Below are 144,179 nucleotides of genomic sequence, written 5' to 3'. Positions count from 1 at the left end.
AAGGTTGTTTTGATGGGATCATTGTTGTGGATGAACAAAGTGAACAAACATCGATTAAGGGGATGATTGTTGGGCTAATCGTGTTTCTTTAAGGGCCAGTGGATCTAAAACTTGTAGCAAAAGACTTGGTCATTATTTCTTCCTAATTTGTTGGTATTTTGATTTAGTCATAAGTCTTTTTAGGGGTCAAATAGATTATCCAATTAGTGGTAGTATTAGGGGTGTCATTGGGCGGTTCGGATCGGATAATAAAATTATGAACCATGACAGCGAGGTGGGTACCTTGCATGCACTAACCGAAACCGAACCGAATTGCTATGAAAACTGAACCGAACCGAACCGTACAAAGGTGAGTAACCACGGTTCGATTTACGAATATCCGTTAAATAAAAAATAGAAATAATCAAAACAACAAACTCCATTACAACCTTTTTTTGTAATAAAAAATTCACAAAAATCTAAAACGAAAACCAATTATTGCTAATAAAAATATACAAAATCTGACATGACATTCATTTTATAAATAAATGCATAAACATAAAATATACATTTTATAATTTGATATGATAAATAATGATAAATTTGATAAAAACATAAATTGCATCCCAATTTCCAAATTGCATCCCAATTTCCGTAAGAATTGTGCGGCACATTTTATTATCCTTAATTTTTTACTTAAATTTTCAATTTAAAACCGGACAAAATTCAATTATTATTATTATTATTATTATTATTATTATTATTATTATTATTATTATTATATGACGGTTCGGTTCGAGTATCTGCGGATATTTAAATATCCAAACTGAAATCGACCCATAGGTATTCGGTTTTTTCGGGTTCAGTTTTTTTTTTTTTTTCGTTTTATTTCAGTTTCGGTTTTTCGGTTTTGGGTTGGCCGGCTTGGCTCGGTTTTTCGTTTTTACGGTTTTTTTTGCACACCCTTAGGTAGTAGTGGTCTTTTCTTTAGGAGTTTTTTTCTAGTATTCAAATATATGTAAGTTGCAGATTTTTAATTGGAAGGAATACAAAGAAAATAGCCCCAAAATGTATCTCTTGTTCTCCTTCTCATTTACTCGTTTTTTTATTATTATTGTCGTAGGAAGCAAATGTTTTCCAACAAATAAAAAATGTCAACTAATTTTAGATATGAAGCTGGATTCCTCAACAAATCTCATTGTGATAAACCAACATATGATATTAGAGATAATATAAAAAAATCAATTATATTTTAATTGTATCGTATCAACTTTTACAATTATTCTTACATATGTGTAGTGTCGACATATTTAAGAAAATATTTTTTACCGACATATCAACATCTATTTTATATATTTTAAACAAATAACATAAAATATTTTTAATTAATAAATATTCATTAAATATTGTCATAAATACAAGAATTTATACATGTTAATTATAATTGTAACTTTATAATATATCATATTTAGTTTTTTAAGAACGGCTAACACAAACATCCATTGTTCTACTTCTAAATCTATATATTTTTTCTTAGACGAGACTTGTACCCTCAATCATTAGTTAGATGATGCATATTTGTCAAATCATGATTTTGTTAGAATAAAGTCATTTAATTCACCTTTAGCTAATCATAATTAGAACATGTTAAAATATATGTTATATTTGTTAGCATTTAAACAAATGAATAAAAATTTTAAAAAATATACTGCATTCATTAATCTATAAATAAACAAATAAATTATATTTTTTAGTATATAAATATAATTAGAAAATAATAAGTTAATATAATTATTACACATAAACCATTCCCATTTCTCCAATAAGGAACTTGATTCTTTGTTCATCAAGGGTTTTTGTGAATAGATCAGCTAGCTAATTATCAATTGGAATATATAGAAGCTGAATCTTCCTTTTTTGAACAATATGTTTGATGTTTCATCTTTGAGTGTTGGACTAGATTTTGAGTGATTTGAATTGTACTTGTGTTGTTACAACAAGTTGGAATCTTTGTACACTTGAGATCATAATCCAACAACTTATTTTGAATATGTAATACTTACAACACCTGTCAGCAATAATATATTCATCTTCAGTTATGTAGCATTCTACTATTGTTTGCTTCTTGCATGACGAACTGACGCGACGTCCTCCTAACATTTGACATCCACCTAAGGTGCTTTTCCTATCCAACGTGAAACCTAGATAATGTAACAACCTGTTATTTCAGATCAATGTAATGACTAAAAGTTGAGTCTTGTAACCTCTTTGTAAAGTAATAAGAATATCATCGAAAATGAAAGGTTCAAAAAGCTCTGTTTGGGTACGCTATGTGGTAAATATCGTGATAAGGTTTCCAAAAATATAAAGAACGCTAGAATCCGAGTTATAACGAAGGAGTTATGACCAATCAAAGATTCGTAACGCTACCGGTAAAGCGCTGTTAAGCATAAAACGAGAAATCTCAATAAAACACTTTTTAGCCTTAGGCATCTAAATGAAAGTTGTAAATATCTTTAAACCGCGAGCATACATAAAAAGAATGCCCCAATCTGACTTCGTATGCGGAAGTTATGATTTTTCGAAGTTTCTGACCTAGGAGTAGACAACTAAAAACTCGAAATAGAGATCGAGTGGTCTTTAGCCGACACAACCTAAACGAAAGCTGAAGACCCCGACAATACGAGTACAACAGTCAAAAGTCTGACGAAAATGGACATCAGATGAAGGAGTTATGGAATTTAAACGGACTTTTCCAGGTCCGGCCTATTAAAAATAATATAATAAAAATAAATTCGAAACTAGCCGACGAAGTCTAAACAAGAGTTGTAGAGCCTTTTCACACCTACGCGTGCATATAAAGAACGTTGAAATCGGAGCTCGTACGCAAAAGTTACGGATTTTACAAGTTCGGGACACAAAATCTGAGGTTGACTCAGCCTCGAGACGTGAGGGGACCATGCTCATGACGTGAGCTCATGATTGATGGGTTCCAGAGTGTCAGCCACGTCAAATCGTCAAAGAGGATCATGCTGACTAAGCCTCACGACGTGAGGATCCAAAACTCACGATGTGAGACCCCAAATCAGCCACTATAAATAGAAGCTTAAGGGTGTCAGGTTTGGTGCTCATTTCTTTTACTTCTAAGTGTTGTTACTCTGCGTAATTACCTCGATCAGCTTTCCCGAAGCCCCAGTTTTTCATACTCGAGTCCCGAAGGAAGTTCTACACTCCCGAGATCCCCGAGAATCCCAAGATTTCAACTCTCTCTAGTCGAAGTTCTGCTCGATTCTTCTCTCGACTACTTCAAAACAACCACTTCAATCAAGTGAGTTCATGCCCCTTTTATACACCTTCAAATACTTTATAATGTACTTTTAATACATTTCAGGGGAGAATACAAATAAACTGTGACAACCCGAAATTTATTCCGTCATTTGTAACCCCTCCTTCTGTTAATAAGCCTCGCTTTATTAAACTGTTCGTTAACCTTTTGGATTGGTTAATTAATTTGGGACTTTTATAATGCCCTAACTTCCCCATTTGACTTGGAAAAATGCATAAAACTTTATTCTGTACCATTTAAGACCTTAATACACCAAAGGAATAAGCATATAGGAGCTTACGGCCGTAAACTCCTTCTTTAGGGCCGTAAACTCCCTAAAATGGTCATTTTGAGGCCTTAAACCCTTCATAAGCCCTAGAATTGAGCCTAGCATAATTCCACAAGTGATATAAGACCTTGAAACATCCTAGAACACCCCCACCATGAGTTTACGACTGTAAACTCATGGGGATATGGTCTTAGGTCTGTAAACTCTATATAGAGTTTACTCTTGAAGAGTAAACTCCCTATCTAGGCCATACACTCCTTTAGATGTTACTCAGGACACCCTTAGCACTTGTCCAAAGTGTTTTCCGCACTTTAGGATGCGTATACGTGTTTAATTAGTACTATATTTACTAATTGTATGTAAACATATGTCATCATATGTTAATAGGTCACTAAGTGTGTTCAATTCTTTACTTGACACCGAGCACCCAACCGGCACCTTCACCCGATCCACTTACAACAGATGAGTTCATACCCCTGAATTAACCTTTTAAATGTTTTTACATGCTTTTATAGGGGGGGGGGGGATACAAGTTTACCTATACAGTTATTATATAAATCACATGTGATTAATAACTGTATAGCCAAATACATTTTTGCATGATAACTGTTTTACCCAGCTTAAGATGTTCAAATCTCGCTTTCAACTCTTATTAAAGGTTTTTCAAAGGTTTTCTTCACTTAATCTATTTTATACAAATCATTTTCCAAAGTTGTTATAAAAGGATTTTCAAAGGATTCCAAAGAGCTTCAAACTTATTTTACCAATTGACATAAAGTTGTATACTTTCTTAGGTGTAAAGGTTTTCTAACATTTTCATCAGAGTTTTCTTCTATTCTTTTATTTTGTTAACATGTATACATATATATAGACATAAAAGTTTCCATTGACCAGTTCATTTCCCTTGGGTAGCAAGGGCATCCTTCCATTCATCAATCATAGATCTATCATTAAATGCATGCCTGTATTCGTATAGTTATATAAATAATGTTTAAAAGACTTAGGAAGGCTAGTTCGCCCTATTTCCTTTTCCTTGTTGGGAAGTGGTCTGGTGGGTATCGGATATCCGTCCGAAGGTCGTTTAAACATTAATTATATATCATGTATACATATATGGACACAAAAGCTCTCTCTCTCTCTCTCTCAGCCAGTTCATCGCCTTGGGTAGTAAAGGCCTCCCTCTATTATTCATGTTTCTGGAACCCTAGTAACTATTATAGGAATAGTTAGGAGTCTCTATCTCTATCTCTATCCCTATCTCTACCTCTCTCGTTTACTTTAGGATGTGACACACTAATTCCCTCTACGACACTTCATTGCGCCAACGCCATGTAACCAGAGTCTCCGGGAAGGAGAGCGAACATCATATGTATAGATCTATATGGGACTGACACTCCCACACCCTGACTACTAGCTACAGTCCGTGCCGGTAAGGCCCATGGGTGACATAAAGCCATTACTACTACTGCCACTACCTGTACGCGTGACCTGGAGGGTCATCAGATACTCTATCGTTGATCAACATTGTTACATATGAGTTCACATTCACCCTTTGTTTTAGACTTTGCTAGCTATATCGTTCAATTGATACTGTTTGGGGTCTGTATTTCCTATGTTTTAGACCTTGCTAGGTGTATCGATCATTTGATACCGTCTAGGGTCTGTGTTTCCTTTTGTTAGACTAAGCCAGGCGTATCATATATTCGATACTCTCCTGGAGTCTATGATTTCCTTTGCCTTAATTAGCAGTATTTTCTGCTGAGGCATATGTTATTTTCCCTAATATTTTTACTAGTGATATTCTCCTACTTTCTTTAAAGTCAAATACCGTATTTTGGTAATGATAGTATTTCAGGGAAAGTTTCTCTTTAAAAACATAACACTGTCGAGTCTTGGTAGAAGACTGCTTTTAATTAGAAAATATAGGATTTTCTGGAAAAGGCAGTAATACACCGTAGATTCTAAACTACTACTTTTCATAAAGTTATTTTGAATAAAACACTTTCTTACACAAATGAAACTAAAATACTTATGAACTCACCAGCATTTATAAATTGCTGATACTCACTTTCAAAATAACTTGTATTCTCAGGTCAGCAATAGACAGGTACACCCGGGAGCTTTTGTGAAGCCAGCCTAGAACCGAGCTGCATCTATACTAGTTTCTGTATTACTTTGATGTCTCTATAAAATGTAACTTATGTAAAACTATTACTACTAATGCAATGGTTGTTGTACTTTGATTACTATACTGCATATGTTGTGATACTTGACATGACATCATCCACCCAGAACGTTTCCGCCGTTCCGGTTTTGGGGTGTGACAGATTGGTATCAGAGCATTGTTTATAGTGAGCTCAGTATATCAATTCATAAAAGATATACAGCCTATAAATACATACGGATAAAACACTCTGACAAAAAGTTACACTTTAAAATATAACCATATTTTACCAAAGTATAATAACATCCAGAATCTAAACACTCGAACACAAGTATCACAAGAAGAACAAGAATAAAAGTCTTCGGATGTTGAGCATTACCATCAAACCTGGGCAGTTATGTAATCGTAAGCTGGAATAAATGTAACCTGATCAACTACATTTATTCGAGATGCGATGAACGTGTGCTTGGGAGTGATAGTGGTGTTGCAACAGGTCTGAAACTCACCAACTAGGAATGCTAGAGCCAAACATAAAGTTTAAAAATACTATGGGAGTATTTTGGAATACTAAAAGACGCACATTAATCCCATAATCATATTCAAAAGTTAAGAAACAAACAATAAATTAAAATACCATAGGGGTATTTTAGGATCCATAGATAACCTTGTGTGAAAAACTAAAAAGATCGTTATTGATATACCTACAATTACAGAGGGTATACTCCCAAGGTTATATATAATAAGGATCCCATAGACTAAGAATGTGTGGTTTCACTCTACTTCCTTTTCCTCGTTGGGATGTGGATATAGAGTAGTATCACATATTCGAAGGCCTATCGGATTTAAGCTATATATGATTTGTGTACCCCATGTAATTGTAGCAGGACTCGATATGGATCACCCAGTGAAATGTTAATAATCTCCTAGGATTCTTTAGACATTTCCATTCTCGCACGAACCCTGTAGAAAACCCTATCCACTTTAATACTCGGCAAAAGAGTTGATTCAGAACCAGAAGAGGTTCATTGAGAAGATTTCTAGTTTGGAAATAAATGAACTAGGTCAAGACTATTGAAATCACCAAGGGCCTATACCTTTTAGGGACATGGTGGGAAATTCGCCTAAACTTCCGAGATTTCCAGTCATCCATCATGAAGTGATGACACCCAAAGTCAGAATCGGAAGTAAGACGGAGTAGCAATTCAATATATCCATAGGAGAAGAGAACCCTAGGTAACTACCCGAAGGAAACCAACGCCAGTCAAGGATACGAGGTAGACAGAGGGAGCCAGTACATGGAACCCGAGAGGTGTCTTTTCCTCGTTTTCGTCACGCTAATACATCAATAAAATAATACAATTTAGTGAATTAGTGATCACACTACTCATGCTATATGTTAGGTAAATCGCCTTTTCCCGTTGCAAGTAATACGATTAGAGCGGATCCCAACACCTCTATTGAGAGTGTTTAGCCATAAGTCTTCATGAGCTTTTCTTCCTGCAGTCTTCGTTCCGAACTGTTCTCAGATACTTTCCAAGCCGGAGAGTGAACCTTTCCCAGTATAAAGGTAACTTAGTAGGAACGACTCCCATCTTATGGCTTTTCTGATACCCATACTCCTACCTTGAATACCCGGACTACATCATAGGGATGTAGGTCGACACTCAGACACCCAATATCCGAGGCGCGGGAAAATTTTATGCCTAATTCAGTAAGGATAGATACGTCCAGGGTTAACCGTCGTCTCTCATCAACTTGTGTTCCTTCTGTGTAAGAAAACCATGCCTCCGAAGAAGCGTAACCGATCCACTGACAAGAAACCTACTCTTCTATTCGATGAAGCTACGTTCCAAGCTGCAGTCTCGGCAGCCATAGCAGCTGTCATGGCTCATCTGAATGCTAACAACGCCAATGTTAGCAAGAGCCCTATCGGAATTTCCGATCCTAGCAATGGACAGCAGCAACCAACACCTGCATACCCAACCACCCAACAGACTCAGCCAACTCCACTAAAGAGAAAGCTCAAGAACGAGGAAGGAAGTACCTCGGCTCAAGGACCTTTCGAAGGGCAACGAGTTGAGACAGTCAATACCCCTGCCAACCCTTCCATCCCTACACCTAGGAGACCATATCGAGGAAGCCTCCCCCGTCGCGGAAAACGCAGCTACCATCATCATGGTATATGCCGGGAACTCTGTTGTACTAGGTGCAACATGAAAGGGCATACCGCTCGCGTATGCAGAATCCCGGTTGAGTTTATCACATCAACCACCAATGTGACGATCAATCCAGTACGCCACCTATGTGGTGAGATTGGACACCTAAAACGAGATTGCCCAACTGAAAGAAAAGACAAGGACACAGGAGGAGTCTAACTCTAATGCTTGAGTAGAAGCATTAAGGAACCCGATAGATTTTTGGTACATCTCTCAATCTCAGATAACTAACCGAAAACATTAAAAGGCTAATTCTAAATGTAAATAGTTCCCCGTTAAGCGAAAGTCGCAGCACGGTTATAAAATTTAAAATTTTATCAGGTAAAACTATAATGGGTAGATATATATATTATGGCCATGTATAATTGAGATGGATAGACCTAGAGTGAGTGAATGCCGCCTCATTTCCTGTTCCTCGTTTGGTTGTGGATTTAGGGCGGAGTCACTCAGTCAACAATCCTCCCCACCTTAATTATACATGACTAGTATATGTTAGGCGATTATAGAAAGGCCTCGTGAGAATCCATTCATGAAACGTACCCTATTCAGAAACACTCAGGACCCTCTAAAGTTCCGCGTCAACTCTATCGGTCCAAGTATCCGCGACAGTGATACATGGGACGAAACCCGAGACGCCTAGAACTTGTGTGCCCATTCGGCACATGGCCCTATCGATCCTCATTTTATATCATGTCGATGTATGCCAACTTCGACGCCTCTATCAATCATGTTTTGACTTAGTGCAACCATGTGTAAATCGCTAGTGCTGTGTAAAAAGAACTTTCACCATAGCCATTTTGGCAAATAAAGGTTCTTTCGAACCTAAACAAAATAAAAATAATAAAACCTAAGGCGATCCGTCAGTCGTCCCTCTTATTTCAAACCTTCCGAAGTACCCAGGAGAAGGGTACCGCGCGCTGTTAACCAACCCTTCTTAGACAGATAGAAACCGAAGCAAAAGACACTGCAGGTATTGCAGAAGACGATAACCACCCGAAGCATACTCCGTAGATCCCCTAGAAAGACCCTTCACACCTCGCAATCAGGTTCGTGAATCAAGAGGATAGAACTCATGGGACTGACTACTATAACTGAGTATATGCATAAGGGTGGTATATAATTGAGATCAAAAAGATTTAAGATGTGTGCTTCCTCCCTACTCCCTGTTCCTCGTTGGGTTGTGGGTCTGGGGTGGAGTCGCACAACTGAACATCCTGCAGACCTCAATTATATACGACTTGCATACACCAAGTATTAGTGGTTAAGCCGAGTATGAGCTCTACCCCGAACCTCATAGTAAAACCCTTCGTCCTGTCCCATAGAATAGGAGCGAGAGTCAAGAGAACCACAGCGGGTTGAGCTACTATAATGACCACGAATACAAAATTTGTTGTCATCCCGGTTAAGCCAACATAGTAGCTAACACCCTCAGTTGGTAAGGAAATCTGAGTCGTAAGATGTCAAGTACATTGACTACGACCATCCAATCACGCTTAATCCCCCGAATTAAGCATCTCAGCGGAGATCCCAGAAATCCAGAAGCTGCGGTACGTTAACTCTTGAGAAGAGTGGATGAAGAGATTAAAAGTTCTGAGTGATGGAACCGTAGACTCACTAGATTTGACCTAGATCGAGAAAACTTAGAACCACCGGAAGAGGAGTTGCAGAAGATGTTTGCACTACTCAGGCACTTCGTCCACCCCGTTACCGATGAGTAGTGCCTAGGACACTCCGCTTCCCCCTCACATGGGAGAAGTCACCGTCGCCCTGTAGACGATAGACTGCATTCTCCGAAGTGAACACTAGAATGCCAAGAACCACAAGATAACCTCCGCAGCCAAGAATACTTGAGTTAAGTTCGAAAATAGGTTGTGTTAAGCCTTATAACCCAGATTCCGAAGAGATTATAGACTTGACACCAGTCTAGGTGTTAGTCGATGGGTTGTACAAGAGCACGTGCTTTCTGCAACTGAAATAAACCAACGCATTAGAGAATAGGGTTTGTCTTAGAGATTCACTGGACTAATAGGTGTTCCAAGAATACTATCTCACACAAAAATAGTAGAACCACCTCCCGAGATAGTCCAACACTTCAAAAAATCTCTAAGGATTGAGTTAGCTCTGAGTAGAGCCTGCTATTCATGAAACAGCAAGGCAAGCAAGAGCATGATCCTTTCCCGATAAGAATCATGTCATGAAAGCACCAACTAGACGATGATGGGAAGTTTAAAAATTTTCTAAGCACTCGTCTGGTGAAACCCTATCTCCCCGACCCGGAGAGTTTCCGTTAGAAACATCTCAAGAATCAGAAGTGCAGGTTCATTTTGCACAAGATTGAGATAGCCACCCTGCAGCAAACAGATACCGTAGACATGCAATCCATCCGATGATCTAGAAAACCTCTGAAAGCCAATTGACAGGAAACACGAATCTAGGGACAACCCGAGTTTCTAAGAACCAACCTGAAGGACTACACTTCCAGTATGAGAGAGAACGTTTGGAACTTTGGAATAGCGATCACGCCAGTGATGATCTCGCCATAGAAGTACACTATGTTCTAAGTACTGAAAAGCTCTACCCTTCCGAGAGGTTAGGACCATCCGAGATTCTTTACAAAGATTGATCCAACCCTTATCAGACCACTACTACTTTCGGAAATTCCACAAGTTTCACCCCAAATCAATCCACTTCTTAGACTTGATAAGTGTTTGCGCGACATCACTCTTTATATCCCACTCATCTTGATAGAAACCATTGGAACCCTAACTTCGTAGACGAACCAGTAGGAATCGCTAACTGCACGAGACGGAATCCGCAACCCGTAAGTGAAGGTTTGTTAGAATGCCAAGCAAAGGCCAAAGTTCACTTGGGAGTGCGAGGACCAACCAAATAGGAAGTACCCTCATACCCCTACCTGATTATTTATGCCACTTCCTTACCCAAACCTGAATTTCAGGACAAAATTCCCTCTAACGGGGGGATGATGTGACAACCCGAAATTTATTCCGTCATTTTTAACCCCTCCTTCCGTTAATAAGCCTCGCTTTATTAAACTATCCGTTAACCTTTTGGATTGGTTAATTAGTTTGGGACTTTTATAATGACTTAGTAAGGGATGAAACAAATTAGAAAAACCCTCATAAATCCCTTGAAAAGTTTTAGTTTCAACTAAGTCAAAATACGACCATTTAATCAAGTGCGACCAAAAGCCCCGTTTAACGTCAGTATCGGGTAGATTTCCACTAAGCCCCAACTTAAAACCCTATATAAGGGTGAGTGGAGTCCATTTGAGACTTTCCACACTCTCTCTACACTCTCTCTCTTCAGCTTGTTTTCGATCCAAAAACGCCCATTCCAAGCCCCAAACTAGTAAGTAATCTATCCTAACTTGTTGTGTAGCTTAGTTAACAAGAAAATTCGTGTTTAAGACATCAAATAAGGGCAAATTCATGTGTTTACGGCCCAAGAACACTCTTGGACCGTGAACACCCTTAAGTGGGGTTTTGAAGCCCCAAAACCCCTCTAAACTACCCCTAGGGCTTAGATATGACTTGTGGACTTACACCTTCGAGCTTAGAACACTAAAATATGGCATTTTGGAGAGTAAACATGAGTTTATGGCCCAAGAACACTCTTGGACCGTAAACCCCTCTTCATAAGCCGTGAACACCCTTTAAGGTGTTAGAATTGCCCTTAAACACCTCCTATGGCCTGGGAAAATGTCTAGAATCAACCACAATTGATATAGGGGCTTTAAACATTAAAGAAACATTGGACATAGGAGTTTACGACCGTAAACCCCCCTAGGATTGGTCCATGGGCTGTAAACTCCCAAAAAGTGGCCAAATGATGCCCTAACTTCCCCATTTGACTTGGAAAAATGCATAAAACTTTATTCTCTACCATTTAAGACCTTAATACACCAAAGGAATAAGCATATAGGAGCTTACAGCTGTAAACTCCTTTTTTAGGGCCGTAAACTCCCTAAAATGGTCATTTTGAGGCCTTAAACCCTTCATAAGCCCTAGAATTGAGCCTAGCATAATTCCACAAGTGATATAAGACCTTGAAACATCCTAGAACACCCCCACCATGAGTTTACGACTGTAAACTCATGGGGATATGGTCTTAGGTCCGTAAACTCTATATAGAGTTTACTCTTGAAGAGTAAACTCCCTATCTAGGCCATACACTCCCTTAGATGTTACTCGGGACACCCCTAGCACTTGTCCAAAGTGTTTTCCGCACTTTAGGATGCGTATACGTGTTTAATTAGTATTATATTTACTAATTGTATGTAAACATATGTCATCATATGTTAATAGGTCACTAAGTGTGTTCAAGTCTTTACTTGACACCGAGCACCCAACCGACACCTTCACCCGATCCACTTACAACAGGTGAGTTCATACCCCTGAAGTAACCTTTTAAATGTTTTTACATGCTTTTATGGGGGGGGGGGGGAGGGGGAATACAAGTTTACCTATACAGTTATTATTTGAATCACATGTGATTAATAACTATATAGCCAAATACAAATTTGCATGATAACTGTTTTACCCAGCTTAAGATGTTCAAATCTCGCTTTCAACTCTTATTAAAGGTTTTTCAAAGGTTTTCTTCACTTAATCTGTTTTATACAAATCATTTTCCAAAGTTGTTATAAAAGGATTTTCAAAGGATTCCAATGAGCTTCAAACTTATTTTACAAACTAACATAAAGTTGTAAACTTTCTTAGGTGTAAAGGTTTTCTAATGTTTTCATCAGAGTTTTCTTCTATTCTATTATTTTGTTAACATGTATACATATATATAGACATAAAGGTTTCCATTGACCAGTTCATTTCCCTTGGGTAGCAAGGGCATCCTTCCATTCATCAATCATAGATCTATCATTAAATGCATGCCTGTATTCGTATAGTTATATAAATAATGTTTAAAAGACTTAGGAAGGCTAGTTCGCCCTATTTCCTTTTACTCGTTGGGATGTGGTCTGGTGGGTATCGGATATCCGTCCGAAGGTCGTTTAAACATTAATTATATATCATGTATACATATATGGACACAAAAGCTCTCTCTCTCTCTCTCTCTCTCTCTCAGCCAGTTCATCGCCTTGGGTAGTAAAGGCCTCCCTCTATTATTCATGTTTCTGGAACCCTAGTAACTATTATAGGAATAGTTAGGAGTCTCTATCTCTATCTCTATCCCTATCTCTACCTCTCTCGTTTACTTTAGGATGTGACACACTAATTCCCTCTACGACACTTCATTGCGCCAACGCCGTGTAACCAGAGTCTCCGGGAAGGAGAGCGAACATCATATGTATAGATCTATATGGGACTGGCACTCCCACACCCTGACTACTAGCTACAGTCCGCGCCGGTAAGGCCCATGGGTGACATAAAGCCATTACTACTACTGCCACTACCTGTACGCGTGACCTGGAGGGTCATCAGATACTCTATCGTCGATCAGCATTGTTACATATGAGTTCACATTCACCCTTTGTTTTAGACTTTGCTAGCTGTATCGTTCAATTGATACTGTTTGGGGTCTGTATTTCCTTTGTTTTAGACCTTGCTAGGTGTATCGATCATTTGATACCGTCTAGGGTCTGTGTTTCCTTTTGTTAGACTGAGCCAGGCGTATCAAATATTCGATACTCTCCTGGAGTCTATGATTTCCTTTGCCTTAATTAGCAGTATTTTCTGCTGAGGCATATGTTATTTTCCCTAATATTTTTACTAGTGATATTCTCCTACTTTCTTTAAAGTCAAATACCGTATTTTGGTAATGATAGTATTTCAGGGAAAGTTTCTCTTTAAAAACATAACACTGTCGAGTCTTGGTAGAAGACTGCTTTTAATTAGAAAATATAGGATTTTCTGGAAAAGGCAGTAATACACCGTAGATTCTGAACTACTACTTTTCATAAAGTTATTTTGAATAAAACACTTTCTTACACAAATGAAACTAAAATACTTATGAACTCACCAGCATTTATAAATTGCTGATACTCACTTTCAAAATAACTTGTATTCTCAGGTCAGCAATAGACAGGTACACCCGGGAGCTTTTGTGAAGCCAGCCTAGAACCGAGCTGCATCTATACTAGTTTCTGTATTACTTTGATGTCTCTATAAAATGTAACTTATGTAAAACTATTACTACTAATGCAATGGTTGTTGTACTTTGATTACTATACTGCATATGTTGTGATACTTGACATGACATCATCCACCCCAGAACATTTCCGCCGTTCCGGTTTTGGGGTGTGACAGATTGGTATCAGAGCATTGTTTATAGTGAGCTCAGTATATCAATTCATAAAAGATATACAGCCTATAAATACATATGGATAAAACACTCTGACAAAAAGTTACACTTTAAAATATAACCATATTTTACCAAAGTATAATAACATCCAGAATCGAAACACTCGAACACAAGTATCACAAGAAGAACAAGAATAAAAGTCTTCGGATGTTGAGCATTACCATCAAACCTGGGCAGTTATGTAATCGTAAGCTGGAATAAATGTAACCTGATCAACTACATTTATTCGAGATGCGATGAACGTGTGCTTGGGAGTGATAGTGGTGTTGCAACAGGTCTGAAACTCACCAACTAGGAATGCTAGAGCCAAACATAAAGTTTGAAAATACTATGGGAGTATTTTGGAATACTAAAAGACGCACATTAATCCCATAATCATATTCAAAAGTTAAGAAACAAACAATAAATTAAAATACCATAGGGGTATTTTAGGATCCATAGATAACCTTGTGTGAAAAACTAAAAAGATCGTTATTGATATACCTACAATTACAGAGGGTATACTCCCAAGGTTATATATAATAAGGATCCCATAGACTAAGAATGTGTGGTTTCACTCTACTTCCTTTTCCTCGTTGGGATGTGGATATAGAGTAGTATCACATATTCGAAGGCCTATCGGATTTAAGCTATATATGATTTGTGTACCCCATGTAATTGTAGCAGGACTCGATATGGATCGCCCAGTGAAATGTTAATAATCTCCTAGGATTCTTTAGACATTTCCATTCTCGCACGAACCCTGTAGAAAACCCTATCCACTTTAATACTCGGCAAAAGAGTTGATTCAGAACCAGAAGAGGTTCATTGAGAAGATTTCTAGTTTGGAAATAAATGAACTAGGTCAAGACTATTGAAATCACCAAGGGCCTATACCTTTTAGGGACATGGTGGGAAATTCGCCTAAACTTCCGAGATTTCCAGTCATCCATCATGAAGTGATGACACCCAAAGTCAGAATCGGAAGTAAGACGGAGTAGAAATTCATGGGAGCCAAGCTTCCTTTGACAGGCGTCTCATGGGAGCCAAGCAATCGGATGCGGAATCGAGCTCCAATCGCAACCCACGCCGCGAGTAATGCTCGCCTAACTCCCAAATTTTGATATAGAATAGGACCATCGGCTAAAAGTCTTACTTTCTTTAACTTCCTGTAATCGGATACCTTTAGAAAGGTGAATTTTGTTCTAACTTCGGATGTAACACAACCATATGTTTAATATATATAAGGCATATCTCTTTCGTGTTTTAATTCTGTGCGTTTCTTTCAAGTTCATTAGTTTATCTATTGCTATCCAAACTCCAATTGTGAATCAAACTTAAAGCCCGGTGTGGTCCAAACCAAAATTTTAATACTATTAAAGATAGCTAACTCATTCAACCCTCGACCACCAAAACTAATGATCTTTCATTTTTTATTCATGGCAGCGCGATGCCTCCTCGTCCAAACCTAAGACCCAGGCTGGGCACAATACCAACACCACCTCCACCACCAACTTATGATCCGTCCATGGTCCAGGCGGCTATCACAGCAGCAGTAACCGCTGCTCTCTCTCAAATAAACTCCAGCAGAAGTGGAGGGGCGGGAAGCAGCACGAATCATCCCAACCATGGCACTGGTCATGGTCAAGTAAGGGAATGTACTTACAAGGAGTTCTCTAACACAAAGCCAAAAACTTTTATTGGAACAGGGGGAGTCATTGCACTAATGCAATGGTTCGAAAAGACCGAAACGGTCTTTGAGATCTGCTCTTGCCAAGTAGCGAGCAAAGTCAAGTTCGCCGCTTGCACCCTCACTGATCGCGCCCTCACCTGGTGGAAAAGCCATGTGAAGTCTGTGACTCTCACCGTCGCCAACGCCTTAAGTTGGGAGGACTTAAAGGTCCTACTACTAGAAGAATACTGCCCAAGGGGAGAGGTTCAAAAGCTAGAGCAAGAGCTCTAGAATCTGAAGATGACTAGGTCTGACCTAGTAGCCTGCACGGCCAGGTTCAACGACCTTGCCGCCTTGTGCCCTGCCTTGGTCAACCCAGAAACGAAAAAGGTTGAGAGGTACATTTGGGGGTTGTCACCCCAGATTCAAGGTCACGTCTTGGCCTCCAACCCTATCACTTTCTACAATGCTAAGCGCTTGGCTCAGCGACTCATCGACCATGGGGTCAAATAGGGTACTGTTGCAACTACTGCCGATCCATCAAAGGAGGTACAAGGCCAGGGAAGGCCTTGGAACAAGAGAAGGGGGCAAACCCTATAGGGGAACCCCAAGAAAAAACAAGTGGTAGCGGCTCTCGCTGTTACTGTTCCTGCCACCACTACACCCACAAGTTCTTACAGTGGGAGATTTCCGAAGTGCAACCAATGCAGCTTCCACCACACGGTCTTTGCAGTGACTTCAAATGCACAAGGTGCAATAAGAAGGGGAATACGCCTCACTTATGTAAGGATCCAGCCCAACAAGCTGCCCCCACTGCTAATGCCGGAGTAAGCCGTGCCTGATTTTTGAGTGCGGAGCCACGGGACACTACCGCAAGGACTGCCCGAAGGCAAACAATAGGGATGCCGGCGGAAGAGGCCGAGTGTTCGCAATGGGACAGGATGAAGCCATTGTAGACCCCACTATTGTTATGGGTACGTTTCTTCTCGATAACTCGTATGCATGCATTTTGTTTGATAGTGGAGCGGAGAGGAGTTTTGTGAGTCATAACTTTAAAGGCCTATTGAAAAAAACACCCCAATCATTAACTGAACCGTTTATAGTAGAAATGGCCAGCGGTAAAATAGAAGGCAATAGGGAGATATATTTAAACTGTACCCTAACTCTAAATGATAATCCCTTTCCAATCAGCCTCATGCCAGTCTCGATTAAGAGTTTCGAGGTCATCATAGGAATGGACTGGCTGAGTTCTCATCATGCGGACATTTTATGTTACGATAAGGCTGTTCGCCTTAATCTGCCAACCGGCAAAACCCTCATTATCTATGGCGACAAACCCCATACCACTCTTCGTATCATCTCGAGTATCCAAGCTCAGAAGTGTCTACGCAAGGAATGTCACGTGTTTTTGGCACAAGTCGTGGATGTGAAACGCGAAGTCCAGGACATCAAGAGCGTGCCTGATGTATGCGAATTTCCCGATGTTTTTCCCGAAGATCTTCCAGGAATACCACCCGCGAGACAAGTTGTCACACCCCAAAACCGGAACGGCAGAAACGTTCTGGGGTTGATGACGTCATGTCAAGTATCACAACATATGCAGTATAGTAATCAAAGTACAACAACCATTTCATTAATAGTAATAGTTTTAAATAAGTTACATTTCGTAGCGACATTAAAGTAATACATAAACTAGTATAGATGCAGCTCGGTTCTAGACTGATTTCACCAAAGCTCCCAGGTGTACCTGTCTATCGTTGACCTGAGAATACAAGTTATTTTGAAAGCGAGTATCAGCATTTTTATAAATGCTGGTGAGTTCATAAGTATTTAGTGTCATTTGTGTAAGTAAGCATTTTTATTCAAAATAACTTTATGAAAAGTAGTAGTTTAGAATTTATGATGTATTAGCTACTGCTGATTGAGGCAAAAGAAATCATAGACTCCAGGAGAATATCGAATGAATGATACGCCTGGCTCAGTCTAACAAAAGGAACACAGACCCCAGACGGTATCAAATGAACGATACGGCTAGCAAGGTCTAAAACAAAGAAACACAGACCCCAGACAGTATCAAATGAACGATACAGCTAGCAAGGTCTAAAACAAAGAAACACAGACCCAGACAATATCAAATGAACGATACAGCTAGCAAGGACTAAAACAAAGAAACACAGACCCCAGACAGTATCAAATGAACGATACAGCAAGCAAGGTCTAAAACATCCGTTAATCTTAAGTGGGTTGTCTCGAAGTACAGTGTTGATTCTCGTTACCTTAAGGCCATGAATTATAAGGTAAACATGGAGATACTCGTAACCATACTGATTGACAATAGAGTACTTGATGCCCTGCAAGCGTTGGAATAAATGTGACATTTGTCACCCCTTGGCTTGGTAGTTCGGGGACTGTAGCTAGCAGTCAGGGTGTGGGAGTGTCAGTCCCGTATAGACCTATACACACAATGCCCGGTCTCCCTCTAGGAGACTCTGGTTACCAACTTGACAACGGGGAAAACCGTGTCCTGAAGATGTATCTCGTATTCTGAATTCTGTTAGAGGCGCTGGAATAATGATATAGACTTACGAATGAACTAACTCCTTTGGAATTCTCGTACTAGAAAGAGTAAATAGAACCTCCTCACTGTTCCTATAAAAGTTACTAGTGTCTCTGGTCTATGAACATTGTCTAGAAGGATGCCCTTGCTACCCAAGGGAAATGAACTGGTCGATGTAAACCTTTATGTCTATACGTGTATACATGATATATAACGAATGTTTAAACGACCTTCGGATGGATATCCGGTACCCACCAGACCACATCCCAACGAGGAAAAGGAAATAGGGCGAACTAGCCTTCCTAAGTCTTTTAAACATTATTTATATAACTATGCAAGTATAGGCATGCATTTAACGAAGTAGGAGCATAGAAGCATAGAAGAAAACTTTGGTAACCTTTAGAAATAGGAATTTACGACTTGATATCGTTATGTAAAACAAGCTTTGAAAACCGTTCATAAACACGTTTTGAATATAATTTGATAAAACAATATAAGTTAAGAAAACCTTTGTTTAAAACACTGCTGTAACTGGTTTTGAAGTAAAACATACGGCGCGAGAGACAATTTGAGAAAAGATTTAAACAAGTAAAGACGTTTTGGAAAACCATCTATAGTATTATACTTGGTAAAATAGCTGAAAGTGTGATAAATCCTTTTGCATGCTGGTTATTAATCACATATGATTGATATGATAACTAGCATGTTTTAACTTGTATTCCCCCCATAAAAGCATGTAAAAACATTTAAAAGGTTAATTTAGGGGTATGAACTCACTTGACGTTGGCGTTTCGAATGAATGGACGGTACAGGATACTAAGTGTCAAGTGAGGACTTGACCACACACGTGAATCCTATTTAACATGTGATGATACATTTAAGTATCTAATTAGTCACTTAGTATCTAATTAAGCAAGTAAGGATGTCTTACTACATAAAAACACTTTGCTACAAGTGCTAGAAGTACCAAGTGTTGCATATAAGGTGTGTATGGACTCACATTGGAGTTTACTCTTCAAATGATGGCCCTTATGGGTGTTTACGGTTTTATGACCACTTCCCCCATGAGTTTACGGCCGTAAACTCATGGTAGTGGTGTCATGGGATGATTAAAGGTCTTATCTTGCTCATAGAATCATGCTAGAGTCGGATCAAGGGCTAAGGAAGTGATTGGGGCTCAAAATAGACACAATAGGGGGTTTACGGTCCTTGGACCACTCCTTGAGGAGTTTACGGCCGTAAACACATGATTTTACGGTTGTAAACTCATGTTTGTCTATTTCTTTTGTGCTTTGGTGGTTCTAGGCTATATAGGCAAGGTTCTAGTCACGTATATGAGCATAGGAAGGTGTTAAAGGCACTTAAACACCTTGGAAAGGTGTTTACAGTTTTGGGAGACCTTCCTAAACTGTAAACTCAAGTGTTGCTCGTTGGGGCATGTTTTGGTGAATCTCATGAAGGAATACAAGGCTCTAGGCACTCATGGAAGCTTTTGGAGGTGTTTGAGGGGTAATTTAACACCCAAAAAGGTGTTTATGGTCCTTGAAGATGGGTTTACGGTCCAAGAATGTTCTTAGACCATAAACTCATGTTTACTCACCATATGTTAAGATTTTGGTGTTCTAAGTCCTTTCATGTAAGCCCTAAGTCATAACTAAGCTCCATAAGTGGTTTAGAAGGGTTTTTGGGCATCAAAATCCCATTTATGAGTGTTTACGGCCCAAGAGTGTTCTTGGACCGTAAACTCATGATCTTGAGGGTTTTGGGTAATTTAAACATGAATTTCTAAGTTAAATGAGCTAGAAAACAAGTTAGGATAGATCACTTACTAGTTTGGGGCTTGAAAGAGGCGATTTTTGACCAAACCCGATTTGTAGAGAGAGAAAGTAGAGAGAGAGAGACTCCTAAGGTGTGAAAAGGGTTGGAATGAAACCCACTCAACCCTTATATAGGGTGGAGTTTATGGCCTGGTTGGGGGTCCACCTGAAACCAACCGCGAACGGGGTTTTTCACGACTACCGTTAAACACAGAAATTTTAAAATTAGACCGCCTTATTTTCGGTTCGCTTGACGAATATTATTTAAAATATTCCAACGGGTTTAAATCCGGTCAAAAATATTTTCAGGATAAATTTGGCTAATTTTTGACGTACTTAATTTCGACGTTAAAGCTAACAGAAGTTTTTGGGTTGTCACATCATCCCCCCGTTAGAGGGAATTTCGTCCAGAAATTAGAGTTTAGGCAAAGAAGTAGGTATGAATGATCGAGTAATGAGATGAGGGTACTTCCTATTCGAATGGTCCTCATGCTCCCAAGTGAAATCCGGTCTTCGCTTGGCGTTCCAGCGAACCTTCACTAGTGGGATGCGGATTCGGTACGCTCGCTTGATTCCTCGGTAAGCAGTTTCCTACGGGTTTTTCTACAAAGTCAGGGTTCCCAATGATTGCTATTAAGACGAGTGGGTTTATACAAATCACGTCGGTCAAATGCTTTAACTATGCTGGAGACGCGAATAGACTTTGGTGGAAGTTATGGAATTCCGAAAGTAGTCGTGGTCTGACAAGGGTTGGACGAATTCTTATAAAGAATCTCGAATCGTCCTAAGCTCTCGGAAAGATAAAGCTTTTCAGTTCTCAGAACATAATGCACTTCTAGGGTGGGATCATCACTGGCGTGATCGCCATTTTGAAGTTCCAAACGTTCTCTCATACTGGGGGTGTAGTTCTTCGGGTTGGTTCTTAGAAAGCTCATGTCAATTTCGGATTCGTGTTTCCTACTGATTGGCTTTTGGAGGTTTTCTGGATCATCGGACGTATTGGCTACACATTGGCATGTAATTGGTTTCGTGGAATCTATCTCATCTTAGTGCAAAATGGACCTTCACTTCTGATTCTTGAGGCGTTTCTAACGGAAACTCTCAAAGTTAATGAGATAGGGCCTTAGCAGACGATGGTTAGAGGGTTTAGATTTCTTTGTCGTCTAATAGCTGCTTTCACAGTATGATTCTTAACTTGGAAGGAATCAAGCGCTTACTTGCTTCGCTGTTTCATGGATAGTAGCCTTTGTTCAGGCTAACTTAGTCCTTAGAGATTTTCCTGAAGTGTTGGACTATCTCGGGAGGTGGTTCTACTATTTCTGTGTGAGATAGTATCCTTGGATCACCTAGTAGTCCGATGAATCTATAAGATATGCCCTATTCTTTAAGGCTTCGGTTTATTCCAGTAGCAGAAAGCGCATGTTCTTGTATAACCCATCGACTAACACCTAGACTGGTGTTAAGTCTATAATCTCTTCGAGATCTGGGTTATAAGGTTTAACGTAACCTACTTTCACACTTTACTCAACCATTCTTGGCTGTGGAGGATATCTTGTGGTTCTTGGCATTCTAGGTTTCACTTCGGAGAACACAGTCTATCGTCTACAGGGCGACGATGACTTCTTCCAACATGAGCAGGCGGAGTGTCCTAGGCACTACTCGTTAGTAACGGGGTGGACGAAGTGCCTGAGTAGTGCGAGCATCTTCTGCAACTACTCTTCTGGTGGTTATGAGTTTCCTTGATTTAGATTAAGTCTAGAAGTATAGGGTTTTCGTCACTCGGAGCTTCTAATTTTTCTCATCCACTCTTCTCAGAGCTTATCTTATCGCATCTTCCAGGTTTCCGAGATATCCGCTGAGATGCTTAATTCGTGGGATTAAGTGTGAATGGATGGTCGTAGTCAATGTCCTTGACTCATACGACTCAGATTTCTTTACCAACTGAGGGTGTTAGCTACTATATTGGCTTAACCAGGATGACAACAAATTTCAGATTTGGGGTCATTATAGTAGCTCAACCCGTAGTGGTTCTCTTGACTCTAGTTCCTATTCTATGGTATATGATGAAGGGTTTTACTATAAGGTTCGTGGTAGGGCTCATACTTGGCTTAACCACTAATACTTGGTGTATGCAAGCCGTATATAATTTAGGTCAGAAGGATGTTCAGTTGTGCGACTCCACTGCAGACCCACAACCCAACGAGGAACAGCGAGTAGGGAGGAAGCACACATCTTGAATATTTTTTTATCTTAGTTATATACCATCCTTATGCATATACTCAGTTATAGTAGTCAGTCCCATTAGTTCTATCCTCTTGATTCACGAACCTGATTGTGAGGTGTGAAGGGTCTTTCTGGGGGGTTCTACGGAGTAGGTTTCGGGTGGTTATCGTCTTCTGGAATGCCTGTAGTGTCTTTTGCTTCGGTTCCTATCTGTCTAAGAAGGGGGTTGGTTAACAGCGCGCAATACCCTACTCAGGGGTATTTTGGAAAGTTTTAGATAAGAGCGACGACCGATGGATCACATTAGGTTTTATTATTAGGTTCGGAAAAACCTTTATTTGCCGAAATGGCTATGGTGAAAGTTCTTTTTACATAGCACTAGGAATTTACACATGGTTGCACTAAGTCGAACCATGATTGTTAGGGGCGTCGAAGTTGGTATACCTCGACATACATAGAATGAGGGTTGATAGGGCCATGTGCTGAACGGGCACACAAGCTTCTTGGCGTCTCGGGTTTTGTCCCATGTATCGCTGTCGCAGATACTTGGACCGATAGATTCGACGCGAAACTATAGAGGGTCCTGAGGTTTCGGAATAGTGTACTTTTCATGAATGGATTCTCACGAGGCCTCTCTATAATCGCCTAGTATACACTAGTCATGTATAATTAAGATGGGGAGGACTGTTGACTGAGCAACTCTGCCCTAAATCCAAAACCAAACGAGGAACAGGAAATGAGGCAACATCACTCACTCGGTCTATCCATCTTAATTATACATGGCTTTAACGTATATATCGAGCCATTATAGCTTTACCTCGTGAAATTTTTAGTTTTACCATAGTGCTGCGACTTTTAACAGAGTTAGAGCATTAGATTTACTACAGGATTAATGTTGTGAACTAGGTGTATTACAAAAGTAAGTATTCGCAGTACGAGGGTCCCTTTACTGATGGGATCTCGTAAAAGATAAGGCTCTGGTCGCACTAGTTCTAAAAAATTTACGAGCCTGATACAACGAATGCCTAGAATACTTTAACGGGAGTCTGGAGTAGTTTCTCCTGCAGCAGTGATCCTTAGTATCTTCCCGTCTGCGCCGGAGTTCTTCATTATTGGACAGTCCTTTTTGAGGTGTCCCGTCTCGCCGCACTGGTGACATGTCTGGTTCGTACTAGTATTGGTGGTGGGATTGAGGTGCTTAGTCAGAGTTACGTGGACACGGGTGCCCTCCTCGTTCCTCTACTTTGAAAATTTCCCTTTAAAGAGTCCGACTTTAACACCACCTTTGTGTGTAGGGTTGGTCGCGATGCCAGGGACTTGTGAAATGGGTCGTGCTGGTGCTGAAGGGGCGGGGGTTGCTGCTTGCTGTTGTTGCGTGGCAAGTCTTTGGAGTCGTTGGCGTTCCTTTCGAGCTCGACGTCTTCGTTTTCTCATCTCGGTTTTACAACTTTGCGTGTCCATGACTGCCGCCATTTGTTGGCTTCTTGGACCGGTATGACGATCATAATTTTCCATTCCTTTGTCAAGGATTACATTACTAGTGTTGGGGTTTGCAAGGACAGTTGGCACAGCAGCTATTACCGCGACTTGGAAAGTGACAACATCAATATGAAGGATAGGGGCTTCATTGTTTGGCTGACTATCTCTTGATGACGACATGATTCTGTAACACGAAAGACAAGGGGTTCGTGAGTGACCAAGGTTGGCTCTAGATTATTTGATTGTAACTAAGAGATGAGTTATTATACATGAGAACTCAGCTCATACATGTGATGATATAATCAAGATTGGGCGGATAGTAAAATGTGTGATTCTATTTTAGTTTCACATCCCGACGAGGAAAAGAAACTAATTCAGTAACCTCACATTTTACTGTCTACCAGGTCTTCGTTATATATAACTTGGAAATGTATGAGCGAGGAAATCATACTAATAACCTTCTTACTAACCCTTCATAATTGAACTAGAATTCCTAGTAAGGGCTATCTTTGGATCTAGATGTATTTTAATCGTTCATCAATGGAGTAGGAGTATGTTCTCGAAGGTTTGACTTACATCCGTATGATGCAGTCCTGGTATCAAGGTAGGGGTATGAGCATTGGAAAGTCATAAGATGGGAGTCGTTCCTATTAAGTTATCTTTATACTGGAGAGATCCACTCTCCGGCTTTGGAAAGATTTGAGGGCAGTTCGGAACGAAGATTGTGGGAAGAAAGGCTCATGAAGACTTATGACTAACATTCTCAATCGAGGTTTTGAAATCCGATCTAATCGTATTACTTGCGACGGGAAAAGGCGATTTACCTAACACATAGTGTGAGTAGTGTAATCACTAACTCACTAAATTGTATTATTTTATGGGTGTATTAGCATGACAATAACGAGGAAAAGACACTTCTCGGGTTCCATGTACTGGCTCCCTCTGTCTACCTCTTATCCTTGACTGGGATTAGCGTTGGTTTTCTTCGGGTAGTTAACTAGGGTTCTTTTCTCGTGTAGACATATTGAATTTCTACTCCGCCTTACTTCCGACTCCGACTCTGAGTGTCAGCGTTGTCTTACTTCTGATCCTGCCCCTAAGTGTCATCGCCTCATGATGGATGACTGGGAATCTCGGAAGTTTAGGCGGATTTCCCACCGGTGTCCCTAAAAGGTATAGGCACTTGGTGGTTTCAATAGTCTCGTCTTGGTTCATTTATTTCCAAATTGGAAAGCTTCTCAATGAACCTCTTCTGGGTCTGAATCAACTCTTCTGTCGAACACTGAAGTGGATAGGATTTTCTACCGGGTTCGTGCAAGAATGGAAATGTCTAGAGAATCCTAAGAGGTTAATAACATTTCACTGGGTGATCCATATCGAGTCCTGCTACAATTACACAGGGTACACAAATTCTATATAACTTAGATCCGATAGGCCTTCGAATATGTGATACTACTCTATATCCACATCCCAACGTGGAAGTATACCCTCTAAAATCATAGGTATATCAATAAGGGATCTTTTTAGTTTTTCACGCAAGGTTAGTTATGGATCCGAAAATACCCCTATGGTATTTTAATTTCTTATTTGATTCTTAGCTTCTGAATATGATTTCTGGGATTAATGTGAGTCTTTTAGTATTCCCAAAATACTCCCATAGTATTTTAAACTTTATGTTTGGCTCTAGCATTCCTATTTGGTAAGTTTCAGACCTGTTGCAACACCACTATCACTCCCAAGCACACGTTCATCGCATCTCGAATAAATGTAGTTGATCAGGTTACATTTATTCCAGCTTACGATTACATAACTGCCCAGTTTTGACGGTAATGCTCAACATCCGAAGACTTTTATCCTTGTTCTTCTTGTGATACTTGCGTTCGAGTGTTTAGAATATGGATATTCTTATACTTTGGTAAAATATGGTTATATTTTAAAGTATAATTCTTGGTCAGAGTGTTTTATCCCTATGTATTTATAGGATGTATATCTTTTATGAATTGATATACTAAGCTCACAATAAATAATGCCCTGATACCAATCTGTCACACCCCAAAACCGGAACGGCGGAAACGTTTTGGGGTGTTTGACTTCATGTCGAGTGTCACAACATATGAAATATAGTAATCAAAGTACAAATACCATTTCATTAATAGTAATAGTTTTACATAAGTTACATTTCATAGAGACATTAAAGTAATACAGAAACTAGTATAGATGCAACTCGGTTCTAGACTGACTTCGCCAAAGCTCCCAGGTGTACCTGTCTATCGTTGACCTGAGAAAACAAGTTATTTTGAAAGCGATTATCAGCATTTTTATAAATGCTAGTGAGTTCAAAAGTATTTAGTGTCATTTGTGTAAGAATGCATTCTTATTCAAAATTACTTTATGAAAAGTAGTAGTTTAGAATCTACGATGTATTAGCTACTGTTGATTGAGGCAAAAGAAATCATAGACTCCAGGAGAATATCGAATGAATGATACGCCTGGCTCAGTCTAACAAATGGAACACAGACCCCAAACGGTATCAAATGAACGATACGACTAGCAAGGTCTAAAACAAATAAACACAGACCCCAGACAGTATCAAATGAACGATACAGCTAGCAAGGTCTAAAACAAAGAAACACAGACCCCGGATAGTATGAAATGAACGATACAGCTAGCAAGGTCTAAAACAAAGAAACACAGAACCCATATAGTATCAAATGAACGATATAGCTAGCAAGGTCTAAAACATCCATTAATCCTAAGTGGGTTGTCTCGAAGTACAATGTTGATTCTCGTTACCTTAAGGCCATGGATTATAAGGTAAACATGGAGATACTTGTAACCATACTGATTGACACTAGAGTACTTGACGCCCTGCAAGTGTTGGAATAAATGTGACATTTGTAACCCCTTGGCTTGGTAGGCCGGGGACTGTAGCTAGCAGTCAGGGTGTGGGAGTGTCAGTCCCGTATAGATCTATACACACAATGCCTGCTTTCCCTCCAGGAGACTCTGGTTACCAACTTGACAACGGGGAAAACCGTGTCCTAAAGATGTATCTCGTATTCTGAATTTTGTTAGAGGCACTAGAATAATGATATAGACTCACGAATGAACTGACTCCTTTGGAATTCTCGTATTAGAAAGAGTAAGTAGAACCTCCTAACTATTCCTATAATAGTTACTAGTGTCTCTGGTCTATGAACATTGTCTAGAAGGATCCCCTTGCTACCCACGGGAAATGAACTGGTCGATGTAAACCTTTATGTCTTTACGTGTATACATGATATATAACGAATGTTTAAACGACCTTCGGACGGATATCTGGTACCCACCAGACCACATCCCAACGAGGAAAAGGAAATAGGGCGAACTAGCCTGCCTATGTCTTTTAAACATTATTTATATAACTATACAAGTACAGGCATGCATTTAACGAAGTAGAAGCATAGAAGCATAGAAGAAAATTTTGGTAAAACCTTTGGAAAACCATTAAAAATAGGAATTTACGACTTGATGTCGTTATGTAAAACAAACTTTGAAAACCGTTCATAAACACATTTTGAATATAATTTGATAAAACAATATAAGTTAAGAAAACCTTTGTTTAAAACACTGCTGTAACTGGTTTTGAAGTAAAACATACGGTGCGAGAGACAATTTGAGAAAAGATTTAAACAAATAAAGACGTTTTGGAAAACCATCGATAGTATTATACTTGATAAAACAGCTGAAAGTGTGATAAATCGTTTTGCATGCGGGTTATTAATCACATATGATTGATATGATAACTAGCATGTTTTAACTTGTATTCCCCCGCATAAAAGCATGTAAAAATGTTTAGAAGGTTAATTCAGAGGTATGAACTCACCTGACGTTGGCGTTTCGGATGAATGGACGGTATAGGATGCTAAGTGTCAAGTGAGGACTTGACCACACACGCGAATCCTATTTAACATGTGTTGATACATTTATGTATCTAATTAGTCATTTAATATCTAATTAAGCAAGTAAGGATGTCTTACTACATAAAAACACTTTGCTACAAGTGCTAGAAGTACCAAGGGTTGCATATAAGGTGTGTATGGACTCACATTGGAGTTTACTCTTCAACTGATGGCCCTTATGGGTGTTTACGGTTTTATGACCACTTCCCCCATGAGTTTACGGCCGTAAAATCATGGTAGTGGTGTGATGGGATGATTAAAGGTGTTATCTTGCTCATAGAATCATGCTAGAGTTGAATCAAGGGCTAAGGAAGTGATTGAGGCTCAAAATGGACACAATAGGGGGTTTACGGTCCTTGGACCACTCCTTGAGGAGTTTACAGCCGTAAACACATGAGTTTACGGTCGTAAACTCATGTTTGTCCATTTCTTTTGTGCTTTGGTGGTTCTAGGCTATGTAGGCAAGGTTCTAGTCACTTATATGAGCATAGGAAGGTGTTGAAGGCACTTAAACAACTTGGAAAGGTGTTTATGGTTTTGGGAGACCTTCCTAAACCGTAAACTCAAGTGTTGCTCATTGGGGCATGTTTTGGTGCATCTCATGAAGGAATACAAGGCTCTAGGCGCTCATGGAAGCTTTTGGAGGTGTTTAAGGGGTAATTTAACAACCAAAAAGGTGTTTATGGTCCTTGAAGATGGGTTAACGGTCCAAGAATTTTCTTAGACTGTAAACTCATGTTTACTCCCAATATGTTAAGATTTTGGTGTTCTAAGTCCTTTCATGTAAGCCCCTAAGTCATAACTAAGCTCCATAAGTGGTTTGGAAGGGTTTTTGGGCATCAAAACCCCATTTATGAGTGTTTACGGCCCAAGAGGGTTCTTGGACCGTAAACTCATGATCTTGAGGGTTTTGGATAATTTAAACATGAATTTGTAAGTTAAATGATCTAGACAACAAGTTAGGATAGATCACTTACTAGTTTGGGGCTTGAAAGAGGCGATTTTTGACCAAACCCGATTTATAGAGAGAGAAAGTAGAGAGAGACTCCTAAGGTGTGAAAAGGGTTGGAATGAAACCCACTCAACCCTTATATAAGGTGGAGTTTATGACCTGGTTGGGGTCCACCTGAGACCAACCGCGAACGGGGTTTTTCACGACTACCGTTAAACACGGAAATTTTAAAATTAGACCGCCTTATTTTCGGTTCGCTTGACGAATATTATTTAAAATATTCCAAAGGGTTTAAATCCGGTCAAAAATATTTTTAGGATAAATTTGGCTAATTTTTGACGTACTTAATTTCGACGTTAAAGCTAACAGAAGTTTTTGGGTTGTCACACAAGTCGAATTCAGAGTCGATTTGATTCCCGGAGCTGCCCCAGTAGCCAAAGCGCACTATCGATTAGCCCCAACGGAGATGCAAGAGCTATCCGGCCAACTGAATGAGCTACTCAACAAAGGATTCATCAGGCCGAGCTTCTCGCCTTGGGGAGCACTAGTGTTGTTTGTGAAAAAGAAGGATGGATCATTTAGGATGTGCATCGACTACCGAGAGCTCAACAAACTTACCATCAAGAACCGATATCCCCTACCACGAATCGACAACTTATTCGACCAACTCCAAGGAGCCGACTACTTCTCCAAGATCGATCTAAGATTGGGATATCACCAGCTGCGAGTCCTAGAGAGTGATATTCCCAAGACGACCTTCCGAACAAGATACGGACATTACGAGTTTGTAGTGATGTTGTTCGGACTAACCAATGCCCCTTCCGTATTCATGGACTTAATGAATCGAGTATGTCATCCATTCTTGGATAAATTTGTGATAGTATTCATAGACGACATACTCAATTGTTCAAAGAGTAAAGAAGAGCATAGCCAACATCTGAGACAAGTCTTAGAGACATTACGAGCTGAGAGACTTTATGCGAAGTTCTCAAAATGCGAGTTTCGAATTAGGAAGGTGGACTTCCTAGGTCACGTGATCAGTGAAGAAGGAATCCACATGGACCCATCTAAGATCAAGGCTATCGAAAATTGGTCTGCACCAACTACATCAACGGAGATTCGCCAATTTCTAGGCCTTTTTGGTTATTATCGAAGGTTCATTCAGAACTTCTCCAGCATCGCAAAGCCTCTTACCTCCCTAACTCAGAAAGGTGTGACCTACAACTGGGGAGAAATGCAAGATGCTGCATTTCAAACCCTGAAACAGGGCCTATGCAGTGCTCCCATTCTTTCTCTTCCAAAGGGGATCGAGGATTTTGTGGTGTATTGCGATGCTTCAAACCAAGGGTTTGGATGTGTGCTAATGCAGCGAGGAAATGTTATTGCGTATGCCTCACGACAACTTAAAACACACGAAGTCAACTACACCACGTATGACTTAGAACTTGGAGTTGTGGTCTTCGCTCTAAAAATTTAGAGGCACTACCTTTACGGTACCAAGTGCACCATATTTACGGACCACAAGAGCCTCCAACACATACTCGACCAGAAGGAGTTGAACATGACACAACGACGTTGGGTCGAATTGCTCAACGACTACGAATGTGAGATTCGATACCATCCGGGAAAGGAAAATGTAGTGGCTGATGACCTTAGTCGTAAGGAGTACTCTGGTCGAAGAGTGAAGTCATTAACTATGTTGATCCATTCCCATATATCGACACAAATCAAGGAAGCTCAAATAGAAGCCTTGAAACCCGAAAACGTGACAGGTGAAACCCTTAGAGGGATGGACAAGAATCTAGAAATCAAAGGTGACGGAGTGCGCTACCTCATGGACCGAATCTGGACACCAAAGTTTGGTGGGTTCAGAGAGATAGTTATGAACAAAGCACACAAGACCCCATACTCCATACACCCATGTTCAGATAAGATGTATCAGGATCTCAAACAACTCTACTGGTGGCCAAACATGAAAGATAAAATTGCTATCTATGTAAGCAAGTGCTTGAATTGCGCCAAGATAAAAGTAGAACACCAGAAGCCCTCATGCCTACTCCATCAACCCGAAATACCTGAGTGGAATTGGGAACAAATTTCCATGGACTTCATAACAAAATTACCCAAGACTCAGGGTGGTCACGACACCATTTGGGTGATCGTCGACAGACTAACCATGTCTGCTCATTTCTTACCTATCAAGGAAACTGATAAGATGGAAAAGCTAATGAGAACCTACATCCGAGAGATCGTGCGACTACATGGAGTGCCGATGTCTATCATCTCGGACAGAGACAATAGATTCACATCCAGATTCTGGCAATCGTTGCAAAAATCCGTGGGAACAAGGTTAGATATGAGTACATCTTATCACCCACAAACTGACAGACAGAGTGAGAGAATGATCCAAACCCTAGAAGAGATGTTGCGAGCATGCGTAATCGACTTTCGTAAAGTGTGGGATGTTCACTTACCATTAGTCGAGTTCTCTTATAACAACAGTTATCATACTAGTATCAAGATTGCTCCATTTGAAGCCCTTTATGACCGTAAATGCAGATCACCTCTGTGCTGGGCAGAAGTAGGCGACACGCAGTTGGCAAAAGGTCTACTCCCTGATAGCACTCTCACTGGTCCGGATATCATTAGAGAAACAACAGAAAAGATCGTTCAAATTCGAGAACGTCTGAAAGCCTCGAGGGATAGGCAAAAGAGCTATGCCGACAAAAGACGAAAACCCTTGGAATTTCAGGTTGGTGACCACGTTCTACTGAAGGTCTCACCCTGGAAGGGCATGATACGCTTTGGGAAGCGTGGAAAAATAAATCCAAGGTACATTGGACGCTTCAAAATTACTTCAAGGATTGGTCTAGTGGCATATAGACTTCAACTTCCGATCGGGCTTAACAAAGTACATCCGGTGTCTCACGTATCTAACCTGAAATATTGTTTGTCCGATGAAACTCTTGTGATTCCACTAGTCGAAATCGAACTTAACGAAAATCTTAACTTTGTGGAAGAACCCTTCGAGGTCATGGATAGGGAAATCAAGCGAACTAAATAGAGTCGCATACCAATAGTGAAGGTCCGCTGGAATGCTAAGCGGGGCCCTGAATTCACATGGGAGCGAGAAGATTAGATGCAACAGAAGTATCCGCATCTCTTCCCTAGTCCCTAAACTTTTATTTTGTAATTAATTTCAGGACGAAATTCCCTCTAACGGGGGGATGATGTAACAACCCGTTATTTCAGATCAATGTAATGACTAAAAGTTGAGTCTTGTAACCTCTTTTTTAAAGTAATAAGAATATCATCGAAAATGAAAGGTTCAAAAAGCTCTGTTTGGGTACACTATGTGGTAGATATCGTGATAAGTTTTCCAAAAATATAAAGAACGCTAGAATCCGACTTATAACGAAGGAGTTATGACCAAACAAAGATTCGTAATGCTACTGGTAAAGTGCTATTAAGCATAAAACGAGAAATCTCAATAAAACACTTTTTAGCCTCAGACATCTAAATGAAAGTTGTAAATATCTTTAAACCGCGAGCATACATAAAAAGAACGCCCCAATCTGACTTCGTATGAGGAAGTTATGATTTTTCGAAGTTTCTGACCTAGCAATAGACAACTAAAAACTCGAAATAGAGATCGAGTAGTCTTTAGCCAAAACAACCTAAACGAAAGTTGAAGACCCCGACAATATGAGTACAATAGTCAAAAGTCTAACGAAAATGGACATCAGATGAAGGAGTTATGGAATTTAAACGGACTTTTCCAGGTCCGGCCTGTTAAAAATAATATAATAAAAATAAAGTCAAAATTAGCCGATGAAGTGTAAATGAGAGTTGTAGAGCCTTTTCACACCTACGCGTGCATATAAATAACGTTGAAATCGGAGCTCGTACGCAAAAGTTACGGATTTTACAAGTTCGGGACACAAAATCTGAGGCTGACTCAGTCTCGCGACGTGAGGGGACCATGCTCACGACGTTAGCTCGTGATTGATGGGTTCTAGAATGTCAGCCACGTCAAATCGCCGAAGAGGATCATGCTGACTAAGCCTCACGACGTGAGGATCCAAAACTCACGATGTGAGACCCCAAATTAGCCACTATAAATAGAAGCTTAAGGGTGCCGGGTTTGGTGCTCATTTCATTACTTCTAAGTGCTGTTACTCTGCGTAATTACCTTGATAAGCTTTCCCAAAGCCCCATTTTTTCATATTCGAGTCCTGAAGGAAGTTCTACACTCCCTAGATCCCCGAGAATCCCGAGATTTCAAATCTCTCTAGTCGAAGTTCTGCTCGATTCTTCTCTCGACTACTTCAAAACAACCACTTCAATCAAGTGAGTTCATGCTCCTTTTATACACCTTCAAATACTTTATAATGTACTTTTAATACATTTCAGGGGAGAATACAAGTAAACACCCGGTTAATCCCGAGTGAAAACGTGAAAACTCTTATTATATCTTGCATGCACTAAGTTTATACAAAATGCATAGTATTTAGGGTAGCCATCCTTGTTAAACCATTTTATGCATTCAAAGAACTTATGATTTATGTTTAGTCAAACATTCTTAAAGAGAATAAACATTGTATACAAAACTATCACCTTAATACAGACTTAGTTGAGAATCCGTGAGACATTTACATCTTCAACGCTACCTTTTTGCGAAAAGGTACAACTTAAAGTCCTATCTATTATAACCAGATTCTCCCGTTTGGAGAGCGTGTCAAATGTGTATAGATCTATATGGGAAGTCATGATCCCACGCCCTGACTGTTAGCTACAGTCCTTTGGGTGACAGTTTGTCATAAACATTTCGACGCATGAAGACCGTCGCCACAGGCATATTATGTTTAGTATGGTTATAAAACTCACTGGATAGACAATTATTATGGTATTCTGGTTTTATGATTGAGTAATTATTAAAACTACTCTTCATCTAACAAGTGCGATCTTCTTATAGCTTTATTATATAAAACTATGCCTCAACCTTTAAGCACGTCGGTTGCTTGCGATTTTCGGTCTTGGACATTAGACACTGCCTGTTACGTTAGGAAAATAAGGGACTTTCCTACATCTAAAATAATCAACTAATAGGAAAATAAGGGATTTTCCTGGTACAACTATTTACAATTCACAACGCGAACATTCATATGCATTTCTTACTTTTATAAGAAAATAAGGGATTTTCTTGGAAAAAAACACACGAACTTTGGAATGTCATACATTTTTCTCAAAACCGCTTATGAACTCACCAACTTAATTGTTGACACTTTTTCTTTGAAATAACTTGTATTTTCAGGGAATCGCTAAGCGGGTTTGGAAACCAACTTTTGAGGATTAATGCTCTAACGTTAATTACTTCTTTTGAAAGATCTTTATGTATTTATCTTTTGAACATGTAACGAATACAATTATGTAAACATTTTGAAACCTTTATATGTATGGTGGTGTGTACTTTCCTTACTATGAACTATTATGATATTGAACATGACGTCCTCCGCCCCCGAACGTTTCTGTCGTTCTGGTTTGGGGGTGTGACAGATAATCTAAATATGTATATCCAACAAGATCAAATGAAGAATCTTTGGGATAACAAAGACTAAAATTAGACGTCTGTTTTACATATCTGAAAATACGTTTAACATCTCCGATTTGATATTCCTTTGGTGAAGCTTGAAATTTAGCATAAAGAGTGATTGCAAACAGGATATCAAGTATGTTGGCTATAAGATACAACAATGATGCAATCATTCCTCAATACAATTATGGATTAACATCTTTACAACCTAGATCATCACATATTTTAGAAAAGGTGGAAATAGGAGGTTCTGTAGATTTAGAGTCTAACAATGACTAATTATTTTTAATTAGATCAAGAATATACTTACCTTGATTGATGAAAGTGCCTTATGTGGATTGTTTCACCTGAAGACCAAGAAAGATCATTTCACTAATCATGATCATCTCAAACTCGCTTGCCATTCTATTTCCCAACTCCTCACATCATTTTTTATTTGTACATCCAAAGATGATATCATAAACATAAACTTATGCCAAAATCAGATCAGTGGCAGTTTTCTTAAAAAAAAAGTGATGTCAATTGTCACAACAAGCATTTTAGCTAGGAAATTCTATTCTTGTGTAATCATTCAACTATTGTAAAACATATACTCTAAGTAAATATCACTCAGTGCTCATTTAAATTCACCTTTGATGTTTAACAAAGAGTCTGAAAACCCTAAGAATCCTGGTTTGAATCCATATTGGACTAGGATTTCCTTATTGGGCCTAATGGACCAATAAGCATTCAATTCAACTTTTTTTGGGCTTGGAAACCCTATTTGGATTCTAAATGGAGCCAATTCACAAATCTATAACATTTTGGACCATTTGGGCCTAGAATGATTCATTCTAACCCTAATGGGCCTTATTGGGCCATAATTAACCCTAGTAAGTCATAAAATCCATTCTTTTATTCTCTTTGGGCCGTGAGCCATCTAATGAGCTCATTGGGACAAAAAGTAATCATTTGGACCTGATGGTTTCGAGTAAAGACAAGTAAAGGCCCAAACTACTCCACCGCCCAAAAAATTCTCAGCCCATGAGTCAAAAAAAAAAAAGAAATGAAATGGGGGTTGAATTTGTTGGTGCTACCTCCATATTATTTACCGTGTAACAAAGCAATTGTCTCTCATATTTCCATACAAAATCATCTCACCCTCTCTTTTCTTCTACTTACGGCCAAGAGGCAAAACACACACACACACACACACTCTTTCAAACACTCTCAAAGATCATCCTCCTTCCTTGAAGATCTTGAAAATTTGCTAGAGTTCTAAGGATCTTCATCAAGTATTTCTAATCTTTGGTGAGTTATTGTCAAACACAAGTATCTTCTTTCATCTTAACATGAAAAACTCCTTCTTACATAGCTTTATTCCATGATCACACCTTAGAAACTTCATAAGCCTCAAAACTACTTCAAGGTGTTACTAGGACCAAAAATCTCGACATCTCTTCTTCAAAACCGAAACATCAAAGAAAAGGTGAGTTCATACCCCCTTGTTTTTAGTTTTCAGTTTTCATATGATTTTTGGGGGAGAATGCAAGTAAAATGTGTAGATCTATGTGTTATATCCATGTCTTGTGTGATTTCTTAGTTTATTTTGTAAAAATGTGTTAGATGTTAACAAATCTCGACATTTTAAGTAACATTGAGTAAACGTCCATGAACTAAGTCACTTTATACATTATATTATCAAGTCAAAAGTGATTATATGTTTAAGATATACAAGTTTAAAACAAAAACCTTCGTAAGGGTCAAAATTGTCAAGAAAACAAAAGATAAGGGCAAAAAGTGACATTTATGTTTTTATAGGGACCAAATAGGTCCTAGTTGTATAAAAGGGGGTTTAATGTTACACATACTTTCCAAAGTGCCAAAAATGTAAATTTGAGTTTAATGGGCCAAATATTTAGGCCTCACGTTTTGGGCCCAAAATTGCGAAAAAATGGAAGTTTTGGGATTAAAAATGCTATTTGACGAAAGTTTGAGTCATAAATGTAAATAAAACATATTTATGGGTGAAAATGACATTTATTTCTAAAATTGGACCAACAATGTAACTTTTATCAAAATTGGGCCGAAAATGTCAAATTTTACAAACAAGAGGCTGAAAATGTAAATTTCAACAAAATTGGGCCATAAATGTCAAAATTAAAATTTTTGGATTAAATCTGTAAATTTTTAAATATTTGGGGCGAGATTACAAATTTTTATAAATTATGGATTAAAGGGTTATTTTTACAAAACTTTGGGCCTTAATTGAAAATTTGAGATTTAGTGGCCAAGAACATCGTTTTTACAAAAAGGGGACTTTTTATATTCAATCCGGTAAAACTCGAACTAAAACGAACAACGAAGTAATAACAAATGGACGAAATACATCGATAACAATTTTATTGGGCCTAATATTCACGTTACATGGCCAATGGGTCTTAAGGGCCCATTTAAGTGTATATTGAGTCCAATATTTTCTATGACATGTTTATTGGGCCTTGCGACCCATTTACATGTTAATTCGGGCCTAAGTTATGGGTCACATGTTTGTTGGGCCTTGGTGGTCCACTTACATGGCTATTGGGCCCAAATTACCCTCTTACATGTTATTGGGCCTTTGTGGTCCATTTACGTGGTAATTGGGTTTGGACTGAAATTCAGATGCTTAGTAGATCGTAACTATACCTTTGCATAATAATTGAACTTCGTATACTTATATATGTACCTTTTGAATATGAAAACATACAACATACACGGAAACATCAAACATAGTACAAAAGGTTGAGAATGTAGTGAGACATGTCGGTTGGCACTTCTAAGTGTACAATCGTAGTCTGTAGTTATAACCAGAGTTTCCTGGAGGGAGAGCGGGAGTTTGTGTATAGATCTATACGGGGTGACCCCCCACGCCTTAGTTGTTCGCTACAACTAGAATAGGCCAGTCTAGGGCGACAAAACCTTGAGCAAATACCGACATTTGGAAAAATGCCAAGACGGGCAACCTAGTCATTATCATGCATGGTTATAACGGCTCATATAGAGATTTAATACCAATTTAACAATTCGGAGATTAACTCAAAACACCTCCAAGAGTCCAAAAGGACAGGTCTTATGAGCTGAAGTTGCTCAAACTCCAAGAATCCAAACTATGGCACCAAAAGATACCATTTTCTACCCTAAACATAGATATAAGCTTGTAATGATCAAGGTTCAAAGTTTATACCTTTAATGGGCTAGAAATGGTGCCAAAATCCTTCCCCGTCCTTGCTTCTTCCCAAGCTTCCTTCTCCTTCAAAGTCATTAAAGAACACCACAAACACTCAAGAAAGCTCACAAATACACTCAAGGTGGCTTAGGGTTTGAGATTTGAACTACAAGAGTAATGGAGGCTCAAAAGGTAAGGGACTTAAGGAACATAAAGTCCTTAAATTGGGTGCAAACCTAAAAAATTGGGGTTTGCCCCTAGCTTGGTTATGCCCATCGTACGCTAAGGATCCCCCGATGGCGCGCATGCATTGAATACGCCATGCGTACATAATGTACGCCCAACATACTCACCATCCTTTCACCACCTTAACTTGAATTGAAAATAGACTAAGTCAGATCCTTCATACTTGGAAACTAGGGTGATACAAGTCTCCACAACTTAGATCAGACTTCATCCTCACAGTCTTCTATAGGAAATAACTCTGGGTATTGCTCTCTCATCTCGTCCTTCGGCTCCTATGTCCATTCTGAGCCCTTACAGTGCTTCCAATCCACCTTAACCAGCTCCATAACCCTGTTCTGCAAGGTTTTCGTCTTCTTTTCGAGGATTGCTATAGGTCTCTTAGTGTAGTTCGGGCGGTCAGCCACCTGAATGTCCTCTAATGGAACCACTACAGAATCATCATTCAAACATTTCCGCAGCTACGAGACATGAAAAGTACTGTGATTCTAACTAAGCTCCTCCGGAAGATCCAGTCAATATGCTACCCTGCCCACCCGGCTATAACCTTTAAAGAACCGATATACCTAGGGCACTACTTTCCTCACTTCATGAATCGAATGACACCTTTCCAAGGTGATACCTTTAGGGGAACGATATCCCCATCCTAAAAATCCAAGTCTGATTAGAACTTGTCGGCATAGCTCTTCTGCTGAATCTGAGTTGACTGAAGTCTGCTACGAACCTGCTAAATCAACTCGATCATCTTGAGTACCACCTCGTACTCCCATGACTCACTGACCGACCCCCCCATCATATCGGGGTCTTGCATTTCCTCCTATAGAGCATTCCAAAGGTCGATCCATGCTGGCTTGGAATCTATTGTTATATGAAAATTCCGCTAATGGAAGATACGTATCCCAACTACCACTGAAGTCTAGAACACACGTCCGCAACATATCCTCCAATGTATGGATGGTCGACTCGCTCTGACCATCTGTCTGTGGGTAAAAGGCCGTGCTGAAATACATACGACTACCCAACTCGTCATGGAATCTTTTCCAAAATTTGGAAGTAAACCGGACATCCCTGTCAGAAACCACAGAAACCGGCACCCCATGTCGTGTTGCGACCTCCCTGATGTATACCTCAGCCAACTTCTCCGTAGAGATAATCTCCTAGATTTGGATAAGATGTGTGCTCTTGGTCAACCGATCTGCAATGACCCAAATCGAATCCACACCACGTGCAGTCCGAGGCAACTCCGTAATGAAATCCATGGTAATCTCCTCCCATTTCCAAACAGGAATATCTAATGACTGTATCTTGACATGAGGTCATTGATGCTCGGTCTTGACTTTTCTACAAGTCAAGCACGTCACCACGTACCAAACTACATCCTACTACATGCAGGGCCACCAATAGTCAGAATGAAGATCCCTATACATCTTCGTCGCCCTAGGATGAATGGAGAATCTCAATTTGTGCATCTCCTCCATCAGGACCTGACGCACAACACACTGATATGGAACCCACACTCTCCGATGAAGAGTTAATAAACCCTGACTATCATAGTCGAAGGAAGCCACCTGATCTATAATGCACTCACTATTTTGGTGCTCTTCCTTCATAGCCTCGATCTGTGCCTCTCGAATCCGCTCTAGAAGCAGAGTAATCACTGTCACCCCCATACAAATATCCCTGATCGGATTTGCGACTGCTTTGTGGCTAAGAGAATCGGCCAGCACATTGTCCTTCCCTGAATGGTAAAGGTTCTCACAATCATCATCCTTCACCATATCCAACCACCGATGCTGCCTCATATTCAGATTCTGTTGATCGATCAAGTACCTTAGGCTCTTGTGATCTGTGTAAATAGTACATCGGACCCCATAGAGGTGATGTCGCCAAATCTTGAGGGCGAAAACCATAGCCCTAACCTCCAAATCATGTATTGGATAGTTCGCCTTATGAGGCTTTGGTTGCCTCGAGGCAAAAGCAATAACACGACCCCTTTGCACCAAGAACATGCTCAATCCCGTAATAGACGCTTCATAGTAAACCAAAAAATACTTAACACCCTCTGGCAGGGTCAGAATCTGTGCCTTGAACAATCTCTGTGTTAGGTTCTCAAACGTTGCCTGCTGCTCAGGCCCGTAGCGAAAAGTGGCAGTTTTCTTCGTCATCCGAGTAAGGGGAATCGCTATGTTGGAGAAATCCTGAATAAATCTCTAGTAATATCCTCCTAACCCAAGGAAACTTCAAATATCGGATGGAGACCTCAGAACTTCCCACTTCATCATAGCCTCCACCTTGCCTAGATCGACCATAATACCATTCTTGTTGACATGCTGCCCCAAAAATTGCACCTCGTGTAACCAGAACTCACACTTGGATAACATCACATACAGTCTCTTACTCCTCAGGGTCTCTGACATACCTCGCAAATGATACTCATGTTGTTCTTGGGTCTTGGAGTAGACCACGATGTCATCGAAGAATATAGTCACAGACCGATCCAACATTGGTCAGCACATGTGATTCATTAGGTCCTTGAACGTGGCTGGAGCATTGGTGAGCCTGAAGGGCATCATCATGAACTCGTAATGACCACAATGAGTATGGAAGGCCTTCTTTTGCACATCTTCCTCTCTGACCCCTATCTGGTGATAACCCGAATGTAGATCAATCTTGGAAAACCAAGACGCATCCTGAAGCTGGCCAAACAAGTCATCAATCCTTGGGAGTGGGTAACAGTTTTTCACTGTTAGCTTATTCAGTTCCTGGTAGTTAATACGCATCCGATGTGATCCATCATTCTTCTTCAAAATAGGATCGGAGCACCCCATGGTGAGCTACTCAGTGGGATGAATCCCTTATCTAACAGCTCCTAAAGCTGTGTAGATAACTCCTGCATCTCTAGTGGAGCTAATCAATATGGTGCCTTGGCTATCGAAGTCGCAACAGGAACCACATCAATCCAGAACTCCACTTGCCTCTTCGTAGGCACCTCGGACAAATATTTCGGAAATACATTTGGTTACTGTCGCACAACTGGAACATCTTCAACGACCACCTTACCCTTCTCCCAGGTATCCATAACATAAAGCGACGAACCCAAAACAACCCTGATGAAAATAGCGTCTGGCCTTAGCGGCTGATTATAGAACCGACCTGTGTTGAGCGCCCTCTCCATGGACTTGGGGTCTGAAACACGTGCCACCTGGTGCTCATAATCAATCACTGTCCCGTTGGGGCTCAGCCAATCCATCCCCACTATAACCTTATTCCTCAGTAATGGAATGGGAAACAAATCGATCAGATACCACTCGCTAAACATCTCTAGAACACAATCCTGATGAACCCTAGATACCCGAACAGATTGGTCATCCACAATCTCGACCTCTAATGGAAGATCCAGCTCGATTGGAGCTCCAACAAACCTCTTGTTGAGCGCAAGAGACACGAATGATCGGGTAGCCCCCGAATCAAATAATACAAACACAGGGATACTGTTCACAAGGAATGATCCTAAAACAAAACACATAAAATATAAGCAACAAATCAACATAAATAAAGAGTTAAGGAGAAGAGACATACCTGTCACCACATCTGGTGCAGCTCGTGCCTCCTCGGCGGTCAGCTGAAAGACCCAACTCCTCACCACATGAGCATATGCCTAGCTATGTCGGCCATCGGTGATCCGTAGGGTCTCTAGAGCTGGTGCTACCACTAGTCCTCCTGATGCTAGAATCAGGTAGTTGGGCATTTTGTGGCCCCTTTTATTGCAATCAAAACAAATCACGTCTGATGTCTGTGAAGTGGTGAGAGAAGCAGTACAATACTTGAAAAAGTACTATGATTTTTGCACTTTAGTAGCTCGAACCACCCGCTCTTCAAACCCGGTCATGCAGTCTGCCACATTTTTCTTACAATGACTCTAGCCCTACTGGCCCTTCGACCTAGAGTTAAAAACCTTGGGTTTCTTCTCTAAAACCCCAACTGTCTGCCTAGGCTCCGCCTTCCTCTTCTCTAAGTGCCCTAGATCAATCTCTCACTCCCACACCTGGGATATCATATCATCCAGAGTTGGGTAGGCAGAAAAACTAACAAACTGTAACGCCCGTGTTTCTAGGCTAGGCATTAATGTTGATGTAATAGTCTAGGTTAACCTTTATAAACCATTGTGAAATAATAAAAATGTATTATTTGTAGTGTTATGTGTTCTATGCTTAATTATGAGACCTAAATGAATTAAGAACAAGAATAAGCGTAATAATAAAATATTAGATAAGCCCGATATCGATACATGAGGACGTAGTGGTCGTGACAAGGATTCCGAATATATAAAGAATGCCGAAATATGAGTTATAACGAAGAAGTTATGACCCGTTGAAGTTTCGCGACAGAACCGGTACGACACTGCGTGACGTAAATAGTGAATTTACAATAGAGCGATATTTAGCCTTAGTGATCTAAACAAAAGTCGTACAAAACATTAAACCGAGAGCGTGCATAAAAAGAACGTCTAAATCTAACTTCGTTTGAGGAAGTTATGATTTTTTGAAGTTTCGACTTAGTGGTTTGCAGCCCAAAGTTCAAATATGAGATCAAGTGATTTCTAGCCGAAACAATCTAAACGAGAATCGAAGATCTCGTCGATAGTAGTCTAACGGTCAAAAGACAGACGAAAACGGACGTTAGATAAAGAAGTTATGAATTACTAATGGAGATTTCCTGTCCCGGCCTACTAAAAATAATATAATAAAAATAAAGTCAAAATTAGCCGAAGGAGTCTAAATGAAAGCTGTACAGCATAATCTCACCTACGTGTGGATATAAACAACATCGAAAACGGAGCTCGTATGCGAAAGATATGAATTTATGAAGTTCGGGACACGAACCCTAACCCTGTGTCAGGGTTCACGACGTGAACCCAGTAATGTGACCCTTTTGTGCCTGGCAGACCCAAGTTGCAACTACGCACCTGATGACGTCAAAGGTCATGGCGTGAAATGATTCTTCACGATGTGAAAATAGAAAAATCAGCCCTATAAATAGAAACTGAAGGGCAACCGGCCATGGTTGCTAATTCCTTCACTCTCTTACTCCCGATACCCTCTCTAGCGCTCTTAAAGCATCTCCGAAGCCCCGGTATCATCCCGAGACCCGAAGCGAGTTCCAAAAAACCGAAGATCCCGAGAAGAAAGTGTTTCAAAGTTGAAGCTCTGCCCGCGAGAAACCCGACGTGTAAAGATATCCCAGATTCGTCAAAGAGTTACTATTTGAGGATTTGTAGTGTTGTCCGATAAACATCTTATCAAGTGAGTGCATAGTCCCTTTCATATACTCGATTTTAAAACAAGTATTAATGAGTGTATTAGATATATGATATAAGTAAGTGTGTAGTTGCTTTCTAATAATACACATATATGAATTATACTCTATGAAATACGTGCAATGTGATTGTATACTATTTGTTATGTGTTATGAGTATTGAATGAATATGATATACAGGTTTTAAGCTGTATATAAACAAGTATATTTTATCTACAAATATGCTGGGTAGAACATGGGTAGATAGTGATGTGTGATGAAATAAAAATGATGAGAGGCCTGGATGTGATTGTGATCAAGTTGTCCAACAGAATATGGATGACGACCACGGACTTTTCTAGACAGTTCAGTGGAACGCTGGCAGGCTTATAACCTATAGGTGTAGTGAACTTGGGTGTTCATTTGCTGTGTTCTATCCCCCTCATGGTTGCCTTATGACATTCATTGCTGAGGAAACCCCTTTGCAGTAGTGTCCGTCCCGATGAAAATCCTAGATTAGGTCCCTCGTAATAGTTGTTGTAAGTTGTCATAGGGACGTAAAGTGAGGATAACAGGAATGGGTAACCGGTTATTGTTGGTTGGTGAAAAATTAAATACATAATTATTTATTGTGGGTTGAAAACCATATATGCTCACCAGACTCCCAAGCCTGACCTACTAAGTATCTTTGTATTATAGGTAGTGGCGCGAGAGCATAAGTTGGAGAACTTGTGAAGATATTTTTTTGTTTATAGACCAGTAGTTGTATGTCACTGCGTAAGGTCTATGTTTTATTGTTTATTCTTTTGTGTTTGTATCGAAACATGACATCCTGAGTTTTGATAAATAATGAAAATACATTTCTTTAAGAAATGTTTGATAAACCTTATTTTATCATGTATTGTTTTGGGGAAGTATTCCGCAACTCTTTTAAATCAATGGATTTACTCTAAAATTATTTTAAAAGCATAAATGAAACCAGTCTTTTCTGGCCGTGATTTTAGGGATGTCACAGTTGGTATCAGAGCATTAGTTTAAGCGAACTAGGAATTTGTAGGATTTCTAGACTTAAACTTAGGATGCTAAGTGAAGATTGTGAGATGAGTGTCTGTCGTATTTTAGACATGAGCACTAGTTATTTTAGGAAAGATGCTTAAAATGCTTTTATGTGCTAAATGTTATATGTTTGGCATATATGATATTATTTGTTCAGATCTACAGTTTGTTGCCAACCGGATCTGGAGACCTTATGTGTTAAGGATTCTAAGCGTATGATTACGGTATTAGAACTAGCATGTAAACGTTTCAGTGTGATAAGGATGATTTGAATATATATCATGATTGAGGATCTAAATGCACCTTATTCGGTGTGTAGGTCAAAAATGGTAAGAAACAGAAGTGGAGTTGGAAACATGAATGAAAACAGGAATCAACCACCTGTGATTAAACAAGTAGCTGTTGTAGCAGCAACACCTTAGCCAATGACAATGGCTGGTGTACAAATGATGATTCAAACAATATTGGATCATCAGATGGAAGAAACGAGACGTCTGCTTAGATAGAATTGTGAAGAACTATCAATTCAAGTGGAAGAGCCTGAAGTGAATGGAGGGCAGTCGGAGGGAGGCAACTTCAGTGGGATCATTAGCTAGGTCAACCCATCGATAGTTAGACAAAATAACCACGATGGAGGAAATGATGGACTTGGATGCAAGTACAAAGACTTTTTGACTTGAAAACCATCGACCTTCACTGGAAAGGAAGATCCGATCGGAGTCATGGATTGGATCTCAGAAATGGAGCTAGCCTTCATGATGTGTGGATGCATAGGAAAGTTGCATACCACTTTCGCAGTTCATCAGTTTAGGGGTGGAACTGTTCGTTGGTTGAACACTCTGGGGAAAGCCCTAAGCCCTAATGAGCCACTGCAATTGACATGGACAGAGTTCTTGATGCAGTTCAATTGCAAGTTCTGCTCGATCCAAAATCTACTAGAGTTGGAGAACAAGTTTCTGACATTGAATAAAGGCAGCAAGTCAGTCGATGATTACACCAATGCCTTTACAAACAAAATGGATTTTGCTTTGCACATCGTCCCAGATGAGTTGGAAAAAGTTGACCGGTATGCAAAAGGACTCCTATGGGAGTACGCTGTGCCAGTACATCAGGTACCTACTCTAGAGGCAGCTATTTGGGCTGCCAAGTCTGTTGAGGATATGATCAAGGGAAGAACCGCCAGCAAGGTTCAAGTTGGTGATAAGAGAAAGTTTGAAGAAACTTCGGGTTACAGCAAGAAAAACAAATTTTGGAAGTCTAATTCGAAGAAGTTTAAAGTCGAATTGAAATGGTGTGAAAAGTGCAAGAAAAAGCACTATGGGAAATGTAGTGAGGAAGTGACCTACTATAGACGTGGAAAAACTGGGCATTATGTCAATGAATGTCCGTCCAACAAGAGAGTGTGCTTTGGATATAACGAAGAAGGGCACATTTTAAAAGACTATACTAAAAAGAAGGAGGCAGCAAAACCCAATATTCCGCCAAAGCCGAAGGCGAGAGCCTTTCAGATGACACTTGAGGCTGCGAAAGATGAAGCTGATGTCGCTTCAGGTACCTTTCTCATAAACAAATTGCCTGCCCAAATAATATTTGATTCTGGAGCCAATTACTCCTTTATTTCGCATGAATTTGGTAGAAAACTAGATTTGCCTGTCGTTAGACTAGATAATGCTTTATTAGTCGAGGTTGCTAGTGGCAAGTTTATACCTGTTAGCCATCACATGAAAAACATTTTCATTGACTTGAATGGGAATAAGTTCCACGAGGAATTATTGCCTATCGAACTAAACGGTTTCGACATCATGCTGGGGATGGATTGGCTTAGAGCTAATGATGTCGAGATATTATGCAAGAAGAAGATAGTAAAAGTAAACCCGCCAGGGAAAGAGACATTGATGGTGTATGGGGACAAATGCAGAGTAAATTCTGGAATCATTTCTCTAATGAAAGCCAAAAAGTGTTTGGCCAAAGGATGTACATCATATTTGGCATTCGTGATCGATGCTAAGAAGGAGAAAAAGGAGATGCAGAGCATTCCTGTCGTGTGTGATTATCCGAAAATATTTCCCGAAGATCTTCCCGGGTTACTGCCTGATGGACAAGTGGAGTTCAGAATAGACTTGTTACCAGGGATGACGCCAATAACAAAAGCAGCTTACCGACTAGCACCGACGAAGATGAAGGTGGTGATGATGCAACTTCAGGAGTTATTGGACAAAGGTTTCACTAAACCTAGTTCATCACCCTAGGGAGCTCCGATGTTATTCGTAAATAAAAAGGACGGGAGTATGAGGATGTGCATCGATTACAGAGAGCTGAACATGGCAACAATAAAGAATAGATATCTATTGTCGAGGATTGATGACCTGTTCGATCAACTACAAGGTTCAAGTTATTTTTCAAAGATCGACCTAAGGTCAGGATATCATTAGCTGAAGGTGAGAGATCAGGATATCGAAAAGACTGCATTCATAACTTTTTATGGACAATACGAGTTTTTGGTTATGTCATTTGGACTAACCAATGCTCCAGCAACATTCATTGATTTAATGAACATGGTTTGTAAACCGTTCCTTGATAAATCTATGATAGTGTTCATAGATGACATTCTGATTTACTCGAAAATCCAGGAAGAGCATGGCAAACACTTGCGAGAAGTGTTGGAAGTCTTGAAGAAGGAGAAGTTGTATGCCAAGTTCTCCAAATGTGATTTTTGGATTCGAGTGTAACGAAGTAAAATTTTAAAAGAATTTTTCATTTTGATGAGTTCAAAACTCTTTGATCGATTAGATCTTTGTAACAGGTAAATAAATAAAACAGAAACAGTAATGTAAAATACACAAGTATGGATCTGAATGTGTCGAATGATTTGATTAACTCAATCCTCAGCAGAGCTCGATGAAGAACTTCCGCTGTAGAGGATTCTAGGGTTACAAAAGATAAGAACTTGTATGTTATCAAATCTCTATCAATCTTACGTTAAGAATGCATGCAAGCATCTATATATAATAAACCCTAAACAAAACTCACGGATGGACAAGCCCATACCGAAGACAAAACTTGGACTAGCTAACGAGCCCAAAGGACGCAACACTAAACTGGACCTAACAATCTCCCCTTTGCGTCAATTTGGAGCGAGACTATCATTTCTTCTTGCTTGGACCAGCTGCTAGAACCTTTTGGGTTGTATCAAACAGACGAGAGATAAGTGCGAGAATAGTCTGTCTGAAGCGAATGTACCATTGAATCATATCATCAAAGTACTGCTTGTCATCCACCGAATTCTGCTTGCATCGATGAATGATCCCTAAGACATGTTCCAGACATGCAGTGGTATAGAGATGTTTGTCTACCAAAGCGAACAAGCATTTTTGGCCTTCGTTTCTGGTAAATATAACAGAGTTTCTCTTCGGGTCTATCTTTCCCATCTGCATCATGTTTAGGTCACTTGCTAAGCCAACAGGAGATATGGTAGGATTTTTCTTGAATACATTCGCTATCTCCTGATCCATCTTGGTGACTTCCATAATGTAACAAACAAGCATCCTCTTGAAATGGTCGATGATCGGACCATATTCTGCTTCATTAGTAAGAAGGATGTTGTGCAAGATGATCCAGTCGTGTGGATTCAAGTTAGGAAGATCAGCAAGCGAGATGACATGTTCAGTCTTGGCAGATCCTCTCAGCACCTTAAACCGAATGTTGGTAAAGTTTCCTTCCTTATATGACTTTAGAACCCGAACATTGACAATCTTCTGAGCGCTCCATGTTTGGTACTGTGGTTGAGTGGCCCTCAGATAGAAATCGACTAAGTCCCTGTCAACCTTTGGATGAGCATGAGGGAACTCAGCGATGTTGTCAAAGGCATTGAATAAGAACGCCTTTCGGGTCAGTGGCATGTCGAACTGAGAATCGACAGTATTATCACGATCAAGAGAGATCACCGGTTCTAGCCACAAGATGCTTGGAGTATCGATAGCTTCTTTCAGCAACTTCTCAAGAGTCCAAGGAGGAAAAAGAGTTTTCCTGCTCTCGAGAAGGTCGTGAGCTTCTTTCTTTCTTCTTTCGGCTTCTTCAGCCTCTCTAGCTACACGAGCGCTGATGTCAGCATCTTTATCTTGACCATGCTTCTTCAGAAGGTCGGCAATGGTCTCCTTATCTTCATCATCGCTCTCCTCAGCAATTTTCTTGCCCTTGTCTTTAACACCCGAACCTGAGGCTTGGCCTGTAGGAGGAGGTTCGGTTGTTTTGATTGCTGTTGAAGAAGGAGGCAGTTGAGACACATTTTCTTTTTCTCCCCCTTGTTTCGGAATGGACACGAAATCAAGGAGCCCTTCAATCTTGCTCAGGAGAGAGAGGGCAGGAGCAAGTTTTTCTGCAAGAGTACGCCTCACAGAATAGTTGAGTATTGGGTCATGTGCTTCCAGGATGTTTGAAAGGGATGTGTGGACATCCGAAACACACGATGAAATCACCTCTCTTTCAGATCGAAGACACTCAATCTCCTTTTGAGAATTGGAGAGTTGAAGACTCTTGACCTTCAGAGCGGTGGTTTTTCTGGCAAGAGCGTCCATGAGTGAGTTTTCAACTGCAAGGTCCTCATGGAGCTTAATCAATCGTTCGTCAATCGTCACCTTAAACGCTGAATTGTCGTCTGAGAGATTCTGACGAAGAGAAGCAAAAGACTTCAGTTCTGATGCAACTGAGGTAGCCAGCTGGTTGACAATGGGTTCCAGCTTCGTTTTGGTGGCCTCAGCAGATTCCTGTAAAGATTGTAACAGAGAAGAAGCATCAGTGAATAGTTTATCGACTTTTTCGGTCGCTGCCTCACAGGCTTTGGTTGAGGCATCAATGGCTGCAGTGGCTGAGTCTAGAGAAACTTGATGAGCTTTGGAAAAAGCATCAACAATTTTCTGAATGGCAGCTTCAGAGATGGTAGACTGAGATGAAGAAGAGGAGGTGATGAGCGAATTAATTTTATCATGAAGCTCCTTGAGATGCCTCTTGGTAACGGGAGCATCATCATCGTCGTCACTCTGTACCTGAAACGGACTGTAATAAACCGAATCAAATGTCATATCCTCCCCGCCGAGGAATGGTTCTTCGTCCTCTGCTGCCTGAGTAGGAGATGATGGTGATGGTGAGGGTGGAGGCTCGGTAGTTGTAGTAGTTTCGGGTTGGGTTGTATGTGCAGTAGTTGGTGGGGGTTTGTGTGCGTCAGTAGGAACCCCTGTATCAGATACATTGGTTCTTACTTCTGCGGTGGTGGTGGTTGCTTTGGTAAAGATGGGAGGGGGTACTGGGATGGAGGTGGATGGTATTTGAGTGGTGGAGGTTATAGGGGGAATGGAAATGGGAATGGTAGTAGGTGGAGAAGAGATTGGAGAAGTGGAAAAGTGAACTTCAGGAGAAGGCAATCGTGGTGGAGTGTTACCACGAGGAGATCCGTTAGAGGCAGAATTCTCGTCCTCAGATTTGCTTGAGGAGGAAGCGATTATCAGCTTTCGCCTGGGTTGAGTTTTTCTCTTCTTCAGCGGAGGAGACTGAACAGTCTGTGTAGTTTTACGATTCTTGGGAGAAGGGCCTTTCGCTCCCTTACCAACTTGCTTGTCTTTGCCTTTGTCAGTTTTCTTTCCCCTTGGCGCAGGCTTGTCAGCTTCATGGATGGACTTGAGCATTTTAGGAGTAAGCTCTCTCGGACCAGAGCGTCGAAACTCCTTATAGGTGCGAATGATCCGGCTGTCGGCAGGAACATCTCCATACATCGTCTCAAGAATAGAGCCAATGAATTGAAATTTTGAGGCATCGGAGACAATGATCTTCGTGGTATGGAAAGTACCACTCGAAGACATTAGAGAACCAGCAACAATGGGGACTTGGTACTTGTCCATCACCCATTTTGTAATGAGAGTCCAAAATCGAGCATCGGAAATCTCGGAATGCCGAGATGTAGAAGACAGACTCTGAATGAGTTGTTTCCATAGGACCGACCCGCAGTCCAAGTTGATACCGTTGTAGATCCCGTACAGAATCGTGATGAACAGATGACTTGCTCCGTCTGATCCAGCACTACGTTCAGACAGCCCCTTGAACAGCACTGTAAACAACCCATTCCACTGAGGAGGCAGGCACGATTTCTTGAACTTCGTAACTGTTGTCATGTCACACCCCCGAACCAGACGGCGGAAACGTCCGGGGGCTGTCGTGACTCAATTGCATATCATAACATTGAATATATATGAAACATAACAACATTCGTCACCATTCATTTCATATTACAACCAGTAGTGTTTACATGTCATACATTGTTTAAAACATTACATTCACAAAAATTAATTTGTTCCATTCATTCAAAATTAAACTGCAACCGTCACTGGATATGATTTCCCTTGATTCACTGGTTCCCTGAGAATACAAGTATTTTGAAAAACGTCAACATATGAAATGTTGGTGAGTTCATAAGTAGTGTTTGAAATCGAATGTTTGTATTGCTTGAAAAACCACCAGAAAATCCGATATTTTCTGAAAAGAAAAGCTTTTGAAAACGTTTGTGAAGATCCATAGGTATGCTTGTTTGTTTCTATACTTGTAAAAAAAATGTTCATTGAAAATGTATGCATTTCAAATCTATATGTATTGAAAACCCTAGGGAAACCCGATGTTCCCCTAGTTCCTTTGGAATCCATTAAGTTACGTTGAAACCATTACGAAGATAGCAGTGTCAGTCCCAGGCGACGTTGGAAGGTTCTCGAGCAGGATTATTTACTACAAACCCGCGTTACGCAAACGCCCAGTTTGTAGATATACTAACGATTCCCGAAGGCGTCGTCAGTACTAATCGCGTTATCCAATCGCCCGGACAAGGTGTAGTCCCACATCCGAAGAGAAAGAGGTCACGAAGACCCCAGTGACTCCATTAACCGGTTGGGGAAAATATGCGTGCGAGGGGTCCCCGACCCGCCTCGTAAAATATGCAGACTCTTCTAGCAATACCAAGGACCCTTGGGGACCAGTGGTACAAGCCATTGAAAGTCACTCTACGTTGTGCCAAGTCGGTGAAACTCAACACTTCGTAGAAAATATGTGTCTTCGGGCCTTAAGATCAGGTCATTGGGCTAGCTAGGCCCAACAAGCAAGATTTTACACTTTTGGGGCCCGAAGATGGTGCGTAGACGTCTGTGCACACTCGTATGTATATGTATTACCAACGTTATTTGTATGATTCGTAGTGTCGAAGAGTTAGTAGTTGTAGATTTCCATTGGCTCGAGACCGAGCCAATTCGTTTAACAACGACTTTTGGTATTGTAATGAGTTGTATTTCGTCGATAGTCGAGGTGTCATTATTTGATCAAATTGTACATATTGAATTAGCCTTGAAATATTTCTGTTTTCAGCCCCTCATTATTTGTAAAAATTACATTTTCAACCCTTTTATTGTAATATTTCCCGGTTTGGTCCTTAAACTATTTTTCTTGACATTTTAACACCAAAAATTATTGAAATTAATATTTTCCAGCATATTTTTCATAGAAAACAGTTTAAGTCCCTGAAAATGCAGTTTTTCTCGGTTTTAGCCCTTCTTTTCGCAATTTTGACAATTTTGGCCCAAATTGGAAAATTTTTGCAACTTTGGTCCTTTTTAAATTTAAAAAGCATTTTAAACCTTTGAAAAGGATTTGGGACACTTATAGTCCACTGTTTTACAGAAATTCACAGTTTTGGCCCTCCAAAACAGAAAAATTCGCATAATGGGCCTCCTTGGGCCGAAATTTTCATTTTTAGCCCAATAAGCTTGAAATTTATGTTTTTAATCCTCTATTTGAATATAATTCCAGAAATAGTTTTATGGAAACTGTTTTGGCACATTTCATCTATCAGAATCTGTGAAATGTCAATTTGGGCCCTTAATTTTGTATTTTTCACATTTTTGGCCCAAAATGTGTGTTTTTAGCCTAAAGAAAATTGTTGCTAACCACTTAGCTATTTTTCTTGTATCACTTTATATGTAGAAATATATTTGAAGCTAAAATCATAAAACATAAGTTATATCTCGGTTTTGAGGGGTTTAATGGCTAGATCCAACATTAAAACACATATAAGCATACATATAAGCATGGAAATCATACAAGGCATACAAACACATATAGATCTACACTTTCACTTGTATTCCCCCCCCCCCCCCCCCCCCCCCCACAAAACTCATAAAAACAGAAAATAGGGGTATGAATCTCACCTTGGGTGTAGTTTCGGTTTTTGGAAGAAAAGATGGAAGAAAAATGAAGTGTTTTTGGCCTTGGCTCCCTTTGATGACGATCTTGAGTTTTGAGATGGTTCTAGGGTGTAAGATCACGATTTTTGCATAGGTTAGGAGAGGATTTTGATAACAAAATAATTTAAACCATAGATCTATGCATGATCTTACCTTAGATGAAGAATTTTGTGGAAGAACCTTCTTGAATGCTTCCAAATTTTCGAGATTTTGGATGGAGGGGAAGAGATGTTCTTGAGTGATCTAGAGAGTGTTTGAGAGATTTTTGGTGGGTGTATGTGTGTATGGCCGAGAGTGAGAGAGGAGAGAAGAAGAGATGTGATCTTGAAGTGATATGCATGGAAGCATGGGAAGTAATGCATGGAAGTCCTATGGGTAATAGTGAGGTGGCAACCAAAGTCAACTTCTCTTCTTATCCTCTTGGGTTTGGGCCTTTGGGCCGAGAATGTGAAGGAAAAAAAAAAGATTTTTGGGCCTTTTGGCCCTTAAGCCCAATATTTGAGTTAGTTAGAGTGTGTTTTATGCTTAAGAGAATGTAGTATGATTTTTATATTTTTATTGGACTAGTTTAGGTTATTCATGTATCAAAGCTTTCAATTCATTTCATTATAGGCCCAACATGACCTAAAATGTTAAAATAAATAAGAGTGGGTCCAATTAGAGCCCAATTAGGGTTCTAAGCCCATGATAGTCCAATTGGAAACTTATTGGTCCATTTGGATCCAATAAGGAAGTTCTAGTCCAAAATAGACTTAACAAGAACTTCTAGGGTTTTCCAATTGTTTGATGACTACTTGTAGTACTTGCGTAATGTATTTACTTGAAGTTTCTGATTCACATTAACTTGAATGTATAGATTACGTGGCTCAAAATTTACAGTTGTGACATGTCAGCACCTCAGTATACCCCATGTTGTAGAACATAGAGAACATGTGACCCATCGGAATCGATTCAGGGTTAACCTTAGTTGAATCAGGTTCAAACCCTAAAATTGAGCAAAACCTTTGCTTGGAGATGGATGCCTTGTGATCAAGCACGTCAAAGAAGATCCTGTCGACTGCCTTGTCGTAATGAGCAGTGGCGAAAATCTGAGATAAGAACTCCATAGGAACTGCTTCAACTTTGGTGAGAGCAGGAGCAATTGGCGAGTACTTGAGGCATTCGATTATCGGGAACATGAAAGCATCATAGACCTGAGGAGTAAGATCGATGATCAAACTCTGCTGGGGACGAATCGGGAGGATGTGGGAAGTGGCATGAACTGATGATGAATCCGCCATTGTTGTGAAGAAGATGGGAGAGATGATGAACAGTAGAATACTTGAAGGTTTCTTGCTCTCTGAAAATATGGGTGCAGTAAAGAGGTAAACAATGGTTTACATTACCTTTTATACTGTGGGTAGAGGAGAGAGAAGAATTTGTCCCAAATCTTCGAGGGAAATACGAAGGGTTTTTCGTCCAGAAAACGAAAGTGTGAAGGGGCCCACCTCACTCATCCCATCTCCCCGGAAGTGATGGATGCGTGACAGTTGGTAGCACCGATGATTACGCAAGAGAGAGAGTGTCAGTCCCGATTCACACGCCTTCCCATCAGGCGCCGTTTTTAAACGAAACGGTTCCTCTTCACACGCCTGGCTATCAAGCGCCGTTTGAAAATCAAATCGATTGGACTCCCGCCTGAGTCAACATCTTATCCTTTTAGATTAAACGTCATCCTTAAGCAAATTTTTAGGGCGAAGACCACGGCTCCCAGTTCTAGGTCATGGGTCGTGTAATTTACTTCGTGCGTCTTTAGTTGACGGGACGCATATGCTATCACTCTTCCACGTTGCATGAGAACGCAACCTAAGCCTTGATTTGACGCGTCACAGTAAACTACAAAATCTTCCGTTCCTTCAGGTAGAGATAGTACAGGAGCGCTGCAAAGAGCTTGCTTCAGGGTTCGAAACGCAATCTCTTGTCGGTCTGTCCACTTGAATGGCACGCCCTTTTGCGTAAGCAAGGTAAGCGGCTTGGCGATCTTAGAGAAGTTTTGGATGAATCTCATATAGTACCCTGCTAGGCCTAAGAATTGACGAATTTCTGTGGGCGTAGTCGGAATTGCCCATCCTTCCACAGCTTTGACCTTAGAGGGATCCACATGAATTCCATCTTGGCTAACTACGTGGCCTAAGAAATTCACACTCCGAAGCCAGAACTCGCACTTGGAGAGTTTGGCGTAAAGCTTTTCCGTGCGCAGAGTCTCTAAAATTTGTCGGAGATGACGGCCATGCTCCTCTTTGCTTCGAGAATAGACGAGGATGTCATCGATAAACACAATGACGAAGTTGTCCAGGAACGGTCGACAGATTCGATTCATTAGGTCCATAAATGCGGCAGGTGCATTTGTTAGACCGAAGGGCATTACGACGAATTCATAATGTCCATAGCGGGTTCGAAAAGCGGTTTTTGGAATATCCTCTTCTCGGACCTTGAGTTGGTGGTATCCGGATCGTAAGTCTATTTTAGAAAAATAGCTAGCTCCTTGGAGCTGGTCGAATAGATCATCGATTCGCGGGAGTGGGTAGCGGTTTTTGACAGTGAGTTTGTTTAACTCTCTGTAATCGATGCACATTCTGAAAGATCCATCCTTCTTTTTGACAAAGAGCACCGGAGCTCCCCATGGCGAGTAGCTAGGTCGGATAAATCCCTTGTCCAGAAGCTCACTGAGTTGGCTGGATAATTCCTGCATTTCAGCAGGTGCCAACCAATATGGTGATTTAGCGAGGGGAGTTGCTCCTGGAACGAGGTCGATTCGGAACTCAACCTGTCTCTCTGGGGGTACTCCTGGAAGATCTTCGGGAAACACGTCCGGAAATTCACACGCTACCGGAATGTCTTGGATGTTAGTTTCTTCCTTGGTCTTGTCCACTATGTGGGCCAAGAACGCCAAACTGTTCTTTCGCAAGTGTTTTTGCGCTTTGATGCACGAGATGAGGCGGAGATTCGTACCGGGTTTGTCTCCGTAAATTACTAGGGTTTCGTGATTTGGGAGACGAAGGCGAACGGCCTTCTCGTGGCACATAATCTCAGCATGGTGGGGGCTTAACCAATCCATGCCGATAATCACATCGAAACTCCTAATTGATACTGGCATTAGGTCTATTCGAAAGACGTGCTGGTTAAGGGTTAGGGTACATCCGATGTAGATCTCCCTAGTGGATTCGGTTTTCCCATTGGCCATTTCCACCGTATAGGTTTCATTTAGCTTCTGGGGTTGTTGTTTTAGTAAATGTTTAAACTTCTCGCTTACGAAACTTCGCTCCGCTCCGGTATCAAATAAGATGCATGCATGAGTGTGGTTTAGGAGAAACGTACCGGTCACAACTGCGGGATCTCGAACTGCATCACTCTGACCCATAGTCAGCATTCTTCCTGTTCCTCTGTTTCCTGAGTTGTTGTTGTTAGGGCAATCTCGGCGGAAATGCCCCGTCCTTCCACACCCGAAACAGGTGTGGCTAGGCCCTGCGTTGTTGCCGCCGGCATTGGTGTTGTTGATGTTGCGGTGGTTGTTGTTGTTGTTGTTCTGGTTGTTTCCCTGACTCTGGTTCTGAGAAGGATAAGTCCTGCAGAATCTTGCAGTATGTCCCCTTCGGTTGCAACTGGTGCAATGGAACTCCTTACATTCTCCATGATGATGGAAACTGCACTTATTGCACTTGGGAGCGCTACCAGAATAGGGCCTTGAAGCATTTGAAGCAGCTGAGGCTGGAGCATGTGAGGTGACTGGAACCGGCGCAGTAACAGCGTTAACTGCCACTGTTTGTTGCCTTTTTGAGGTCTCGGGGCCCTGACGCCCCTTTCTTTTGTGGTTCCATCCCTTCTTACCATCCCCCTCCTTCTTCTTCTCGGTCTCCACCGGTTTTTCGCCCTTTTTGTGGTTATGATCATATAGCCTCTTTGCCAATCTCTTCGCGCTGTCAAAAGTTTCAGGGTTAGCAGCTATCACGTTCCCTTGAATGGGGGATGTCAGTCCCCAGATGAATCGTTCAAACTTCTTTCCCTCTGATGTGATCATACCCGGGCACAACAGGGATAGTTCGCTGAATCTCGATATGTAAGCATCGATGTTCCCATTCTGCACCGTGAGATTCCACAGCTCCTGCTCCATCTTCTGTATTTCACCTCGGGGGCAGTACTCAGCCGTCAACATCTCTTTCATTTCTGTCCAGGGTATAGAGTTGGCAACAGGGAGTGTCATAGCTTCTATGTGGCCATTCCACCAAGTGAGTGCTTGGTCCACAAAAGTGCAGGCCGCGAACTTCACCTTCATCTGCTCGGGGCACTCGCATATCTCGAATACCGACTCTATCTTCTCGATCCATCGCTTTAGGGCGATCACTCCCCCAGTGCCGTTGAAAGTTCGGGGTTTAGCGTTCGCAAAATCCTTGTAGGTGCACGTTTTAGTGAGTCCTTGGTTCGTCCCGTTGTTCGAACTTCCGGAGCCTTGACCATTGCCTCCTCCATTGTTTCCTCGGTGAAGTTGTGCCATAGCTGCCGTGACCGCAGCAGACACGGCTGCCTGGAAAGCAGTGGAGTCAACTTCCGGCGGGGTTGGTTCGGGATTTCCGCGAGTAGCTGGGCGAGGCATCTTTCTGTCATGAAACGGAAAGATGTTGAGTGTACGTGGTTTCGGTGAGGTTATGATCCTACTAACTAGGTGTAGGGTACGAACCTAAGCATTACTATCATCAAGCATACAATCATAACGCCTCAACATATAACAACTGAGAATATCATAGCAAAACACACAAAAGTTTATTAATATTATCCGTGTTTAGTACAAGAAAATTTGCTCGCAAGAGCATACATAAGTAACACTAATCCGACAGCATAACGGCTCCATGAGTAGTGTAGTCACTTAAACATAGAGCCGGAGTACATAACATAGTTACTAATATCCTACTACGATAGGTCTATCCCTAACCGCGATGAGCTGCGTCAGGAGGTGGTGCCGAAGATGTGGATGCTCCCTGAAGACGAGCCACTAGGCGTTCTGCATCCTGAAGTCGAGATTCCCACCTTACCTGCCTCATGTGAAACTCCCGGAGGACGTCACACGTCTCCTGCTCCGCACGCTCGACTCTAGTCCACAACTGGCGTACTTGATCAGCAGTGTCCTGAGCAAGGTCGCCGGTGTCCCGTAACCGTCTCACCATGACCGGTAGAGCTCGGTCGGCCGGTCCTCCGTCCCTCAAGTCGAAGAACTCACGTGACATGCCAAACGGGGGTCGTTGTCCCTGATGTCTGCTCCATCTCCAAAGATCAATGCCCCAAGGAGGGGTAGGTCCAGTGGGTCCCACACGATAAGCGGGCACCCTGATCGGGTAAGGGGGATTGATGACCTTGGACTCTGCGTCCGAATCACCCCCTTCGCTGTCATCGAGCTCCTCTCCGAAAGGTTCTTCGTCTTCTTCGGGTTCGGCAGGCTCGCCCTCGACTTCTGCCTCCGGTTCCCCGTCTGATTCCTCTTCGGGGTCCTCCTCAGGTTCTTCTTCAGGCTCTTCCTCAGGCTCCTCCTCCTCCTCTAGCCACCCGTTGTTTCCCTAATTAGGGAAGTAGGGGTCTCCAGGGTGATGAAAACCAGCCATGCTGTCTGCGCGAGTACGTAATTATACTACATTATTCCTAGGGTACTATGACTATTGTACGGACTAAGCAAACATTCTCTTTTTGGGTGATAAAGGGTATAGTTTTAGGTTCCCTGGCTATTCCGATCTCATCAAGACGTGTGTTAGTTTTACCTTGGAGAGAATGTAGTTGATCAGGCTACATTCACTCATTGGTATCACTAAGAACAGTCCCGAGTTAACCGAGATACCAGTGTTATTGTGTTTGATTCAGCGTTGGGTCTTTATTCCTAATGCAAGCAAGTGTGTTTTATTTACTTGTTCTGTTCAGAGTTATGTTAGTCCTTCTTTTTGGTTTATAGTTGCATATCAATGTATGGCTCGACATGCTAGTTCACTATAAACAAAGCTCTGATACCAACCTGTCACACCCCCGAACCAGACGGCGGAAACGTCCGGGGGCTGTCGTGACTCAATTGCATATCATAACATTGAATATATATGAAACATAACAACATTCGTCACCATTCATTTCATATTACAACCAGTAGTGTTTACATGTCATACATTGTTTAAAACATTACATTCACAAAAATTAATTTGTTCCATTCATTCAAAATTAAACTGCAACCGTCACTGGATATGATTTCCCTTGATTCACTGGTTCCCTGAGAATACAAGTATTTTGAAAAACGTCAACATATGAAATGTTGGTGAGTTCATAAGTAGTGCTTGAAATCGAATGTTTGTATTGCTTGAAAAACCACCAGAAAATCCGATATTTTCTGAAAAGAAAAGCTTTTGAAAACGTTTGTGAAGATCCATAGGTATGCTTGTTTGTTTCTATACTTGTAAAAAAAATGTTCATTGAAAATGTATGCATTTCAAATCTATATGTATTGAAAACCCTAGGGAAACCCGATGTTCCCCTAGTTCCTTTGGAATCCATTAAGTTACGTTGAAACCATTACGAAGATAGCAGTGTCAGTCCCAGGCGACGTTGGAAGGTTCTCGAGCAGGATTATTTACTACAAACCCGCGTTACGCAAACGCCCAGTTTGTAGATATACTAACGATTCCCGAAGGCGTCGTCAGTACTAATCGCGTTATCCAATCGCCCGGACAAGGTGTAGTCCCACATCCGAAGAGAAAGAGGTCACGAAGACCCCAGTGACTCCATTAACCGGTTGGGGAAAATATGCGTGCGAGGGGTCCCCGACCCGCCTCGTAAAATATGCAGACTCTTCTAGCAATACCAAGGACCCTTGGGGACCAGTGGTACAAGCCATTGAAAGTCACTCTACGTTGTGCCAAGTCGGTGAAACTCAACACTTCGTAGAAAATATGTGTCTTCGGGCCTTAAGATCAGGTCATTGGGCTAGCTAGGCCCAACAAGCAAGATTTTACACTTTTGGGGCCCGAAGATGGTGCGTAGACGTCTGTGCACACTCGTATGTATATGTATTACCAACGTTATTTGTATGATTCGTAGTGTCGAAGAGTTAGTAGTTGTAGATTTCCATTGGCTCGAGACCGAGCCAATTCGTTTAACAACGACTTTTGGTATTGTAATGAGTTGTATTTCGTCGATAGTCGAGGTGTCATTATTTGATCAAATTGTACATATTGAATTAGCCTTGAAATATTTCTGTTTTCAGCCCCTCATTATTTGTAAAAATTACATTTTCAACCCTTTTATTGTAATATTTCCCGGTTTGGTCCTTAAACTATTTTTCTTGACATTTTAACACCAAAAATTATTGAAATTAATATTTTCCAGCATATTTTTCATAGAAAACAGTTTAAGTCCCTGAAAATGCAGTTTTTCTCGGTTTTAGCCCTTCTTTTCGCAATTTTGACAATTTTGGCCCAAATTGGAAAATTTTTGCAACTTTGGTCCTTTTTAAATTTAAAAAGCATTTTAAACCTTTGAAAAGGATTTGGGACACTTATAGTCCACTGTTTTACAGAAATTCACAGTTTTGGCCCTCCAAAACAGAAAAATTCGCATAATGGGCCTCCTTGGGCCGAAATTTTCATTTTTAGCCCAATAAGCTTGAAATTTATGTTTTTAATCCTCTATTTGAATATAATTCCAGAAATAGTTTTATGGAAACTGTTTTGGCACATTTCATCTATCAGAATCTGTGAAATGTCAATTTGGGCCCTTAATTTTGTATTTTTCACATTTTTGGCCCAAAATGTGTGTTTTTAGCCTAAAGAAAATTGTTGCTAACCACTTAGCTATTTTTCTTGTATCACTTTATATGTAGAAATATATTTGAAGCTAAAATCATAAAACATAAGTTATATCTCGGTTTTGAGGGGTTTAATGGCTAGATCCAACATTAAAACACATATAAGCATACATATAAGCATGGAAATCATACAAGGCATACAAACACATATAGATCTACACTTTCACTTGTATTCCCCCCCCCCCCCCCCCACAAAACTCATAAAAACAGAAAATAGGGGTATGAATCTCACCTTGGGTGTAGTTTCGGTTTTTGGAAGAAAAGATGGAAGAAAAATGAAGTGTTTTTGGCCTTGGCTCCCTTTGATGACGATCTTGAGTTTTGAGATGGTTCTAGGGTGTAAGATCACGATTTTTGCATAGGTTAGGAGAGGATTTTGATAACAAAATAATTTAAACCATAGATCTATGCATGATCTTACCTTAGATGAAGAATTTTGTGGAAGAACCTTCTTGAATGCTTCCAAATTTTCGAGATTTTGGATGGAGGGGAAGAGATGTTCTTGAGTGATCTAGAGAGTGTTTGAGAGATTTTTGGTGGGTGTATGTGTGTATGGCCGAGAGTGAGAGAGGAGAGAAGAAGAGATGTGATCTTGAAGTGATATGCATGGAAGCATGGGAAGTAATGCATGGAAGTCCTATGGGTAATAGTGAGGTGGCAACCAAAGTCAACTTCTCTTCTTATCCTCTTGGGTTTGGGCCTTTGGGCCGAGAATGTGAAGGAAAAAAAAAAGATTTTTGGGCCTTTTGGCCCTTAAGCCCAATATTTGAGTTAGTTAGAGTGTGTTTTATGCTTAAGAGAATGTAGTATGATTTTTATATTTTTATTGGACTAGTTTAGGTTATTCATGTATCAAAGCTTTCAATTCATTTCATTATAGGCCCAACATGACCTAAAATGTTAAAATAAATAAGAGTGGGTCCAATTAGAGCCCAATTAGGGTTCTAAGCCCATGATAGTCCAATTGGAAACTTATTGGTCCATTTGGATCCAATAAGGAAGTTCTAGTCCAAAATAGACTTAACAAGAACTTCTAGGGTTTTCCAATTGTTTGATGACTACTTGTAGTACTTGCGTAATGTATTTACTTGAAGTTTCTGATTCACATTAACTTGAATGTATAGATTACATGGCTCAAAATTTACAGTTGTGACATGTCAGCACCTCAGTATACCCCATGTTGTAGAACATAGAGAACATGTGACCCATCGGAATCGATTCAGGGTTAACCTTAGTTGAATCAGGTTCAAACCCTAAAATTGAGCAAAACCTTTGCTTGGAGATGGATGCCTTGTGATCAAGCACGTCAAAGAAGATCCTGTCGACTGCCTTGTCGTAATGAGCAGTGGCGAAAATCTGAGATAAGAACTCCATAGGAACTGCTTCAACTTTGGTGAGAGCAGGAGCAATTGGCGAGTACTTGAGGCATTCGATTATCGGGAACATGAAAGCATCATAGACCTGAGGAGTAAGATCGATGATCAAACTCTGCTGGGGACGAATCGGGAGGATGTGGGAAGTGGCATGAACTGATGATGAATCCGCCATTGTTGTGAAGAAGATGGGAGAGATGATGAACAGTAGAATACTTGAAGGTTTCTTGCTCTCTGAAAATATGGGTGCAGTAAAGAGGTAAACAATGGTTTACATTACCTTTTATACTGTGGGTAGAGGAGAGAGAAGAATTTGTCCCAAATCTTCGAGGGAAATACGAAGGGTTTTTCGTCCAGAAAACGAAAGTGTGAAGGGGCCCACCTCACTCATCCCATCTCCCCGGAAGTGATGGATGCGTGACAGTTGGTAGCACCGATGATTACGCAAGAGAGAGAGTGTCAGTCCCGATTCACACGCCTTCCCATCAGGCGCCGTTTTTAAACGAAACGGTTCCTCTTCGCACGCCTGGCTATCAAGCGCCGTTTGAAAATCAAATCGATTGGACTCCCGCCTGAGTCAGCATCTTATCCTTTTAGATTAAACGTCATCCTTAAGCAAAATTGACCACGTGGATCAATATTAACCACAACTCCCTTATAACTGCAAATCCCGTTTGAAATTATGCCTTGTAACTAATGAAACCAGAATTTTGGAAAATCAAAAAGATTTTCGTGCTTAGTGTGTAAAAGAAGAAGAAATAAAGCAACACATATGAGGGATTTTATGATGTCAGTAAAGACACGAAACAAAGGATCCCGGGCACGAATCTTTTCCTTCAAAGTCAAGAGAGACTTTAAAGTGTTTGTGTGGTTTCTCGTTGAATAACGATCAGACACTTATTGAGAAGTGTTGAAAGGCTTCTTTTAATCAGGCTAATTTGGGTGGCTTTCGCTTCAAATCAGAATTCCTGATCTTGATATAAGACAGAAATCGAACGAAGTACTTGTGAGACCAATGCAGTCTGTTGAACAAGTAGGTTTGAAATAATTTAAGTGGCTAGATAAAATAGTTTATGTAAAATCTCAAAAAAAAATTAAAACTGGATTCCAAGGGAAGAAATGTTATAGGACTTAAAAAATTCATAGGAATCACTCAAAAGAAAATTAGAGATTTGACTTTCCATTTTCATTGATAAATCCGTCAATTCGTTAGTGATTGCTAGAACAAAGTTGTTTGTTCACCGTCAAAGCATAGTAGGTATTGAATTGTGGGTTTCACTTAGTTCGTAGTGACACGAAGCTAAGATCATAAACACAGAAATTGTGTAACCATAAACCTCAGTGGTAATTTTTGAGAGTCTCAAGGGTTACGTTTGTGAAGCGAATGAGATGGAGAAAAGTAGTGTAGATGGTGTAAAGAAACTAAAGTACCTCTGCTGTTAAAGGAAGGACCTAGCAGAAAACTCTTATCTCATGTGAGAAGAGAGTCAGGTAGCTCATGATTAGAATAAATATGAAAGCCTAATTGGGAAGACAAGGTTTGTATGTACCAAGTCAATAAGGCTATTATTCAGAATCAGGTGAGGCTTTGGACACATACAGCAGCATGCTTCTAGGGACACTTAACTAGTGAAATGATTTCCTCACAAATAGACACACAAAAAGATAAGACACAAAACAAAACAAAATAATAGAAAAAATAATAAAAAAAAATATTTTTGGAGTTTTTGAATTCACGAAAAGAAAATAAAAAAAATATTTTTTGAATTTTTGATTTAAAGAAAAAATAAATAAAAAATGAGATACAAAAAAATATTTGGAACCGAACCCGAGCGTTCAGTCTATTTTGGTTGCAAAAAAATAAGTTTGAAAAAGAAAAGAACTTTGAAAATAAGTGAAATGAATTTGAGAAAATGATACAAAAGGTTTACAACCAAAGAAACTACCTTTGAGTGATAAGCTAAGATCAGATGATAGGACCGAACCCAAGCGTTCGGTTCATTTCGGTATACCAGAACAAGAACCAAACCCGAGCGTTCGGTCTATTTCGCTTCCAACTTTTAATTTTGAGAAGTAGTCTTTGGTACTGACTCTGATTCCATCATACCTAGCCCTTGTAGAATTTTATTGAAAGATGCTTCAGGAAGAGCTTTGGTGAAGATGTCAACCAGTTGATCAGTGGTTCGAACAAAGTGAATTTCGACGTTCCTATCTTCCACATGATCCTCAATAAAGTGATACCTCAGTGCTATATGCTTGGTCTTGGAATGTTGCACTGGGTTATGACAGATCCTAATTGCACTTTCTGAATCGCAATATAGTGGGATCTTTTTCATATTGAGTCCATAGTCCCGGAGCTGGCTTTGGATCCAAATCACTTGAGATGTACAGGAGGCAGCTGCGATGTACTTTGCTTCGGCTGTAGACAGAGATACACATGTTTTTTTCTTTGATTGCCAGCTAACCAACTTCCCGTCTAGGAATTGGCAGCCTCCAGTGGTGCTTTTCCTGTCTAAACCACAACCTCCAAGGTCTGCATCTGAGTAGGCTTGAACGAAGAAACCTGAGTTTGATGGATACCATAAACCGAGAGAGGTGGTTCGTTTCATATACCGGAGTATGTTTTTCACCACAAGCATATGTGGTTCATGAGGATTCACCTGAAATCTAGCACAGTAACACACAGAAAACATTATATCAGGCCTGCTTGCAGTAACGTACATTAAAGAACCAATCATCTGGCGATATACCGTAATATCGACTGCCGTTTTATCCAAGGATGGTGTGAGCTTGGTGCCGAATGCCATTGGAACTTTAACCTTTGAGTCTCCCATCATGCCAAATTTAGCAAGAAGAGTCTTGGTGTAAGCTTCCTGGTTGATAAAGATGCCTTCGGGTCCCTGTCTAATATTTAAACCAAGGAAAGAGTTAATCGGACCCATTGAGCTCATTTCAAATTTAGTCTCCATCAGCTTTCTGAATTCGGCTGTTAAGCTAGGATTCGTTGAGCCAAAGATGATATCATCGACATAGATTTGAACAATCATAAGGTGGTTACCTTCCTTCTTACGAAAGAAGGTTGGGTCAACCGAACCTTGTTTGAATTTTGACATCTTTAAAAACTTAGTTAGCGTTTCATACCATGCCCTAGGTGCTTGTTTCAGACCGTAAACCGCCTTGTCCAGAATATAACAGTGATTGGGGTACTTTTCATAAACAAATCTAGGAGGTTGCTCCACGTATACTGTTTCTTCACGTTCTCCATTCAGAAAGGCGCATTTCACGTCCATTTGGTAGACCTCAAAGTTCTTGTGTGCAACATAGGCTAGAAATATTCGAACAAATTCCAGCCTCGCTACCGGAGCAAAAGTTTCTTCATAATCAATTCCTTCCTCTTGGCAGTATCCTTTCACCACGAGATGAGCTTTGTTTCGAATCACATTGCCCTCCTTGTCCATTTTATTTCTGAATACCCATTTGAGACCAACAACTGAGGCGTCTTTAGGAGTTGGAATGAGGCGCCAAACCTTATTTCTTTCGAACTCGTTGAGTTCATCTTGCATAGCTTGAACCCAGTAAGAGTGATCTAGAGCAGTATTTACTGTCTTCGGTTCAACTTTTGAGACGAAAGAATTATACATGCAGAACTCTACTTTGGAGAATAGAGATGTTTTCTTTGCCTTCAGTTGAGATCGGGTCAGGACCTTTTTAGAGACATTACCCACTACCTGGGATACAGGATGATCTCTGGTCCACTTAACAAGAGGAATGTAATTTGGATCATAGGATGGATCCAATTCAGCATTCACCATTTTTTCCAATTCAGATTGACTATCGTCGTCGTAGAACATATCGACATTCCCCCCCTCGACTGATGAGCTTTCAGGTGTAGTTGGACTTTCTGGTGCTATAGGACTTTCTGGTGTTGTCGAGCTTTCGGGTGCTGAAGGGCTTTCGGGTGCAGTTGAGCTTTTGGGTGGAACTGGAATAGAATTCTCCCCCTCAATTTGTAAGCTCGGTTGTTTTGAAGAAGGTGGATTCTCCCCCTCAACTGAAGCACCTTGCTCAGGAGTTTCGTTTGGAACTTGTTCTCCTTCACCCATTCGTTTGGCTGCTTCTTCAACAATTTGCTTCAGATGGTCGACCCTGTTCTCTGCTGACTTGGCCTCCGAGAGAGTAGCTTTTTCAGGTTCATCGAATAGTTCCACAAAGTGATCGAACAGATTAGCAATCGAAGCCGTAACTTGACCAGTTTGAGTAAAAATCTCTCCAATTGATTCTTCAGTAGCCTTTAGCTTTTTAACGTAGTTATCATCGAAAGTCACATAATATGTTTCTTCGATCTTCCTAGAGCGCTTATTTAAGACCCGGTAAGCTTTTGAAGTAAGAGAATATCCCAGAAAAATTCCTTCATCAGCTTTAACGTCAAACTTGTTACGATGTTCTTTGGAGTTGAAGATGAAGCATCGTGAGCCGAACACATAGAAGAATTTTACGTTCAGCTTCCTGTTATTGATGATCTCATAAGGAGTAAGAGAAAAGCGCTTGTTGAGATAAGACCTATTTTGCATGAAACATGCTGCATCAATAGCGTCAGCCCAGAAATATAAAGGAAGAGAAGCGAAACTTAGCATCGTTCGGGCCGCCTCACACAAGGATCGGTTTCTTCTTTTGACAATTCCGTTCTGTTGAGGCGTATAGGGAGCTGAGAAGTTGTGACTGGTTCCTTTTTCTGCCAAAAAGTCTTCAAATTCTTTATTCTTGAACTCCAGTCCATTATCGCTCCTGATGTTGTGAACGACTTTTCTCAGTTGCACTTCAACCTGCTTAATAAACATATTTAGCTTAGGAGTAGCCTCAGATTTGTGCTTCAGAAAGAACACCCATGTAAAACATGAGAAATCATCAACGATAACAAGAATATACTTGCTACCGCTAATGCTTTCGATAGATGATGGACCACACAAGTCAATGTGAAGCAACTCAAGTGGTTCAACAACTTTTGTGTTTATAATGGATGGGTGACTTTGACGACTCTGCTTCCCCATTTCACACGCAGCACACAAATGTTCTCGATCAAACTTGAGCAATGGGAGACCGCGAACATGACCTCCTGTGACAAGCTTGTTGATGTCCTTGAAGTTCAGATGTGAGAGCCTTCGGTGCCACAACCAGCTTTCGTCAGAATGAGCTTTGGATAATAGGCATATAGCTGGATTTCATTTGATTGGTTTGAGATTGAGAGGAAACATTTCGCCTTTGTGTTCTGATTTGAGAATTACCCTTTTTTATTTCTTCTCTATGATTTCTGAACCTTCATCATCAAATGAAACTTTGAGACCGGTGCCTCCTACCAGTTGAGACACACTGATGAGATTATGTTGTAGACCTTCAACATATGCCACCTTTCTTATTGTGAAGTCTCCATTGGTTATCATCCCATAACCCTTTATCGTTCCATAAGAATTGTTGCCGAACTTGACATTTCCACCATTCTGAAGAGATCGAAACTCTCTTAGCTCTTCCTTCCTCCCTGTCATGTGATGTGAGCAACCACTGTCCATGTACCATTCTTCGTTGAACTGCTCGTCACTTATAACCTCCAAAAATTAAGCAGATTTAGGAACCCAAAGTTTCTTGGGTCCACGTGAGCCTTTCACAGGAACAGGAATAGTGAGAGAAACATCAATAAGATATGTTCTTTTTATTAATATTGTTTCATCTTTTCTTTTAATGGTAAACACTTTGATTTTGTTAGGATTAGCAATAGTGGGTTTGGTTTCAGGTTTTCGTGTTCGGGCTTTAGACTGCTTTCGGTCTTCCTGGACAGAGGAAATCTTCGATTTTCCTTTCAGGTTCGTTGATGATTTAGAATTTTGAGTAGGAACAGAATTAGGTTAAGAAGAGAATTGAGAACTAGAAGAATTAGAATGGGACTTTCTTCTGACTTGCGGTTCGATATGACCCTTTTGTTTTTGGTCATTGGAAGGATCGAACCTGGAAGTTCGGTAGCTATTGCTTTTGGGACTGAACCTGTCCTTTCGGTTGCTGTTTGAACCGAACCTGTCCTTTCGGTTGTTGTTGCTCTCTGAACGGAACCTGTCTTTCGGTTATGTTCCTCATGTGGCCTAAAATCCTTTTTCTCATGCTTTGATTTCTTATCGTGATAGGAGAAATGGGCGTTTTGAGATCGCCAAAACTGCTTTCGCTCTGAGAGGTTCTTTTTGTATCTCAGATTCCTCTGTTGCTTTTGATCTTTCACTTGTTTTGGCTGTTTGTGGATGTTAGCCTTTGGCTTCTGCTTCTTGTCAGCGGGTTCATTTTTCACAGATGATATTTCGCTTGTGGAAGTGAATTCTTCTATAGGAACTTCTTTTGTACCAGTAGTGCTTGGCACGTCGAAGTTGTCAGGCTTGTTCAGTGGCTCTGGTACATATCTGCCTTTGGTTTTCTAGGACGTCCGCTCTGACAGACCAACAGTTTCGTCGGCATTATCTATAGGAGCAGACCAGAAAAACTCATCACAGCCATCTGCGTTATCTTCATTCACTATGGCAGTGAGTTCGACTGTTTGATGCTCGGTTACTCCTATGACCTTGTACACCTGATTTGGTGTTGTTCGCACCTTTTGGTACACAACAGCCTTTTCTTCATGAATCGGGGACTTATTTTGGGACAAACGAGCGAACTCCACATAATTTTCAAAAATAAGATTTTTTTGGTTTTCGGGTTCGCTCTTGACAAACTCAGAACAGTCGACTACATCCTCTACATAAATTTCACTCATATCATCGTCCTCATTAAGTTCAGATGCGTTTTCAACATCAATTTTATTTTCTGAACTTAAATTGACACTCAACGAGTCAAATTTTTGTATAGTTTCAGTCCTTAGTTTCATCTTATCGTTTTCATCGAAAACGTTTTTCAGCATGTCCTTATGGTCCTTGGACATTATGAAAGATTCTATTTTGTCCAGACCATACATGTAAGTGGGATTCACATCATTAGATGATACAACACTTTCGTAGTTATATGCTTCAGCATTGATTTCATCCTCCTTAAACTCAAGGAAGGGTAAAATCATGCGATGAATTTTCTGCCCTATTTCACAATTCAGATGTAGTTGAGTGATGTTAGCATAAAGTCGTTTAGCAATCAAACAAAAAACATTTCTCTGTTTTAAAAGTTTTAAATTGTCTCTTTGTAAATAAATGTTTTCATCCTTAGACTTTATCATCTCCGACTCTTTTTGCTCTATCCACATCCTTCACTCCTCACTCTTGGAAGACACCCTGCTTATTTGGTCAGTTAGGTTAGAATTGGTGACCCTTGTTTGAGTTAAACAACTATCCAAATTTGAGATTCTTGAATTTAGGCTATTTAAGTCTTTTTCATATGATTTCTGTGGGACTTTGAATGAAAAAAAGAGAGATTGTACCTTCTTGATCAACTCATCAAGCTCATTGATCTGCACATTGAGAGGTTTTGCTGTGAAGCATAAGTCCTCTCGCTCCTTGGTGTCCTCGTTTCCACCATCAGTATTGTATCCCCTTATGTGAGATACATCAGTCATCACAAAACACTTTCCACTGCTTTCGTCACCTCTTGCAACATATGCCTTTCATGTGAAGGTTTTCTCACTTCATCATCCTCTGAGTCGGTTTACCATACCAGCACGCCACCGAACTCGTCATCCTCTGCCGAACCCTGTACAATAAGAGCATTCATAGAAGGGTTAGTAGCAGCTTTCTTCCTCTTGATCTCTTCCAGCTTTTTCATCAAGACAACCTCTTCATCTTTTTCCTCATCTTTCTCTGCCATTTTCTTCAGAACAAAATCTTTAGCATAATGGTTCTTTCCTCCACAGTAATAGCAGCTAACGCCAGAATCTCCTTCAACCTTCGCCTCTTTCTTTGGTTCCTCTGTATTCGGCTCCTCCCTTACCTTTTCAGAACTATAGCTTCCCTGCCAATTTCTGTTTTTATTGGTAGGAAACCTCTTCTTGATGAACCTCTTGGGATTGGATACCATCATAGCATAATCTTCTGACGTAATATCATAGTCCTCTAGGTTCAGATCTTCGTCTTCCACTGCATTCTTGCCTTTTGATAGGAGGGCCAAGGACCCCAAACTTGAGACCACATTCTTTTCTTGCATGACAATCTTTTCTTGGGATTTCAGAATTCCCACCAACTTTGCCAATGAATATGACTTGAACTGCTCATGAGCTTTAACTGTAGACACGACAGTTCTCCATTCAGATCTTAGGCCATTCAAAAAGGTGACCTTCTATTCAATCAACTTCCTTTCTATATCATGTTTGATCATCTTGCTAAAAAGATGATTGAAGCGATCAAACGTCTGAGTGACAGTTTCATCAAAATTTTGCTTAAATTCACCAAACTCAGACAAAAGCAAGGTCTGAATAGAATGCTCCAAATCTTCATCTGTGGAATATAGCTCTCGCAACCTATCCCAAATTTCTTTAGCGGTACTGCAGGAACTTACCAACCTAAATGTATCAGATTGAAGAGTGAATCGGATCAGTCTCAATGCTTTAATGTTGCACTGAAACTTTTCCTTTTCGTCTTGAGCAACGTCTTTTACATCTTTTAACAGATCATTATACTCTTTCTGAGTTTTAATGATTTTAGATGTTCCTGAGGGAGCAAATGGTCCAGACACAATGGCTTCCCAAATAAGATACCCATTATCTTCAGATCCGATGACATAGTCTTCAAAATGATGAGCCCAAACTTCATAATCTTGGGTGTCTAGAATAGGAATCTTCGTCGTTGATCCAATGTTGCTTGAGATGTTGATAGGATTAGATTAAGAATCGTCCATGCTTGATCGTTTAACCTGTTTGAAAGATTAGACTTGTAATATGTAATATTAGGGCAAACGAATAAATAAAGAGATACGTCAATTATGGAGTGACGGCTGAATAAATATCAGTTAATGCGGAATAACCCTAATTGCTTCTTTCACAGAAAAGATGTGTATGAATTACACAGCCTCCTGCTCTAATACCAATTGATGAGTTCAAAACTCTTTGATCGATTAGATCTTTGTAATAGGTAAATAAATAAAACAGAAACAGTAGTGTAAAATACACAAGTATGGATCTGAATGTGTCAAATGATTTGATTAACTCAATCCTCAGCAGAGCTCGATGAAGAACTTCCGATGTAGAGGATTCTAGGGTTACAAAATATAAGAACTTGTACGCTATCAAATCTCTATCAATCTTACGTTAAGAATGCATGCAAGCATCTATATATAATAAACCCTAAACAAAACTCACGGATGGACAGGCCCATATCGGAGACAAAACTTGGACTAGCTAACGAGCCCAAAGGACGCAACACTAATTTGGACCTAACACATTTTAAATCATATTTTCAATAAATCTAAACAAAACAACTGTATCCAATGTCATCATAACAAACAATTCCCAGAATCTCAAAAGATCTCAACTAGATAAATTATCTCAGTGTGTACGGATCATGCTGGCGCCTTCCCACGGTCCTCGCTAGTACCTGAAACACCCAACACAACAACTGTAAGCACAAATGCTTAGTGAGTTCGCCAAAATACCACATACAACACATACGCCTTTCCAGGCCATAACTCTATGGGACCTTTCGGTCCAAGTGTATCAGGAGACTGATGTCCCAATCCCGGTAGACCTTCCGGTCCTACCCGTATCAACCTTCCGGTCCGTAGCCTCCTGACCTTCTGGTCCATGTCCTCTTGACCTTCCGGTCCATATCGTCTTCACCTTCCGATCCATATCATACATAGCATACATATCACATATCAGCATACAACACACACATCTCATAGCATCTAGACCTTCCGATCACACATAGGTACCCTTCCAGGTACAGTATAGTGAGAAGACTCACCTCGACAATCTCAGAGAATCTCACACTCGTATACACTGATCTAGCTTCCGCCTAAACACATAAATAATTATCTCAAATCAATAATGGCTCTCCAGGCTAGACTAGTCTCTTCAAATGGTCCACGCGTCCGATTGTTGGCCAAACCCTAAAAGTCAACAAAACTCAACGGTCATACTTTGACCAGACTCATCGAGTGCACTCGTGCGACTCGGTGAGTCCATGCATGTCCTCTTCGCCTCTGGTCCTCACTCGACTCACTAATTCAACCCTACACTCAATGGGTTATCACAGGTCACGAATCGTGGGGCAACCTGACTCAACTCATCGAGTTCCTTATGGGCTCGGCCAGTTCCTCGCATGAAAACACCCAAACGATCCTTTGAGGTCAGATCTGCTTCACCAACCAGTAGATCTAACCTCCTAACACTCGAAAGTCACGTAAAGGTTCAAACTTTATGTTCATGAAATGCTTATAAGACCAAAAATGGAGAAATAACCTTTAAAATGGGGTTCAACTCTCAAGGCTGACATGAAACCTCATAAAGCTGGAAGCTTGGGACCTTTTGGACCTCTCAATGTCCAGATCTATCATCTATACCCAAAGGGACCTCATATGTTTCACAATCCAACTCAAAATTGCACAAAGGAAACCCTAGATTCAAGGAATCTATCAAATACACAAAATGGGAAGGAACTTGTACCTCAAAACGTGAATCTCAGTGTGAACAACACAAATCCAAGCTCCGCAATCGATCTAGCTTGGATTTTCACACTCCTTCTTGCAAGATCACACCAAAGGATGAATAATTAGCCTCTAAAAATGCTCACTAAGCTCTTTTTGCTCTCTAGGGTTTTCACAGGGGAGTAGTGGTCGCGAATGATGGCCATAAGGGCCTTTAAATAGGGCTCAGGCCATGAGATTTCGGGTTTCACTTAACAGGGCGGACTCGCTGAGTCCATTCATCGACTCATCGAGTCCGGTCATTAATCCAGACAAGAATTCGCGATCTTGCTCGGTGAGTCTGAGCGCCTACTCGTCGAGTCCCTCCCTAAAACTCAAGATACATACTTAAAATAAGATACCTGGGAATCCGGATGTTATAATTCTCCCCAACTAGAAACAGACTTCGCTCCTGAAATCTCATTCTACAAACAGCTCTGGATGAAGCTTCTGCATCTCTGCCTCTGGCTCCCAGGTCAGCTCGGATCCTTTTCGATGCTGCCACTGAACCAGAACCAGTGACACTTCCTTGTTTCTCAAAATCTTGATCTTCCGATCCACCACCATGACTAGGCTCTCAACATAATTCAGGCTCGCATCCACCTGAATATCCTCCCATGGTACCACCATCGACACGTCGACTATACATTTCCTCAGCTGAGACACGTGGAATGTATCATGTATCGGACTCAACTCCGCAGGTAGCTCCAACCGATATGCTACTATGCCCACCCTCGCGGTCACCCTGAATGGCCCTATATACCGGGGCCCCAGGTTGACCCTCTTCCTGAATCGAATCACTCCTTTCCAAGGAGACACTTTCAGGAGTACGAAGTCTCTGACCTGAAACTCGAGCTCGGATCGTCGCCTATGCGCATAACTCTTCTGGTGACTCTGAGCTGTCAACAACCTCTGCCTGACCTGTTGTATCTACTCTGTCATCTAAAGCACTATCTTAGTGCTGCCCATCACTCGCTGCCCTACCTATCCCCAAAAGATGGGAGTCCGACACCGCCTCCCATACAACAACTCAAAGGGAGGCATACCAATGCTCGAATGGTGACTGTTGTTATAGGAAAACTCAGCCAATGGCAAATATGTGTCCCAACTCCCTCCGAAGTCCAACACACATTCTCGAAGCATGTCCTCGAGCGTATGAATCGTCCGCTCACTCTGTCCATCCATCTGAGGGTGGTAAGCGGTACTGAAATGCAGCCTCGTGCCCAACTCCCCATGGAACTTCTTCCAGAACCTGGAAGTGAAACATACGTCCCAATCTGATACAATTGAGACCGGCACTCCATGCCGTGATACCACCTCCCTCACATACAACTATTCTAGCCTCTCAGTAGAAGAACTCTCACTGATAGCAAGAAAGTAAGCGTTCTTCGTCAGTCGGTCAACGATCACCCAAATTGCATCGACACCCCTCGCGGTCCTTTGCAATTTAGTGATGAAATCCATGGAAATTTGTTCCCACATCCATTGGGGAACCTCAAGTGGCTGCAACTTGCCATGCGGACGCTGGTGCTCGGCCTTAACCTTGCGACAGGTCAAGTACCTCTCAACAAACCATGCTACATTCCTCTTCATACAGGGCCACCAATAAATCTTTCTTCATATCCAAATACATCTTAGTAGCCCCGGGATGGATCGAAAATCTCGATCTATGCGCCTCCTCCATCAAAGTGGTGCATGCCCCGCCTACATACGGCACCCAAATCCGACCTTGAAAGGTCATAATCTCGCGGCTATCGGTAATGAACTCCGGTACTCCGGTCTCATGGTGTGACAACCTGATATTTCGACTCTGTGTAATGACCTAAAAAGTCAAGCATTGTAACCACTTTTGATATAATGAAATTAACTTCGAAAAATAAAATGTTCAAAAGTCTCTATAGGGATATCTATTATGGTAGATATTGTGTCAACGTTTACAGAAATACTAAGAACTCTAAAATTCGACTTATAACGAAGAAATTATGACCATTCTAAGATTTCCGACAAAACCGGCAACACCGATTAACAAAAAACGCAAAGTTGTAATACAATAGTCTTTAGCCTTAAGTATCCAAATGAAAGTTGTAGATATCATTAAACCATAAACGTGCGTAAACAGAACGTCCAAATCTGACTTCGTATGAGGAAGTTACGATTTTTCCAAGATCCGGATATAGCAGTAGACAACTAAAAACTCGAAATAGAGATCGAGATTCTTTGGGCCGAAACAACCTAAATGAGAATCAAAGGTCTTAACAATAGTAGCGCAACAGTGAAAAGTCTGACGAAAACGGACATCGGATGAAGAAGTTATGGATTTTTAACGGACTTTTCGTGTCCCGGCCCGTTAAAAATATATAATTTAAAATAAATTCAAAATTTGCCAATGAATTCTAAACGAGAGTGGTAGAGTATATTTTCAGCTACGCGTACATATAAAGAACGTTGAAAACGGAGCTCGTACGCGAAAGTTACGGATTTTACAAGTTTAGGGTCCAAAATCTGAGGCTGTTAGGTCTGCCACGACGTGGCACAATTTGTCGCGACCCGACAAATGACTGAGGGCGTCCAATCAATGGAAGAGGATAAGATGACTCACCACGACGTGGCACAGCCTTTGCCACGACGTGGCACCCAAAATCTACCCCTATAAATAGAACTCTTGGGGTGCCGGGTTTAGGTGCTCCATTCTTCTATCTCTCGTGCCGAAACTCTGCGGTTAAGCTCCCGAAGCCCTCCCGAAGCCTCGGTTTTCACACTCAAGTTCTGAAGGAAGGTTCTATACTCCCGAGATTCCTGAGAATCCCGAGAAAATCGACTTTCACAAGCCGAAGTTCTGCTCAATTTTCATCTCACTTTCTTCAATCAACCAAGTGAGTTGATACCCCTATAAACTACACTTTCAAATGTTTTATCAATTATTATCGTGTGTAACATAAAGTTTCACTATATACTCTTTTATCAAGTGAATCATATGTGATTCATAACTACTACATAGGAACTTTTGTATGCTATATATATTCAGGATAACATCTTGTCTTTTGGAAATAAGACATGCTTATATACATATCTACGAATCAAACACTTTATTTATACTCTAACTATATGTGATCATTTATGTCACTTTAAATGTTATACTTTACATAACAAGTGAGCATTACACTAGGATTTACTATACGAACGAAACACACACTTTGAAAAACTATAATAGGTATAGTTTACGAGAAAATCATGAACATTTACATAATAGAAACACTATATCAAATAGATACTTTCATATACAAGAACAAATGGACATTTTCATATGTAAATCTGTTTTATACTAAGTTTTGTGAGGCATTTCACGTACTTTCGAGTATGCATTTTAAGTCCTATATTATATACCATAATCCCTTGTAGGGGGAGTGTGATACTTGTGTATAGATCTATACGGGATTGACAATCCCACACCTAAGTTGTTAGCTACAGTTAGGCCGGCAGGCCTGGGATGACAAACGTCATAACTTTCCAACGTCTGAAGAACGTTGTTATAGGCATCCTGGTCAAATAGTATGGTTATAAGACTCACATGGAGTATTAAAAACACATTGATTTACGGGGTTTTTCAAATGCCTTAACGATTTATACGTAAACCTACTATTTTAGGCATGAAGAGCACTATTGCATCACAGTTTTGGAACAATTAAACTACCATCTTCTATAGTAGAAAATATGGGATTTTCTAGGAACATTTAAACATGTACAAACCATTTTCATTATATTTCATACAAGCATTGTATCTAAATACTTATGAACTCACCAGCTTAAATGTTGACCTACTCTTTTAAAACTACTTGTATTTCTCAGGGATTCAGTAATAGAGGTAAACTACTGCTTTTGAAGAAGGGACGTTGTGGCGTTAGTTTAATTTCATTTTGACATCATATTGTAATTTTTTTTGAAACAAGTACTTTCTACAATGTAAATTAACTTTCAAATTATATATATGATGGTTGTGTTACTTTCTTTACTATGTATTCAACTGTTTTGATACTACATGAAGTCATTCGCCCTCGAACGATTCCACGTTTCTGGTTTGGGGGTGTGACACATGGCCTGTGCTTGGGCCTCCTGAATGGTGTCCAACACCGGAGTAATCACTATCAAGCGCATACAAATGTCTCGAATCGAGGCGTTCTCTGGCATACGACTCAGGGCATCAGCTACAGCAATAGCCTTGCCCGGGTTCTATAGGATCTCACAATCGTAATCCTTTACCACATCCATCCATCTTCTCTGGCGCATATTCAGATTGAGCTGATTCATCAAATACTTTAAGCTCTTGTGGTCCGTGTAGATGGTACACCGAACCCCATACAAATAGTGACACCAGATCTTGAAGGCGAACACCACTGCCCCCAAATCCAGATCATGGGTGGGATGCCTCATCTCATGAGGCTTCAGCTGCCTCAGTACATACGCTATCACATGCACCCTCTGCATAAGTACTGCACCCAACCTCGATATCGATGCATCACAATACACCACAAAATCCTCCATCCCTTCCGGGAGGGCTAGCACCGGGGCTTCGCATAATCTCTGGCGAAGTGTCTCAAACGAGGTCTGCTTCTCCGGACCCCATGAAAAAGAAACACCCTTTCGGGTCAACCTAGTGAGAGACACGGCGATCTTGGATAAATCTCCGATAATAGCCGGCCAATCCTAGAAAACTCCTGATCTCGGTGGGTGATCTCAGCACCTCCCACCTCATAACCGCCTCAATCTTGGCTGGATTGACCAAAATCCCATTTTGGTTAACGTGGTGTCCCAAGAACTGGACCTCTCGTAACCAAAAATCACACTTGGAGAATTTGGCATAAAGCCTCTGCGACCTCAATACCCCGAGAATCACTCTTATATGCTCCTCGTGCTGCTCTCTAGATCTCGAATACACCAAAATATCATCAATGAACATAATCACAGACTGATCCAACATCGGCCTGCACACCCTGTTCATGAGATCCATGAACGCTTCCGGCGCATTGGTGAGCCCAAAAGGTATCACCACGAACTCATAATGCCCATAACGAGTTATGAACGCCGTCTTCTGGATATCATCATCCTACACTCTCATCTGATGATATCCTAACCTCAGATCAATCTTGGAGAACCAAGACGCTCCCTGCAACTGATCGACCAAATCATCGATCCTCGGTAAAGGATAACGGTTCTTGACCGTCAACTTGTCCAACTCCCAGTAATCAATGCACATCCTGTGTGAACCATCCTATTTCTTGATAAAAAGGATCGACGCTCCCCATGGTGAGCTACTCGGTCTAATAAACCCCTTTTCCAGCAGCTCCTGAAGCTGCGAGGATAATTCCTACATCTCTAGCGGCGCAAGGTGATAAGGCGCCTTGGTGATAGGCGCTGCCCCCAGAACCAAATCGATACGAAGCTCTACCTGCCTCTCGGGAGGCACACCTGACAACTCCTCAGGAAAAACATCCGGGAACTCGCGCATTATCGGAACCTCATCAATCGAACTCAGCCTCCCAGCGGCCACTCGTGTGTCCATCACATAGGCTACAAACCCGCTGCAGCCCTGTTGTAAACTCTGCCTCCCCCTGGCAGCCAAACAAAACGCTGAACCACATCGGTTACCCTCTCCGTACACCGTAAGTACTCCCCCACTATGGTCTCGTATCGTCACTAACTGACGCTCGCAGTCTATAACAGCCCCAAATCGGCTCAACCAATCCATTCCCACTATGACACACACGTCCTCCATTGCAATCGAGACCAGATCTATTGGGAACTCCATACCGAAGATCTCAAGTATACATCCTCGAATCACAACCGTAGCATATACCGCTCGGTCGTCAGCTTTAGAAACTCGTAGAGGTCGACTCAACGCCTCTTGTTGGATATTGATGTGCAGACTAAACGCTAAGGAAACAAATGACGGACTCGCACCCGAGTCAAATATCACCAAAGCAGGTACATAATTCACAAGAAAAGTGCCTACGCGCATATCATGATATAAGCACAACACGATATACTCAACATAAATAAATGAAAGAATATATATCAGACACAACATCGGGCGCTGCGCGGACATCCTCCGCTGTCAACTAGAAGGCTCTCCCGCGAGCCTTCGGTGCCTCATCCTTCATCGGCAGAACTTCAGTAGCTCGCACGGCAGCAGGGGCAGATCCTTGTTGCGCTTCCTGTGACGTCCCCCGTAGCTGCGGACACTCGGCCTTCCGGTGGCCCGTCTGGTCGCAATGAAAACAAACCATGAATCCCTTGGGGCAATCCTTAGCTATATGCCCCTCCTTGCCACATTTGTAGCAAGCACCTGATTGATAAACCCCCTCATGACCCTTGCCGCACTTTTCGCAAGTGCGGCCCTTCTGGCCTCCGGATCTCGAATCGGCGGGCTTTGCCCGTTTGACTGCAGACTAAGACTGTGTCGGCCGTCGATCCATCCCCCGAGACTCGGGCTTCTCCCTGGCCCGAGTCTCCCACTCAATCTCCCTCTTTCGGGAATTTTCCTACAACTCAGCAAATGTCCGATAAGTCAAGTTTGATACGAACTCCCGAATATCCCTCTTCAAAATGCCCAAATACTGGCTCATGCGTGCCTGCTCAGTAGACACCTGCTCAGGGCAGAACATCGCCCTCTCATGATACTTCCTGGTAACCACAGTAACAGAATCAGTACCCTGCTTGAGGGTCAAGAACTCCTGAGCCAACCGTTTCCTCTCCACTGGGGGGAAGTACCCGTCTCTGAACATGGTGGTGAAACTCTCCTAGGCACCTCTAAAATCTCTGCAAGAGTGAAGCTCGCCGTCACAAACTTCCACCAGTCCTTCGCTCCCAAGCGAAGCTTGTTCAGTGCGAACCGTACCCTTAGATGCTCCGGACATGAACACATGTAGAAACATCCCTCGATATCAAAAATCCATCTCATCGCAGTGATCGGGTCATGCGTCCCATCAAACTCTGGAGGCTTCATGTTGCTGAACTCCCGAAACAAAAATGAGTCACCTCCATGAGGCCTGACAGCAGCCACAACTACAATAGCTGCAGCAGCCGCAACCTCAGTCACTGCCGCATACCACTCATCAAAAGTCTCAATCAATGTGGTCTTGATAGACCCAAACATCTCTGGAATCTCAGCTCGGAGGTCAGCAGCCACCTCCTCATGAATCAACCTGCGAATCTCCTCATCACTAACACCACTGCTCTCAGGTGTGTGGCGTGTCCCAACCATGATGTCTCTCTTAAATACAACATAAAATATCATAGATCCGCTCGAGCATACTCGCACTCGATAACACAACCCTACTTGTTCCCTAGCACCCTAAGGATTCTTACTTGGACTGCGCACTGATACAGTCTCTTCGGTAGTATTGGCCCTTATACTGCCGTCCACACCGCATCAATATTCACCCCAACTCCTCCTCCTTGGATCCCAGATTACAAGTACTCTACATCTCGCTAGCATATGCCACCCTTCAGTAGACAGCATAAGCTCCTCACTGCTACCTACTCACTCTCAAGCATCTAATAGCAGCATAAATCTTCTTAGGCTAAGGCATCACAAATCAGGCCACTCTAGTCCTAATATGATTACCTAGCCTACTCTAGCATGCATATCATATCATAACATATCTCATAACACATAATGTAAGGGTATTTTGGGAAATCACCGTTCGGGTGCTGGTTGATCGTGCACACTGCTCCATTCTGCCTTTCTCAAAATCTTTTACTCTCTTCGAAAAATAATTTATTTTATGAAAAACTTTCTCAAATCCTCAGCTTGAGTTCAGATACACCCAAAGATGCACTCGAATCCCTCAAACCAAGACTCTGATACCAACTTGTAACGTCGTAAATTTTTAAAACAATTTTTCATTTTTAAATCATATTTTCAATCAATCAAAATAAAACAACTATATCCAATGTCATCATAACAAACAATTCCCAGAATCTGAAAAGATCTCAACTACATAAATTCTCTCAATGTGTACGGATCCTGTCGGCGCCTTCCCACGGTCCTCGCTAGTACTTGAAACACCCAACACAACAACTATAAGCATAAATGCTTAGTGAGTTTCCCAAAATACCACATATAACATATACGCCTTTCCAGGCTATAACTTTGTGGTGCCTTCCAGTCCAAGTGTCTCAGGAGACTTCCGTCCTAATCCTGGTAGACCTTCAAATCCTACCTGTATCGACCTTCCGGTCCATATCATCTTGACCTTATCATACATAACATACATATCACATATCAGCATATAGTACAAACATCTCATAGCATATAAGACCTTCTGGTCACACATAGGTACCCTTCCAGGTACAGTATAGTGAGAAGACTCAACTCGGCTATCTCGGATAATCTCACACTCGTATACACTGATCTAGCCTCTTCCTAAACACATAAACAATTATCTCAAATCAATAACGGCTCTCCAGGCTAGACTAGTCTCTTCCATGTCCTCTAAAAAGGCTAAAAGACCATTTTACCCTTCAAATGGTCCACAAGTCCGATTGTTGGCCAAACCCTAAAAGTCAACAAAACTCAACGGTCATACTTTGACCAGACTCATCGAGTGCACTCGTGCGACTCGGTGAGTCCATGAATGTCCTCTTCGCCTCTGGTCCTCACTCGACACACTAAGTCAACCCTACACTCAACGGGTTATCACAGGTCACGAATCGTGGGGCAACCCGACTCAACTCATCGAGTTCCTTATGGGCTCGGCCAGTTCCTCCCATGAAAACACCCAAACGATCCTTTGAGGTCAGATCTGCTTCACCAACCAGCAGATCTAACCTCCTAACACTCGAAAGTCAGGTAAAGATTCAAACTTTACGTTCATGAAATGCTTATAAGACCAAAAATGGAGAAATAACCTTTAAAATGGGGTTCAACTCTCAAGGCTGACATGAAACCTCATAAAGCTGGAAGCTTGGGACCTTTTGGACCTCTCAATGTCCAGATCTATCATCTATACCCAAAGGGACCTCATATGTTTCACAATCCAACTCAAAATTGCATAAAGGAAACCCTAGATTCAAGGAATTTATCAAATACACGAAATAGGAAGGAACTTATATCTCAAAACGTGAATCTCAGTGTGAACAACATAGATCCAAGCTCCACAATCGATCTATCTTGGATTTTCCCACTCCTTTTTGCAAGATCACACCAAAGGATGAAGAATTAGCCTCCAAAATGCTCGCTAAGCTCTCTTTGCTCTCTAGGGTTTTCACAGGGGAGTAGTGGCCGCAAATGACGACCATAAGAGCCTTTAAATAGGGCTCATGCCCTGAGATTTAGGGTTTCAATTAACAGCACGGACTCACCGAGTCCACTCATCGACTCGTTTAGTCCGGTCATTAATCAAGACAAAAATTCGCGATCATGCTCGGCGAGTCTGAGCGCCTAGTCGCCGAGTCCCTCCCTAAAACTCAAGATATTTGCTTAAAATAAGATACATGGGAATTCGGATCTTACAACTCTCCCCCACTAGAAACAAACTTCGCCCCCGAAGTCTCATTCTACAAACATCTCTGGATGAAGTTTCCGTATCTCTGCCTCCGGCTCCCCGGTCAGCTCGGATCCTTTTCGATGCTGCCACTAAACCAGAACCGGTGGCACTTCCTTGTTTCTCAAAACCTTGATCTTCCGATCCACCACCGCGACTGGCCTCTCAATATAATTTAGGCTCGCATCCACTTGAATATCCTCCCATGGTACCACCGCCGACTCGTCGGCTATACACTTCCTCAGCTGAGACACGTGGAAGGTATCATGTATCTGACCCAACTCTACAGGTAGCTCCAACCGATATGCTACTATGCCCACCCTCGTGGTCACCCTGAACGACCCTATATACCAGGGCCCCAGCTTGCCCCTCTTCCTGAATCGAATCACTCATTTCCAAGGAGACACTTTCAGGAGTACGAAGTCTCCGACCAGAAACTCGAGCTCGGATCATCGCCTATCCGCGTAACTCTTCTGGCAACTATGAGCTATCAACAACCTATGCCTAACCTGTTGTATATGCTCTGTCATCTGAAGCACTATCTTAGTGCTGCCCATCACTCACTGCCCTACCTCTCCCCAACAGATGGGAGTCCGACACCTCCTCCCATACAACAACTCTAAGGGAGGCATACCAATGCTCGAATCGTGACTGTTGTTATAGGAAAACTCAGCCAACGGAAAACACGTGTCCCAACTCCCTCCGAAGTCCAACACACATGCCCAAAGCATGTCCTCGAGCATCTGAATTGTCCGCTCACTCTGTCCGTCCGTCTGACGGTGGTAAGCGGTACTGAAATACAGCCTCGTGCCCAACTCCTCGTGGAACTTCTTCCAGAACCTGGAAGAGAAACGTACATCCCGATCTGATACAATCGAGATCGGCACTCCATGTCGTGATACCACCTCCCTCACATACAACTCTGCTAGCCTCTTAGCAGAAGAGCTTTCGCTGATAGCAAGAAAGTGAGCGCTCTTCATCAGTCGGTCAACGATCACCCAAATTGCATCGACACCCGTCGCGGTCCTCGACAATTTGGTGATGAAATCCATGGAAATCTGTTCCCACTTCCATTGGGGAACCTCAAGCGGCTGCAACTTGCCATTGTAAGGTCCAAATAATGATCTTTACCTGTAATCAAGCAATAAACAACCACAGAAATGAGAACGAGATGAAAAGAAACCAAGCTTGCACACGATTATATTCAACAAATCGTCAGGTACAACTCGATAGACTACTCTGTATACTCAATTGCATCAAGAACCACAAAAGACCAACTCCTCCACTATTTATACCAGACTTAGACCGCAAAAAGTGTTTGCTACCGTAAACAGGGTTTACGGTCGTTAACACCCAAAATGACCTAATTCACAAAGACACCACATAAACTGTATTACAGACTCTTGCCAAAACAGTATACACTGAAAGCCTAGACCAAACCGTTAACTGGACTCTTCAATCTCCCCCTTGGTTTGGTGATAGCGTGGACTCAGTTGTCGACCACCAGTACATCGGATTTTCCCATCGCTCCATTCCATATTTTCTTTTCTATAATTGTAGCCACCATCGAAGTGTATTCTTTTGCAGAGGGCTCAAAAATATCCTCAGCCACCATAATCTGATGAGCCGCGAGATAATGTATGTCCCGCTTGCCAAATTGAAGCAAATCCCTTTTATCATACAGACGGATGCAATTTTTTTAAGCTTAATGACAGCAACATCTGTGGATTCATCGTACACTCAATATTGCATGGATGCGAGAGAACCATCTGAGTAATTTTGAAGAACGGGAATGTGCTTAACTTGGGCAGTAGCAGGCCACATCACTGACCGAAGTGGCTGACTTGTTTTGGGATCAATAACCTTTTTGTGGACATTAACAAAAGACTCCGCAGTCTTCATTGACGGAAAGCCTTTGGCCACTTGATCTTCCAGAAAGGATTTGAACTGACTTGCCCTGGGATTGCCTGATGGATTTGAGAAACGAGCATTGGACAGCTCAATGAGATCAATCTTAGTAAAAGAATGAAAGTCGTGAGCGTCTTTGTATAGTTCTTTGTTGGCACTCTTTCTCCTCACCATAAACATGTTCATGGTGTCATGGAATCCCCACGAGATGATTCCTGACCTATCGCCATACATATCTTTGAAATGATGCATGCCCAGATTCGTAACGGTGATCTGTGGACTATCCCAGGGTGCCTTATGATCCACGCTCCTTTTAAATAGCAATTGACCTTTGTCAGAGGACTTGTCCAATTTTACGCATTTCAATGCTGCTGCACTTGGAGCTTGAGCCGGTTCCTTTTCAAAACGGTCGTCGATGATGGTGGTTCTGATAGGCTGAGGAACGATGGGAACATCTTGGTTGGGAAGATAAATCTGTGGCTCGTCAACGGATGACTTCAAATCATCGCCAAGTTTTTCTTCCAGATATTTCTTCAACTCGTAGTAGCTGGCGGTCAATAGGCCAAAATGTGTCTGAAGGTCTGTAATCCGCTTTGTCTTCAGAGCTTTATCCTCATTAAGTTCGGCCACTTGAATATTGAGCTCCGTGTTTTCAGTCTTAAGGTCTGCGACCTTGATAGTCAACTCAATATTTCTTTTATCAAGATCAATGTTCTTCTGATTCAATACGTCGATCTGTTTTTGGAGTCCAACAATTGATGGAATCTCTTCTTCTAAGCTGTCACCCCCGATAGAAGTTCCTTTTCCGCGTGGAGGTTGTGTAGAAAATCGTTCATCTGCTGTAACATCTGGGATTTCAGGTATATTAATTAAACTTTTTATTTTGAGTTTTGAGAAGGGACTCGGCGAGTTGGTGCATAGACTCGCCGAGTTAGGACGCGGGTTCTCATTTGGATTGATGCTCGGACTTGGCGAGTCGACTTAGTGGACTCGGCGAGTCTGCGATGTTTAATGAAACCCTAATTTCTCGAGTTTGCGGCCTATTTAAAGGGCCTTATGGCCGTCATTTGCGCTCATTAGTCCCCAGAGTGAAACCCTAGATCAATTGAGTGATTCAAGTGAGGGAAGAAGCCATTGTTGATTCTTGGAGTTATTGTCTAACAAGGGAAGAGAAGATCTAGCCAAGAGGAAGCAAGAGAGGGGTGGATTCGTGAAGAGCTAAGGTCCAGGACATCACATCTGAGGAGGACGACAGCTTGGGAGATCGAGCACTAGTGGTTGAGAGTTTTACGAGTTACCGAGACATGCGAGGTGAGTCTTCTGACTATACGTTACCTTGAGTGGTATTATGAGTTGACCAGAGGGTCTTATGTGTTATGTATGAGATTATGTGCTATTTATGAGATCGTATGCTATGTGTTATTGTATGATGTATGACTATATAGACCGGACCGGACGATCCAACGATTCAGATCGGGCCAGAGGGCCCAATGAGCTATGACTGGACCAGAGGGTCCGACGAGCTGCGGGACTAGAAGGTCCCGCTGAGACATCTTGACCAGAAGGTCGGGTTAGCCTCGAGTGACGTGTTTGTAGTATGTGGTATTTTGGGGAACTCACTAAGCATTTATGCTTACAGTTGTTATGTTTGATGTCTCAGGTACCAGCGAGGACCGTGGGAAGGCGACGGCTTGACACGTACACACACACTGATGGAGATTTTTATATCAGAGATCTTGGGATTTCTTTTGAAAACAGAATTGATTATGGATTTTGATTTGTGATGTGATACATTATGTGATTTTGGAAAAATGAAAAATTGCTTTGAAAATTTACGGTGTTACAAGTTGGTATAAGAGCCTTGGTTTGAGGGATTCGGATGCACCTACGGGCGTATTTGAACTCAAACCGAGGATTTGAGGAATTTTCAAATAAAACTAAAATTTTCTAAAAAGAAAAAGAGGTTTTTGGAAACGAGCAGAGTGGAAGGTGTGTACGGTCAGACAGCGCCCGAACGGTGAATCCACAAAATACCTTTACATTATATGTTATGAGTTATGAGATATTATGTGGTGCATGTTAGAGAGGCTAGGTATTCCTATTAGGACTAGAGTGGGCCTGATTTGTGATGCCTTAGCTTAGGAGATCGCTGCTGCTAGGAGACACTTTGAGAGAGTGAGTAGGTAGCAGTGAGGAGCTCAGGGGAGGGCTATTGAGAGTAGCCAGTGCATAGCGAGAGTAGAGTGTTTTCGATTTGGGATCCTAGGAGGAGGACTTGGGTTGTATATCGATTCGGTGTGGACGATAGTATTGGGCCCGTACTATCGAAGACACCGGATTGGTACGCAGTCCAAGTAAGAATCCTTGGGAGTACCAGGAGAGAGGATGTTTGAGTTATCGAGTGTGAGTATGCTCGAGAGTATTCCTGACATTTCTTGTGTTGTATTTCAGAGGTTGATCATGGTTGGGACACGCCATAACCCCGAGAGCAGTGGGGTGAGCGATGAGGAGATCCATCGGATCATCCATGAGGAGGTGGCCGCTGCCATCAGAGCCGAGATTCCGGAGATGTTTGGGTCTATTAAGACCACACTGATCGAGAGATTTGACGAGTGATACGCTGCTTTGACTGATGCTGCTGTTGTTGCAGCCACCGCAGCTGTTGCGGCTGCGAGACCCCAGGGTGGTCATTCGTTGCTGTACCGAGAGTTCAGCAACACGAAACCACCGGAGTTCGATGGTACACAGGATCCGATCGCCACTATGAGGTGGATCTCAGACATAGAGGGGTGTTTCTATACGTGCTCATGTCCGGAGCACTTTAGGGTGCGATTCGCACTCAACCAGCTTCGCTTGGGGGCGAAGGACTGGTGGAAATTTGTGACCGCGAGCTATTCTACAGCTGAGCTGACTGTAGTGACCTGGGAGAGGTTTACTGTGATGTTTCGTGACGAGTATGTTCCCCAGGTGGAGAGGGAACGTTTAGCTCAGGAGTTTCTGACCCTCAAGCAGGGGACCAAGTCGGTGACAGTGATTATGAGGATGTTTCATGAGCGGGCGTTGTTTTGCCCGGAGTTGGTGTCTACTGAGCAGGCTCGCATGAGCCGTTATCTAAGCATCTTGAGGAGGGACATCTGTGAGTTCGTGGCGAACTCGACTTATCGGACGTTTGCCGAGCTCCAGGCAAATGCCAGGAAGAGGGAGATCGAGCTTGAGACACAGGCGAGGGAGGAGACTGAGTTGCAGAAGGGTGATCGGCGACCGGCACAGTCGCAGCCGGCCGCCAAGCAGGCAAAGCCCGCTGATTCGAGGACAGGCAGTTCGAGGGGCCGCACTTGTGGGAAGTGCGGCAAGAGCCATGACGGGCCATGCAAGACTGGGGTATGCTACAAATGCGGGAAGGAAGGACATTTTGCGAGGGACTGTCCGAAGGGGTTCTCGGTTTGCTTCCATTGCAACCAGACCGGCCATCGGAAGGCCGAGTGCCCCCAGCTTCAGAGATCAGCGCAGGGATCTGCACCTGTGGTTCGAGCTACCGAGACCCGGCCAGTGAAGGCCGAAGCACCGAAGGCTAAGGGGAGAGCCTTCTAGCTGACTGCGGAGGAGGTCCGCGCAGCACCTGACGTCGTGGCGGGTATGTTATCTTTATCTATTTTATGTTGAGTTTATGCTATTGTAATTATTATATGTTGTGTGTAGGTACTTTTCTTGTGAGTTCTGTACCTGCATTGGTTTTATTCGACTCGAGTGCGAGTCAGTCTTTCATATCTTTAGCTTTTAGTCAGCGCATTAGTATTCCGAGAGAGGCGTTGAGTCGACCTCTGCGGGTTTCCATAGCAGATGAGCGTGAGGTATGTGCTACCGAGGTGATACGTGGATGCGTGCTGGAGATCTTTGGGGTGGAGTTCCCGATTGATCTAATTCCGATTGCTATGGGGGATGTTTGTGTCATAGTAGGGATGGATTGGTTGAGCCGTTTCAGGGCTATCATAGATTGCGAGCGTCAGTTGGTGACGATCCGAGATCCTAGTGGGGGAGTGCTGACAGTTCATGGCGAGGGGACTCGTGGTGGTTCGGTATTCTGTTCGGCTGCCAGAGCGAGGCGGAGTTTGCAGCAGGGCTGCAAGGGATTCGTGGCCTATGTGACGGATGTACGAGAGGCTGTTGGGAGGCCAAGTTCAGTGGACGATGTACCGATAGTGCGTGAGTTCCGGGACGTGTTCCCTGAGGAGTTGTCGGGCGTACCTCCCGAGAGGCAAGTGGAGTTTCGTATCGATTTGATTCCCGGGGCTGCGCCTATCGCTAAGGCGCCATATCGGCTGGCACCGCCAGAGATGCAGGAGTTATCCTCACAGCTGCAAGAGCTGTTGGGAAAAGGGTTCATCCGTCCCAGTAGCTCTCCCTGGGGAGCGCCGATCCTTTTTGTCAAAAAAAGGATGGTTCATACCGGATGTGCATTGATTACCGGGAGTTGAACAAGTTGACGGTCAAGAACCGTTATCCGTTGCCGAGGATCGATGATCTATTCGATCAGTTGCAGGGGGCGTCGTGGTTCTCCAAGATTGACTTGAGATCGGGATATCACCATATGAGAGTTCGGGATGAGGATATCCCGAAGACGGCGTTTAGGACTCGTTACGGGCATTACGAGTTCGTGGTGATGCCATTCGGGCTCACCAATGCACCAGCGGCATTCATGGATCTCATGAACAGGGTGTGTAGGCCGATGTTGGATCGTTCAGTCATTGTATTCATTGATGATATCCTGGTGTATTCGAGGACCAGAGAGCAGCATGAGGAGCATTTGAGGGAGCTCCTCGGGGTTCTGAGGTCGGAGAGGCTATTCGCCAAATTCTCCAAGTGCGATTTTTGGTTACGGGAGGTCCAGTTCTTAGGGCATCTCGTTAAGCAGAATGGGATATTGGTTGACCCGGCCAAGATCGAGGCTGTGATGAGTTGGGAAGTGCCGAGGTCGCCTGCAGAGATCCGGAGTTTCTTGGGGCTGGCAGGCTACTATCGGAGATTTATCAGGGACTTCTCCAAAATTGTTGTGCCACTTACCAAGTTAACCCGGAAGGATGTTACTTTCTCATGGGGTCCGGAGCAGCAGACCTCATTTGAGACTCTTCGCCAGAGATTGTGCGAAGCTCCTATGCTTGCATTGCCGGAAGGGATGGAGGATTTTGTGGTGTACTGTGATGCATCGATATCGGGGTTGGGAGCGGTGTTGATGCAGAGAAGGCATGTGATCGCGTATGCATCGAGGCAGTTAAAGCCTCATGAGACGAGATATCCCACCCATGATCTGGAGTTGGGGGCTGTGGTGTTCGCCCTCAAGATCTGGCGTCACTATCTGTATGGGGTTCGGTGTACGATATACACGGACCACAAGAGTTTGAAGTACCTGATGGATCAGCCAAATCTGAATATGCGGCAGAGGAGATGGTTGGATGTGGTAAAGGATTATGATTGCGAGATCCTGTACCACCCGGGCAAGGCTAATGTGGTAGCCGACGCCCTGAGTCGTAGGGCAGAGAGTGCCCCATTGCGAGACATCTGTTTGAGGTTAACGGTGACGACTCCGATTTTGGACACCATCCGATGGGCTCAGGCTGAGGCTGCGAGATCAGAAAATCAAAAGAGGGAGCGGGTGGTTGGTCAGGTATCGGAATTCGTTACCGATGGTCGGGGGCTTATGACATTTCAGGGTCGGATTTGGGTACCGTTTGTGGGCGGGACGCGTACCATTTTGATGGAGGAGGCACATCGATCGAAGTTCTCGATCCATCCTGGGGCTACCAAGATGTATTTGGACCTAAAGAAGGAATATTGGTGGCCCTGTATGAAGAGGGATGTTGCTTGGTTCGTCGAGAGGTTCCTAACTTGTCACCAAGTTAAGGCCGAGCACCAGCGTCCGCATGGTAAGCTGCAACCATTGGAGATTCCCGAGTGGAAGTGGGAACAGATTACCATGGATTTTATCACCAAATTGCCAAGGACTGCGAGAGGAGTTGATGCAATTTGGGTGATCGTGGATAGATTGACGAAGAGCGCTCATTTTCTAGCCATCAGCGAGAGTTCTTCTGCGGAGAAATTGGCAGAATTATATGTGAGAGAGGTGGTATCGCGGCATGGAGTTCCGATGTCGATTGTTTTAGACCGGGATGTGCGTTTTACTTCTAGGTTTTGGAAGAAGTTTCATGAGGAGTTGGGTACGAGATTGCATTTCAGTACTGCATACCACCCGCAGACGGACGGACAGAGCGAGCGAACGATTCAGACGCTTGAGGATATGCTCCGAGCATGTGTTCTAGATTTTGGAGGGAGCTGGGACACCCACCTACCTTTAGCAGAGTTTTCGTATAACAACAGCCATCATTCGAGCATTGGTATGCCACCCTTTGAGCTTTTGTATGGGCGGAGGTGTCGCACCCCCATCTGCTGGGGAGAGGTGGGGCAGCGGTTGATGGGTAGCACGGAGATTGTACTCCAGACGACCGAGCAGATTCAGCAGGTCAGGCAGAGGTTGTTGACCGCGCAGAGTCTTCAGAAGAGTTATGCGGACAGGCGTCGGTCCGAGCTCGAGTTTTACGTCGGTGATTTTGTGCTCCTAAAGGTCTCTCCTTGGAAAGGGGTGATACGATTCAGGAAGAGGGGCAAGTTCGGACCCCGGTACATTGGACCCTTCAGGGTAATTGCTAGGGTGGGCAGGGTAGCCTACCGGTTGGACCTACCTGCTGAGTTGGGGCAGATCCATGATACCTTTCATTTCTCGCAGTTGAGGAAATGTATTGCCGACGAGTCGGCAGTGGTGCCGTTGGAGGATATTCAGGTGGATGCGAGCCTGAACTACGCAGAGAGACCAGTAGCGATTGTGGATCGAAAGATCAAGGTTCTGAGGAACAAGGAAGTGCCTCTGGTACAGGTTCAGTGGCAGCATCGGAAGGGATCTGAGTTGACCTGGGAACCGGAGCGGGAGATGTGGGAGCAGCATCCAGAGTTATTTCAGGAATGAGACTTCGAGGGCGAAGTCAGATTCTAGTGGGGGAGAATTGTAACATCCGGGATTTCAGGTATATTAATTAATCTTTTTATTTTGAGTTTTGAGAAGGGACTCAGCGAGTTGGTGCATAGACTCACCGAGTTAGGACGCGGGTTCTCATCCGGATTGATGCTCGGACTCGGCGAGTCGACTTAGTGGACTCGGCGAGTCTGCGACGTTTAATGAAACCCTAATTTCTCGGGTTTGTAGCCTATTTAAAGGGCCTTATGGTCGTCATTTGCGCTCATTAGTCCCCAGAGTGAAACCCTAGATCAATTGAGTGATTCAAGTGAGGGAAGAATCCATTGTTGATTCTTGGAGTTATTGTCTAACAAGGGAAGAGAAGATCTAGCCAAGAGGAAGCAAGAGAGGGGTGGATTCTTGAAGAGCTAAGGTCCAGGACATCACATCTGAGGAGGACGACAGCTCGGGAGATCGAGCACTAGTGGTTGAGAGTTTTACAAGTTACCGAGACACGCGAGGTGAGTCTTCTGACTATACGTTACCTTGAGTGGTATTATGAGTTGACCAGAGGGTCTTATGTGTTATGTATGAGATTATGTGCTATTTATGAGATTGTATGCTATGTGTTATTGTATGTTGTATGACTATATAGACCGGACCGGAGGGTCCAACGATTCAGATTGGGCCAGAGGGCCTAATGAGCTATGACTGGACCAGAGGGTCCGACGAGCTGCGGGACTAGAAGGTCCCGCTGAGACATCTTGACCAGAGGGTCGGGTTAGCCTCGAGTGGCGTATTTGTATTATGTGGTATTTTGGGGAACTCACTAAGCATTTATGCTTACAGTTGTTATGTTTGATGTCTCAGGTACCAGCGAGGACCGTGGGAAGGCGACGGCTTGACACGTACACACACACTGATGGAGATTTTTATATCAGAGATCTTGGGATTTCTTTTGAAAACAGAATTGATTATGGATTTTGATTTGTGATGTGATACATTATGTGATTTTGGAAAAATGAAAAATTGCTTTGAAAATTTACGGTGTTACATCTGCCAGGAGCCTAGCCAGCCTAATCGAGGCAGCGTCATCCTCTGTCCTGGGAGGAGAGAAACCTGTTGGGAATGAAGAGCCACCAGCTTCATAGAAGGTACTAGGACCTTCACTGATGGGTTTGGTAGAGATTATGGCATGTGTAATTGTTGGTGGAGCTGTAGCACTTTAAGTTGCCAGTCTAAGGACGAGTCTGCGTCTTTTACTTGGAGGAGGAGAGGCTTGTGTAGTGCTGTGATCGCTTTCCACTGGCTCAGATGTAGGTAAGACAACATCAAGGGGAGGAATCCCTGATACTGTCACCATAGGAGTTGCTATTTTTGCCGATGGATTGGTAGTAGTAGGAGTGGCTTCAAAACATCTTCTTCTTCCCTTGTCTCTGTTTCCGGATGAGCAACTTCATTGACATTATCAAGAACCTTGTCGAGGCTTTCTCCGGTCATAAAGTCTTCATTGCTACCAAAATTTAAGGGAATATCATCATTATCGAATCCTGTGAGGTAGAGATCCTCATACAATTCAGTCTCAGCTCCCGACCCCTCATTGTAATCCCCTTGAACCTGTACCGATTGCAATTCGTGTTCCTCAGCGACTTGGTCATTTGCAGCGGCAGTTTCATCGGAATCATGATCTGAAATGGTGATGACATCATCAGAAACAACCCTTTCAGAGGAAGTGGGCTCAGATGATGCTTTATCAGACACTCCATGAGACTCGGAGGATTCATCAAGCTCAGCAAAATTCCCAAACTTCACCAGGGGATGTAATCCTTGAAAGACAACCTTGCCCTTCCGATTTTGTTTGATGAGGCCGACAGTGTGAGGACCCAAGGATTTTATGTCCAGATTGTCACCATCCTTGACCATCTCTGGAAATTGATCGTCGATGAACGCTTGAATGAACCTTGGATATAACAAGAATGCATCTCTGGTTCCCTGAGTCATGGCATTAATGTTCACCAAGAACTCATCAAGAATGAACTTTGAGAAGTTGAAATTAATGTCAGCGGCCAAGGAGACAATCGCCCCTGCATTTCTGAGGGAGATTTCATCAGCACCTAATCTCCTGTCTGAGATGCAGCTCACGAACACGTGTGCCAGGAATCGCCAGTAAGGAGGCAAGAGCTTTTTCACTGTGGGAGGGTAGGTACCCTCGTATCCAATCCTCTCAAGGATCCGTTATACATCATGAATTCCAATTTCAGTAGGAAAATTGGATTCATCATTAACCAGCAAAGTATCTCTAATGTATTGCTCCGTGACTCTGATCTTGCAGCCCTTAACCACATATTCGATCAACATTTCTTCATTGACCTTTATCATCTTAGCCGTCTGCCAAAACTCCCGGACAACGTTCTGATAAATGATGGGATTCACTGTGATGGCACAAGACAGGCAGCACTCTCTCAGTCGGTAGATCATTGATTTGAATTCTGCATGAGCGACCGGAGGATCATCCAAGACAATCGCCAGGTTGTGCATGTCCGCAAACTTGAGATTCGCCATTGATCTGTACTAAACAGACCAAGTATGAAAACACAGTATTTTACAATTTAAAGCTTTAATTTTTCTTAGACAAACATTTTTTTGGCCCTTTAAATAGTTTGACTGCAAAAGAATAGAATTTATAGTCAAAATTAGTCAAACAAGGAGTTTACGGTCAAAGTGGGACAAAATAGGTTTACGGTCAAAGTTGGTCAATGGACCATAAACTGAGTTTACGGCCGTAAACTCAGAGGAGTTTAAGGTCGTAAAGCAAAAGAGAGTTTACGGTCGTAAGACCAAAATGCGTTTACGGTCGTAAGGCCAAAATGGGTTTACGGTTTGTGAACCTCCCCAAACCGTAAACCCCTCAAGAACAGTAAACGCCGACAGTCATAAAAACGCAAAATACGCCTCCAGTTTTGGTCGGAACGACGAATAGAAAGCAGATCCTTGGTCGGTTTCATCATACCTTCGAAGAGGAGTAGGTGATTTGACAAAATCTTGCAAAAAGTTTTTCGAGGAGAGAGAGAGTAGAGAGAAAAGGTGCTTGCGGCTGTAAAGGGGGAAGACGGAGTGGAAAGGGTTTACAGAAGTAAACTCTTCCTTTTATACTCCTTAAGCATTTACCTGTCTCCCACACAGTGTAAAAACTCGGTCCAAATTTCGATTAAATTTTCAAAAATAAAACATTTTGAGGACATTAAAATAAAAATAAAATTAAAATTAAAATTAAAATAAAATAAACTAATTTCTAAAACTTAAGAATTAATATATTTTAAAATTAAATTTTGACAATTATAAAATTAAAAATAAAAATAAAATAAACACAGACAAAATTTATCTCAAGATTTACTGAAAATTTTCTTGTGACGCTGGGATCAAAGTTGTTAGACAGCCTTAATCCACTTGTCGGTACCTTTCATCTTCACATCTTTGTCTGGTCGATCGTCGATATTGTGGTCCACTTATACACGACAAATTATGACAATTTTAGGACATACTAATAATTGTAAGACAAAGTGCTCCTAAGTTCCTAGATATTATATCTGATCCTAAGTTCCTAGATAGTATATCTTAAGGACCATTCAGCTGACGACGACCAGGGATATTGTTGTCCACCTAAATTGAGCAACGAGATCTATAGACAATCTTTGAGTGTTCAATTTTAATTGTACTAGAACATGTTTCCCGCTTCCTGATATGCCCTAGTAATTAAAGACTTCCAGAATACTCCATACATCGGGTGAGCAGACAATCATTAGGAGAGAAGATAGATTTAGATTATTATCACTTATAGTTTTTAGAGGGATTGAGAAGTAGAAGGTTGCATATGTTGTGTACCAGGTCGGATTGTTAATAACGCAAAGGAGACGGCATATGGCTAACAGATAAGAAGAATTTCATAGATATAAAATGCAGAGAAATAGAGTTGCATATGTTACAATCCAGGTCGAATTTTGAGTCATTCAGAGGAGGTAACATATGACTAACAGACAAATAGAAAGAGAAAACAATTTTCTACAGACCTAATTCATCGGAATTTACCAGTTGCCCCATCAATATCGGAATTAAGGATAGAATCCGCACATCGAGGAAAAGTTAAACCACGGTTCCAGATACGAGTTCATCTAATGTGACGAGTAGATTCCCATATATACCTCCCTACTCAATCTATCCAAGCGTCGTATTGTCAGGCTAAAGGGATCTGACTAGGTCAAGATTTGTCAAGTCTATAAATTTCCTAAGTTCAACTATGCTTAGTCATGTCCATTTAGAATCTTTCGTGCCTATCGACGCATCAATCCCAGAGCATAGACCCTTCAACTTTGGGTACGTTACGTAGACTTAGATTGCATGTTATCACTAGATAATATCACTTCCCAGTCTTTCATCAACACGCAAAACATCATGCAACAATCTTTTTGAATTTTATAATTTTTTTTAATGTTTTTGGATTTTTGAATTTTTTTAAATTTTTGTTTGGTTTTGTTTATTTCTCCCCCTAAATTTGTGCATGGAAGAGAATGAAATGACTGAAATGCTCAAATTTAAACTATCCTAATTAACAAAAATTAATCCTCAAAACGAATCATTTTGAAAAATCCCACAAGCACATCGAATCGAGCTTTGTTAAAAGACTTAGTGAACAGATCCACCACATTATTGGCAGTGGGAACCTGTTCTAGCCGGATGAGCGAATGCTCATAACAATCTCTGATAAAGTGAATCTTGATGTCAATGTGCTTGGTTTTGGAATGTTGGACCGGATTTTTAGTGATTTGAATAGCATCCTCATTATCACAATGAATTGGGGTTTCTAGATAATTCAAACCGTAGTCCAACAGCTGATGTTGGATCCAGATAACTTGAGAACAGCAAGCTGATGTAGCAATGTATTCCGCTTCTGCTGTTGAGGTAGAGACGGTATGTTGTTTCTTGCACTACCACGACACTAGCCTATCACCAAGGAATTGGCACCCTCCTGCTGTGGATTTCCTGTCAAACACACAGGCTCCATAATTACTGTCAGCAAAAGCATATAAATCAAATTCAGAATTCTTCGGATTCCAAAGACCCAATTTTGGGCTACCTTTGATATACCGAAAAATCCTTTTGATAGCAATAAGATGTGAAAGTTTATGATTAGCCTGATACCGAGCGCATTGACACACTGCAAACATAATGCCAGGACAGCTTGCAGTGAGATACATCAGGGAACCGATCATCGATCTATAGTGAGTTTGATCTACGGATTCTCCATCAATATCTGGATTCAGCAGGGGTCTTTCAGTTATTGGTGTCGATGCAGGCTTTGCGTCTTCAAACTCGAACTTCTCAAGAATATCCTCCACATACTTAGCTTGATGTAGCAGGATTCCAGTTGAACTTTTTTTGACCTGAAGCCCCAGAAACATGTTTATTTCACCTAGAGAACTCATCTCGAATCGCTTCTTCATCATGCCTTCAAACTCTTTGCAAAGCTTTGGACAAGTAGACCCGAACATAATGTCGTCAACATAGATCTGAACTAGTATATGATCATTACCCACATGCTTGATAAATAAAGTTTGATCAATTGTACCGCGAGAGTATCCATGCTCGAGCAAGTGCTTTGCTAGAGTCACATACCATGCTCGAGGAGCTTGATGTAACCCATACAACGCCTTGTCCAACTTGTAGACATGATTAGGGAACTTTGAGTTAACAAACCCAGGGGGTTAATAAACATAAATTTCTTCCTTTACCTTTCCATACAAGAAGGCAGTCTTGACATCCATTTGGTAAACCGTAAATTTCATGTAGGAAGCGTATGCGAGAAAGATACGAATAGCCTCCAAATGAGCCACAGGAGCATACACCTCGAATCGTGCATGCAGCGAGTACACAATGTAAAAATAATGTACGCCCAACGTACTCACCATCCTTCCACCAACTTAACTTTAATTGAAAAGATAATATGTCAAAAACTTCATACATGGCAATTTGAGTGCTACAAATGGATGTTGATGTAGAGGAATCAGTTTTTGTAGGTGATGGATTTTACATGTAATAAAGCGGAAAATCCTTATACACTTAAGGATACATGCAACCTATTAGATATAATCATGAAACAATTGAAGTAACATTCTATTGAACAACATGAACCCTATAAACCCTAATGAAATTGAAATTCATATGAGAAGATTACATACCTTTTGATTGTTGTAATAAACAATCAAACCAATCCTTCTTGAAAAACTCTTAGTAGCAAGCACCAGAAATCTCATGCCTCTGACGGTTCACACACAAACTGTAGCAACCAATGAAACTTGAAGAGAGGGGAGAGGGAACGAAATTTTTTGGCTATCTATCTAAAGGAATTAGAGACAGAAAATATGAAGGCTATAGGCCCTAGTTATATCTGATAGGAAAACCCTAGATAACCCTTACTTGATTAAAGTAATAAAATCTCAAATCAGGTAATTATCTAGTTTCCTAATTACCTTCAGGGAATATTCAAGATGCCTCCTAAAACTGTCCAAACCCCCGGAAGGTTCTGGAATGCCTTCTGTTCAATTATTCAACAATTACAACTTAGGTCCTTGCCCTTTCAATTAATCTAATTAATCTCAAAATTAATTATAATTAATTTCTGCTTAATTCTTAATTAAATAATACTATTTCTAATTAATATATTAGTCTCATAATATATTAATAAAACATTTATTTCTATTATTAATCATATAATAAATCAATAATTCAATATATATATATATATATATATATATATATATATATATATATATATATATATATCTCCTTCTCTCCAAAAACCATCATATTCAATTACTAAGTTTGAGAGCAACCCAAAAAGACTTTGCTAATAATTCAAGTGTATAGCAATTTAGTTATTAGGTTAGACACCTAATCCAATAGTCTCCCACTTGGATAAGTCTATAACTATACTAGCCAATATAACTTCTAAATTGAATATCAAAGGATGCTTCCAAAAGCAACTCCAACCTCTAATCTGATCATACTTTAGTCCTAAAATAATTGATAAAATATTCCTTTGTTCTACAAGATATCGTGTGGACACGAGAAATGGATTAAAATCAATCTCATGGTCCAAAATTATGTTTCCCGATTTCCTAATTTGTGATGACGTCATAAGATTTACTAATTAAAAACATCAATTTAGTCCTGGTTGGGCCTAACACTATAAGTCAACAACAAATCATCAAAGGGTCCAAAGATATCTCTTTTCCCATTAGGGAAGAAGATATGAATAAAATTCTACTCATATGCTTGTATCCCTTACTCATAAAATCATACATGACACTACGTGTTATAACATCAACTTACTGATGCATTTTCACAATACCAATGTACAACTGACTTGTAAATTACAACTCATATATCTTAGTTTTAAGAATATATGATATTATCATTGAAGAATTACTCTTGATATAATCCATGAAGTAATTGTATGAGCATTGTTTTATCTAATACTCAACTCTCCATTTGCTAAACACTCATGAACGTTGCAGCAACACAATTGCTCCGTCTAGTCTCCTTTGACAATCTACAATCCAATTTCATTATAGTCTTTATTCACTACTTACTTCCTAAAGTATGAGCAACTGTGGAGTTTTGAATAATCAAATTATTTAGGAAGCAAAACACGCAAATCGAAACACAAGAATAAATAATTGAAAAAGGCAGTAAACAAAATCATAAATAATCTCTATTATTCAATCACCAAAATCAATTACGTTTATTTTGTTACAAGTTTTAAACTAATCATCTAACTACTAAAACTAACATCATCTCTCAAACTAATTCTCCTAGCATGTAGATTATGCTTAACCCTACTTAGAGCCTTCATGAAAGGATCTGCATGATCGTATTCTAATGACATGCTCTTTACTAGCAGATGACCTTCTTCAACTCTATGTCTGATATAATGGTAATTTATGTCAAAATGTCTAGATTTACCATGATCTCTCGTTTCTTTGGTCAGAGCAACCACTGCTTCATTATCGCCAAAAAGTTCCATTGGCTCCTGAATGGTCGGAATTACTCTGATATCACCGATGAAGTTCTTCATCCAACCGCTTCCTTTCATGCATCACTCGCTGCTATGTACTCTAATTCACAAGTAGAATTAGCCATCATGTCCTGCTTGGAACTTTTCCAAGTAACTGCTCCTCCATTAAATTAGAACACCCATCCAGATTGAGAATGAAGGTTGTCTCTATCTGTTTGAAAATTAGTGTCACTATACCCACTTGAGAATGTTCTTTACTACTGTCTAATGAGATCTGCCAGGATTTCCCTGAAAGTGACTAACCACGCACAAATCAAAAGAAACATAAGGGTGAGTACATGTCGTAGCATACATGATCGATCCTACAGACGAAGCATATTCGACTCGAATCATTTATGCTATCTCTTCATTTGTACTGGGTCTTTGAGTGTTACTTAACTTGGATTTGAATAACTAGCTCTCCTTTCTTGGAATTTTCCATACTAAAACATTTCTATCGCTTAAAATTCTTAACTTGAGAATATAGGCCACCTATCCTAGATTCTTCATAGCAGAACACTTTCCAAGCCAAAACTTTACTTCTTGCAACGTTGGGGGGCCGTTTCCTATAAGGATTATGTCATCAACAAAAAATACTAGAAATGTTACTATACTCCTACTAGCCTTGACATACATACAGGAGTCATCTTTACTCCGAGAGAAACCATATTCTTTGACTTTCTCATGGAAGCAAACATTCCAGCTACATGACACTTATTTTAATCTATAAATGGATTTCTCAAGCATAAACATTGTATTAGGAAACTTTGCATCTATAAAACCCTCTGGCTGACTCATGTAAACATCTTTAGACAAATTCCCGTTAAGGAAAGGGGTTTTGACATCCATATGCCATATTTCATAATCATTAAAGGCTTTTACGCCAAGCATTATCCTAATAGACTTTATCTTTGCCACTGGTGAGATGGTCTGATCATAATCAATCCATGGGATTTGAGTAAAGCCCGTTGTAACCAGTCGTGCCTTAAAAGTGTGTACCTTTCCATCCACGATGGTCTTCTTCTTAAAGATCCATTTGCAACCAACTGTCTTTCGACCACGTTCTTGATCTACCAACTTCCAAACTTGGTTATCATACATGGACTTAATCTCGCTATCCATTTCCTCTTTCTAATTGGCAACTTCAGGGCCTGCCATTTCCTCCGTGTAGTTAGTTGTTTCATCCAAATATACAAGTGTACAATCACTGAAAAACATGTTACCCTCTGTAATTATATGGAAACCATAGAAATCAGGTTTCATGCTAACATTACTAGATCGGCAAAGAGGTAATGATTTGTTAATAGATTCAACAGGAGTCTCATCCTCTAGTTGAGTGCTAGTATCTACTAAGGTTCATTCATTGGTTGACTCTTGAATCTCTTCAAGGTCAATTATACTCCCAATATCTTCTTTGCGTATGAGCTCTCTCTCGTAAAAGACTCATCTTCATTCTAAAAATACCATGTTCTCACTAGGTCTGTAGAACAAATATCCAAAGGACTTTTGTAGGAAGCCAATGAAAATACATCTCTCACTTCTAGGTTCTAGCTTTTCATGAGTCTCTCGTCTAAAGAAAGCTTCACAACCCTAGACCGTGATATGTGCTAACAAGGAAACCTTCCCTCTGTACATCCCGTAAGGTGTTTTGGCAACCTTCTTGGTAGGGATAAGATTGAGGACATTGCCGATAATCTCTAAGGCACACCCCAATAACGAAATAGGGAGAGAAGCTCAACTCATCATGGAACGAACCATGGCCAACAAAGTGTGATTACACCTCTTAGTCACACCACTAAGCTGTGGTGTCCTAGGAGAAGTCAACTGTGAAACAATCCCACATTCTTTAAGATAATCATGGAACTTAATACTAAGATACTCTCTACCTTTCTATGATCGGAGCATCTTTATCTTCCTCCCGAATTCATTCTCGACTTCATGTTTAAACTCTTTGATTAAGTAAATATAACCATATTTGCTATAACCATCTGTAAATGTCACATAAAATCGATTAGCACCCCTTATGGTTGATTTGTGTCACAACCCGAAAGATTTAGATCAAGCAAGGTCTAAAATTGTATCCATGTACTAATAATTTCTCTATGTAACCTTGTTGCAATAGGTTATTGAAATTCAAAAATGACAATGTTATATTATTACATATATGCATACAAAAAAAATCATGTACGTAATAAACTCTTAGAAAGTCCAACTAGATCAAATAGCTAAACATTAATCGAAATGGATCATTGCCTTAAGGTTTTCGGCCATGAAAACCTCTTGACCGAAAACCCTGCTAATGGAAACCCTTGGGGTCGAGAAACTAATTGAAAGAAGGTTGTCTTCAGCTACCCTAAAAACCGAAAACCCTCCTCCAAGTCAAGGATTTCGGTTTGGTTTTTCCATGTGACACCTCACTACTTTGCAACCCTTTAACCATCAAACATCTAAACATGCACACCAATACTCATCATACTTACATGCTATGCAAACCTTTACATATCAAGTATCCATACAAGACCCTTAAGTGACCAACATGTAAAGACAATGGGCATCACCCCTCCTCACCATTTAACCTATGGCCAAGAGTGGATTTATCCCACTCTTGTCACTTCATTTCTACTTCCAAGCTCTCTTTCTCTCTTGAATAAGATCATTTTCCTTCAAGACTCCTCGTTTCAAGGCTGAATCCTAGTAAATTAGGTAAGCATTTCGTGTACCTCTTGTGTTCCTAAGCATTTTTATGTTAAAATCACCATGTTTACACACATTTTTTATGTGTTACTGTTCCTAAAATACCAACCTTTCCAAGAATCTCTTCAAGTTCATCACCTTCATCCTAGGCTCGAAATCTTCTCCATCATCCTTCTCACCACCCACGAAATAACCAAGGTGATTTCATATCCCCCACATTTTTCAATATTTTTCATGTTTTAGGGGGGAGGGGGATACAAGTAAAACTTTGTTGAACACACAAACATTCACATGTTTTTCATCTTTATGTTAAAGATAAAATAATATTTGCATAATATATGTTATAAAATCATAAGAAATTTATAACCTGTAAAACTACATGATTTTTGAAGTTTTTACGAAAATATAACTTTCATAAAAAAAAGTACACTCTAGTTAATTACTATTTTGTGTGTTACAACCCAAAACATAACATTTTAACCTTACATTTTGAGAACTAGACATGATAATTACTACATATTTATATAAATGGTTATATAAATGTACTTAACAAAATGATCATGTTAAACTATAATAGGTATAGTTTATGGAACATACATACTATTTCACTAAGTTCAAGATACATTACAGAAACGAACATATAAACCATAATAGGTATAGTTTATGAGGCATACATACAATTTATTCATTACAGAAAGGTTTTTCATTATTGTACACTTAATCGTCAATATAGCTTTGTGAGGCACACTTCACATACTTACCTAAGTACCAACAAAAGCCCTCACATTATAACTACAGTCTCTTGGAGTGAAAGTGTGATACTTGTGTATAGATCTATACGGGACTGACAACCCCGCAGCTAAACTGTTAGCCACAGTTAGGCCGGCAGGCCTGAGGTGACAAATGTCGTATCTTTGTCGACGACTGAAGAACAGCGTAATCAGGCCATCCTATGACATCACTCATGGTTATAATAACTCACAATTTGGTATTAACAATACAATTAGTGTATGAATACATAAATAACTTCAACTAGTTTTATTTAATAGTAAAACTACAATACAATATTTTACAGTACAAATGGTGAATTCGAACACATACATTAAAAAGGATTACATAAAAATACATTTACAGTATACTAATTTCTAGTACAATGCAACTTACATTTCTGATACGACCATTGTCGTTCTCTCTATAATTTCTTATTGTATGCGTTAGGGTTATATAAAATGAAGAACCGATAGGCAGTCGAATGTGTGATTTCCGCGACATTAATCTCTCATTAATATGTATAATGATAAATACAAAGTAACTAAATGTTTTTTTTATAAATTCCCAATCTTAGTTACTTTAGGAAAATGTGAATTTGATGTTAATCCATAAAATTGCACATTGCACTTCGTCAAGTCGTTAGTGGAGTGTGTGTGGTTCACCTGTAACGTCTGGTTCCTGGTATGTATTTTAAATAAAATTTATTCACTTTTATATGAGAACTCAAGGAGTTGGAGGCCCTAAACTTGTCGAGTAGGAATTATTTTTGGGATGCAAGTTAAGAAACCTACTTGACGAGTTGAGAGCCCCAACTCGACGAGTAGGGATGGTAGAGTAAAACCCTAATTTTAGGGTTTTGCACCCTATTTAAACACATTAATCCCTATAGATTGGCCTCATTTATAGCATCAAAGTACCAAAACCCTAGATACGAAACCCTAGATCCTTGTGTGAGCTTGTGAGACCCTTTTGAGAGAAAACTTGTTCTTTTGAAGCTTGTGGAAGAAGAGGAAGCTAGAGGACTCAAGAAGAAGAGAGTAGATCCAGAAACTTCACTCCATTTGCAACATTTTTGGGTAAGAAAGTCTCAAACTGCTCAACAATTTCTTAGATCTCTTCATTTCACTTTTATGGGGGTTCTTGGTCCAAGAATGTTAGCTTTTGGGAAATGGACGTCCCAAGTATGTGTACTTCAAGATCTAGGACCTTGAAGGGCTATTATGGCATAAAGCTGCAAACTTTATGGCTATTGGATCCCCCATGCAAGCTCTAAGATGTCATTTTAGCCTTTTTAAGTCCCAAAAGGCCATGCATGGAGATAAAGGCAGAAACTTTACATGTTCAAATGATGTCTAGGGTCTAGATCTCAGTTTGTATGCCTTACTTTGAAGTATATATGGCTTTTGGATCAAGATCTAGATCTTAAACAATTAGGGTTTGAGCTAAACCCATTAAAGGAAGCTATTAATAGGTAAATTTGGAAACTTTACCCTTAAAAGGACATTTTCAGTGTGTAGAAGAAGTGTGGAGTCCAGATCTGAAGGATAGGAGCTTAATTTGTTAAGATGGATCAACAGAATGAAGAAATCGTCGAGTCCATAGAGGAACTTGACAAGTTGGGTTGAAATGTCCCAATTCTGTAAAAGGGAAAAGTCGACGAGTTCAAGGATGACTTGACGAGTAGAATGGGAAAGTCCCGCTAGCATGGACAGGGGAACTCGACGAGTTGGATCACGACTTTAGAGTTTTCAGATTTATGGAATTCGATGAGTTGATGGGTCAACTCGGCAAGTTAAGTCAACTCGGAACATTGAATTTGACCAGATGTTGACTTTAACCAGGGTGTTGACCTTGACTTTGACTTTGACCAAAGTTGACCTTTAAAGGGTTACCAGCATGAAAAGGGTAACTAAAGGAAATCCTTATGTGTAGGAGTTCAGCTACTTCACAACATTTGGTGTGAGTTACCTTCTAGTCGAAGTGGGTCGAAGGCACCAATGCTGACCCACTAGTAGCTAATTATAGTTGAGATGATTTTCTTTTTGATAATTGTCTAGTATGTCACTATCTGTTATGCTTTATGTGCTAGTTTTCTATGATATTATGTGGTAACGGTAGGAAGGGTAGGATAGACCCTGTTACCGGTCGAAAGGACTAAAGGGGTAGGCCAACACCCAAATATGCTAGGCCGTATGTGACATATGTATATATGCTAGGATATTATGTGGTAGTGGTATATGGTGAAATAGTCCCCGGTTACCGATTGAAACAGACCGAAGGGGTAGTCCAACACCCAGTTATGCTAGGCAGTTACCGGTTGAAAGAGACCGAAGGGGTAGGCCAGCACCCAGGTATGCTAGGAAGTTATCGGTTGAATGATTCCGAAGGGGTAGGCCGACACCCAGATATGCTAGGCATTATGTGATTGTATGGTATGTGGTATGATGGGGCAACTCACTAAGATTTGTGCTTACGGTTTTCAGTTTTGGTTTCAGGTACTTCCTCTTCAAAGGGAAAGGAGTCGGCATGACAACAACGTATCATACCATGATTTCCGCACATGAGATCTATGGGATTTATACTCTGATATTATTCTTTCATGACATGTTTTGAATATGGATACATTGGTTTTGATATGAGATAGTACTATGATGTTTTCAGACAAATAGTTTTATAATTATCAAATTAAAAATAAAAATTTTGGTCGTAAATTTTGGGATGTTACATAACCGGCACACTAACTTGGACTAACAAAGGTGGGAAATCGGTAGCTCGTAAATTATCATTGATCAATGGAGCGTGTGTGGTTAACCGACACATTGATTAAGTGGTAAATGACATCGAGATTACCAAGCTACTTTGCATCGTTATTCACACCTTGTTTGTGATCCTCGGTATCCCAATCACAAACTTAAAGGGCATAATCAAGATTAAACATGCCATTGAAGAGTTCAATGAACCTCAAAAGATCTTGGAATTTCATTTCATTCAAAACCTAAATAATTTAAAATTTCGTTTTCATGGTGGAATTAATAAATCGTCATTTACCTACCTTCAAATAATTTACTATTGGATTACAACATCCCTTTCTTGAATTGTGAAATATTGTGTTGGATCCTAACCTTAATATTTCATTTTGGGTGTTATATTAAGGATTTCCTATCCAACCAAAACTTTTCTTTCTTCTTTTGTAGATGTGAACCTCAAACAACGCTTCTGGCTCCTCCTCCTCCAACAACAACTCCTCAAACTCTTTCTCGCTCTTGAACATTTGTGCGAGGGTCACATTCGATGGTTCCGGTTTCAATGATTGGATCCAAAACATATTAATGGACTTGCATTATAAGGACAAGAAATATACCCTCGATAAACAGTTAAACGAGATTGATGAAACCAAAGCTACTCCTGAAGAAATGGCTGAGTATAGGCCCCAATGCAAGGATGCTACTAAGGTGTCTTGCATTATGGTGGAGGATATGACTCCTGAGCTACAATAGTTTTATGAGGACTATAGGCCTTACGAGATGTGCTAGGACTTGATGGAGAAGTACCATCAAAGTACAAATCAAGAAAGGTATGAGATAGTCAGGTCACTCATAACCACCAAGATGAAGGATGGAGAGTCCGTCACGAGCCACCTGCAACACATGCAAAGATATATGGATCATTTACTCAGGATGAATGTGAACTTCGATGAGGAGCTGGCTATTGACATAGTCTTGCACTCATTGCCTCTTTGCTATGACTAGTTAAAGATGACTTATCATTTGAGCAAAGATGAGTTACATTAAGTAAACTTTAGGGCTTGCTAAGAACCACTGAAAATGGATTGAAAGGAAAAGGTGTTGAATCCACTCCTACTGATGTTGCTCCAGTCCTAGCTATTGAACAAGGAAAGGGGAAAAATAAGAAATCTCCCTCAAAGAAAAATTGGAAGGGGAAGTCTCATGATGGGTCATCTAGTAGTGGACCCAAAGGAAAAACCAATTCTGCTCCCCCTAACTTAGATCCAAAGGATGCAACATGCTTCTACTGCCAAGACAAGGGGCATTGGAAGAGAAGCTGCCCCAAGTACCTACAGGACATTAAGAATCGCAAGATCAAGCCTAACTCAGCAGGTATTTACACTATTTTGTCTAAAAATTCATCGCATTCTAATTCTTGGGTCCTTGTACAATGATGTGGTTTTCACATTTGTTATGACTTGTAGGGACTAAGATAAAGTAGGAATGTGGAGCTTGGGAAGATCAACTTGATAATGGGCAATAGGAGATAGTCACCTGTTACCAAGATTGACGTTTATTTTTTATGGCTTAGTAGTGGATTATGTTTAGAATTGAATAACTATTACTACTCATTAGAAATGACGAGGAATATTATTTCTTTTCATGGTTTGTATAGACAACGCTTTAGATATTTTTTTAATAATGAGAATGGATCTGTTAATGCTTATTATAATGGTGTATTTTATTTTGAAGCATTGCCTTGTGATGGTGTATATGAAGCTGTGATGGTAGTAGACAATTTAGGAAATAGTGTGTAGCACATTGATTCGTCTAATGGTTTAGACAAAGCATGCTTGTGGCATTGTTGTCTTAGACATGCCAACAAGAAGCGCATTGCCGAACTCCAAAAGGATGGAGTGTTGGAATCTTTTGACCTAAGGTCGGATGATACATGCGAATGTTATTTTCTTGGAAAGATGACTAAATCACTTTTCACTGCTCGTGTGAAAGAGGTGAGGGATTGTTGGATCTCATACACATCGATGTGTGTGGGCCCTTCTGATCCACCACAAGGGATGTGAACCAATTTTATGAACCGATGATTATAGCAGATATGGATATATCTAATTAATCAAGCATAAGTTAGAAACCATTGAAAAGTTCAAAGAGTTCAAACATGAAGTCGAGAATCAATTGGGCAGGAAGATCAAGATGCTCAGATCCGATAGGGATGGTGAGTATCTTAGTATCGAGTTCCACGACTACCTCAAGGAATGTGGAATTGTATCACAAGTGACACCTCCTAGGATACCGCAGCTTAATGGTGTGGCTGAGAGGTGTAATCGAACCTTGTTGGACATGGTTCGTTCCATGATGAGTCGAGCTTCACTTCTGATATCGTTCTGGGGGTATGCCATAGAGACTGCCACCCATATCCTTAATCTATTCTTGATAAAGAAGGTTGCCAAAATACCTCACAAGATGTGGACAGGGAAGGTTCCCTCGTTGGCACATATCAAGGTTTAGGGTTGTGAAGCTTTCGTTAGACGAGAGACACACGACAAGCTTGAACCTCGAAGTGAGCTGTGTATTTTCATCGGCTACCCATAAAAGTCCTTTGGATACTTGTTCTACAGACCTACTGAGAACGTGGTCTTTGTAGCATGAGGTGGAGTTTTCCGCGAGAGGGAACTCATATGCAAAGAGGACAATGGGAGTATAGTTGATCTTGAACAAATTCAAGAGTCAAGCGATGAAGGAACCTATAACACTAGCACTCTACCCGAGGAAGAAATTCTTGTTGAACCAATTGACGAATCGTTACCTCTTAGGCGTTCTAGTAGGGTTAGTGTTCCGCCTATGTTGTATGCTTTCCATATAACTACCGAAAGTGATACGTTAATTAGTGATAGTATACTGATAAATTTGGATGAACCTGCTAACTACAAGGAAGCTATGGCGGGCCCTGAGTCAGCTAAATAGAAAGAGCCAATGGACAACAAGATTCAGTCCATGTATGACAATCAAGTTTAAAAGTTAGTTGACAATGTACCAGGTCGCAAGACAGTTGAGTGTAAATGAGTCTTCAAGAAGAAAACCGACATGGATGGAAAGGTGCACATGTTCAAGGCACAACTGGTTGCGAAGGGCTTTACCTAAACAACATGGTAATTGACTATGATGAGACCTTCTCAGCAGTGGCCAAGATCAAATCTATTAGGGTTACGTTAGCGATAGATGCATTTCATGATTATGAAATATGGCTGATGGATGTCAAAACCGCTTTCCTTAATGGAAAGTTCGCTAAAGATATTTACATATGTCAGCCAGAGGGTTTTGTGGATACTAAATACCCCAATAAAGTGTGTAAGCTTGAGAAATCAATTTATGGATTGAAGCAAGCTTCTCACATATGGAATCTTTGATTTGATAATAAGGTCAAAGAGTTTGACTTCTCTAGGAGTGAGGATGAGTCATGTGTGTATGTCAAAGCTAGTGGGAGTATAGTTAGCATTCTAGTACTGTATGTTGACGACATATTGCTCATAGGAAATGACGTTCCAACCTTGAAGGAAGTTAAGTCCTGGCTTGGAAAGTGTTTCGCTATGAAGGATCTAGGAGAGGCTGCTTTTATTCTGTGAATAAGGATTTTGAGAAATAGGAGTAGAAGACTAATTGGATTTAGTCAAAGTACTTACTTGGATAAAGTGCTAAAGCGTTTTAGCATGGATAATTCCAAGAAGGGAGAGTTACCTATCCAAAGCAATATCAAGTTGAGTAAGACTCGGAGTCCGAGTACTGATGTCGAGATGGCAAAAATGAGTCGAGTTCCATATGCTTTTGCAGTTGGCTCGATCATGTATGCTATGACATGTACTCACTATGATATGGCTTTCTCTTTGAGCATGGTCAGCTGATATCCAGGGAACCAGGGTAAAGCTCACTGGATAGCAATCGAGAACATTCCTAAGTTTCTACGAAGGACTAAGGAGTAGGTCATTATTCTTGGTGGCAGTGATGACTTGAGAGTTACAGGGTATAGTGACGCCAGTTTTCAGACAGACTGAGACAACTTTTGTTCTCAATCTGGTTAGGTGTTTACACTCAATAGTGGAGCAGTAACATGGAAAAGTTCCAAGCAAGAGACTGTGGCTGATTCAACATGTGAGTCAGAGTATATATCCGCGAGTGAAGCGCAAAAGGAAGCTATATGGTTGAAGAACTTCATTGGAGACCTTGGAGGTGTGCCATCCATAAAGGAGCCCATGGAGATTTTTTGCGATAATGAAGGAGCAGTTTCCTTGACCAAGGAAAGAAGGGATCATGGAAGATCCTAACATATCGAAAAAAATACCATTTCATCAGACATCGGGTAGAAGAAGGACTCTTTGTCGTTAAGAGGGTATCGTCAGAAGAGAATCCTGCAGCTCCCTTACTAAGGGTCTGAGTAGGATTAAGCATGGTTAACATGCAAGGAGCATTGTTCTGAAGGACGATATTAGTTTTAGTGATTAGATAGATATTTAGACACTTGTAACAATATAAATGTAATTGACATTTGATGATTATATAATGGAGATTTATATATAAGTATTATTTACTATCTTTTGTCAATTGTTTATTTTATGTTTCAACTTTGCATGTTTTACTTCCAGAATAATTGGATTATTCAAATTATCCACAATCGATCAGACTTTGGAAGTAAGTAGTGAATTAAGACTTTCATGAATTGGCTTGTGGATTGTCTAAGTGTTTATACATAGCAATGTTTTGTTGCAACGTTCATGAGTACTTCTAAAATGGGGATTTGGGTAATGGATTAAAACCACTCTCATTTGAATTACTTCACGGAATTAATCTTGAGTAATTGTGAGATGATAATATCGTATAGTCTTTAAACCGAGATATATGAGTTGTTTTTTACAAGTTAGTTATGCATGGATAATGCGTAAACACATCAGTAACTTGATGTTATAAAACCTATTTTTATGTATGATTTGATGAGTAAACAGTACAAGCATATAATTCAAAGTTTATCCGTTCCTTTAATCCCAAGGGGTTAAAGCGATATCTTGGGCCCCTCGGTGATTTGGTATTGACTTATGTCTCGTGTCCGGTCAGTACTAATTTGATGTGTTCAATTAATTTCTTCATCATACGAATCAGAAATCAAGAAACAAACTATTGGAAAATGAGAATGATTATGTTCCATGTCTTTGTCCACATGATATCTTGCAGAACTTGGATTATATGATCCCTTATCTTAAGGACACACAACTAACTAGGTCAGATTTCGAAAGCAGCTTTTCAAAGCTACGATTGTTTGTCAAATTTTGAAGTCATACTTGCAGCTATAGTTATTAGACTTATCCAATTGGGAGACTATTGGATTACGTGTATAAGCCCATAACTATAATTGGTATGTACTTGATTTGATAGTAGCATGGTCCTTTTGGGTTGCCTTCACCCTAGCAACTTGACTTGATGAATTTTGGAGAGAGAGGTTGAATTTATTATTAGGAATAATAATATGATTTATTAATGTATTATGAAAATAATATATTAATTAGAAATCATGCTATTTATTTAGTATTTAACTAGAAATTAATTTGGAATTAATTTTGGGATTAAAGGAACTGATTAAAAGAACAGGGGCTGTTTTGCAAATAATTGATAGTTGTGAAACTAGGCTTATGGACTCCTTAATTAGAAGTGGACGAAATTCTATAGGGAGGCCCTATAGTTTTCGACCAAGGCTTCTTAGTGGGAGGTCCATGGGCTGCTTGAGCCTTAAGTAGGAAATTCGGGTTTCCTCCAGAAACCCTAACAGTCCTCAGCTATATAAGGAACTTCTAGGCTTAGGACTTTCAGCCAATGCTTGCATCCAGAGAACCCTAGCCGAAATTCTAAGAGCGTCCTTCTCTCTCCTTCTCATCTTCTTGCTAGTGGTGTTTGTGAGCCATTAGAGGTGCAACATTTGAGGCACTAAGTTTTCAATAATGAAGGATCTACTAGGAGTTCTTGTTATTGCTTCATAACAAGCAAGGTAAGCTCAGAACCCTTTTGTTATATGATTTATAAAAATTGTATTCTAGGTCTACGTTTATTGCTTTGGTATTCAAATTCATGTTCAACTAGTGAAAAACTTAGATCCAAAGCAATTTGGGATGCGCGATCATATAGGATGTAGTTATACTTATAACCTATCACCATGTCAATCTTTAGAAATGATTTCTAAAGAAAATGGGGAAAAAATGGAGTTGTAACACCGTAAAAATTAAAGCAATTTTTCACATTTTTAAAACACATTGTTCATTCACAATTATTAATAAACTCTCATTGTATCATATCTTTGTTCCACAAAACATTTCCCAAGATCGAAATACATAAAACTCCATGTGTGTGTGTACGAATCATGTCGACACCTTCCCGCGCTCCTCACTAGTACCTGAAACACATAACACAAAACACTGTAAGCACGAAGCTTAGTGAGTTCCCCAAAATACCACTCTAACATAGATTACCCACTCAAGGCTATAACTCTGCTGACCCTCTGGTCAGTGTGTCTCAGTGGGACCCTCCAGTCCCAACTCTCTCTATGGGCCCTCTAACCCTAACTCTATGGACCCACTGGTCCTAACTCTGGAAACTCTGAATCATGCATATCACATATCACAATAACACATAAGTAGAATATAATACACTAGCACATAACTCTGTTACCACTCTAGGTAATGTATAGTGAGAAGGCTCAGCTCAAATGTCTAGGTAAATCTCTGACTCGGTAGAAATATGGTCTAGCCTCCGCCTAATCACATAAAGTAAATACTCGCATATATATAACCCTCGAGACTAGACTCAACCCTCTCTTGGCATCCTCAGAAGGGTAAAAGACCATTTTACCCCCTCTCTTGACACAAAGACCCCATTGTTGACCAAACCCTCAAAGTCAACAAAGTCAACGGTTAAACTTTGACCCGACTCTCTGAGTGCACTTGGGTGACTCGGCGAGTCTACGCGTCTCCACTATCCCTCTAGTTCTGCATGACACGTCGGGTCTTTCCCTTGCTCGACGGGTTACACCTGGCATGAATCGCGGGGCCACCCCGACTTAACTCGCCGAGTCCCATTATGAACTCGGCGAGTTCCGCCTTGAACTCCAGTCCTCTATTTCCCTCTGACTCACCGAGTCATTCCCCCAACTCGGCAAGTTACTCACTAAGAGAACTATGGGAAACCTTATCCCTACTCATCGAGTCTGTTCTTGGGAATCGGCGAGTTCATGCCATGCTCAAGCTCAAATGACCTCGTGAGGTCAGATCCGTTCCTCTAACCCATAGATCTGGCCTCCTTAAGCAATATAAACACATAAAGTCTGGATCTTGATGCCCATGCAAAGATCCAATGGCTCTATTTGAAGAAATGGCCTCAATATGTCACCCTAAGCTCATATTACCCAATGTCACCCCATAAAGATCAGGGAGTTAAGGTCTTTGGACCTCTTTGGATCCAAATCCGAAGCCTCAACACAAGAAGGGGCCAATTGCACCATCATTCACACTCTAAATGGGCTAGAAACCCTAACTCTCAAGGATTAACACCCAAAACTGAAGAAGGATCGAATATATACCTCAATATGAAGTTTTTAGGCTCTGAAATCCACAGAATAGCGCCCTCTTCGGCTCCCTCTTTCCTTGGTCACCTTCTTCTTGCAAATACACCTACACAAGGATAAAAAATGGCCTCTCCTTCCTCACAAATGCTCTAGATCGTTTAGGGTTTCACTCAGGGGTCTGGTAGCCTCAATTGGTGGCTATAAGCCCCTTCAAATAGGCCTCAAACCCCGGGGATTAGGGTTTCATTAAATTGTGCGGACTCGCTGAGTCCACTAGTCGACTCGCCGAGTCCGGTCACTAACCCGAATGGAATTCGTGACTCTACTCGGCGAGTCTAAGCATCAACTCGCCGAGTCCCTCCAAAATCTCCAAAACAAATGAATAAATAATGTACCTGGAATTCTGGATGTTACAATTCTCCCCCACTAGAGTCAGACTTCGCCCTCGAAGTCTCTTTCCACAAATAACTCTGGATACTGCTCACGCATCTCTAACTCCGGCTCCCAGGTCAGCTCGGAACCCTTCCGATGTTTCCACTGGACCTGAACCAATGGCCCCTCCTTGTTTCTCAAAACCTTGATCCTTCTGTCCCGAATCGCAATCGGCCTCTCAACATAGTTCAGGCTCGCATCCACCTGAATGTCCTCTAATGGAACCACTGCCAACTCATCAGCGATACACTTCCTCGACTGAGACACGTGCAAGGTATCATGAATCTGACTCAACTCCGCAGGTTGCTCCAAACGATACGCTACCCTTCCTACCCTACCAATCACCCTGAAAGGACCAATATACCGAGGCCCCAACTTGCCTCTCTTTCTGAATCGGATCACTCCTTTCCAAGGAGATACCTTCAGGAGTACGAAGTCACCAACTTGGAACTCGAGCTCCGAGCGACGCCTGTCTGCATAGCTCTTCTGACGACTCTGAGTCGTCACTAACCTCTGCCTGACCTGCTGAATCGGTTCAGTCGTCTGAAGTACTATCTCTGTACTACCCATCACACGCTGACCAACCTCACCCCAGCAAATGGGAGTCCGATACCTCCTCCCATATAACAGCTCAAAGGGTGGCATACCGATGCTCGAATGATGGTTGTTGTTATAGGAAAACTCAGCCAAAGGTAAATATGTGTCCCAACTCCCTCTGAAGTCCAGTACACATGCCCGAAGCATGTCCTCGAGCATCTGAATCGTCCGCTCGCTCTACCCGTCAGTCTATGGGTGGTATGTGGTGCTAAAATGCAGCCTCGTACCCAACTCCTCATGAAATTTCTTCCAGAACGTGGAAGTGAAACGCACATCTCGATCTGAGACGATCGAGATCGGCACTCCATGCCCTGATACCACCTCCTTCACGTACAACTCTGCCAACCTCTCAGCGGAATAGCTCTCACTGATAGCAAGGAAGTGAGTGCTCTTCGTCAACCTGTCCACAATCACCCAAATTGCAACGACGCCCCTAGAAGTCCTCGGCAATTTGGTGATAAAATTCATGGTAATTTGTTCCCACTTCCACTAGGGAACCTCCAACGGCTGCAACTTACCATGCGGTCTCTGGTGCTCAGCCTTAACCCTACGACATCTCAAACACCTCTCAATGAACCATGCAACATCCCTCTTCATACAGGACCACCAATACTCTCTCTTCAAGTCCAAATACATCTTAGTGGCCCCGGTCGAAAACCTCGATCTATGTGCCTCGTCCATCAAGATAGTACGCGTTCCACCCACAAACGGTACACAAATCCAACCCTGAAAGGTCATAAGCTCTCGGCTATCGGTGATGAACTCCGATACCTGCCCGATAACCCACTCTCTCTCTTACGGTTCTCTGGTCTCACGGCCTCAGCCTGGGCCCCTCGATTGGCGTCAAACACTGGGGTCATCACTATCAACCCCATACAATCATCTCGTATCGGGGCGCCCTCCGCCCTACGACTCAGGGCATCGGCAACAACGTTAGCCTTTCCCGGGTGGTACATGATCTCACAATCGTAATCCTTCATCACATCCAACCATCTCCTATGTCGCATGTTCAGGTTGGGCTGATCCATTAAATACTTCAAGCTCTTGTGGTCTGTGTATATGGTACACCGAACCCCATACAGATAGTGACGCCAGATCTTGAGGGTGAACACCACTGCCCCCAACTCTAGATCGTGGATGGGATACCTCATCTCATGAGGCTTTAGTTGTCTCGATGCGTATGCTATCACATGCCCCATCTGCATAAGCACCGCTCCCAACCCCGATATCGACGCGTCACAATACACTACGAAGTCCTCCATCCCATCCGGAATGGCTAACACTGGGGCTTCGCATAGTCTCTGGCGAAGTGTCTCGAAATAGACCTGCTGCTCTGGGCCCCATGAAAAAGCAACACCCTTCCGGTTCAACTTGGTGAGTGGCACGACGATCTGGGAGAAATCCCTGATAAATCTCCAGTAATAGCCTGCCAATCCTAAGAAACTCCTGATCTCGGTGGGGAATCTCGGCACATCCTAACTCATCAATGCCTCAATCTTGGCCGGATCGACCAATATCCCATTCTGGTTAACGAGGTGCCTAAGGAAATGGACCTCTCATAACCAGAAATCACACTTGGAGAATTTGGCATAAAGCCTCTCCGATCTCAAAACTCCAAGGATCTCCCTCAAATGTTCCTCATGCTGCTCTCTGGACTTCGAATACACCAATATATCGTCGATGAAAACGATCACCGAGTGGTCCAACATTGGCCTGCACACTCTGTTCATGAGATCCATGAACGCCGCCGGTGCATTGGTGAGCCCGAAAGGCATCACCATGAACTCGTAATGCCCGTAATGAGTCCTGAACGTTGTCTTCTTGATATCCTCATCTCGCACCCGCATCTGATGATATCCAGACCTCAAATCAGTCTTGGAGAACCAAGATACTCCTGTAACTGATCGAACAAATGGTCGATCCTTGGCAACGGGTAACGATTCTTGACCGTCAACTTGTTCAACTCCCGGTAATCAATGCACATCCGGTGTGAACCATCCTTTTTCTTGACAAAGAGGATAGGCGTTCCCCACGGCGAACTGCTCGGCCGAATAAACCCCTTCCCCAATAGCTCCTGAAGCTGCAAGGATAAATCCTGCATCTCTGGAGGTGCAAGGTGATAGGGTGCCTTGGCGATAGGTGCTGCCCCCGGAACCAAATCGATACGAAACTCTACCTGCCTCTCAGGAGGCACGCCCGACAACTCCTCTGAGAAAACATCCGGGAACTCTCGCACTATCGGAACCTCATCAACTGACCTCGGCCTCCCTGAATCAACCCTCATATCCATCACATATGCCACAAACCCACTACAGCCCTACTATAAACTCTGTCTCACTCTAGCGGCCGAATAAAATGCTGACCCAGAATGTGTACCCTCGCCGTACATTATAAGAACTCCCCCACTAGGGTCTCATATGGTCACCAGCTGTCTCTCGCAGTCGATAACCGCTCCAAATTTTCTCAACCAGTCCATGCCCACGATGACACAGACATCTCCCATCGCAATAGGAACTAAATCAATCGGAAACTCAACGCCGAAAATCTCTAGTACACACCCTCAGATCACTTCGGTGGCATACACCGCCCTCTCGTCAGCTATAGAAACTCTCAGAGGCCGACTCAACGCCTCTTGTCTAATACTGATGTGCTGAATAAAAGCCAAAGATACAAAAGACTGACTCGCACTCGAGTCAAATAACACCAAGGCAGGTACAGAACTCACAAGAAAAGTACCTATGCATAACATAATATAAACACAATATATCAAACGTCAAAATAAATACATGAAAGAATACATACCATCCCCGACATCGGGTGCTGCACGGACCACCTCCATGGTCAACTGGAAGGCTCTCCCTCGCGCCTTCGGTGCCTCGGCCTTTACGGGCCGACTGTCTGTAGCTCTCACTGCAGCAGGGGCAGATCTCTGAGTTGTCCCTCGCAACTATGGACACTCTGCCTTTCGGTGTCTGGTCTGGTTGTAGTGAAAACATACTGCAAACCCCTTGGGACAATCCTTGGCCATATGCCCCTCCTTGCCACAATTGTAGCAAGACCCCGCTCTACACACCCCATCGTGGCTCTTGCCGTACTTGCCACAAGTGCGGCCCCTCTAACTCCCAGATCTCGAATCAGCGGGCTTAGCCCGTTTGGCTGTCGGCTGAGACTGTGCCGGTCGCCGATCTCTCCCCTGAGACTCAACCTCCTCCCTAGCCTAGGTCTCCAGCTCTATCTCCCTCTTCTGGGCATTTTCCTGAAGCTCAACAAATGACCGGTACGTCGAGTTCGCCACGAACTCCCGTATATCCCTCCTCAAAATACTCAGATAGTGGCTCATACATGCCTGCTCGGAGGACACGTGCTCCGGGCTTAACATCGCCCGCTCATGGAACATCCTCGTAATCACTGTAACAGACTCAGTACCCTGCTTGAGGGACAGAAACTCCTGGTCCAAACGCTCCCTCTCCACCAAGGGAACTTACTCATCTCGGAACATAGCAGTGAACCTCTCCTAGGTCACTGCAACAAGCTCAGCAGGCGAATAATGCGCCGTCACAAACTTCCACCGGTCCTTCGCTCCCAAGCGAAGCTGGTTCAATGCGAACCGGACTCTCAAATGCTCTGGAGATGAGAAAGTAAAGAAACACCCCTCAATGTCTGAAATCCACCTCATCGCTGCAATAGGGTCCTGGGTCCCATCAAACTCGGGTGGTTTTGTGTTGCTAAACTCCCGGAACAGCAACGCATCACCACCCTGCGGCCTAGTCGCAGCTATGGCTGTAGTGGCTGCAGCAACCGTAGCCTCAGAAAGAGAAGTATATCTCTCGTCAAATGTCTCTATCAGTGCGGTCTTGATAGACCTTAACATCTCTGGTATCTATGCCCTGATGGCCGCAGCCACCTCCTCATGAATGATCCTACGGATCTCCTCATCACTAGTACTGCTGCTCCCTGGTGTATGGCGTGTCCCAACCATGATCTCCCTCTGAAATATGACATAAGAATGTTAAGGACTCACTCGAGTATACCCACACTCGATGACTCCACCCTACTTGTTCCTTAGTACTCCAAGGATTCTTACTTGGACTGCGCACTGACCCGGTGTCTTCAGTATTACAGGCCCAATACTACCGTCCACACCGCATCAGTATCCATCCTAAGTCCTCCTCCCAGAGTCCCAAATCCCAAGTACTCTACTCTCTTTAATCATATGCTACTCACTAGCAGATCTCTCATAAGCTCCTCGCTGCTATCTAAACACTATCAAGCATCCCTAGCAGCAAAACTCCTAGACTAAGGCATCACATATCGGGCCACTCTAGTCCGAATAAGAATACCTAGTCTACTCTAGCATTCCTTATACAACTCATCATATAACATAACATAATATATCTCATAACACTTATTGCAAGGGTATTTTGGGAAATCACCGTTCGGGCGCTGGCCAATCATACACACAGCTCTGCTCTGTTTGTCTCAAAACTCTTTTTACTCTTTTAAAAAAATTTTGTTATCAAAATTTTCTCAAATCCTCAGTTTGAGTTCAGATACGCCGGAAGATGCATCCGAATCTCTCAAACCAAGGTTCTGATACCAACTTGTAACACCGTAAAAATTAAAGCAAATTTTCACATTTTTAAAACACATTGTTCATTCACAATTATTAATAAAATCTCATTGTATGATATCTTTGTTCCACAAAACATTTCCCAAGATCGAAATACATAAAACTCCATGTGTGTGTGTACAAATCATGTCGGTGCCTTCCCGCGCTCCTCACTGGTACCTGAAACACATAACACAAAACACTATAAGCATGAGGCTTAGTGATTTCCCCAAAATACCACTCTAACATACATTAGCCACTGAAGGCTATAACTCTGCTGACCCTCTGGTCAGTATGTCTCAGTGGGACCCTCCAGTCTCAACTCTCTCTGGGCCCTCTAACCCTAACTCTATGGACCCACTGGTCCTAACTCTGGAAACTCTGAATCATACATATCACATATCACAATAACACATAAATAGCATACAATACACTAGCACATAACGATGTTACCACTCTAGGTAATGTATAGTGAGAAGACTCACCTCAAATGTCTCGGTAAATCTCTAACTCGGTAGAAATATGGTCTAGCCTCCGCCTAATCACATAAAGTAAATGCTCACATAAATATAACTCTCGAGACTAGACTCAACCCTCTTTTGGCATCCTCAGAAGGGTAAAAGACCATTTTACCCCTCTTTTGACACAAAGACCCCATTGTTGACCAAACCCTCAAAGTCAATAAAGTCAACGGTTAAACTTTGACCCGACTCTCCAAGTGCACTTGGGTGACTCGGCTAGGGTCCCGCATGACACGTCGAGTCTTTCCCCTGATCCAAGCATAAAAAGTTTCCGTTCTTTTTTAGTGTGAAAAATTCTTCTTGATCTCAATCTAGGATTTGATTCTGCAAAAATATTTGTAAATCGAGTGTTCTTTGTGTGATTCTGATTTGAAATATACAATTTGATTTCAATATTCTCAAAGTTTTTGTATCATCTTGAAGCTTTTGTCCGTACAACAATGGCGTCATTCAATCTGAATTCGATGACATCATTTTCTCATTTGCTTGGATCATCCACAAAAATTCCGTTGCTTATTCCAGAATATTATGATCAGTGGGCAGATCGGACGGAAGATTACTTAAACGGATTGGATGAAGAATTATGGAAATGTATCTCAGGAGAAATCAATCAACCTGCACAAGTTCAGCCAATCGGTATGTCTTCAAGCAGTTCGGAAGTCGATAATCAAACCAATCGTTTAAAACAACTGGAGAAGAAATGCATGAGGGAATTAAGAGGTGCGTTGCCTCCTGTTGTGTACAATTATGTCAGAACATGCACAACAGCTAAAGAAATCTGGAACAATCTCAAAGACAAATTTCAAGGAAGTGAAAAGACGAAGATCACATCTGTGAAACAATGCCTAGTGGAACTCAAAGATTTCAAACAAAAAAAAATGAGTCTATTGAAGCATACTATGATCGGTTCAACGAGCTAATCTATCGTTGTAACCGTTATAGAATAAGGTCATCAATGGAGTACAATTTGATATTTGTAATGGGACTTCGAAAGGAGTGGAGGAGTGTGAGTATGATGGTGAAAAATCAACAAAGTTTTGATACTTCGACTTTGAATGACTTATACAATCAATTAAAATCTCATGAAAATGAAGTTAATGAAATAGCTGAGGAAGCGATAGCAAGTCTTGGTGGACCATTGGCACTTGTTTCGAAGGTTTCAGAAAGAGAGAATGAAAAATCGAAGTCTGATGAAGAAGAAGGATTTATGATGAATTCTGATGATGAGGCTGTTGCATTTTACTCAAACAATCGAGTAAAGAAATTTTTCAAGAAACCTTTTAATCCAAATGGAGCAAATGAAGATGATGTTGAAAGGTGATACAGGGATTAATTGCCATTATTGCTATGGAGCAAATCACTTGGAAATAGATTGCTTGTTGAGGAAGAAGGAGGAAAAGAAAAATAAAACAAAGGATGAAGCTTATTACACTGAGAAACTGGAGGAAGTAAAGTCGAAAGCAAAGAATTTGTCATTGGTGGCTCATGGAGAAACTGAATCGGATGACACATATCAAATATGGTCTTCGGGTTTAGATGATGAAGAGATGAAAAATCCATCACATGGAGCTATGTATGCAAAGATGGAAGAGGATTCGGATGAAGAATAGACTTACGAAGTGTGTGGGCAATGCTTCGTTTCGAAGTCTACTGACAGGTCGCCCATGACTACCAAGGTACGTAACATTCTTGAATCTTTTGACATTCTAGTTTCTGCATATAATTCTGAATTAGTATCTTTTGATGAAACTGTTACTTATTTTGATTCAATTATTGTGTCTGCTAGCAATGAAGCGAAAAAGTTAAGTGATCAGTTACTAGAGACAAGAAAAAAATTGGATTCAAAAGTCACTAGGATTGATTACTTAGAATTGCAAGTTTCAAATATTATGGAGGATAGGGAAAGTTTAGCAAAGGAAATAAACTTGTTGTTAGCACAAAGAAATATTTTCTGTAATTCTGCGAAAAGATTGTATGGAAATTTAACTGAGTTACATCATTCGAGTGAGATAAGTAAGGAACAACATAGAAAATTACTACCATTTTTAGCTTATGATAGAGCTAAGGTAGATAGTATTTCATATGATTGTGAAAAAGAAATTTCTGATTTTAACAAAGTTCCAGATGATAGGTTTAGATTTGGAATTGCTAAAGTCGAAGACTATCTTGATGCTAATGATTTAGTAAAAATTGTAAATGAGACCTTATCTAAATTAGAACAACTTCGAATTTTGAAAAAGACTGAGAATTCTACATCTAATTGTGAAACTAATTTTGCTGATATTGAAGATAATTCTGATAATATTAGTGAAATTAGTGATTTAGAGGATGTAGATTGTTCTCAATTGTCTGTCATAAATGTAGCAAATTCTTTTAAAGGGAAAGAAAAATGTGAAGATTTATTAATAAAAATTGAAACTGATGAACCCTCAACTTCGAAAGTTTGTGATATGGAGTTTATGGAAATACATGATAGTCAAACCGATGATAGTGACAATGAGGAAGAAAATACAAATTCGAAGCCAAATCAAAGGTCGAAAGAAATTGTAATTCCTCGAGTGGTGGTTGATCAAGTTTATTTGGATACACAAGAATTTGAGAAAATTCTTAGTGAAAAAGGTGCTCATTATCTTGAATCGAATACTGTTGTTTATCCAATCTTCAAATGCACTGATGATATTGTGTTCCCAAATCAAGTCTTCGTAACAACAGGTAATGCTGAAAATATAAAGCCTGAATTCAAAAAGATGGTTGAGGAAGACAATATGCAAACTTCAAATGAAGGATTCTTTTCGAATCAAAGCACAGTTGAAAAAAATCTTACAAAGAACTCATATAAATTTCAACATCAAAAACCAAAAAGAGTATGGGTTGTAAAGTCAAAAGTTGAAAAGAAGAAAGTTAATCCAATTGAAAATGTGTTTACAAAGCACGAAGGTGTTAAAACAGATGTTAAAACAATCAACAAAGCAATAAAATTAAATTCAAAAGAATTTAAAGCTCAAGTTGAAAATTTTTCAAAGGAAAATAATATTTCGAAACGTCAAGCGAGAAAAACAATTTTTTGGCAAACTATTGAATCATTAAATATGATATCAACAAATTTTTCAAGAGGAAGAAAAGTTTTTAGAGAAAAATCAAAGTCTCAAAGTTTTGAAAAGAAAAATGATTCATTTTCAAATATTAAAACAAAAGTTTCAAATGGAACAAAAACAACACTACCAAGGAAAACTTTTCAGAAAAAGGTTGGAACACAGATTTCAAAATCACAAATCAATACATCTTATCATGAATCATATATTTCAAAACCAAAAGTGGATTATGTTCCAAGTTCAGCAAAATGTTATAATCCTTTTGTCACACCCCAAAACCGGAACAGCGGAAACGTCCTGGGGTGGATGACGTCATGTCAAGTATCACAACACATGCATATAGTAATCAAAGTACAACAAAACAATTCATTAATGGTAATAATTTTACATGGTTACATTACATAGTATCAAGTAATACAAGCAAAATATATAAAATGCAGCAAAGTACTTAAGCCATCTTCATCAGCGGCTCCGGGGATGTACCTGTCTAATTGCTGACCTGAGATTATAAGTTATTTGAAAAGCGAGTATCAGCATTTTTACAAATGCTGGTGAGTTCATAAGTATTTAATGTCATTTAGTCAAATAACTTTGATAAGTAGTAGTTTAAGTGTTTTCTGAGCATCAGTGTTCTTTCCAGAAAATCCTATATTTTCTTTAAATAAAGCAGCCTTCTACCAAGACTGTTCAGTGTATTGTGGTAAGAGGTATTTTCCCTTAATTGCTATTATTACCAAAATACTGAATTTGATTATTAAAGAAAGCAAGAGACATCAGGGAATAACATATGCCTCAGCAGTGAGGACTGCTGGCTAAGGCAACGCATCATAGACTCCAGGAGGGTATCGAACTAACGACACGCCTGGTTCAGTCTAACAAAGGGGAGACACAGACCCCAGAAGGTACTAGGTGGAAGGTACAACTAGTAAGGTCTAAAACAGAGACTATAGACCCCAGACAGTATCAAATGAAAGATACAACTAGCAAGGTCAAAACAGAGACTATAGACCCCAGACAGTATCAAATGAAAGATACAGCTAGCAAGGTCAAAACAGAGACTATAGACCCCAGACAGTATAAAATGAAAGATACAGCTAGCAAGGTCAAAACAGAGACTATAGACCCCAGACAGTATAAAATGAAAGATACTGCTAGCAAGGTCAAAACAGAGACTATAGACCCCAGACAGTATCAAATGAAAGATACAGCTAGCAAGGTCAAAACAGAGACTATAGACCCCAGACAGTATCAAATGAAAGATACAGCTAGCAAGGTCAAAACAGTGTGAATCTGAAAAGTGACATCAGCATACAGTGTAAATTGCTGACGAAATACCGTTACCTTAAAGCCATGAATTATAAGGCAACCCAGGATACTCGTAACCATACTGACTAGAGTTCCAGACACCCTACAAGCATCTATATAATGTGACATTTGTCACCCCTTGGCTTGATGGGCCGTGGACTGTAGCTAGCAGTCAGGGTGCGGGGTTGTCAATCCCGTATAGGCCTATACACATAATGTCCGCTCTCCCTACAGGAGACTTTGGTTACCAACTAGACGACGGAGAAGGTCGCGTCCCAAAGATGCATCCCAAATAGAGGATAGTGTGCTTCAGGAGGGGAGTGGGTTTCTAATGTAAGTGATATACTAGAGGTAATGACTTCCAAACAGTGGGCAGTGTGTTTCTAAAGTAAGTGTAGAATAGAGGTAGAGACTCTTAACTGACTTGACTAGAGAGTTTACTGTATGTCCATACTCATACACATAGTATTTAACTAATGACCAAACGACCTTCGGACGGCTACCCGATCCCACCAGACCACATCTCAACGAAGAAAAGGAAATAGGGCTGACGAGCCTTCCTAAGTCTTTCAATCCTTACTTATACATACCTATATAAGCACGGACATACATCTAATTATGACTAAGTGTTTTTTAAGTAGAAGTGGTCCTTGTGAAGTAGTAGCGCCTAATAAGTGAAGTAAACGCGTTCGCAAGTGAAGTAGAAGTGTCGCACAAGTATAAGTGTATCATGAAGTAGAGGCGACAATAAGTGAAGCGAAAGCGTATCAAGTATAAGTCAAATAGAGTTGTTATCAAGTATAAGCGAAAAAGGATCGTATCACTAAGTAAGAGGGTGAATAAGTATAAGCATTATCAGGTATAAGTGACTTAAGGTATAAGCGAAAGCATTACAGAGTAGGAGTATAAAATAAGTATAAGCGAAGCAGCGGTATCTAATAATTAAAAGTATTCATGAAAACCCTTGAAGACTTTATTACTCAGGAAAAATCGCATTTGTATTCTTAGACAAAATAGGTGTGAAAACCTTTAGAAATCTTTTATAAATCAGTTTGAAAATGAATCTTTGGTAAGCTATGAAAGTAGGAACTTGAACAATTTAAAAACCCTTTTTGAAAGCCATTTACAGTGTCCTACTCGGTAAAACAGTGTATGGTGGTAAAATCTTGTGCATGCGGGTTATCAATCACATGTGATTGATATGATAACTGGCATGTTTAACTTGTAATCCCCCCTATAAAATATTTAAAAGCATTTAAAAGGTTCATTCAGGGGTATGAACTCACCTGGTGTAAGTAGGTCCGACGAAGGTGTCGTTTGGGCGTTCGGGGTCACGCAAGGACTTGAACACACACAAGGACCTATTTTAACATATGATAACATATGTTCACATACAATTAGAATATAATATACTAATAAAACAATTATACACACTCAAAGGAGTGGAAAACACTTTTGGTTGAGTGTTTGGGGTCCCGGGTAGCATTTAAGGGTGCTAAGGGTCTCCTATCAGCTGTGGGACTTTGCTATACTCACATATCAAGTGTGTAAAGGGGTTTAAAGCATCAATATGGACCAAACAAGGAGTTTACGGCCCAACCTAAGGGATTTTACGGCCGTAAACTCCCAAGGTTCTATTCTTGGGTGTTTGATGCTTCTAGCTTGTTCCTTGATTTATTCTAAGCATTTTTCCCAAAAGGCATGAGTGGAATTGAGGCCTCTAAGGGTATTTTATAGGAGTTTATGGCCTAAGAACTCTCCCAAGGGAGTTTACGGCCGTAAACTCTCAATCTTTGAGTTTAGTGAAGTTTTAAGCCCCTAATGTCTTTCTAGTGATTTCTAATGAAGTGTGATGCCATTTTGGGTGATTAAAACCAACATTTGAGGGGGTTTTGGGGAGTTTACGGCCTAGATAATGCTTGGGACGTAAACTCCAAGAAATCCCTCATTTTTCTTGTGTTTAATCCCTTAATTCCATTCTAGCATTTTATAGAAATAGCCTATGGTCATTTGGGGGCAAAAACTACAATTTTTGGGCATGAATTAGGGTGTTTACGGCCTTGACCATGTCTGGGCCGTAAACTCCTTTCTTTAATTCATTTTGGAGTGTTTCAAGGGTCTAAACTCAAAGGAATAAGTCCCTAAATTATGTAATAAGCCCTAGGATGAGTTTGGTGCACATTTGGGACCATGACTTGTGGAGTTTACGGCCTAAGCATGTGCTTGGGCCATAAACTCTTCTTTGAGTCCTAAATCCATGCATTTTAGTGTTTAAACACCCCTAGGCTATAACCCCTAATAGTTTCTAAGCTTATGGTCAAGTTTAAAGGCATCTTTGGCACCTTTTTAGGGGTTTACGGCCCTAGAATGTTCTTGGGCCGTAAACTCCTTATCCTATGCCTTCTTGGATGGTTTTTGGGCTTTAAACATAAATCAATACGCTTAGAATAAGCTAGGGTAAGCGGACTTACAATATGGAAGCGTTTGGTTGCGAATTCGGGGCGAAAACGGGTCTAGAGAGAGTTTAGAGAGAGAGTGTAAAAAGTCTCCAATGGACTCCACTCATCCATATATAGGTTTCACAGTCAGGGCTCAGTGAAATTTTACCCGATACTGTCGTTAAATGGGGCTTTTGGTCGCACCCGATTTAGGGGTCGTAATATTAATACTTGACATTTTCCAATTGAATGAAAATGTGTGTCCTGTGTTTTTATTTCCTTTTATTACGACTTAACGGCATGTTAAAGGTAATCAAATGGAATTTTTATTAAATTGATGCCCTCTAATTAACGGAACTTTTATACAGTGGAATATTTCGTTAACGGTAACAGGGAAATGTAACGGGGCAACTTGGGTTGTCACACCATTGAAGAAACAAGCTGACAAAGTCTCATATGCGAAGGGAATAACAACGAAAAGAAATATTGATCATTGGTTGGAAGGAAAAGGAAAAATATCTCAATCAAGTAAGTTTTTGAAAGAACAGATACATGAGGCGTATGACAAGTATGCTAATCCTTCAACGAATGGTAGTTCGTCATCCAATGAGTCAAATATTTCAGTTAAAGTTTGGCAGCCGGTCACGAAAGCCAAAAGTGAAACATCACAAACTCAAAATGCGAAGGGTATAATCAGTGAAAATTTGAAAATAATAAAAACTCATATATCTGACCCTTCGAATGAAAATGTTAAATTTATTGACAGTTTCAAAACAAAAGTTTGTGATTGGGTTAATGGTTGTACTTTACAATTGAAAAACAAACCTAATATGAATGGACCCAACATGGCTTGGGTACCTAAATTTTTTCAACAATCGCAGGTACTTTGTGACGAGCAATATGATAACAAGTGGTATATTGATAGTGGTTGCTCACGTCACATGACTGGGAAGAAGGAAAACTTGCGTGATTTTCGAAGCCTTGAAAATGGAGGAGTGGTTAACTTTGGCAATAATCACAAATGCAAAGTCAAGGGTTATGGAAAGATAACGAATGGAAATTTCACTGTCAACCGAGTTGCATTTGTTGAAGGTTTACAACACAATTTGATAAGTGTTTCACAACTTGTTGTGGGCACTGGAAATGAAGTTCTTTTTAATGAAGAAGGCAGTGTCATTTCGAATGTTAAGACAAAGGAAGTTTTACTTAAGTCAAAACGAAAAGGTGATATGTTTACATTGGATATTGTTCCTATTGTAGGCAACCCTGTTGTGTGTTTACTTTCGAAGGCTGCTGCTGATATTAGCTGGTTATGGCACAGGAGGTTATCACATCTCAATTTTCGAAACATCAACAAACTTGTCGGACAAGATTTGGTAAGAGGTTTACCCATTCTTAAATATGATAATGACAGTTTGTGTGCAGCTTGTGAAGTAGGAAAACAGCACAAACAAGGTCATCCTATCACAATAGATTCAAAGATTATTGAACCTCTCGAACTCTTGCATATTGATTTATGTGGTCCTTCAACAGTAGCCACTCTTAACAAGAAAAGGTACATTTTAGTAATTGTAGATGATTTTTCAAGATTTACGTGGGTTTATTTTCTCAGGTTAAAATCCGAAGTTCCACAAATGATGATTGATTTTATCAAGAAAATGGAGGTTTCATTGAAGAAGTCAGTTCGAAAAATTAAAAGTGATCATGGAACCGAATTCAAAAATCGTCTTTTTGATTCATTTCTGGTGGAAAAAGGAATTTCGCACAAATTTTCATCTCCTTATACACCACAACAAAATGGTGTAGTTGAGAGAAGAAATCGATCATTATGCGAAGCTGCAAGAACAATGTTGGCTTATTCGAATTTACCTCAATATCTTTGGGCTGAATCTGTTTCAACTGCTTGTTTTACTCAAAATCGATCATTCATTCATAGACGGTTTAATGTTACTCCTTATGAAATAATCAATAATCGAAAACCTAATGTCAAATTTTTTCATGTTTTTGGATGTAGGTGTTTCATAATGAATCTTAAGGATAATCTTTCGAAGTTTCAAACAAAAATTGATGAAGGAATTTTCTTGGGGTATTCACACAATTCCGTTGCTTATAGAGTGTTAAATAAGCAAACTCGCAAAGTGGAAGAAACTTTTAATTTGACATTTGATGATCATTACATTAAAAAGTCTAATCATCAATTTGCGAATTATCCTATTTTGCAAAATTCTTCAAATATAGATGATTCAATTGAAATGGATGATGTTAATTATGAATCGATTTTTGGTATTTCAGATCAAGCAATTGATGCAGAAAGAAATGCAACCGATAATCAAACATCAGAAAATTCGAAGCATGACAATGATTCAATTTCGATTTTGAATCTAAACACAAATGAACAATCTGATGATCCAGTGGAGGGGGAGCAATTGGACTCAAATAGTTTTGCTGAGGGGGAGCGTTATAGTGAAAGTGATAACATGTCAACAAATGTTAATATTGAGGGGGAGCCAATTATTGAAGAAGAGTCGATCATTGAACCAGAGCAAAATATCGAAACGGAGTCAATCATCGAGGGGGAGCCCATAATTAAGAAGGATCCAATTCTTGAAGAAGAACATTTTGATGATGCTGAAGATTCAATTTCCATAAATGGATCAGAAACATATGTTATGTTCGAAGATGAACCTTTGGATTTTGATCCTAATTATCCACCATTGGATAAATGGACAAGAAATCATCCAAAAGATCAAATTCTTGGCGATCCACAAGCAGGTATAATGACAAGGGCACAACTTCATGCACGAAATGAGGTATTGAATAATCATCCAGAGTTATGCATGTTTAATGTTTTTATTTCCAAAATCGAACCAAAGACATTTAAGGTTGCAATGGAACACTCTGATTGGGTTGTTGCTATGCAAGCTGAATTATCTGAATTCGAAAGAAACAAGGTTTGGAGATTAATTCCAAAACCTGTTGATGTGTCAATTGTTGGACTCAAATGGATTTATAAAAACAAAACTGACAAAGATGGAAACATTATTCGAAATAAGGCTAGACTTGTTGTTAAAGGATATTCTCAACAAGAAGGAATTGATTACGAAGAAACATTTGCCCCTGTCGCAAGACTCGAGGCTGTTCGTATTTTTCTGGCTTTTGCAGCTCATAAAGATTTCGATGTCTATCAAATGGATGTAAAATGTGCATTCTTAAATGGAGAACTCGAAGAATCGGTATATGTTGAACAACCACCAGGTTTTATAAACATAGAACATCCTGATCATGTTTATATTTTAGATAAAGCTGTATATGGGTTAAAACAAGCACCAAGAGCATGGTATGCAACTCTAACATCATTTTTGAAACAATCTAAATTTAAACAAGGATCAGTTGATCCCACTTTATTTCGAAAGAAAATTGGAAATCATCTGATGCTTGTTCAAATTTATGTTGATATAATTTTTGGCTCAACTGACCCTGCTTTATCTAAAGAATTCGAAGACCTGATGAAAAGCAAATTTGAAATGAGTATGATGGGCAAAATTAATAACTTTTTGGGATTGAATATTCGTCAAAACAGGGAAGGCATTTTCGTTAATCAGGAGAAATATACGAAGAATTTGTTAGAAAAGTTTCGAATGATGAATAGCACAAGGTTACGAATACCAATGGAAACGGGCATAAAGCTAACTCCTTCGTTAGATAAATCTGCTGTTGATATTACTCTGTATCGAAGCATGATTGGGTCTTTATTGTATTTAACTGCAAGTAGACCTGATATTATGTTTTCTGTTTGTAATTGTGCAAGGTATCAATCGAATCCACGTGAACCACATCTAACCGCAGTGAAGAATATTTTTCGATATTTGAAAGGCACTACTTCGTTAGGTTTGTGGTATCCTTCGAAAACAGGGTTCTTTGTACAAGCTTATTCGGATGCGGATCTTGGAGGATGCAGTCTTGATCGTAAAAGCACAACTGGTGGGTGTCAATTATTAGATGGAAAATTGGTCAGTTGGCAATCGAAGAAGCAAACATGTGTTTCGATATCTACAGCTGAAGCTGAATATGTTGCTGCAGCTGCGTGTACATCACAAATAATTTGGATTCAAAGTCAATTAAGAGATTATGCAATTAATATGAAAAAGATTCCTTTATATTGTGATTCACAAAGTGCAATAAGAATTTGTCATAATCCTGTGCAGCATTCGAAGACTAAGCACATTGCTCTTCGATATCATTTCATCAAAGATCATGTTGAAGATGGAAATATTGAAGTTCATTTTGTGAAAACAACAGAACAATTGGCAGATATTTTTACAAAGGCATTGGATGAAAAATCATTACTTCGTATCTTAGAAGGATTGGGTATGATTAATGGAAATTCACTTCTATGTGATAAAAGCGAAGAGTGATGGGTCTAAATCATTTGGTGTATGGACGGAAAGGGTGATTCAGTGTTCAGAGGTTACTGTTCATGGTCAACGCTTCGAACGCTTCGCATTCGGAAGATTTATTTCTTGTTGAAGTACATAATCAGAGGTTACTGTTCATGGTCAACGCTTCGAACGCTTCGCATTCGGAAGCTTTATTCCTTGTTGAAATACATAATCAGTGATTACTGTTCAAGTCAACGATTCGAATGCTTCGTATTTGTACACATTTCAACTAAGGTTAGACTTTTAGTTTGTTTAATTTTTTTTATATGAAAAACCTGAAAAATCAAAAATATTTTCTTTTATTGAAAAATTAAAAATCCAAAAAGATTTTGTTTCGGTTTGTTTTTAATTTTTTAATTTTTTTTTGAAAAATTTCAAAAATACCAAAAATATTTTTTGTCCTCTTTGGTTTTAACATGTGTATTGTGAGTTTTGTCAAGTTTCAAATACGAAGGATTCATGTGTCTGGTTTCTATGGAAAGGTATGATCTCGATACACTTTGGATTAGTTAGGATGTCCCTAGAAGCATGCTGCTGCATGTTGTCTCAAGCCTCGTATGATTCTATGTATGGGAAATGAAAGCCTTGATGAAATTATCTCATGAAAATTTCTTCCCAACAAGGCTTGTATTTGCATAAATCAACAAGAGCTACTTTACTCTTCTCAAATGAGTTAAGAGTTTTCTGTTTTGTCCATTATAACAGAGGTACACTTCGATTCTTATCCAATCTTTTTATACCAAACAATTCTTACATTCCAAATTTTCGAAGCGATTTGTCCTTGAGGTCTTTGATCAAACCAATCAAAACCTAGACAAATCACAAGTCTGTGTTTATGATCTAACATCATGAGTCCGTGATGGAAGTGAAACCCAAAATATCATCAACCTTAAGGAATTGACGGGGAACCATGTTCCAGATCATACGAAGCATTTGTTTCAGTACCTTTTATACTCAAAATCATATTCATTTCTTTTGAGTGATCTTAATCAAACATTCGAAAACTACGATGTTTGTTCCCAACAAGATCCAGCATAAATTTTTTTATGAATATGATTTCTGTGTGAGTATATTTTCAAAATTCTAGTTACTTTGAATATCATTCGCAACCAAGTTGTCACTGACTAAATTGGTTATACAACTAATTTTGTTTACAATTTCTCACCTTATGTTAAGGTTGATATGTAACGAAATTTTCGAAGCCACCCATTTGACCTATAAAAGAAACCCTTCGAAACTTCTCTACAAGTTATCGATTGTAAATCATGGGAAACCAAACAAGCTGTTAATTATCTCTCTTGATAATTTTCGAAGATATCTTTGCCTAAGATTAAACTGTTTTTGTGTCAAAATAAATTTTTGACATCACAAGTTTTCAAAAAAAAAAATTCTTTGTTTCTCATCTAATTTCTTTTGGAACACAGCACACACGAAATCCTTGAGGTTTGAGTAACACCAACTTAAACTGACGATTTCGAAATCCTGGCATATGACTTCGCTTTTTAAACCTCAAAGTGAAAGAGCCTGACCTCTATTCTGAAGGCATCCGACGGTTACAATTCTTTTGGGGAATATCAAACAGTCTTGTTTCTTGATGACGCATGGTGTATGATAAGCGTGTAAGGCGTGTTGACAGTTACGATTGTTACTTTTTGATGAGTACATTCCGTATTTCAAGGTGCCATGTCAGCAAGCATTTATTGTATCCCGCTTCAAATTCAAAATTCTAGGGTTACATATAAAAGGGCAAATCAGAAATCAATAACACTTTAGGCGATCAAACCTTCTGTAACACAAAATTCTCTTTGCAATTCAACTTCTTCAAACGTTCTTTGCTCTAATCATCAACAATGGCGACTACTTCATCACCAACCACAGACGAAATAATTAGCGTTCCGATTCTAAAGATCCAGGGTTCCAACTACCAAGTAGAATCGGATTTGTCAAAGTATCTGGAGGAACTTCAAATGCTTGTGGTTGCTTTACAGAATTTAGTTCTGTCTAAAGCAATGTTTGATTCCTTTGCTGCTCTGATGTCTTGGCTATCAAAGGTGGGTTCTACTGCATCATACAACAAGGAGACAGGTTGTGTGGAATTCACAATGGTGAATGATACGAGAATTAGGGTCTCCAAGCGTTTATTTTGCAAGATTTTGGGAATTCCAAATTCTGGTCCTTATGATGAACTTTCTTCTTCTCAAGTGGTGTTCATGTTCAATGAGATGGGCCATCAACCTCCATTGACGCGTATCAGTGATTTTAAGAAGTCGGGGTTACCTACAATATGGAATTTTTTGTTTGGCATCTTCCTTCGATGTCTTACTGGAAGAACTGTGGGTCTTGATAAAGGAAGGATGGAGGTGTATGCAATGGTAGCTCGATTGTATTACGATCTGCAAGTAGATTACTCTGAACAATTATGGACAGAGTTCTTAACTAGCATTTCGAAGACGAGTGCTAAGCAGGGGATTTCTTGTGCATGATATTGGAGTCTGATAGTACAATATGTGTAACGCCCGTAAATCAGGGCTAGCCAATTTAGAGACGATAAGCGTCAAAAATGACTTTTTGATGGAAGATTATTTAGAAGGATTAATCTTAACCAAGTTGTAGTATATGTCACAAGGTTTCCGTGCATATAAAGAACGCCAAAATCCGAGTTATAACGAAGAAGTTATGACCTGTCGAAGTTTCGCGACAGAACCGACACGACCTAGCGCGACCCAGCGCGACGTAAATAGTGAATTTAAGGTAGATAGATATCTATCCTTAGTAATCTAAACGAGAGTCGAAGATTTCTTCGATAGTAGTCCAACGATAAAAAGACAGACGAAAACGGAGTTCAGATGAAGGAGTTATGAATTTCGAACGAAGTTTTCGTGTCCCGGCCTACTAAAAATACTATATAAGTAATATACTTATAATATATTAAAAATCAATTCAAAATTAGCCAATGGAGTCTAAACGAGAGTTGTAGAGCATAATCTCACCTTCGCGGAGATATAAAGAACGTTGAAAACGAAGTTCGTATGCGAAAGTTATGAATTTCTGAAGTTCGGGGTACGAAACCCCAAAACTGTCAGAGCCCACGACGTGGAACAAGGTTGCCACGACGTGGCAAGTGTCCTGACACCTCCGAAAGGCCCCCAGATGCAACTTGGGATGACGCATGCAGTGACGACCAAGCCCACGACGTGGAACAAGGTTGCCACGACGTGGCAAGGGCCAAATTTGCCCTATAAATAGATTTGAAGGGCCAGACGTTTAGGGTTGCTATTTTCTCTCTTCTCTCTCCCGTTTTGCATCGATTTGCGTGCCAGAAATACCCCGAAGCCCCGGTATTGTTCTCGATCCCCGAGGCAAGTCCCGAGATCCCAAAAATCCCGAGAAGTGCGGTTCCCGAGCCGAAGCTCTGCCCGCGAGAAGTTCGATTTTTGAAGAGATCTTCCAGATCTGCTGAGGATTACTACTTCTGCAAGTCGTAGTGCTGTCCGATCATCTTCTGATCAACTGAGTGTATACTACCTTTCATGAACACGATAATAATACAAGTATGGTTTGAGTGTATTAAGTATATTGTGATTTATATGTGTGAGTGTGTGGTTACTTTCTTCTAACACATAAGTATGAAGTATTTGCTACGAAATACATGCTATGTGTTTATATATTGTTGTTTAATTGAGGTATTAGTGGAATGGATGAACTATATAGATTTTTAATGAGTTAAACTATATATGTATTTTATATCTACAAATATGTTGGGTAGGACATGGGTAGATGAGATCCGTGAGTAGGGATCAGATCAAGAGGTTAGTTTAGATCCGTGAGTAGGGATCAGATCAAGAGGTTAGTTTAGATCCGTGAGTAGGGATCAGATTAAGAGGTTAGTTTAGATCCGTGAGTATGGATCAGGTAAAGAGATAAACTTGCTATTAGTCCGGGAGTATGGATTAAGACTAAGTTAATTGTCCCTAGTCCGGGAGTATGGATGGGCACAGTTTTAGATCCAGGAGTATGGATCAGACCAATAGGTAAACTTGTTATTAATCCGGGAGTATGGATTAAGACATAGTTAATTGTCCCTAGTCCGGGAGTATGGATTGGGCACAGTTTTAGATCCGGGAGTATGGATCAGACCAATAGGTAAACTTGTTATTAATCCGGGAGTATGGATTAAGACATAGTTAATTGTCCCTAGTCCGGGAGTATGGATTGGGCACAGTTTTAGATCCGGGATTATGGATCCGACCAAGAGATTAGTTTAGATCCGGGAGTATGGATTAGACCAAAAGGTTAGTTTTAGGTCCGAGAGTATGGATCAGGTGGAGAGATTAGTTTAGATCCGTGAGTAGGGATCAGATAAAGAGGAAAAGTTTAGATACGAGAGTTTAGATCGTGTCGTTGTGAGGATCGATGGGGTGGGATAAGAGTTGCTTTTATATGGTGAAATTATATAATTTTGGATGTTCTATATATATATATATATATATATATATATATATATATATATATATATATATATATATATATATATATATATTTATATGATATAACATTGTGGGATGAAAACCCTATATGCTCACCAGGCTCCCAAGCCTGACCCACTCAGTTTAATTGTATCACAGGTATCGATATGAAGCTGCTTTGCACTGAGAGATTAAAGGAGATGTAAATTACTAGAGTAAATGAATGTATGTTCTGTTTATGCTTATGTGTCTGTATCGGAACATGACATCCCGAGGTTTTATTATTTAAATGAAAATACATTCTCTTTGAGAAATGTTTTGATATGTTTTTATCATATCTTGTTTTGGGAACAAATTCCGCAACCGTTATCTTTAAAAGATTACTCTGATTTTATAAAACAAAGCATAAACAAAATCGGTCTTTTCTGGCCGTGAAAATGGGGATGTCACAATATGTCTATCAGAAGGAGAAAATCGAAGTTCCGGAATACGAAGAAAAAGCGGTTTTTCACATGTATGGTAGTCCGAAGGAGGTGTATGATGATCCGGCTATCTTTACAACAATTGCTCGCATTCCGGATGCAATGCTCAAGAAGGTGGATCCAACGAATGAAGTGTTGGTGTCATATTTGCAATCCATTGACACAACCGTCGTTACTGGTATGTTACAAGAAGAAGAGAAGAAGAAGTCGAAGAAATCGAAGAAGACAGAGGGTGGGTCTTCGGAAAAAGGGGTGAAAGCAGAACCAAAGAATCAAGAGCCAATAGCTACATCTGGTACTGTCGAAGAGGTGTCTCCAATTTTAACCTCAGTGGTTGATACACCAGTAATCGAAGCGTCTCCATCAAAAGAAACGATTCCTTCGAAGACAGGTGTTTTTCGACGTATCAAAATCAAGAGAAAATCTCAGTTGGTGAAGAAAACACAGGTTACACATCAAGGGGTCATAGTTAGAGAAATTCCAGCTCCGGTGTCTCCATCTTCTAAGAAACGAAGGGCTGAAGATATGGAAAAAATATTGAAGAAAACCCAACGAATCGAAGAAGTAGATCAAGTTCCTGAGACACCCGAAGATGAAATTCCTAAAGAAGTAGATATCAGTCAGTCTACTGATATTTCGAAGCATGTTGATGTGAAGCTTATTGAACTGACTTCTTTACCTCAGGTTACATCCACAACTGATTCTCCAACATTTCAATCAATTATGGATCAACCATTTACCACTATCTTCTCAAATCAATCAACTGATCCACCCAATCCATCCTCACATATTGCTGAAACCATGGCTGTTGATGATGAAACTGATAACGAAGGCTTTGGAGGAACGTTCGAAGCTCTTCCTTTTGATCAAGCTGAAGAAGATTTTCCTGATCATATGCTGATGACCATGAAGCAGTTCAAGATTTTGAATTCGAAATTGAATTCTATCTGGCAATCTCAAGCAGATGTGGGAAGTGTTGGCGTTACCATCATGGAAGTTGATTCCATAATGAAGGAAATGGAAGGCAGGGTTATTTCGAAGGCATCAGGATTAATTCGTGATTCTGAAAGACGAGTTCTTGAGAAGACTGATCAGAATGATAGTTCTACAGAGAATCGAATCAATTCCCTGAGGTCTGATTTTATGAAGGAGGTGAAGGATTTGAAGATTGTTACGAAGGAGCGTCATGTGCTCTTCGTACAAGAAGTTAAGAAGGTACGTGAAGATGTTAACATGCAAATTCGCGAACTTCGTGAAGACATGACGAAGGAGGTTCAGAATATTCAGCAAGGGTATGAATCAGCACATCAGAAGATCGACATTATTTGTGATGCGGTTGTTCAATGTGTTAAAATGTTCGAGCAGATGAATCCTCAGATGATCTCTCTTTCTGCCAAAGAAGAACAAAATTTTGGAGAGTTGGTCAAATTGTTGAAAGAACTCCAAGACCTGTCTTCGAAATCTACCTCTCCAATTGTTTCTCAAGAATTTCTTTCTCAGAAACTTACACATTTCGAAGCCATCTTACACAAACACCTTGCTCCATTAATTCGTATATCAAGTCTTTTACCAAACGTATCAGATGCCCCACCTGCTGTCACAGGGGTGCAAGGGGGAGAAAAGGTTGGTCATACAAAAGCTGGGGAACATGTGAAGACAACTGAAGATACGAAGGTAGTAGGAAAAGTGTATCCTTCGAAAGTGGTTGTAAAGCCAACTATTGTTTCAGCTGCTCCAGTCATGTCGACTGTGACTACAACAGTTCCAATTTCAAAACCTATATCAAAAGGTATTGTAATGGAGAAACAGAGTGATGTCTCTTCGTCAAAGAATATAGCTCCTTCAAATGTTAAAGACAAGGGAAAAGGAGTTATGGTTGAGAAGTCTAATAAAGAGAAGAAACCTGAGGTGGCAGCTGAGGTTGAGAGAATGAGGCATGTTCAAAGTATAATGAGACAAAGAGCTTTGGATGGTTCGAATGTTGATAAGGGTGATCCTTCGAAAGTTTTCAATTACGAAACAATAGAATCCAGGGTGATGTTTGATCACATGTATTCTTTTGAAAAGGTTCCAAAGAAGAGCTTTGTGGTGACGAACACAGATATTGGTCAACTTGACTTTCCAGTCAATGAAATGATGTTCGTTATGCCATAGTTCAAGGCTGAAACAAAAACAATGGAAATTGAAGAGGGAAAGAAGATGAAGATAAGATTTCATGCTGTATTAGCAAAGGCTCAAGAAGAAGTATGGTTTTTGGAGAAGATCAAGAAGGTGATATCTATAAAAAGGGATGTCATTTTCGAAGGGAAGTTTCAAAATCTGAAGTACATTGTGTCAAGAGCAAGTGGAAAGTTACGAGAATTTACTGTGGCAGACTTTCCTTTGATGAACACTTATGATCTCATCAACATTGCCTGGATGCTTAAAGACAAGTCATTTTCTTATCTCCAAGAAACAGAACCTGATGTTTTCAGTCTTGGGTGTAGGCACATAAAAATATTTTTGGAGAATTATTTTGAGTGCTTAGCTCAAACTGATGTCGAACTTGCTACTGTTAAAGGCTTCGACATAACTGCGCCAATGGCACCTTCGAAGAAGCAGAATGAGTTGAAAAAGTACGAAGACGGTGAAATATGTTTAAAGCCATGGGGGATTGTTTTTGCAGGAAAAGACAAAGCTGGAAGAGCTAAAAGGTTCTTATTTCAAACTTCTGAAGTAGAGAGATACACAAATTCACAATATACGAACTTCACTGTTCGTATGAATCATTGCAAGAAAAACTCGGAAGGAGACAAGAAAGAGATAAAGAAAGTTATCTCTTGCTACATGGAAATCCGAAGAGTGTTGATGTATGCCGTTCAATCACTGACATCTTGAGGACTTCGAACTTTATTCCAAAAGGGGAGATTGTTAGGGCTTAAATGTTGTAATAGTCGAAGTGTCAGTTAGATTGTTACGAAGTTTATTTTGTCTTCGTAAGAAGGGTCTTCGGATGTAATGTTATTTATACTAAGGCATTATAAAGAGTAGTCTTAATGTCTAGTCCTTAGTATTGTTATGCTTTTGTTCTCCTATAAATAGGGGTCTGTACTAAGTTAGTAGGATAACTTTTCACTCAGTCTTTTACAGATTATTCTTTGTACTCTGTAAAATCAAAAGCATAATATGAGTTGAACAAATATTATATTTACTCTCGTGTTCATCGTTATTTTTCTTTCTGAATTCATACTTGAATTGATCTTAAACTCGATTACAAATCTCATCAGATCCATTCCTCTAACCCATAGATTTGGCCTCCTTAAGCAATATAAACACATAAAGTCTGGATCTTGATGCCCATGCAAAGATCCAATGGCTCTATTTGAAGAAATGGCCTCAATATGTCACCCTAAGCTCATATTACCCAATGTCACCCCATAAAGATCAGGGAGTTAAGGTCTCTGGACCTCTTTGGATCCATATCCGAAGCCTCAACTCAAGAAGGGACCAATTGCACCATCATTCACACTCTAAATGGGATAGAAACCCTAACTCTCAAGGATTAACACCCAAAACTGAAGAAGGATCGAATATATACCTCAACATGAAGTTGGTAGGCTCTGAAATCCATAGAATAGCGCCCTCTTCAGCACTCTCTTGCCTTGGTCACCTTCTTCTTGCAAAAACACCCACACAAGGATCACCTCCTAGGATACCACAGCTTAATGGTGTGGCTGAGAGGTGTAACCGAACCTTGTTGGACATGGTTCATTCCATGATGAGTCGAGCTTCACTTCCGATATCGTTCTGGGGGTATGCCATAGAGACTGCCGCCCATATCTTTAATCTATTCTTGATAAAGAAGGTTGCCAAAATACCTCACGAGATGTGGACAGGGAAGGTTCCCTCGTTGGCACATATCAAGGTTTAGGGTTGTAAAGCTTTCGTTAGATGAGAGACACACGACAAGCTTGAACCTCGAAGTGAGTGGTGTATTTTCATTGGCTACCCATAAATGTCCTTTGGATACTTGTTCTACAAACCTACTGAGAACATGGTCTTTGTAGCAGGAGGTGGAGTTTTCCGCGAGAGGGAACTCATATTCAAAGAGGACAATGGGAGTATAGTTGATCTTGAAGAAATTCAAGAGTCAAGCGATGAAGGAACCTATAACACTAGCACTCCACCCGAGGATGAAATTCCTGTTGAACTAATTGACAAATCGTTACCTCTTAGGCATTCTAGTAGGGTTAGTGTTCCGCCTATGTTGTATGGTTTCCATATAACTACCGAAAGTGATACGTCAATTAGTGATAGTATACTAATAAATTTGGATGAACCTGCTAACTACAAGGAAGCCATGGCAGGCCCTGAGTCAGCTAAATAGAAAGAGGCAATGGACAACAAGATTCAGTCCATGTATGACAATCAAGTTTGGAAGTTAGTTGACAATGTACGAGGTCGCAAGACAGTTGAGTGTAAATGAGTCTTCAAGAAGAAAACTGACATGGATGGAAAGGTGCACATGTTCAAGGCACAACTGGTTGCGAAGGGCTTTACCTAAACAACATGGTAATTGACTATGATGAGACCTTCTCAGTAGTGGCCAAGATCAAATCTATTAGGGTTACGTTAGCCATAGATGCATTTCATGATTATGAAATATGGCTGATGGATGTCAAAACCGCTTTCCTTAATGGAAAATTCATTGAAGATATTTACATATGTCAGCCAGAGGGTATTATGGATACTAAATACCCCAATAAAGTGTGTAAGCTTGAGAAATCAATTTATGGATTGAAGCTAGCTTCTCACAGATGGAATCTTTGATTTGATGATAAGGTCAAAGTGTTTGACTTCTCTAGGAGTGAGGATGAGTCATGTGTGTATGTCAAAGCTAGTGGGAGTATAGTTAGCGTTCTAGTACTGTATGTTGACGACATATTGCTCATAGGAAATGACGTTCCAACCTTGAAGGAAGTTAAGTCCTGGCTTGGAAAGTGTTTCGCTATGAAGGATCTAGGAGAGGCTGCTTATATTCTGTGAATAAGGATTTTGAGAAATAGGAGTAGAAGACTAATTGGACCTAGTCAAAGTACTTACTTGGATAAAGTGCTAAAGCATTTTAGCATGGACAATTCCAAGAAGGGAGAGTTACCTATCCAAAGCAATATCAAGTTGAGTAAGACTCGGAGTCCGAGTACTGATGCCGAGATGGCAAAAATGAGTCGAGTTCCATATGCTTTTGCAGTTGGCTCGATCATGTATGCTATGACATGTACTCACCATGATGTGGCTTTCGCTTTGAGCGTGGTCAGCTGATATCCAGGGAACCAGGGTAAAGCTCACTGGATAGCAGTCAAGAACATTCATAAGTTTCTACGATGGACTAAGGACTAGGTCCTTATTCTTGGTGGCAGTGATGACTTGAGAGCTACAGGTTATAGTGACGCCAGTTTTTAGACAGACCGAGACAAATTTTGTTCTCAGTCTGGTTGGGTGTTTACACTCAATAGTGGAGCAGTAACTTGGAAAAGTTCCAAGCAGGAGACTGTGGCTGATTCAACATGTGAGTCAGAGTATATAGCCGCGAGTGAAGCGCCAAAGGAAGCTATATGGTTGAAGAACTTCATTGGAGACCTTGGAGGTGTGCCATCCATAAAGGAGCCCATGTAGATTTTTTGCGATAATGAAGGAGCGGTTGCCTTGACCAAGGAAACAAGGGATCATGGAAGATCCTGACATATCGACAAAAAATACCATTTCATCAGACATCGGGTAGAAGAAGGACTCTTCGTCGTTAAGAGGGTATCGTCAGAAGAGAATCCTGCAGCTCCCTTACTAAAAGGGTCTGAGTAGGATTAAGCACGTTGAACATGCAAGGAGCATTGTTCTGAAGGACGATATTAGTTTTAGTGATTAGATAGATATTTAGACACTTGTAACAATATAAATGTAATTGACATTTGATGATTATATAATGGAGATTTATATATATATATATATATATATATATATATATATATATATATATCTATATATATATATATATATATATATATATATATATATATATATATATGTATTGTTTACTATTTTTTGTTAATTGTTTATTTTATGTTTCAACCTTGCACGTTTTACTTCCAGAATAATTGGATTATGCAAATTATCCACAATCGATCAGACTTTGGAAGTAAGTAGTGAATTAAGACTGTCATGAATTGGCTTGTGGATTGTCTAAGTGTTTATATATAGCAATGTTTTGTTGCAACGTTCATGAGTACTCCGGAAATGGGGATTTGGGTAATGGATTAAAACCACTCTCATTTGAATTACTTCACGGAATTTATCATGAGTAATTGTGAGATGATAATATCGTATAATCTTTAAACCGAGATATATGAGTTGTTGTTTACGAGTTAGTTATGCATGGATAATGTGTAAACACATCAGTAACTTGATGTTATAAAACCTATTTTTGTGTATGATTTGATGAGTAAACAGTACAAGCATATAATTCAAAGTTTATCTGTTCCTTTAATACCAAGGGGTAAAAGCGATATCTTGGGCCCCTCGATGATTTGGTGCTGACTTATGTGTCGTGCCCGGTCAGGACTAATTTGATGTGTTCAATTAAGTTCTTCATCATACGAATCAGAAATCAGGAAACAAACTATTGGAAAATGAGAATGATTCTGTTCCATGTCTTTGTCCACATGATATCTTGTAGAACTTGGATTATATGATCCCTTATCTTAAGGACACACAACTAACTAGGTCAGAGTTCGAAAGCGACTTTTCAAAGCTACGATTGTTGGTCAAATTTTGAAGTCATACTTGCAACTATAGTTATTAGACTTATCCAAGTGGGAGACTGTTGGATTAGGTGTATAAGCCCATAACTATAATTGGTATGTACTTGGTTTGATAGTAGCATGGTCCTTTTGGGTTGCCTTCACCCTAGCAACTTGACATGATGAATCTTGGAGAGAGAGGTTGAATTTATTATTAGGAATAATAATATGATTTATTAATGTATAATGAAAATAATAAATTAATTAGAAATCATGCTATTTACATAGTATTTAACTAGAAATTAATTTGGAATTAATTTTAGGATTAAAGGAACTGATTAAAATAACAGGGGTTGTTTTGCAAATAATTGATAGTTGTGAAACTAGGCTTATGGACTCCTTAATTAGGAACGGACGAAATTCTATAGGGAGGCCCTATAGATTTCAACCAAGGCTTCTTAGTGGGAGGTTCATGGGCTGCTTGAGCCTTAAGTAGGAAATTAGGGTTTCCTCCAGAAACCCTAGCAGTCCTCAGCTATATAAGGAACTTCTAGGCTTAGGATTTTCAGCCAATGCTTGCATCCAAAGAACCCTAGCTGAAATTCTAAGAGTGTCCTTCTCTCTCCTTCTCATCTTCTTGCTAGTGGTGTTTGTGATCCATTAGAGGTGCAACATTTGAGGCACTAAGTTTTCAAGTGTGAAGGATTTACTAGGAGTTCTTGTTATTACTACATAACAAGCAAGGTAAGCTCAGAACCCTTTTGTTATATGATTTATGAAAATTATATTCTAGGTCTAGCGTTTATTGCTTTGGTATTCAAATTCATGTTCAACTAGTGAAAAACTTAGATCCAAAGCATTTTGAGTTGCATGATCACATAGGATGTAGTTATACTTATAACCTATCATCATGTCAATTTGTGGCAATGATTTCTAAAGAAAATGGGGAAAAATGGAGTTGTAACACCGTAAAAATTAAAGCAATTTTTCACATTTTTAAAACACATTGTTCATTCACAATTATTAATAAACTCTCATTGTATCATATCTTTGTTCCACAAAACATTTCCCAAGATCGAAATACATAAAACTCCATGTGTGTGTGTACAAATCATGTCGGCGCCTTCCCGCGCTCCTCACTAGTACCTGAAACACATAACACAAAACACTATAAGCACGAAGCTTAGTGAGTTCCCCAAAATACCACACTAACATACATTAGCCACTCAAGGCTATAACTCTGCTGACCCTCTGGTCAGTGTGTCTCAGTGGGACCCTCCAGTCCCAACTCTCTCTCTATGGGCCCCTTTAGCCCTAACTCTATGGACCCACTGGTCCTAACTATGGAAATTCTGAATCATGCATATCACATATCACAATAACACATAAGTAGCATACAATACACTAGCACATAACTCTGTTACCACTCTAGGTAATGTATAGTGAGAAGAATCACCTCAGATGTCTCGGTAATTCTCTGACTCGGTAGAAATATGGTCTAGCCTCCGCCTAATCACATAAAGTAAATACTCTCATAAATATAACTCTCGAGACTAGACTCAACCCTCTTTTGGCATCCTCAGAAGGGTAAAAGACCATTTTACCCCTCTCTTGACATAAAGACCCAATTGTTGACCAAACCCTCAAAGTCAACAAAGTCAACGGTCAAACTTTGACCCGACTCTCCGAGTGTACTTGGGTGACTCGGCGAGTCTACGCGTGTCCACTACCCCTCTAGTCTCGCATGACACGTCGAGTATTTCCCCTGATCGACGGGTTACACCTGGCATGAATCGCGGGGCCACCCCGACTTAACTCGTTGAGTCCCATTATGAACTCAGCGAGTTCCGCCTTGAACTCTAATCCTCTATTTCCCTCTGACTCACCGAGTCATTCCCCCAACTCGGCAAGTTACTCACTGAGTGAACTATGGGAAACCCTAGCCCTACTCGTCGAGTCTGTTCTTGGGACTCGGCGAGTTCATGCCATGCTCAAGCTCAAATGACCTCCTGAGATCAGATCCGTTCCTCTAACCCATAGATCTAGCCTCCATAAGCAATATAAACACATAAAGTTTGGATCTTGATGCCCATGCAAAGATCCAATGGCTCTATTTGAAGAAATGGCCTCAATATGTCACCCTAAGCTCATATTACGCAGTGTCACCCCATAAAGATCAGGGAGTTAAAGTCTCTAGACCTCTTTAGATGC

This window comes from Lactuca sativa, chromosome 6 (assembly GCF_002870075.4).
Source record: "Lactuca sativa cultivar Salinas chromosome 6, Lsat_Salinas_v11, whole genome shotgun sequence".
Lineage (NCBI taxonomy): Eukaryota > Viridiplantae > Streptophyta > Magnoliopsida > Asterales > Asteraceae > Lactuca > Lactuca sativa.
The sequence above is the reverse complement of the archived record's forward strand: the minus strand, read 5'-3'. Positions refer to the sequence as shown.